General features: G+C 43.0%; 1 protein-coding gene across 1 annotated transcript; it reads right to left on the bottom strand.

Moving 5' to 3' along the window:
* Positions 1–439: 439 nt before the first annotated feature.
* On the bottom strand, positions 440–120,412 carry LOC118400064 (band 4.1-like protein 1). Its single transcript, XM_035796448.2, is given in 27 exon segments — positions 440–3,568; positions 4,174–4,290; positions 4,451–4,531; positions 4,682–4,777; positions 8,262–8,327; positions 9,124–9,204; positions 11,326–11,457; positions 12,686–13,066; positions 13,592–13,642; positions 15,479–17,185; positions 17,631–17,708; positions 20,508–20,657; positions 21,669–21,701; positions 22,380–22,415; positions 23,059–23,306; positions 23,488–23,663; positions 26,145–26,242; positions 27,420–27,490; positions 27,493–27,571; positions 27,744–27,831; positions 28,325–28,543; positions 34,074–34,149; positions 35,461–35,503; positions 39,740–39,844; positions 43,192–43,359; positions 43,829–43,965; positions 120,136–120,412. Coding segments are annotated over 26 exon segments (4,506 nt in total). The 5' UTR covers positions 43,949–43,965; positions 120,136–120,412; the 3' UTR covers positions 440–3,562.
* Positions 120,413–121,896: the final 1,484 nt, after the last annotated feature.

Raw genomic sequence — 121,896 nt, 5'->3', positions numbered from 1 at the left:
CTTCGATAGAAAAGTGTAAAGAAAGGGAAAAGTCCATAAAAAGGGAATTACATAACATTTATGAAGGGCTTAATTAACTCGGTTCAGAATTCCCCCCTTAGGGCCTAGATTGTATATATAAAGAGTTAGATGTCCAATGACAGTCGAAATGTTCAAAATACAAAGCAACAATAGAACAACTGGCACGTGGCAGTAATAGTAGAACTATAACCATTAAGCGATATTTGAATCAATTTGAGGAGAATGATGATTATGCTTGACTGAGTATTGTCCTTCTGTAATCTTATTCCCAATTGCAATTCTCTTAAGGGCCACAAGATGGCAATGCAGGATTCCAAACAAAGTAAATGTAACCACCTAACGTCTCAAGCCCTTTACCGGTTTCCATAACATGGTCTTGCAGCATTCGTCTTCCTCATGAAAAATCGCAGAGACAATGTGAATAGCATTGAGACATTTATTTATTTACGTATGTATGTTTTCCATTTAGACTGAACGCAAATACAGCAAACACACACCACCAAGCACTAGGGGGAATGTAGAACAAACAGGTTGAGGTGAATTGAAGGGTGGAAGAAGAAGAGTGGGATGGACAGTGCCTCATGTGAGCCTATGGAATCAGCCAGTTAGGTCTGTCATGTTGGGGCCTGTGATGGTTTGTCATCGTTCTGCTCTTCAATATATTTGTGTTCCAATTCGTATTATTCCTACCACTGAAACAGTGTATCATAGCTAATCTATAGTATTACCCAGTTCTTCCAAGAAGAGGTCATGACCTCAACACCACATGGAGAGTGGATGGCTGAAAGGTCAGTAGATCACACAGGTAGGCTAAATAATTACTTCCATGGTTTCAGTATAACAAGTGCACTGTATTAGCAGTTACACTTAGTCTGTAGTCGTAACAATGCACATTTGTGAATCCTCTATTACAAAATGCGCACAACCTCATACCACTCTTCCAGTATATTTGTAACTAAATGCACACATAGAAGTATTTATGTTCATACATACAATATCCACCCTTCAAAACAGCACATCAAGATATACAGAGCAACTTCTTTCTCAATGTCTATACTGTACAGCAAGTAATTCTTTTCAGAGGTGTGTGTCCAGTATAGAGAAAACACACATTCCTAACAATATCGTTGCTGCCTGTCACTGCAAGCAAGTGCCTTAACATGAATCCAGTGTCATTTGACCAGATAAAATGAAATAAAATATACAAAATAACTGTTAGGGACTCTGTTCACAGCGACTGAACTCTACAGCAGATAAGACAAGGTCCGAAGGATCTTCTCCGTTACTTCAGGGTGAAGTGAGAGTGGAGTAACTAGGCCAAGCACGGTAACAAAGCCATGGGAACACGGTGGCAGAACTCAACTTTAGATTCAACTCCATCTCGGAACGGTTTTGGTAGTGCTTTTTATATGCATAAGAGCTCACAGTTCTCTTTTAAATGGATTGATAAATGGATTACAATAGCGAGGTGGCTACAAAAAGAGACGGTTATTAAGTCTCACAAGCAGTTAAGATTGACCGCTGTAATAAACAATATCATATACTGTAGGAGATGAGAGCAGAGCGGCACACCATACAATGATTCGGGTTCTCCTCTGTAATATTTTCAAAGTTAGTCCGCACAGGAAATAATGCATAGTATTTATTCAACAGTTTGTTCCAGCATATCGTTTCTGTTGATTTTTCAGACTGACTGACTGATGAATGTATACGCAGCTGTTGAATATAGCTTCAGAGTTATTATCCAGAGAGTATACAGATTTGGCCAGGCAGGGCTACGGAGGCCTTTGCTAGGTGTTCTGGAACAGGTTCACCGCCTGTCTATCTGTCGAAGGTGATGGAGTTTGGCCTTAAAACGTGTCACACTATGCATCCAGGCTTTGTCTGTGAAGGTAACAGAAAAAGGAATCCCACACTTAATAATCATTTTTAGGGAAGGCAAGAAACCCGCCGGCTCACATTCACCGCCACTCTTATAAATACAAATGTTGAACTCACACACCATAACTTAAAAACAAAAGTTTAAAAAAAAATCTAAATCAAACATATCCTCACACTTCATAAAATTAGATACTGTAAAACATTATATTAAAACTGCTCATTTGACCAGACTATAGCTTTGTCTCAAATTACACCCTTTTCCCTGTAGAGTGTACTAGTTTTGACCAAAGTAGTGCACGACATGGGGAAATGGGTATGATTTGACTTTTGCCCTACGCGACCAGCATTTGCGACTAAAAGTATAACAGTATGATGAGTGATGGAGAACAGGATGAGCAGAGGAGCACAGAAGGGGGTGTGGAAGGATTCTGTTCGTTTATAATCCAGAGAACGAGCGTCAGAGCCTGGAGTAGTAACGCACCCTGAATGTCAAGCGGAGTCCCAACTCATAGTCTCTTGATGTTGTAGAAGTGTCTGTCCATGTATTCCTTCCGTTGACTCTCCTATCAGTATAGGCCCGTCAGCTTTGTTTGACATGCAGTGTCTACACGCCGCAGAAGTATATTCCACAGAATCCTCCTTGAGCACTTCCTGTGGACGTCAGTTCCACGACAGCTCTGTATCGTATCGTTCATTCCCTCGACTACTTAGAATCATGCATGTGAGTATGAGACGCTAAATCGACACATTTCTTTTTATTTTCAGAAGATAAGCAAACACTGGACTTTAAATTAGATTGTTCTATAGTTAAAAATGTTTAAAAAGCTAGTAAGACAGCTGTTGACTATATATGTGTCACGCTGGTGACAACAAGCATTAAAGGCTGACCCTCACTACTGGCCCCTGCAGAGCACCCCTCCCCCCAAACCCCTTCCTCACACTCCACTCACCCAGTCCCCATGCTTCATACATGATGTCAGCACAGAGCAGGCATCTCCATGGTGACTATATATGACAGCAATTTGTGGGGGTGGGCTATTGAGTTCCTTAAGAATAAATGATCAGTACTTACAGGTAAGTCAATGTGTTCTGGGGAAATGTCGATCCGTTTTTTTTGTGGATTACATCGTGATCGCTAATAATTTAATTTAACTATGCTGATCAGGGGTGATGAACCATTAACATGCCATTATGTTTGTACTGTACATACAGAGTCTGTCTGGGGATGTAAAATACCAGAACCATTATACTGATCTCTCACAGATCCCAGAGCTAAACAGCCCCATTCGTGACCAAATACAGGTGTAGGAACTTCATTATGCGTGCACAGACACACACAATTAAGATCCTACACCTGTAGCCCTATTCTTTACAAACCATGAGTCAGTCCTCATGGGGGTCTACTGTACAAACACCGGGCATTTTCTAGAGCATTATCCAGAGGAAGAGTGGTTGGTGGGTGAGGATGGGTCAGAGGCGGCGTCACAGTCGGTTCTGGCTAAAGGGACAGGAGAGGAGACGGAAATTATTTCAAGGAGAGCTGTCTATTGTATTGTAGAATACACTGTGGGTAGGTTACTGTAGTCCTCTTGCCACGGTGGAGTGGGAGTCAGGGAGTTGATGGGCTCCTGTCCCCACTCCCAGGAACCACCATGGGTCATCAGGACTGAAACAGAGAGAGAACACACACACAGCTCTGTGAAACTGACACTGGGATAAACAAGGTGGTTTAAACGCAAGTTGAAGTTTGTCGTCATTAATCTTTCCCTGGAGGCAGAACTGAACGATTTCCATTAGATGGGCCAGCTGCAAAGTCAAAATTGCCTATTTCGTAAAAATGTTGGTCTAAATTTAAGGTTAGGGTACGGCATTAGGGTTAGCAGTGTGGTTAAGGTTATGGTTAGGTTTAAATCTGATTTTATGACTTTGTGGCTTTGCCAGTTAGTGACCACTCTGCAGAGTTGCTTGCAGTGCAATAATCATGACAATAGATTGCAACCTGCATTTTAAACAACGTGATTGACTTCCATGTCCAACATACTGTACGCGTCAGCTATGGCATATTTAAAGCCACCTATAGCCTGTATAGCATACATTCACAAATAAATGCACACACACACACACACACACACACACACACACACACACACACACACACACACACACACACACACACACACACACACACACACAGTCTATCACCATCTCCCTACTTATCGAGGCAATACTATGGTGTCTTGACAGTGATGTTTACATTGCAGCTCCACATACCTCTGATTTTCTATGTTGCTCCTCAGTGGGAGACTCTGTTTCCCTGACAACCACTGCTTTTGTCACCAGCATGTCGGGGTGTTGCTGCTTGGCCTCCTGTATCGCCATGGCAAGGGCCTGTGTGATAAAGGTCACTGTTCCCATTAAATGGACACTATTCATTTGCACTTAATCTACAATATTAGTGTCTTTGAGTGTCCATGAAAGATGCCATACAAATGACATGCATTTCTACAGTGCTTCTAACTTAGTAACGGCTGTGACTGTTGTTCCTCACCTGATGCTGGTCCACGTCATCATCTCCCGTGATGATGATCCTTTTCTCAATCCTGGTCTCGGAGTAGCCACCTTTCACTGTCTGAAACACAACACACACACACAGTCAACATCAATCAGATCAGATCAGATAATAAGTGTGTCCTTTCATAGCTCTATAGTGTATATTAAGTGAAGAGGAAGTGTCAATAACTTTTTTTTTAAAGGTCGCAGAGGAGACACGAGGGGTTACCTTGGTAACTTGAGTTGTGGTTGCTGAGGTGACATTGTCAGCGGTGACAGTCAGCGGGGAAACTACGGCCTCTCTCCCCAGGGTGCCCGCCTTCACCTGCAGCACGGTCATTAGGAGAAAGAAGGGTCACTTACATTATCAGCACAGCTGCTACAAACACACACACATCCAGTGGTTAAATTGAACCGGAGCAAGGGTCAAATGGAGCCTAGCTCCAGCACCTTATGGGTCCAACAAGGATTTTTTATCTAATTTATTAGAACCCCCCCATTAACCGACACATAACGAAAAATACATTACAGACAAAAGACTTTACAATTTAAATACATTTAATAAACATTAACATGAAGTGTGTGTGTGCGCGCATCTATCAGTTAGTACATACACACAACAAGTACTGTAGGTCACATGGACGTTTTGCCATGAGGTGTTGCTTTATTTGTACTTAGTCCAACAAAATAAATCCAACAGTTATCATAGAGCAGGCAGCAAGCTGATAGGCTGCTTTACCACTTTTGGATAGCGGAATGACTTTAGCTTCCCTCCAGGCCTGAGGACAACGATTTTCCTCTATTCTCCGATTAAATATATGCCATGACATGGCCCTCTTTGGGTATAGCGAGTACCATACCATTCTCTCTCGCTCTGTCTTTCTCCCTCCTACACCCAGGTTCTGTTATCTCAGGTCATAAATTCCTGGAGGTGACTCTCTCCTCATGGCCAGGCAGTATATAGAGAGAGTTTCGCAGTAGAACAAAGGAACTTCTATATCATGGATATTGTTCAGTTCTCAAGTTCTATGTTTTGGAGAATGTGTAAACAGTCGATGGAGTAGCCAGCTACAACCCGGTCCATTTTGTTTCATGTTGTGACCTCATGAAAGACAATACAGCCACATTACCATACCTCTGTTTATACAGGAGCCTCCGTTATGAGGTTTGCATCTAATTATTGTATAAAATGAATGAGTAAAGATGAAACTATTTGTGAAATTATGTAAGGTGATGTTGAACCGTTAATGTGAGAGTTTAACTAAGGCATTGGCCCACCCCGTGAGCACAGACATGATCTGGTGTCATGGGACAACCCTTTTCTACTGTTATAAATAAAACCCCCACCTGAAGAAACCCCTTCAGACCATGCATACCTCGGTCAGCTGAGGGAGCGAAGGTTGAGTAGAGACCACAAAAACCTCAGTATCAGCTAAGGTTGTAATGATTGTTGAAACTCTGAGGCTATCGATTCCAACAGAATAAGAGCACATTTTCGATACTAATTACTAGTCTAAAGCGAGAAATCGACCTGAAATGCGAAGACCAACAACTGCCGCAACATCTATTCTACAAGAACATTTCTGAATGTTACTCTGAAGTATCCAATCTAACCACAAAAGACTTCATGGAACAGAGAGACGATCAAATGAACTTTCCAACAGAAAGACGAACGATTCCAACAGAGATCACAACGACACACTGAGCGTAAATATATATTGATTGCAGTTATTCCCGAATGAGTGAGCGTTCATGTGCAAAGGATTAGCATTTCAGTTAATATAATTATCAACTGTGTAGTGACTCTCGTCGTTCCCGCCCTTCTCAGTCCACACCCACTTCCCTTTGTCTAGCAAGCCGTCATATCGGCTCAGCCCACTAGGGAACCTCCCCTATCATTTCCTTGTAACCATATCTACTGTTTGTTTGTTTACATTTACACGATTAGTTTTATCACGTAATAATACTTACAGAGAATTGATTTGATAAAATAACAGTCTTCAATTTAATGATGCCAAAGACACGACAGATATGACATATAGGAGTGGCTTTGGAGTCAGCTACCATCCTCAGTAGCTCTCCATCTAAGTTGTTAATGCCAGGACGTTTGTCATTATTGATCAATGACAGTAATGTTTCCACCTCGCACACACTAACTTCACAAACTTGCAATGCTTTTCTTTCATTATTTAGTTTTTTTTATGCATGAGTGCGATGGTTCACTGTTCGTTGTTGGCATTTCCTGCCTAAGTTTGCTCACTTTGTCAATTGAGTAATTATTAAAATAACTGGCAACATCAAATCGTTTTGTGATGAATAAGCCAACTGATTCGATGAAAGACGGAGTTGAAATTGTATTTCTGCCCCTAAATTTAATAGAAAGTACTCCAAAGTTTTTTAAATATAATTTATTTTGGCTTCATAATACAGTTTCTTATTTTTTGTCATTGTGTTTAGTCACATAATTTCTTAATTTGCAGTAAGTCAGCAAGTAAGATGTGCAGGCAGACTTATTAGCCACTCCTTTTTCCCCATCTCTTTCAACCAGACATTCATATGGAGCCGTAACAGATCTAACAGTCAGTTTCTTAACAGGTGCATGTTTATCAATAATTGGAAGAAGCAATTTCATAAATAATCAACTGCACCGTCTGGATGCAGATCATCATCCACATAAGAGTCGCAGCAAAATCTTTTGTATGATCTCTTTATGCACTATTTTAGGCCCAGGTTTTAGAGGTTTGGCTTTCCTGGATATAGCCACTATATTGTGATCACTGCATCCTAAGGGTGCAATTTTAGAACAAAGTTCTACAGGTGTGGATGACCTTGTTCCTGTAGTGTTTGTAAACACCCTGGCAGGTCGATTAATAACCTGAATCAGATTACAGGAACTGGTTACAGTAAGAAGCTTCTTCTTAAGCGCACAACTTGATGAAAACCTGTTAATATTCAGGTCCCCAAGTAAGTAGACCTCTCGGTTGACATCACATACACTATCAAGCATTTTACACATATTATGTAGATACTGACTGTTAGTACTTAGTGGCCTATAGCAACACCCCAAAAAGAAAAGGCTTTAGATATGCCAGATGAACCTGCAACCATAACACTTGACATAAGATCTTCTCTACGCACATACAGCAACACCTCCCTATTTGCATCCCTGTCTCTTCTATACATGTTATATCCATGTATAGCTACTGCTGTATCATCAAATTAATTATCTGATGTTAGCAAGTTATTGATTTCATTAACCTTATTTCTAAGGCTACATATAGGAGTAGGATAAAAAGTAGAATAAAGTACTAACCCTCCCCCTAGAATGGTAATACATTATACAGCAGTTAACATTACCCTAGACACTTTCCTAAACATAACCCTAACCTTATCTTCATGTCCACACCCTGGTTCAACCCTAACAATACACTAACCTTGTCTCTGCCACCTCCAAAGTCCCAATTTAAACCCCACACACACACACACACACACACACACACACACACACACACACACACACGCACACGCACACACACACACAATGCTGCTGGTTCAAGGTATAGTCCAGCCAAAATACAACCGCATCTTTACCCACTTCTCTCTACATGACAACATACAGTGAATCAGACACCGCTTCAATTCAACAACAAACAAGAGCATTGTTTCATGGGAACCTTTATCACTGCGTCAGCTACAATTAATCAAGCGCTACAGTATAGGACTAAATGTCTGGAGTCAGAGTACAGTAACGTAGTCTATTGAGTGAGATGAGGGGGGGTGGAGGATGGTAAGGTGAATTATGTACTTACATGGGAGCCATTTTCTATACTGGGGAGAGGAACTTCCTTCCTACTGCCAACTTCCTGGTTCTGGTTCTGGGATAACAGGAAGGATGAGGAGAGGGAGGGACGAAAGAAAATGTCACTTGGATGAAGGGATGAAGTCATCATGTTCATGATGATTCAACTAATCAGGGAGAAGAGCAATGTGTCCATATGGGAACAAGCAGTCCACAAAACCTGATCACCATATTGCATGCAGCTACCATGACCGTAGTGAATCAGAAGCAATATATTAGGATGAATTTATAAAGCAACTTATAAGCCAATAGGCAGCCAAGCAGGAGCGTACCAACTACTGAAGTTCAACCCAACAGATCCTCCTGTCAGCATGTTTGTTGGCACTGTGATACAAACTGGAGCTTATTTAAATATTAAGTGCCATAGATAACCAAAGCCAATTATGTGGTAGCAGTATGACATATTGTAAACATGTGACTCTGCACAATTTAGAAGGGGGAGAAGTCTTTATAGCAAGCCTATTTTAAAAGGATGCACATGCAAAAATTGTGAGGCAATATCATATCAAGGCAGAAAACTAAACAATCTGGCAAAATATATTCTCTAAATGTGCAGCCCATTATTTGCACATGCAAAACCTGTCATGGCAGATTTGAGCGATTCTCTCTCTATATATATATATATATATATATATTCCCTTATCCCCCATGAGCACCATATTTACACCAGTCCAGTTCCTTTCAAATCCACCAGGGGGATTGAATTAGTGTGCAGTTCAGGGAGAAGGGTAGTGAATCAGACTGCAGACAGAGCTTGCATAGCATAGCCTTCAAGCCTTTCCGCTATTGTCAATAGAGTGTATGATACATACCAGGTCGCCCTCTGGTGGCTTAGCCATGTCAGGGCTGCTGGAGACCTTTGTCTCATTACAGTTGATGTCAGCCTCCATTTGCTGCAGACACACACAAACGCTACTGTATTTTTGCTTACTCCAAACCAAGAGCACATCTGCCAAAGAGGCTCAACACACGAGACATGGCTATTTGTCATCTAGAAGACTATGTACCTACACGTAGTGTACAAAACATGAAGAACACCTTCCTGATATAGTGTTGCGCGCTGAAGCGTTGCAGTTCTGGACACAACCCGGTGCACCTGGAACCTACTACAATACCCCGTTCAAAGGCACTTAAATATTTTGTCTTGCCCATTCACCCTCTGAATGACACAGACATACAATCCATGTCTCAATTGTCTCAAGCCTTAAACATGCTCTTTAACCCGTCTCCTCCCCTTCATCTACACGACTGAAGTGGATTTAACAAGTGACATCAATAAGGGATCATAGCTTTCACCTGGTCAGTCTATGTCATGGAAAGAGCAGGTCTTCCTAATGTTTTGTACACTCAGTCTAATCAAGGTCAATCAATTTCTCTGCTCAACACACACTGACTTGAGTTTTCACTTCAAAGAAACCCGCTCCAACACAGCTCATCCTCATCATTATATGAATGACACACCAGAGGCACCAATTACATTTTAATCAGGCACCTGTGGGACTGACACAGCTCCATGCTCTGCCTTTAGAGATGAATGGAACTCCCGCATGCTTTCATAATTCTCTTTAATGTCCTGTCAATACTTTAATCCCTGTATAACAACGTTATTAAAGTCCCAATGGATTAAAAAAAACATGATTTGATTTTGGCCTTCCATGGTGACATCACCATGCGGTAAATGTGTTAATTGACCAATAACAAAGAGAGTTCCAAACCTCTCTGTAAATAACAGCTCATTTTCAGTTTCCCCCTTCCTACTCAGACCACTCCCAGACAGTCCTAGCAAAATCCTTGCTTGAGAAATTGCCCTTTGAAGCTATTTTTGTTGACTTAAAACATTCACAGTTAAGGTGCTTAGTTGTTACCCAGAAATGATTTGATATTGAGATTTTTTTTAAATGGCTCCATTGGTCCTTTCACTCCCTGTGGTCGTGAGAATATGTCACTCAATCGAATCAAGAGCTGCAGTACAGCAGAGCTACGGAGAGAAAATGTCTCATCTATATTAGGATTATACGCTTCTTCTTTAAATGACTAATTACATTTCCCTCTGTTTACAAAAATATCAAACTATATTTTGGTGGGGTAAAAATTAACCTATAAAATGGTCTTATTCACCCAGTGTTTCCATTTCCTGCTGAAGATCATTTCAGATGCCTTCTGGTCAAACTGTAGGGCCACTCTGCTACATTTGTCATTTGATCATTAGTATGCACTAGCACTGGTAACACTAATCTGCACTGGTACCAAAGTGACTCTTATCAACTGGATGCAAGGATTTCCTTTGTGTTGCCGTAGGAATACTGCATTATCTCACCAACCACCTTGTCACACCTCTGGGTAGCAGAGGTTCTGTTGTGATAACATCCTTTAAGTCTGATATCACTTTGTAATGCTATTGTTCAACAACTCAAAATGTTGAATCCAAACTGAGACCTTGTAAAAAAAAGGGGCCTCGGATTCATTGTCTCTTTCTCTTTTGTTCCTGACCTGCGCTGGTGAGATTCATGCGCTCTCTCGTTCTTTCTTTCTCTCTCCACCTCATGGACTCTTGGGGAATGCCCTTTCGGCCTATGACTTCTCCCGCTCTCTCCCGCTCTGATCAATCCGATAATAATGCTGTGTAATGCGTGTCAAAGCTTTGTAACTTAAGTTTATGCCTTGTATGTGATTTCAGTCATTTTACAATGTTAATTAAATTAAGAATTCCATTCTCAGACCTTTCTTGATTGCCTATTGCTGTATCGCAACTGTAGTCTCTTGCATATTGCAAACATATTTTTATGGAGTCAGAAAACTTTTTAAATAGGTTAATTGTATAGTCCCGGATCGCATGTGAGGCATATATGATCAATATTACAACATAAAACTGATAGCACTCATCTGTCATGTTTATTGGCAAAGGACTTGGCTAGAGCACAAACAGATTTGACTACTGTACCAGGCTAAATCATCAAACATAAAAACACAGAGGGACATGAGTGAGTCCATATGCATAGACTGATCTAGTGTACCTGCTCGGACATGTCCATGATGTTGGTGCTGGTGACCTCTGACCCATTGGTATGTGTCTCCATCTTAGTGTCGGCCTTCCTCAGCATCTGGGCAGCGCTAACAGCACTGGGGTCTTTCCTGGCTACTGGGGGCTGCAGCAGGAGGACACAGACAGGTACACTAAGATTTCATAGACCATAGACAGTCTATTCTTCTCCAACGTCGTCAATATTACCTGACGGTAAACTAATCTTTAACAAATGTCCTAAAATTGAGCCCCGAAGTAACAGTACCAGTCAAAAGTGTCGACGCACCTACTCATTCAAGGGTTTTTCTTTATTTTTTATATTTTCTACATTGTAAAAGAAAATAGTGAAGACATCAAAATGATGAAATAACACATATGGAATCACGTAGTAACCAAAAAAGTGTTAAACAAATCAACATTTCTATGTTTATATGTTGGAAATAATTGTGGCTGAATCACTTGAAAGACACATGAAAATCCATCAAATTTGAATCTTACTTACGTGATGTCTGAATACTGTATATTCTGTCATGTACGTGCTGTGGCCTTGACGTGTTACTGACCGTGCTTATCCTTAGTTCAACTACAATACATTTCTTATTCAAAAACTACAATACTGTTCAAACAGACAATGAAGCAATACAAACATAGTCATACACTGCAGTATCAATTGGTGATTGTACATCACGTCATTTCAGACCAAACATTTAGTAACGCAAGCAGGACTGACAATGGAAGGGAAAATACCAGAGAACATACACATTTCACGATAATCTGAAACAACGAAAACAGCAAATGGACAAACCATAGGAAAATAAATGAACAAAAACCAAAAGACTAAGCAAAAATATAACAAATAATTGTATAACAAGTAAACATAAAATGAAAACATCAACAACAACAACAAATGGCAACTGAAAATGCTCCAACAGAAAAGGTGACTGGTGATTTCATTAAAGGAAGGACGTTAATCTACTTCCCCAGAGTCCGATGAACTCGTGGATACCATTTGTACGTCTCTGCATCTAGTATAAAGGAAGCTAGGGGTAATTTTGCCAGCTAACGCTAACTAGCGTAAGCGCAATGACTGGAAGTCGATGGAATGTACTAGCGTGCTAGCAGTTACCGTGGTCTTCCAGTCATTTCACTAACCCTAGTTAGCAACGTCCTTCAAACTGCATGCAGCGACATAACAATGGCATCCGCGAGTCCATCTGACTCTGGAGAAGTAGATAAAGGGCTTAATTGAAAAAAATAATGAAGTTTCCCTTTAAGGGCAGGATTCACGCTCAGAAGCAGGAGGGAGGAGACAGGGAGTGGCAAGGATCAGGGATGGGGTACATTGTGTCTACCTCATGGCGCACACGTTCCTCACGGTGCACAGGGGGCATCTCCTCTACAGCGGACATGTCATGGGAGCCCATGAGACGGGCCGAATAGAACCTGGAGGTCTCCTCAAAGTCGTCCCGGCCCACCTCGGGCAGCCGCTCGGGCAACCAATCCCTCTCCCCCAGCTCAGACAGGCCCTTTGAGAAATCCTCCACGCCCGTGTGGAGGTCCATGATGACGGTGAAGTCCACCTCGGCCTCCAGGCTGGACGTGGAGCTGACCGTCATGCTGGAGCACTTCCTCTCAATGCCCAACTGGGTCTCTTTCATGAAGACCACAGTGTCGCGCTCGTGGTCTTCCTCCGAGGTGGAGCCCGGCCGAGGCCTCCTCTCCCAGTGTTCCCTCTGGGTGAGAGAGGGGGTTACAGAAAGATGGCCGCCACAACAAAAATCACAACACACGGCCAGTCTGGCCGCAGCTCAGGGCAGGGAGTGACCATGAGAGAGGGGATGATGATGATGATGACAGTGGATGAATGATCCTCTAGAAGGGAATATGTCCTGTCCTGGAGGTGTGCATAAGTATTCATGTAGGATCTTTCCAAGGCCCTGATACCTATTATACATGTATATATTATCATAAAAATCGATCATAAAAATTTTCTCCAGGCATGCAATTTGCCACATCGTATATAGAGAAGAAAGGAGATAAATGGGGAAGTCTTACACAGAGGAAATTACTTTTAACATAGCGGAGGATAAACGCCTGTGGCATAGTCAGGGTTCAGCCTCTATGTATGCTGCTCATATGACAGAGTTACCCATGTGTGACGGTGAGGGAGACAATGGGGAGTGAGGGACTAATTTACCACAGGGGAGAAATGGGAAAATGGTGAGGCATGTGGTTGAATTCAAAATGTAAAAAGTGACCTTGGCATCATCTACTGTATCTTCATAAATGGCAAGAGTGGAGAGAGGCTCCTGCGGAGGGAAAGCAAGGGAAGAAGGAGAGCAGCCAGAGGTTATTCCAAGCTGGAGAGACAGACTACTAGACATTAGTAGAGAGACTGGGTCTCTGCTAAAAGGCCGTTAGAACAACAAAACCGCACTTTTCTAGCATAGAAGGGCAGTTCCCCCTTCCACCTATTTGTGAGTACAAAAAAAACAAGTAAGCTTACTACCAGCTTGGACAAGAGAAATGAATCCAACATGTAAAGCCAGTTGTCATACTTGGAATTAGTTTAAACTAGAGTGTCGTACAGAATGTTCTATGGACAGGTTGTACGATTTGATCGTGTCGAACAGCCGTAGCAGCATGGCAACAGTCAATCATTGGCCAAGGACAGAGTCATAGAATGCCGCAAACCACGCAGACTGAATTTCAAGGGGCTCAAATGGCCAAAGAATAGTGTTTGGTTTTCAATGACATCAAAGGCAGTTTGGGAAGTCAAAATAAGGAGGCTCGTTATGATTTTATAACATGCTTGTGAGCCCATTCAACTTTTTTCACACCCAGTATACAGAATGGCGGTTGCTCTCACACTGCTGTTTGTCAGTTTTTGGGTGAGGCAGCTTACAAAGTGATCTCACACCTCGTTCCATGCCTGATCGTGCCAATGTGTCCTGGGCCTACACTCAGACTAAACGCAGGGAATGATTTAAGCTGTTTGATCCCAGTCCTAATTTCTAATTATTATAATTCCACTGGCAGATACATGCGAGCACCTAATGACACTAACTGTGAAATGAAAGTGGCGACTCTCTTTCTGAAAGCTAGTCTGTCTGTGTAGCTACAGTACAGAAGCCTGGGGATTGCTGCTTGAGGGCTTGTTGCCTGCCTCTTTTTTTCCACAGTCTGGGTGGGTCCTTGGCTTTACAATAATGCATATAGCATCCAATGTATGATCCTTGTAAAGCATTTTGATCTGGTTTCTAAATCATCACTAACTTAAGGTACCGTTATTCATTTTCATGCTAATGAAGTTGATATTTTGAAGGGGGGGGGGACATGTCAAATCACAAACTATTTACATTTACATTACGCAAACTACTTTTTTCTTTTAAAAAAGTATCTTTGAGGTCAGGAGATTAATGGCCGACATTTGACTGATGAGCATACTGTACAGTATATGTAACAGAGTGCCTTTATGGGTGATAATGACACGTTTCTCTCATTTTCTCATACAGTTCCTGTCACAGTCAATTGAGCTGTAAAACATGTATGAAGCCATGTCTGAAGTCCATGCCTTCCTCCACATGTCAGCTTGGAAACAGCATGGAGGAGAAGTGCAAAAGAAAACTCAGCGCCATGGCAATATGCAAGAGGCTTTTTCCCCCTTGCAACCCTCTGCGAAAGAGACTTGCTTGGAGGGTTAGTTGGAAGGAGCGTCACGGTTCAAATGTGAATAGAGGGGGAATAGAAGCCAAGAGCAAAAGCATGAAAAGTTGTGTTCGTCTTTTTGACAATCTCTACCATAGCCCTGTTGTGAGTTTTACAGACTTGCAAGCAGTTGTGTTTCAGGTTTGCTGTGAAGCATAAGGGTGAAGGGAGGCAGGGAGGAGTAGGGGGGCTAAACGGGGAGGATCCAAACTCATGGCAGACAAAATGCATTGATGGCGGCATCAGCCAATGAGACGCAGCCAAAAACAAGTGTCTCATAAGTTACACTCCAACCCCTTCTTCATATACAGGCACATATATATATATATGTATATTCAAGTCACTGAAAACAGGAAAATAAGAAAATGGGAGTGTACGGGTCAGTCTGAAGCTCATGCGATGCTTTTTGCTTCCAAATGACTGAAAAGCCAAGTTACCGAGTGTCTCTTCTTGGCAGCATCCAGGCCAGGCTCCCTGCTAGCATTGCGGTTGATGTTCCGGAGTATGAGTCCAGACTCTCTGGCTTTCCGTGTTTTCACTGGAGGGGCAGGAGGAGCTGTTCTGGGAATCACTGAAGCTGGAACTGAGGCCTTAAAGCTGAGAAGGTGATGACTCTCTATGGCTTCTCGAGCCACCTGAAAGGGATCGTCACAGGCAGTGCTGCTCTGTTCCTGGACCAGCTCTTCAGTTTTAGCCTCGACTCTCGTCAAGCCTTCCAGACCCCAGAAGCTGCCCTGTACCTGTGTAGCTTCTCTGTGTGACGTGGTCGGGGAGTGAGTCTGCCTTGCTGGACTAGTGTTGGTTGTTACGAATGATGTGGGCAGGGTGAATGTTGGATGAAAGGTGTGTGCGTCGTTCCGGTTGATGTCTGAGGGTCCCTCTGAGGAACCCCCTGACCATCTGTACTCTCTTCTAAAAACTCCAATCAGCTCAGACTGAGTCTCCTGGCTCCCTTTGTCGTGCTCATCTTTACAGGCCAAGCTCTTTGACCTTTCGGGTTTGAGAGGAACGATCCTTGTTATTTCTGACTGACTGCTGCCTGATAGTCTTTGAAAAGACCTTCTCTGACCCCTGACCTCTGACATGAAACCTTCCATGTCCTCCCCCCCAGAGTTACTGGCTTTTCTCTCATGGGTCTTGACCACCCTCAGTTTGACCTCTGCTATGTGTTCTTTATTGTCAGTCATGCTCCTCTCTCTACGATCAAACTCTTTAACCATTTCTGCTAAACTATCCCATTCTTTCTTATCAGGACCGTTGACAGAGCCCAGCACTTCATCTGCTGGCTGGACTTCATCGCTGATGAAGCTTTTAGCCTGGTCGTTTTCCTCACACCCTGCCGGATCATCCACAGCACTTCCCGGAGTCTCCTTGTCTTCTCCTATTGATGTAATGTGGCCCTTCTGGTTATCTTCATACACAGCGGCAGACACCACTTTCTCCGTCCACTTTCTCCGTCCACTTGTCCCCCAACACTGGTCGTCTGGCTCCTCTCTCGTTGTACTGTCTTCAGGGTGGTCTATTAGTCCCGCCTTTGTCTTCTCTGTAGGACTATCCTCCCAGTCTGATCCCTCATGGTCTTCTTCGCCATTTGAGCCGTCACCCTCTTTCTCATAGACAAATTCTGTTGACATTCCCAGGTTTAAACTATTAGGCCTCTTCTTTTTTCTGTGTCTGTTGAGTTGATGATCCTTCTTAGAGTCTCGGAATGGGACTGGGGCTGGGGTTGATACTGGGTCTGGGTCTGAGACTATGTCATTCTTTGCACCAGAGTCATCTGCTGGAGGTACTTTCCACTGTGTATCATCATCAGAAGATTCAGTGGTTTCAGCTAATTCCACCATGAACCGGCTGTTGCTAGTCAGCCGCGGTTCAGAACATTCATCATGGGCTTCCCTTGTGGCTTTGGGCAAAGGAAAGTTATCAATATCTGTTATCATTTCTGGCCCATCCTCTCCTGAAGCCTTGACATGAATCATCTTGGCTCCTTCTCTCTCTTTTTCCAGTTCTTTCTTTCTCTCCCAAGAGGAATCAGGGACTAATGGGGGAGGCGAGGTGGAAGCTTTGTTCTGTTCCTCGGCCTTCCAGTCATGGTTATGTTGATAAGTGTCTTGTTTCTCAATCAATACCCACTCCTCAGAGCCCTACATGTTGATATAGATTAAACACAGTTAGAGGTGCCAACTGAACTGTAACATAGGTTAACAGCTACAGTACAGAAATGTGTTTTTATTGTACAAATAGATCCTCTACCATCCTCCATGTAGACGGTAGGTGCATGCTCATAGACTGTAATCTGCTAATAATTTATGCTTCAATTGCTGCAATCATACATTGAAATGTTACATTTTGCATCAAAAATGTATATTTTGGTTATTGCTTTTCTTAAAAGATTTTCTCAGACACAATGACTGCAGCTGGTCAGATTAAAACAAGATGCAAGGGATATCAGCTATAGCTGAGTGAGCAATATGTATATGAAATGGTACCAGGCCACAGATTCATTACAGATAAATGGCCAACTACAGTACAGTCAGTATGTTATGAGGTAAAAGTTAGAAGAGAGAGGAAGAGGAAGTGAAGAGCAACCTCTGGGGAAGTCACCAAAGTCTTCTGGAAGAAGAAGCCCTCTACAGAGAAGCTGTTTACTGGGTCCTTGCCCCCCACCTTATGGGGGGGACGAGCGTTACCCGCCAGGAGAGGTGTGGAGGGGGAAGAGAGAGGGAGGAGAACAGCTATTAGATGAGCCCCAACTGTATGGTTCTTTGTCACAGCATACTATCCAACGTTTGGTAATTTCATGCAAAAGGGGAAAAGGAAAGTGAAGGATAGAAAGGGGGAAGAAATATTGATTCAATGGGCTAGGGAGACCAGGGATTTTTTTTTAAATACTGTACGACTCTCCTGAATCAAAGTCCTAGCTGAAATCTAAGAGCCAATCCAGATTACTCTTGAATCAAATAACGAGACATGGGCCTAGTTGGCGTCCACCTGCACATTGCGGCTCCCACATCCACATAACCAACTGAGGAGGTATTTGCAATGCAAAAATAACATTTGCAACTGCATCAAAGGCTATATGATTTCCTCTGAATCGCTCCGAGTTGGACTCCTCCAGGATAGAGAGATTTCTCAGGCCACACATTGTCGTTGTTCAATCGGGACAATAGCGTCACTCCCTCAGATCTATGTAGGTGCATGACAGATGGCGTTTTCATGCCCTCGAGGAGGTCTGATGAGAATCTCTATGGCTATAATCTGATTGTTCTCAAAGAGCAGGTGTGAACGCGTCGGTAGACTACATAAATACCTGGAAACAGACTGCATTGACAGAGCTACACTAGAGAGGACTATCATATTATTGTCTCTTATTAACAGTATAATCACAATGTGAAAGTGATCAAAGCGGCAGGGGCTTTTGCGTTCTGACACAAAGGGAAGATTTGTAACTGTCAGGCAATCTAGGTGGGTTGACGATCGAGATGGTTGTTCCTCTAGGGCCTCATAATCTGAATATGTCCAGATTTTGCACATCTTCTCTTCAAGTTAATGCAGAGTCACTTTTCTACCATCTCTAAATAAACTGGGATTTTGCTACAAGTGAAGATCCGTCATCAATAAAGTGGTGAATTGGGAGCTTGGACAATGTGCGGGCCTTCTTGTTCTTTACTAGGTGTTCTTTGTAAGCCCAGCACCTATGTTTTTAAGGATGTGCGTATGACCACAAACACCCACCTAATGATAAATGCAGGACATGATTTCAGTTTTTTCAAATTCAATATGTTCTTATGATCTAGACTGAACAGAAATATAAACACAACATGTAAAGTGTTGGTCCCATGTTTCATGAGCTTAAATAAAAGATCCCAGAAATGTTCCATATGCACAAAAAGCTCATTTCTCTAAAATGTTGTGCACACATTTGTGTACATCCCTGTTAGTGAGCATTTCTCCTTTGCCAAGATAACCATTCCACCTGACAGGTGTGGCATATCAAGAAAAGTGTGCTGGGGACAATAAAAGACCACTCTAAACACAACACCATGCCACAGATTCCGCAGGTTTTGAGGGAGTGTGCAATTGGCATGCTGACTGCAGGAATGTCCACCAGAGCTGTTGGCAGTAACCGGCCTGACAACCGCGGACCAAGTGTAACCACGCCAGCCCAGGACCTCCACTTCCGGCTTCTTTAGTGGGGAAAAAAAAATTCTGATTGACTGGGCCTGGCTCCCAAATCGGTGAGCCTGGCCCCCAACTGGGTGGGCCTACTGTATGCTCTCCCAGGCCCACCCATGGCTGAGCCTCTGCCCAGTCATGTGAAATGCATAGATTTGGGCCAAATTAATTTATTTCAATTGACTGATTTCCTTATATGAACTGTAACTCAGTAAAATTGTTGAAATAGTTGCATGTTGCGTTTATATTTTTGTTCCGTATATTTTAGCAGTACCATCACACTATCCAATAGATTGGGACTGAGTCTGCAGCAGTACCAACAGTTGAAGTCAGAAGTTAACACACACTTAGGTTGGAGTCATTAAAACTCGTTTTTCAACCACTCCTGAAATTTCTTGTTAACAAAAAATATTTCTGAGAAGTCGGTTAGGACATCTATTTTGTGCATGACATAAGTCATTTGACACAAGTTCAACAATTTAACGGCAATGCTACTAAATACTAATTGAGTGCATGTAAACTTCTGACCCACTGGGAATGTGATGAAAGAAATAAAAGCTGAAATAAATCATTCTCTACTATTAGTCTGACATTTCACATTCTTAAAATAAAGTGGTGATCCCAACTGATTTTTTCTAGAATTAAATGTCAGGAATTGTGAGTTTAAATGTATATGGCTAAGGTGTACGTAAACTCAAAAAAGACAGTTATTGGTTTCACATCAGACTGTAGATTATTCCAAAAGCACACAAACACCAGTACTGTCTGTTTCCCTATGCATACTGGGTTCTAGGAGAGTGAACTGTAAGAGGTGCTACAAAACTAACCTCAAGACTGGAATATCAACGCTGTCGGTCATACACAGCCTATTTGTCAAACGCTAGGGCAGTTTCAACAGAAGTATTAAAAAGGTGCACTACGCAGAAACCATTTCCTGGTTGCTAAAATTATAATAGTTTCAGTTTAAGTGACAAAACAAGCAAGTATAGTGTAGAGAACCATTGTACAATCTAAACCGCTGTAAAATATATTTTCCATAACCAAAAATATAATATTGTAGCCGAAAGTACTTGCTTGTACTAAGAATGAAAGATCTAGAACTAACGTTTCTATGTGAATTTGGTCGGGGTCGCCCAAAAAGTTACATATTGCAGCTTTAAGGCATTATCAGTGATATATTCATGGCATACAGTAGAGAATCTGTACATAGGTTAAAGATTGTGAAATCTCTCAACCTCCACCCGTGCGCCAGTGGACCGCTGGTCCTCACCACCCTTATCCCACACTCACAGCCTTCCTCTCGGGCGTGCCGCCTGGGGGCGTTCCTGACAGACGCTTCTCACGGTTCGTCAGCTTGCTGTTGGGTCCCCTCAGAGCTTTCTTCAGCTCATTGATACTGGCCTGGTGCTTCAATAAGACATCCTCCGACTTATCCAAAAACTGTATTGAATAAAAGGGGATAGATGATGATAATTAGAGAGGATTGGGAGAGAAGGAGAGAGAAATATACATTAGTTTGACATCTATATCAATTACCACTGTAGTAATCACACTGACACACAATTCAATTGCATTATGACTTGATATGCATGGACAAGCGGAACGTGATCTGAAATAACACATCAAAGTGACATTAATATCGCAGGCAGCACACAAGAAAAGACACCACTGTGTCTTAATACTTAGTGATTCAGCACATGCATCAAGTGCATTGTTTGTGGGCTGTTATCGCATTGCTATTCTGTTCAGTAGTCTGTCTATTGATGAACATGGCATTTGGGATGCTATTAAGACCCACGGAAATTATTATCTGACTTTTTGGATTGTTTATTAAGATGAAACACAACATTAAAACAACTGAGTCCCCTAATAAATCGTCTTATTGACTAGCTCGTCTACTTTTGCCCAATATTCATTTTCATTGACTGTCTCTGCCTATCAATTGAAGGCTGACTTAAGTGAATGCTGTTAATTCATATGAAGGCTGGTTGCATCTCCATGCAACAATAGGGCCATCACATTAATGCTACAGGCACCTGGAGAGGAAATGGAGCTTCAGTGCAATTTCTCCCCTAGTCCTAGTCATACATTGCAGGGTTCCACGATGTTCAATACTCTGCAAATAGTATCGTGAGATATTGGTAGATACCACATGTTCAGTTGAGGGGGTCACAAAGCACTGGGACAGAACCAGGGTTGAAATCAATTCCATCTGAATTCCAGTCAATTACAGAGCTGATTTTAACTGCTGAAGAAATGAATGAAAAAGGAAACCGCACACTGCTCTTGATTGTATCACTGATATTTAATAAACTTATGTATCGGCCTTGCGGCCTTCGTCAGAGCATTTTGTCAGAACTGCTGAAGAACTGCAATGTCTAATTGAATAGACAGGAATAGACCTGGAACAGACTCCAACTCTGGATAGATCATCAGCACAATGAGCTGTACCTCCTTGTGTCGAGGGGTTGTCTCCTGGTCCAACTGAGAGGGCAGAGTTGGGGCAGGAGCAGGGACAGGGACGGGGACATGTGGAGTGGGGGAGGGGGAGTGGGGGAGGATGCAGAGACAGAGAGGAAGAGCAGAGATGGTGAGTCAAGGAGGTCAGGCAGGCAGACAGACAGGGAGACTGAGCAACCCAGACAGGACACAAGACAGCAGCAGCCACAAACACACAGAAGCACAAACCAGGAACACGAACATACACAACCATGCAGGCTGACTTAAGATTTTCACATTGAATTGCCTGTAAGATCGTTGTAGTTAGGCTCTTGCTCTGATAGTTGAATGATCATTGGGGAACTTTGTCATGTCTATTTGATTTGAGCAGCACCTTATGCAAAAAAAATTGACAAAAATTCTACCCCCGAAGCACTATTTAACAACTAAAAATACAGCTGTACCAAAACCGTAGTTCATTCTAGAAGGAAATAAAATATTGCATTACCAGCATACAATGAAGGCTTTGCAGCTTCAATGTAATACTTTGGGTGCAAACAAATATAACATGGTGCAGAAGATTACTCACTGTCGGTCAACCACTGCTAGTTTAACAGGAATATGTGGGATTACTAAACAACAAGACAGGTAGGCAAAGAACAATCTCACTGACCGACAGACAGACTAACAGAGAGACAGACGGGGGCACAAGACACCAAATACCTCCTGTATATTGTCAAGTGGGGACCCAGCATCCTCCTTTTGCCAGCGAGGGTTAAAGAGAGAGAGCATGTTAGTGAATGACAGGGAGAGAGCGCAAGGAAGAACAGCAGCAGGAGAAGTTAAGTCGGCTTGACATTATGAGAGAGAAGTGAAGGATCGACACGACAGTTAGTGGGGATAGTGAGCCATAACGGTTAGCCTATAAGCCACTGAGTGGCAGCAGAGTTAGTTCTGACAAATCTTTCACTTTTTAAACCCCAGCAGGGAACGTCACAGCGACCCCAAAAAAGTTCCAGCGGTACGCTCCTGCACCCTTGCAGTCACGACCATCTGCCCTGAGACATACAGATCCACCCTGACAAAAACATGATCTCCACACAAGCAATGTGACTCTCTAAGCGTCCATACAGATGCAAGATCCTAATTTGATCACCCTGTTACAGGAGAACTGTCCTGCATTGCAAGTGGGGACAAGTTGGCTGAGCCTGGGTCAACAGATCTGTTTGTGCTTTATCCAACTCCTATGTCATGTAGCCTAAGGAATGTTAGAGGAGTTGACTAAAACATATAGATCTGTCAACCATGCGAGGTTGGGCCATTTACCCTCTGAACCAGATATGACAACCGCGGTATCATAAATCTACCCTATCAACCCTTCCTCCCATCCGCCTAACAGTACCTTGATCTCCTTCTTCTTGCTGGGGGTGGTGACACCCGCCTCCTCTTGGTCCTGGTCTTCCTCAGGATCCCGTTCCTCATCCTGATCCTCCTCATGGTCCTCTTGGTCCTGCTCCAGACTGGGTGGTTCCAGTTCAGTCTCCTGTTCGTCCCCAGAGGGGCTGTGGAGGTTGGGGTGTTCACTGACACAGCGCCGGGACAGACCATCCTGGTTCTCACACATGGCCGACACTGGCCGGGAGAACTCTGCTGGTTAGACAAAGACACAGTGGGACTGTTTTATAAACAGGGGAACAATCCAGCACTAGATATACATACATAGCCGCTTCTAAAAAATATCCCATCGCCACTGATATTTCATAATATAATTCACTTTGAATAATTGTCACTTGTGTGAGTAGCCTTTGAGGAACACAACCATGGTACCTACCTCCATCCAGACTGCGGGACAGCAGGTACCTCTTGCTAATGGATCGTTCAAAGTGTGGCGCGGGCCGGTCTATAAGGGCACTGGCCTGCCGGGTCTGGGCCTGTGTTCGCCCACTGTAGCGGAACTTCGAGCCCATCACCAGGAAGCCCTTAGGAGGAGGCTCTGGAGACACTAACCTGGAGGTGTTATAGTCCACAGACAGAGAGGAATTCGTCAGCCCTAATTCTGGAGACTTTAACCTGGAGAATCCGGATTCAGGAACATTTTCATTGTCTGATTGCGGTTGTAATTTTGGTTGTAACGGTAAAAAACACAAAAAACAAGGGTTAACTTAAAAATACTGGTGAAACAGAAATTCACCATCCTTGCTTTACAGCAATACAATTAACTTCTTGGATATAGGGGGCACTATTTTCATTTTTGGATGAAAAACGTTAGTTTTAAACAAGATATTTTGTCACGAAAAGATGCTTGACTATGCATATAATTGACAGCTTTGGAAAGAAAACACTCTGACGTTACCAAAACGGCAAAGATATTGTCTGTGAGTGCCACAGAACTGATGTTACAGAAAAACCCCAGATAAAAATCCAATCAGGAAGTGCCGCATTTTTTGAAACCGCCTCATGCCAATGACTCCTTATATGGCTGTGAAGGAGCTAGGAGTCAGCCTACGTTTTCCCCAAGGTGTCTGCAGCATTGTGACGTATTTGTAGGCATATCATTGGAAGATTGACCATAAGACACTACATCTACCAGGTGGTCGCTTGGTGTCCTCCGTCGCAATTATTGCGTAATCTCCAGCTGCAGTATTTTTCCGTTTGCTTCTGATGAGAAGCCAACTGCCACCACTGATAGATTATTGAATAGATATGTGAAAAACACCTTGAGGATTGATTCTAAACAACGTTTGCCATGTTTTTGTTGATATTATGGAGCTAATTTGGAAAAAAGTTTGGCGTTGTAAGTGACTGCATTTTCCGGTCTTTTTCTTAGCCAAAGGTGATGAACAAAACGGAGCTATTTCGTCTACACAAATAATATTTTTGGAAAAAATGAACATTTGCTATCTAACTAAGAGTCTCGTCATTGAAAACATCCAAAGTTCTTCAAAGGTAAATTATTTTATTTGAATGCTTTTCTTGTTTTTGTGAAAATGTTGCCTGCTGAATGCTAGGCTTAATGCTATGCTAGGCTATCAATACTCTTACACAAATGCTTGTGTAGCTTTGGTTGAAAAGCATATTTTGAAAATCTGAGATGACAGTGTTGTTAACAAAAGGCTAAGCTTGTGTTTGAATATATTTATTTCATTTCATTTGCGATTTTCATGAATAGGAAACGTTGCGTTATGGTAATGAGCTTGAGGCTATGATTACGCTCCCGGATACGGGATTGCTCGACGCTAGAGGTTAAGAGAAATGCCAGATATAAGTATGAGGGTAATTACTGGATGTAGTAGACGGCTTTGTAAAATGCTGAGAACTTTGGACTTAGAGCAACAGGATCTGTTTGAACACATTGCTCAATTCAATGGTTCCTAAACTCGGTCCAGTTTTAAACGTACTCTTGAAAGATGTAATAGTAGAATGCACAAGGTCAAATTTCTAAATTGGGAAGTGCATCATCAGGTCCTCTTGTCACGTTAGTTAGCTATTTTTAACTTGTCAGAAATGTCCAGATCAACTAACCCATGTCAGCTAGGTTTTTTTGCACATAGATTTTCAGACTTTCAGTCCCTCAAATATTACACGAATACATATCGGACATGGCAAAATGTATAGGATTGCAAGACAATTTGCCTTAAAAACGGCAACATTTTCCATGCAACCCATGACAAAATGTGTTGTATTGCAGGAAATAAGAATTTAAACCTGCAAAATTCTCCCCACCAACAAAAAGGCTGTAAACAGTTTGCATCATGAACAGTGCTTGTGCCCGTAGAAAAAGGCATCGCGCATGAGCACGCCCAGGATGTTCCCCAACGCTGGAAGGGGGGCCCCTAATGAGAAAGTTCAGGAACCCTTGCTCTTTACCTTTGTTTGCTATTTAACTAGGCAAGACAGTTAAGAACACATTCGTATTTAAAATGACAGCCTACTGGGGAACAGTCATTCAACTGCCTTGTTCAGGGGCAGAACAACAGATTATTAACTTGTCAGCTCGGGGATTCGATCCAGCAACCTTTCGGTTACGGGCAAAACGCTCTAACCACTAGGCTACCTGGTGTCTTACTACCCTTGCAGTGAATTTCTCAAAACCCGAGGCCGCACAGGCAGAGAAACACCAGAGACACAAGTCGTAACATGAAGACGAAGACACAAAACAGAGAAGGAAACACCTCGAGCCTCAGTGTAGTGCTGGCTGCTGTGGAACAAAAACACTGCTGTGGATGATGCCTACAGGGAGAAAGAGCCCTGATCAAAGCGGTGCTCTAATCACTCCTGAGCTTCCCCGGCAGTGGGATAGCAGGTGCTGGAAGCGGCTGGGAAAAAGCTATAGAGAGATGGGGACACGATTGAAGCGAGTGGTGTTTGGTTATATTTGGCTGCCTAAAGATCAAGAGGATCTAAGGAGAAATGGCTTGCATGGGGTAACGTAACAGAGGTACAAGAGGGCTACAAGTGAGGGGATTAGATACCTGAAGTTGCTCTTACCTGAAGAAGGTGTGGTGCTCGATGCAGACCTTCCATAGTCTCTTAGCCGCCCGGTGGTTGGGAAGCTTGAAGCCAATAGTGCTCTCAAACTGCTCGTACTGGTTTGTGAGAGAGAGATAGAGGGAGAGGGAGAGTGGAAGACCGAAAGGAAGGGAAGGAGGGAAAAGAGAGAGGAGCAGGTGTTTCTTGGGGTTACATTTACTGCATGAATGCATCATGTTCCATTCCGTATGAGGAAGAGACTGCAGTTTTGTATGACATGATACATTCTTAAAAAACAACTTTGTAATGCATAGTCACTTTATTTCATATTCCAAACTGTCACAATTTGAAGTTCTATGCTTTTCAGATAGATTTGCTGGATCGGCCTGCTTGTCACTCAGGAGATGAAACAAGCTCTAAGCAAACAGACAGTGTGAAACTATTCACTTCTGTAAACCCACAAACACCTGTTCCAAAGCCAAACGTCTGACAAGCAGGGTTAAAACTCCCAAGTATGGACACTAGTAATCTGTTCTCCCTGAAATTCCAGCCCTGTAACCACCAGACAGATTCCTGCGCTGAGCCGAGCAAACGGCTAAGAAACGACCATTTTCAAACAGTGGAGACAAACATGAGGGTAGCGTTTCAATTTTCATGACTATATTTATACTTTTCATCCCTCTATTCTGGGTGATGCTGCAGCTGCACTGGCAGTGTTAAAGGCTCTCTTTATCCTGCTCTTCCACAGGCTCACTGTGGGCCTCTTGTCACTTTAGCAGCCCTGGCCAGACAGCCTGTCACACTGGGCAGAGCTTCTGAGCTGGGTCTGAGCTCAGTAGGCTGCAGAGGTTGAGGCTGCAGTGCAGCAAAGAACTGAATAGAGACTGGGCGAGAAAGGCAGGCTATAGAATCTAAGCCTGTGGAGCAGCTAAATTAGGGGGAACTAAATATTTTCCAGTCCTCTGGTCAGTCGAACTGACCACACATCCGTTTCCTCACAATCTTTAGCTGGACGTATTCCCAGTTATAACAGAAATTATGGGGTGCATACTGCATAAATGTTCATGTTTCATGTTCATTTTGAAAGGGGCTAAGACTTGATCTACACCCAGAGGAGAACCCTTAGAATAACCCTTCTTGGTTCCAGGTAGAACCCTTTTAGTTTCAAGTAGAACCGTGTTATGTTCCATGTAGAACCCTTTCTAACTGGAACCTAAAAAGATTCTCTATGGGGACAGCCAAAGCTTTTTTTCTAAGAATGTACAGAGAAGCCACTAACTTGGTTCAGCTTACCTCTCCAGGCCGGATCTTGATGTAGAAGTTGCTCCTCTTGTAGGAGATCTTAAGGATCTTTGGCCAGGCGAGCGGTTGATCCTCAGGCGGTCGCGGTAGATCAGGAGCCCGTTGGCACACACGCCCAGCATGATGTCAATCCCTTCTGAATCCTGGAGCAGCCAAAGACAAGCATGGCAGAGGAGAGGAAGATGAAAGGAGAGGAAAAAGAGAGGTAAAGGAGAGGAAACATTCAAGTAATAAAGTAATATGTTGGTCAAATAAATAATCCTGCACAGTCACATAGAAATTTAGACTAACAACATGTCATATATAACAGCATACCTTGGCATGATGAAGGTCCACCCCATACATGGACAGCTTCTTAGCATTTTCCAGGAAGTTGATTTCGGCGTCAGCTGGAGTCATACCCCTGAAACCAAAAATGGGAGAACGGGAGAACCAATTGAATACTCAAAATGGTAAGAGTGATATTTTCAATCCCATGTCTCTCCCTCCACCTTTCTACCATAGCTCCTTGGGCAAGAGCCAAGTGCATGGGCCATGCCAGGAAAGGGATGGGGGAGACCCTGAGACTTGGGAAGTATTGACAGTGTTGGCAAGGCCTCCATGTAGACAGCCATGACAGACCAGGGCAATGTGGTGGCATCTGTCAACATATGTATGGTATGTTGTTGGACACTGTCTGAGCAAAGGTTCATCAGCAGGCTCCAATGGTTCCATATGAATTGGAGATAAAATGGATTTACTATAAAAAATGCTGAACTGAACTGAAATAAACCTAACTGGGCCTAGAGATTTCTCTGACCATGTGACCTGACCAGGAAAACCTACAAGTCCCTAGTCATGGCCCTATCATTTTCTGGTGGTCAGATTATACTCTTGGACATAACCGTACGTCCTACCTGTAGTTACGATGGAGCTCCATGACCCTCTCCTCCAGCTCTCGTGTCTGATTGGGTGCGAAGCGGAAGTCGCTGACGTAGTCGGGGCCATGGTCGTCGGTGTCATAGTCTCCCAGCTCGGCCTGTACGGCGTAGGAACCCAGCAGGGCGTGGGTCACGAAGGAACAGGGCAGACGACCTGACAACATGTCATCTCTCAGCTGCAGACACAGGTAGTACCTGTGAAGGAGAGGGAGACGTTAAAAAAGGCCATAGCTCCAACAAGAATGCTGAGGAGTTAATCCATAACAGTCAGTGGAATTCCAAATGTAGCTAATCCTTAAGTAGAGTGGAGTGGAGTGGGATTTTGAACTATTTGACAGCTGTGAAATATGCACTGAAATGATTACAACTGTACAAAGTCTTTCAACACAAAATGTTGTTATTTGACAGCGATATTTTAATGTGCAAACCGACACTGTAAGTATGAGAGACTGCATGCTGCGAACTTAAACAGTGCATTCGGAAAGTATTCAGAACCCTTCACTTTTTCCACATTTTGTTACGTTACAGCCTTATTCTAAAATGGATTGAATAAATGTTTTCCTCAATCTAAACACAATACCCCATTATGACAAAGCAAAAACAGTTTAGGAAAAACGGAAATACCTTACTTACATAAGTATTCAAACCCTGTGCTATGAGACTCGTGCTCAGGTGCATCCTGTTTCCATTGATCACAACTTGATTGGAGACCACCTGTGGTAAATTCAATTGATTGGAGATGATTTGGAAAGGCACACCTGTCTATATAAATCTCACAGTTGACAGTGCATGTCAGAGGAAAAACCAAGCCATGAGGCTGAAGGAATTGTCCGTTGAGCTCCGAAACAGGATTTTGTTGAGGCACAGATCTGAGGAAGGGTACCAAAACATTTCTGCAGCATTGAAGTTCCCGAAGAACACAGTGGCCTCCCTCATTCTTAAATGGAAGAAATTTGGAACCACCAAGATTCTTCCTAGAGCTGGCCGCCCGGCCAAACTGAGCAATCGGGGGAGTAGGGCCTTGGTCAGGGAGGTGACCAAGAACCCGATAGTCACTCTGACAGAGCTCCTCTGTGGAGATAGGAGCATCTTCTAGAAGGACAACCATCTCTGCAGCATTCCACCAATCAGGCCTTTATGGTAAAGTGGTCAGGCGGAAGCCACTCCTCAGTAAAAGGCACATGACAGCACACTTGGAATTTGCCAAAAGGCCCCTAAAGGACCCTCAGATCATGAGAAACAAGATTCTTTGGTCTGTTGAAACCAATATTGAACTCTTTGGCCTGAATGCCAAGCATCACGTCTGGAGGAAACAAGGCACCGCTCATCACCTGGCCAATACCATCCCTACGGTGAAGCATGGTGGCGGCAGTATCATGCTGCGGGGATGTTTTTCAGTGGCAGAGACTGGGAGACTAGTCAGGATCGAGGTAAAGATGACCGGAGCAAAGTGCAGAGAGATCCTTGATGAAAACCTGCTCCAGAGCACTCAGGACCGCAGACTGGGGCGAAGGTTCACCATCCAACAGGACAAAGACCCAAAGCACACAGTCAAGACAATGCAGGAGTGGCTTCGGGACAAGTCTCTGAATGTCCTTGAGTGGACCAGCCGGAGTCCGGTCTTGACCTGAAAATAGCTGTGCAGCGACGCTCCCCATCCAACCTGACAGAGCTTGAGAGGATCTGCAGAGAAGAATGGGATAAACTCCCCAAATACAGGTGTGCAAGCTTGTAGCGTCATACCCAAGAAGACTCAAGGCTGTAATCGCTGGCAAAGGTGCTTCAAGAAAGTACTGAGTAAAGGGTCTGAATTGAAGAACAATTAAATCCATTTTAGAATAAGGCTGTAACGTAACAAAATGTGAAAAGGTGAAGGGGTCTGAATACTATGTGTGTGTGTGTGTGTGTGTGTGTATACTTTATATAGGGCCCTATTAAATCTGTATTATTAGTAGCCTGAATCAGTTTTCCCAAATTTCATTTTCTGCATTTTGTTTTTCCAGGTTTCCACCCCCACCATCATCGCTAACGGCTACACAACGTGGTAGGCACCCGCACCACAGATCCACAGACGGGGAATTATCGATGCCTCTTCAGAAAGTCGCACGAAATACGAATCACTGATGCATTCTGTTCATGATGAACTTAGGCTAATTAAATACTTTTCAATACATTTAGTGGATTCCTACTAAGTGCATTAATTGTTGAATTCTGTTTGGTCACACTTTATTTTTGTACATACTCTACAGATGGTCACACCATCAACAAACCATCTGTTGATAAGCAACTGCTTGCTGAGGTTACAGCTAGATTTAGGGCAATGTTTAGGCTCCTGAACAGCTTCTACCCCTAAGTCATAAGACTGATGAACAGTTAATCAAATGGCTACCCATACCATTTGACCTTTTTTTGCACTGACTCTATCTATCCATATTCACTGGACTCTACCCACACTGACACCTTTTTACAATGTCACTCCAACACACACGCTCATACACACACACACACATGCATATTGATGCTGCTGCTACTCTGTTTATTATCTATCCTGATTGTCTAGACACTTTTGCCCCTGCCTACATGTACATATTACCTCAACTACCTCGTACCCCTGCACATTGACTCGGTACCGGTACTCCTTGAATATAGCCTTTAATTATTGTTATTTATTTATTGTGTTAGTCATTTATTTGTATTATTTGAAAATGTTCTTGTTTAACTCTGTATTGTTGGGAAAGGGCTTGTATGTAAGCATTTCACAGTAAAGCCTACACCTGTTGTATTCAGTAATTGTGACAAATTGTTTGATTGATGCTAAGAATAAGGGTTAAGTTTAGGGTTAGGATAAGGTTGGAAGAAGTTAATTGAAATGTTACGGATAGTCTGTAGAGCAACTACAGATGGACTATCCAAATATAGTGTTATCTGGATTCTGTGATTCTGGCTATACTCGACCCTGCTCTTCTGGTGTCCACAGATGCATCAGATTATGACTTGGGTGGTGTGCAAATACATCCAGACGGAACAGAACGGACAGTTCTGCATCCCGTTCCTTCTCCTCAGTCGAGCGGAAATACACTGGTAGAAAAGGAAACGCTTACTTGTGTGTGGTCAGTTGAGCCGTAGCGAATGTTCCTGTGGGGTAAACCTGTTATCCTACGAACTGATCATCAAGCCTTTTTTACCCGTATTGGCAGTGGTGTAAAGTACTTAAGTAAAAAATACTTTAAAGTACTAAACTAGTTTTGTAGATATCTGTACTTTACTATTTATCTTTTTGACAACTTTTACTTCACTACATTCCTAAAGTAAATATTTTTTTTTACAATTCACGCACTTATCAAGAGAACATCCCTGGTCATCCCTATTGCCTCTGATCTGCCGGACTCACTAAACACAAATGCTTAATTTGTCAATTATATCTGAGTGATGGAGTGTGGCTATCCTTAAATAAATAAATAAATAAAACCAGAATAGTGGCATCTGGTTTTCTTAATACAAGGAAATTGAAATGAAATTATTTATATTTTTAAGCATGTTTTAGCCATTACATTTACTTTTAATACTTAAGTATATTTTAAACCAAATACTTTTAGAGTTTTACTCAAGTAGTGTTTTACTGGGTAACTTTCAGTTTTTGAGTCATTATCTATTAAGGTATCTTAACTTTTACTCAAGTATGACAATTAGTTCCTTTTCCCACCACTGCCTATTGGCATCAAAAGGTGCTGGAATGCGCATTGCAAGATGGTCTGCTCGCTTACTGTGCTTCACATATGACATTCTGTACAGGCCTGGATCAGTAAACAGTTACTGTTGTTTTGGTTACTACGCTGTGCATTTTAACAGTGCCATTATTCTGTGCTTTGAATAAGAATAACTGTCCAATTAAAGCATTGTGAAATGTTTTATTTGGGTAGTTCTTAGAAAGCTTTCACAAGAGGGAAATATGTTGTGTTCTGCTGCACTACCCACATTTACCACTAGAGACACAGGTATTCTATCCTACCTATTCTGACACAGAACGGAAGTACAATGAGAACAGGATTTCAGATTTCAGAAGAAGAGTATGCATGTGCTGATGATGTATGCTGTGATGGAGCACTAAGCTTGCTGAGTAAACTTGTCCTTCATTTTACCCATTGTGTCCTCATGTTATCTTGCTCTTTTGCACCCCAGTATCTCTACTTGCACATCATCATCATCTATCACTCCAGTGTTGATGCTAAATTGTAATTATTTCGCCGCCATAGCCTATTTATTGCCTTACCTCCTTACTCTTCTCTATTTGCACACACTGTACATAGATTTTTCTATTGCATTATTGACTGTACGTTTGTTAATGTGTAACTCTGTGTTGTTTCTGTCGCACTGCTTTGCTTTATCTTGGCCTCAACTGGCCTACCTAGTTAAATAAAGATTAAATAAAAATAAATGTTACTCAGGCTACACGACAAGCTGATAGGATTGGAACGCGGTGTGGTCGGCTGTTGCAATAGCCCATCCGTGAAAGGACGGAGCGTTGTGCGTCCCGAGATGCCATTCTGCACATCACTGTTGTACAGCGCCGTTACTTACTTGTTTGTGGCACGCAGGTTAGCTTGCACGATTCTTGACATTCTCATTTGACCTCTCTACTCAACTAACTGTTTTCGCGCACTGGATGTTTTTTGTTTGTCGCCCCATTCTCTGTAAAACCTAGACACTGGTGTGCAGGGAAAGCCCAGGAGGCCATACCACGCTCAAAGTCCTTTAGGTCACTCGTTTTGCCCATTCGAACATTCAATCGAACATTAAGTTACATACACTAAGTTGACTGTGCCTTTAAACAGCTTGGAAAATTCCAGAAAATTAGGTAATGGCCTTAGAAGCTTCTGATAGGCTAATTGACATAGTTTGAGTCAATTGGAGATGTACCTGTGGATGTATTTCAAGGCCTACCTTCAAACTCAATGCCTCTTTGCTTGACATTATGGGAAAATCAAAAGAAATCAGCAAAGACCTCAGAAAAAAAAATTGTAGACCTCCACAAACCTGGTTCATCCTTGGGAGCAATTTACAAACGCCTGAAGGTACCACGTATAAACACCATGGGACCACACAGCCATCATACCGCTCAGGAAGGAGACGGGGGTAGCAGCATCATGTTGTGGGGGTGCATTGCTCAATGCTATAGAAAATGTGTGGGTAGAACTGAAAAAGCATGTGCGAGCAAGGAGGCCTACAAACCTGACTCAGTTACACCAGCTCTGTCAGGAGGAATGGGCCAAAATTCACCCAACTTATTGTGGGAAGCTTGTGGAAGGCTACCTGAAACATTTGACCCAAGTTAAACAATTTAAAGACAATGCTACCAAATACTAATTGAGTGCATGTATCTTCTGACCCAGTGGGAATGTGATGAAAGAAAGAGAAACTAAAATAAATCATTCTTTGATTTGACATTTCACATTCTTAAAATAAAGTGGTGATCCTAACTGACCTAAGACAGGGAATTTCTACTTGGATAAAATGTTAGAAATTGTGAAAACTGAGTTTAAATGTATATGTCTAAGGTGTATGTAAACTTCCGACTTCAACTGTAGCAAGCCATGGCCACGTGAATCACTGTTTATTGGAGCAAACCATTTTGGTGAATGGAGTGGTGTACCTAATAAACTTAGTTTTTATACAGTGTGAAAATGATATGGGTGCCTCTTCATGCTGCCCTGCTGGACCACAGTACCTGGTGATGTCCTCTGTGAGCTGGGAGGGGTCTGGAGGGTAGAACTTGACAGAGAAGGCAAAGTGCCAGGGAGCAGCTGAGGACAGACAGAGGAGAGGGGATGAGTTTACTGCCCATGTTGACTGGACATATATCACTGATGTGATGTATTTGTATTTATAATGGATCCCCATTAGCATCATCTACTATTCCTGGGGTCCAGCAAAATTAAGGCAGTTATACCATTTTAAAAACATTACAATACATTCACAACAGATTGCACAACACATTAAGTGTGTGCCCTCAGGCCCCTACTTTACTACCACATATCTACAACACAAAATCCATGATGTGGAATAGAGTTCCATGTAGTCAAGGCTCTATGTAGTACTGTGTGCCTCCCATGGTATGTACTAGACTTGGGGACTGTGAAGAGACTCCTTTCTTGTGGCATGTCTTGTGGGGTATGCATGGATGTCCGAGCTGTGTGCCAATAGTTCAGACAGGCATTCAACATGTTAATACCTTACAAAAACAAGTAGTGATGAAGTCAATCTCTCCTCCACTTTGAGCCAGGAGAGATTGACATCCATCTTATTAATGTTAGCTCTCTGTGTACGTCCTGTTCTGAGCCAATTGTAATTTTCCTAAGTCCCTCTTCGTGGCACCTGCACGACTGAACAGTAGTCCAGGTGTGACAAAACTAGGGCCTGTAGAACTCACCTTGTTGATAGTGTTGTTAAGAAGGCAGAGTAGCACTTTATTATGGACAGATGTCCATAATATGTTTTGACCATGATATCAATATGTTTTGACCATGACAGTTTACAATCCAGGGTTACTTCAAGCAGTTTAGTCACCTCAACTTGCTCAATTTCCACATTATTTATTACAAGATTTAGTTGAGGTTTAGGGTTTAGTGAATGATTTGTCCCAAATACAATGCCTTTAGTTTTTTAAGTATTTAGTACCAATTTATTCCTTTGTAGTAGCTGACATGTATAGTGTTGAGTCATCCACATACATAGACACACTGGCTTCACTCAAAGCCAATGACATGTTGAAAAAGTAAGGGGACTAGACAGCTGCCTTGGGGAATTCCTGATTCTACCTGTGTATGACACATGTATGACATAGCCAAATCACCAATAAAAGTGTCTGAGAACATTTAAATACAGCAACAGTACGGCTACAACAATAGCATAGAAACAAGCTTGTATTAAACATAAACTCATTATATTGTCTTAAATGGACCTACAGCTTCTCATTGTACTGCATAAGTACTTAGCAGATTCCATTTAGAAACAAACAGTATTTGAATAATAACTGTGTGTTCGGTCACTGTGTGTGGATGTGATGTGTCTGTGCTATGTGCTACGTATACTGCGTGTGGGCCAAGGATACTCACTGCGCATCTGCTTCTTGATCTCCTTGGAGGGGTCCAACCAATTCTGAAAGACAGACAGAAGAGAGAGCATTCATTGGCGTCTGTGAGAGACGTGGCTAATGCACACCCTGTTGCCATGCTCTGATTCACTCCGCAGCTCTAATTACAAATGGTGTTTCTAGTGAAAGCCTTCACTGTACATGTGGTTCAATGGAACGAGGAGGAGAGGGAGGAAGCAGGAGGAACCCTCCCCCACTGAGACTTTCAGCATGAGGAAATGAGAGTGTCATTCCCAGCATCTGTTAGCCCATTTTGACAGTGAATTACCACTGGCCAGTTATCCTAGCTCGTATCACACCAGATATGTACATTGACATCGTTCGCCACAAGAGGCGCAGTTTTGTACAGCTACTCTCCCTCCTGCCTTGTGTTGATAAAGCTTTCTCATTCAATGCACACCCTCTTGTCGGGTGTGAAACCTCTCAGGTTATGGCCTGCTCTTTGACAATCACACCATGCTCATGTGCTGTTGGTTGAACAGGAAGTGTGAATATGCCGATTGCATGGATAATAGTGCAGGCAGGCGTGTGCCTGACCACTGACAGTGAGCTTCCCAGCTTTCTGAGCCTGAGTGGCACATCCCAGCTGCTGAGTAATGGTGAAAGTCTTTTTGGCAGCTACTACAGTATCAATCTATCACTGTAAAATCAGGAGTGGAATAGGTTGAAACAGCACCGCAGTCTCCAATACTATCTTTGGAGTGTTCCTGCCAATTTCACAGCATTGCATTAGTGGGAACCAAGTCTGTTCTCAGGGCAGGCCTGGTTGTAATTAGATATGTTAGTTGCATCAGGGACAATTTTAACATTTTAGCTAACCCTTTTCAGAACCTGAACATTATTCTCCTAAACTGCCACATTAATTCTCCTAACCTGCTAGTAGTCAAAACGATCAGATCTGCCATGAGAACAGTCTTGGTTTCCACTAATGTGATACAGTGGCAATTTCAGTACACACAACCTGAAATATTCACCCACACCTGCACACTAACATGCTGACTACACCGGCAATCCACACATGTTGATTTTGTCTATCCCCACCAGACACGATCATGACACGCAGGTTAACATATCAAACCAACTTTTATCATTTAGGGACAGGTCGAAACATACATGAAACATTCAAGGACATTTAGCTAGCTAGCTGTTGCTAGCTGCTGCTAGCTAATTTGTCCCATAGACATTGAAACCGGTAGATAGTGATAGCGACAATGGCACATGAAGCCGGAAGTATTTGAATTTGAAGCACCCCATATTGCTGAATGGCACCAAATATCAGAAAGGATCATGGTTGATGTAGTCATTTTTATCCTGCCAGAGAGAGTTAACCCAACGCTGCTGGGTGTACATGCAAAGAGCATGCAAAGAGCATGCATGAGGACACAAGTCTCCTTGTGGCCTGCTGGCCCGTGATACAAATACAATTATTAAATTACGAGCCTTGTTGGTTAAGCCACAGAAAAAGTCAGCAACCTTCCTACTGGCCATGATTGGCTAAGATAATGAGTTGGCTGGACAAGCCAAGAGAGGAGTTCAGATTGGTCTGCCATATAGAAGGCTTCTGTCTATTTGAGCTGGTCAGTCTGTGTTTGTAATCTTGTTGAACGCTGCTTTTTTTAAATGTATCGTGTAGTGGAGCTGCAAAAGTGTTGCTCTCCACTTTCTGGAGGTTGAGTTTTGAAAATCAGTGGAATTAGAGTATGATAGCTAAAGAGATGGAGAAAACATCTTCAAACTAAGGATAACATCTTCAAACTAAGGGCAACCATGGCATGGCATCCGTGACAGGGAGATACGTCCATCATGCATGATTATGTATACGGGTAAGATAGTCTGACTAGCTACATTCAGATATTACACGTTTCTAATTTTGACAGAAAGTGGTTTCATTTCAAGCTAAAGTGTACTGTTAGCTAGCTAGCTTACGTTAGCTGGCTGGCTCCCTAGCTGATGTTATGTGTATGACGTTATTATTCGTATCCCAGAACCGTTTGCTTCGCTAGTTAGAGCCTAATGTTAGCTAGCTAACATTGAACCTGGTTAGTTAGCTCCCACCAGATTCATGCAGGATAGTAACGGCATGATTTGGCACTATGTTCATTGTTGTTGAACTAGCTAACGTTTGCTGGCTGGCTCGTTAGCTAACGTTACGTGACGTGTGTGATCTTACACGTTGTTTACCTAGCCAGGTTTATTATTTACCTAGCTAGCTACATGACTCATCTAAAGTGTACAACACCCGTTGAATATGGCCGGTGTCAGTAAACATCTGCAAAAAAGCGTAATATAATTGTTGCCAGCAGAGCTGGTTAGCATGTTTTCATGTTATCCAGAGGTAAACAAATCATCGTCCAGAGCATCAAGTGTGTGCTGTGAACTCACCGAGAGCGAAATGAGATGGGTGGGGCTAAAGCTTAAGAGGGTGTGAACGATGCTGAATGGGTGTAGACAAAGAAGAGCTCTTCACTAGATACCAAACCATTCAAAGGCCATTTTCTCAGCAGAAATACTTTCCCATTGTTCCCCAAATATGCAGTGTGTGATATACTATTTTGTAGCACTGAGCCTCTGCTTTAATCCAATGTAAAAAACACATTTTCTAATTTTGCTACAGAAGACCAAATCCAGGTGGTGAGTCACAAATGTAGTAGTCAGAATGGATCACTATTTAATTAAATATCTCGATTTGTAGCGAACTTTCAAATAATTCATTGTGAGGATCAAACTTGATCATAATAAAACACATTTTACAGGCCAAAACGGCTGTTTAAAAAAACATTGTTTTGACATTCTAGTGATTGTAATTTACATAGGCTTTCTAGGGCAGACCAGCGCTTTTGGCACCTCTAACCTGCTACGCAGTAGCCAACCAGCTGAGCTCTGGGCTTCACGCTCCAGACTGGACACTGTGGGCCTGGTTTGTCCTTAGAGATAAACATTGGGTTGTTATTTTACCTGTTATGCACATGTACCTCTTTTTAGATGGTTCTTTGTAGAATTTTGACCCAGAGCCATATAAAATCATGTTTCTCTACTCCAACGATTAATCCACACATAAAAAGAGAAGCCTAGTTCGTTTTTTAGTTAGTTCTTGAATTAATCTCTCCTTGTTTGTCTTGTAGGCATCAACGTGGGTTTGTAGCTTACCGATATCCAATAAGGAGGGGACTTGCAGCGTTTGGCATGTCTCAAATAGGGCCAAATTCTATTTTAGCACTTGGTGCGGGTGAAATTATTTTGCAGCGCTCACGCACACAACTTGGCCGGTGAGGTTTGCATTTAATGAACTGAAATCCACTCACAGAGACACTAACAAGCTCTCACTCACACACAACCTGAGTGAGGTCCTCTGGTGCTTAATCAGCGTGCTAAGCACCATAATCAACAGCAGTCATTTATTATCCTCCTGATTCTCTCTGATGTCAGCCTGGGCCAAATACCATATATAAACTTCAGACTTCAACGGTATGCTGTGAGATAAATCCTCCAGCATTTATCGTGTTTGCCTCACACACACACACTACTTTCTCTTCCCCAGACAGAATGGGCTCAAAAATCTCAACCACTTGTGACAAATCAGGTCACAACATGTCATGCTGTAACTACTGAGACCGATACAAGCTGTTATTAGTGACAGGAGACAGGTGTGTTTGTCTCACCTTAGTGGCCGTTCTCTCTCAACATGCCAAATCCTACCTTTACACAATCACTGCAATTTGCAATACCTGCCCTGAAGGAGAGGTGTACACAGGAAGGGTAGACCCAAAACACACACATCCTCGAAACAACCCTAATACCAGTTAATACAGGCTGACTGTCATGGCCATTCAATTTGGTCTCAGAGCTAAATCTTCGCCAGTTGCGTAATAACCATAATTACACCCGTTCTACTCCAATTACCCTTCCTAGTTCCATTTGGAGAGTCAAAAGCACAGACGTCAGTGGAGCACTAATCGGGCTATCTAATGTAGGCTGATGATGATTAAGTGTTCAAATGTGTTAAGGAGTTTAGGGCGCCATTTTATCTTAAATTGTATAAATTGCTTGTTGATCTGAATTCGACCGAGCATGCACATTTTCATTTCCAATTCCGAACGGAGTGGCTCACTATTGCCAGAGCCTGCTGTGTCTTCTTTTGTTATGGTGAGAGGAATGGTGATTGTGCCGAAGACAGTATTTCATGAGAAGAAGGGGGAAGGGGGGTACATGAATGGTCAGAGGCTACATGACGAGGCACTAACCTTTTGGCTGTCCGCCTCGCTGAATGTCAGACCAAAGTAGTCCTTCTCCAGGAGGTTGAGATGCTCACACACCTTGTCCAGCAGGGCCTGTCCTTTGCAGTGCTTCTGCAGAAACACAGACACACGTGTCATTCAAATCAAGGGTCAAATCAAGGGTCAGGAGATTTCTGACCATGTGACCTGGCCTCACTGATTAAAGCATAACGACACCGCATGGTTTTGTTGACGTGCATACATTTGTATTCTTGGAAGTGTATTGAGAGTGTCATGTCACTGCAAATGTATCAATCAACACAACAGAATGTGTCTCTCTCCCCAACCAGATAGGGAAGCCATCTTGACACCAGCTGCTATCTGTTGCTGTCTACAGGCTAGAACAGTTCTGCCCTTGAGTGCTGTGTTACAGTCAGAATTGATCAAATACTTGACAGGGAAAATGAACACTGAATTGTAGGAAGATTGCTTTCTGCATGATAAGCGGTCTGAGCAAACAGTGCAATATCCAATGCCACTCAACCCTATCCAAATGGTTCATCTTCTTGTCACATTCCTGTGAAGGACAGACCGAAGAAGTGTGCAAATGTAGTTATCAAAGCTACTCAGATGTCAAAAGGAGAGAGACAACTGATGGGATGGCACTTTAGCAAATCATTCTAGCGATGATATACAGTACCTTGATGTAACTTTAACAAATAGAGGGGGAAAAACTATTGTGTAAATTCAAGAAGACATTCACACATAAAAAAAAATTCACATTACATTATTTCACAAAAAAAACATTACTCTGACTCCATCAGAGTAACATGGTGCCTCGGAATTTCAATCCCAGAGTCCAGACTATGGGTGGAGGGTGCTGCTGTACACACGCACTCACACGCACACACACACACACTTTTCCCTGGAGTACGTAGCTAGTGAGCTGTGTGTGTGAGCTGTGCATGCTGCTCTCCGGGTGTCTGTGCGCCTCAGAGCTTTCCCTGGATCCTGGTTTCCCCGGTGACAGGGAGACAGAGCAAGCCGTTGCCAGGGAAACAGATGCAGATGTGTGCGCCATCCCTCTAGTTTTTGGTTCCTTATTATCTCAAGGCCAGAGCTAGGAGGAGTATTCAGTATTTATTAGGATCCCCAGTAGCTGCTGCCAGTCCTGGGAGTGTGTCTTTTGGCTCATTAGGATTGAAAAGATTGTGGGATAATACTCTGGAAGCACTTATGAACTCTCCCCGTCTCATTCAACACAGTCCCCATGGCAAGGTTGTAGAGAGAAGATGTAGATGTGGATGTAGGGTCTGTCGGAGTGGACAGTATGGCATAAAGATGAGCTATTAAAAAGATACATTCCGGGCATGTTAAGGATCTTAATACGCCGGTGACTAAGACACTGAGGTGTTTGTCCATGGACACTCCCTTTCACGGTGTAATTACTTCAACTCCACCATGCCAACTTCCTCACAAGTGTTTTCCCTCAAAAGAAGCACAGGAGAAAGTAACACATTTAAACTATTGGCAAAGAGTACAAACAAACTCATTGTCAGAGTCACAGAGTATTCTACAAAACATATGGCGCCAGAAATAGCACCATTCTGCACAATAACACAGTGCAGCTCATCCATGCATGGCCTGATAGAGTATGCACTAGTGAGCTGAAGGAAGGGGTGAGGGAAGTATGGGAGGGTGCGGCCCCCTCTCCCCCTGCAGCCCCTGGGGTGCCAGAGCCAAGCAGTCATAACGAGACGGGCTAATTAACCCTTGGATGGGGCACCTCCTCCAGTGAGAGTTGTCACAAAGTGGTGCCTGTCTTTCCTTAACACTATTATTATCAACTCCTGGAGCATGAAGGAGGTTTGATAGGACTGGCTTGACATTCCAACCCACCAATTAAACACCGGAAGGGGGTCGGAGGCAAGCCGGGTGCGAGGTAAGTGTTTTGGATAAACACTGTACTGCAGCAGCTTGTTATGTCAATATGATGAGTAAAATGGGGGTCGATATGTACATCATTCTGTAGTAATGAATGGAAGTACAAAGGGAAGCAAAGGACAATACATTGCATAAAGGCTTTGGTAATCATAATTTGAAGTTTTATGTCTAGTGTTGAGAGCAGCAAAAGGTTTGAGAGTGGCTTGAATGTATTTGTTTACCTATTTTTGCTATTTTTTCTTTTGAGAATGGTTGGTGAAAGCGAGGCCAATGTTCTTGAGGTTCTTACATCAGAGACACAGACACACGCACACACCATTGCATGAAATTAAGTATCATAAGGGCAGCTCACGATAACACAATATTCTATTTTCTGCTTGACTGCACCTGGGTCGCAATGTAATGAGTATAGATTTCCCATTGTTCTGTCACTGGGTTTTGTTGAGGGATTTTATGTGGCAGAAAGGGAGATATCCTCTGACCCTCAAAGTGTACAGTATTTCTGCTCTGCCATGTTGTATATTTATGTCTAGGAGGGGCCCTGGAAGAGGGGAGCGAGGGCAGTGGGGTGTGGCAAAGCCTGCCTTAATGGCTGACACTAGCTGCTTTTTTTCCTACATGCACTAGCATTGCTTCCAATTGTATTTGGTTGCACAAAAAACAGTCCGCGGGAAGCCAGAAGTTAAATACAATTGCATTTCAACTTACTTGGGCAGGACGGTTGGTCTTTATGAAGTGGGGTCATTTGAGACAAAACATCTAAACAATCGTATTATGACATAGACTTTCCAAACATGGGTCTGTTGTAGACCCACTTCATCTCTGCTTACCTCATGTCAGACTATACAGGGGGAGTTTGGGACAACATATCCAAACGGTCGTATTATAACTTGTGGGGGGCTTTTATTTGGAGATGGGATAAGCAGAGGGGAAGTGGGACCCGCGTTTGAAAAGTATTTTTAAATAATATGATTTTGTCTCTAATCCCCCCTCGTCATAATGACCAACCGTCCTGCCCACCGGCACAGAAAGTTGAAATGGAATTGTATTTAACATCTGGCTTCTCGGTGGACTGTCTTTGTGCAACCAAATACAATTGAAAGTAACACTAGTGTACTGTATGTAAATACATCCGCATTGCTAAAGGGAGAGGATACTGACGACAGTGACCATTCTCTACCAGCATGAAGACATGTCTTGTTTGGTGATGAAGCTGTAATAACAGCCACTGTAAGCGAGAGAGCCTGCTTTTCCTTCACTATATTCTCTGTGTCACTAATCCTAATGATTGGAATGTGTGTCTGTGGCAGAGAATGGTATAACCTTGCCCCCACGGAGAGCTCCCAACATGACACCTTATCTGCACTCTGCAGCTCCATAACATAACCACAACAAAGACGTAACGTCCGAAAGTAAAGAAACTAGTCGCATCTGCTGGTAAAACCACAAACATATTTTGACTGGTTCCTTCCAGGACTTGGAAATGTGGCCTGCAATAGTAAAACATAGCACTGCTCTGGAGGGAGTTTCCTTACCTCAATCCCCGCCTCATAGTCAGAGGTGTCCAGTAGGGTGACCTTGAAGGGAACAGTCTTTGGCCGTTTGGAAGTCTTCTGGGGGGACTTGGGGGTCTTGCATGGGGTGGTCTTCTCTGACACGTCGTCTGTTTCCCTGTGGTCGTCGATCAGTTTGGAGTCCTGCTCCTACATAGGGGCGTTACATAGTCACAGGTGAAATTCTAAGTCAGTTAATGATGTCCATTATAATTACGACTTTTTAAAAAACGAGCTGGCACACACCCAGAAAAATTAGTTTGTGTGGAGGTGCTGACTAACAATAAACTATAAACTATCAAAAGAAAGAAAGTCGCACATTCCATTATATAAACTCCCAGCAATTTAATGGGTATTTATCAACGTTTCGGCATCACCCTGAGGAAGGCACAGTGATGCCGAAACGTTGGTAAATACCCATTAAATTGCTGGGAGTTTATATAATGGAATGTGCGACTTTCTTTACTTTGATAGTTTACATTATAACTATGACATCACTGAATGTGTGTAAATGTCTGTCAATGGTTGATGTAGGACGAAGATTACACGTGATCTCACCAGAAAAAACACAAGGCCCTAATTATAGTGTAGATTGAACTTCCTGTGCTCTCCTACGTACCTGTTTAGCCATCTTGCCGTCTGAAGCAGAGTTTTGCATGCCTGCTGCTGCCCCCTTCTGCTGGGAAGACACTTCTGCTGCGTTCTTCACCTCTGACTCAGGGCCAGGCTCTGTTGGCATAGCAACCTCTCCTTAACCTAAAAAAAAACAAAAACACACCAAAAATACATTATATTTTCATTCTTAAAACAAAAGCAAAGTGACCTGCATGACACAAAAAGAGAGTTTTCCAAACAGTATGCAAGTAAGTGCCTGTAGCAACTGGGTATATCTCAGGCAGCAGCGACAGCAAGGTATGACATCGCACAATTACATTTCAAAATGCCATAGGTTAATGTGATTCAGCTCTTTGGTGGTAGCAGTTATTCTCTGGCCTCCAGAGCCATATACAACAAACAGAGGCTGTAACAGATAAACAGTGCTGCAGAACGCCACCATCGTTCTGCTTCCTGCGGTGACTGTCTGCTAAAAACCACCTTGTCATCAAGGACAATCACTTCATTTAAGACATCTCTCATTCAGGTAATCATCTTCTACTTAGGCAAGCGGTGCTTCAGCAGTTGAGACGATGCAATCACCAGAGAAAGTCCTGCAATTCATTTAGCTGCATGCAAGATTGTGGACTGAATATTGTTCGCTCTGGGAGCCGCTGGTACTTTCAATCGAGTTATGATTGTGAGCATGTAGAATTAAACAGTGAGATATCCTCGCTAAAGAGTAATGGTAGTGGTCATTACTAGGGCTGTGGCGTCATGACATTATGATCAGCTCGTCATACAAAATGGCTGCTAAACGTGTTAATGAACATAAACACGTTGAGCATCTCCAGGCCTCCGCACATACCAGCAGCTGGTGCTGATCCTTTGGAACATCTACATTACAAAAAGTCCAATCAATCAATTCAACATACACCATCACAATGAATCTTTATTGAAAGCAGGTCTAAAGAAACACTATGATATGATGAAAATGTATTTCAGATGAACAGAACAGGCGTACTATATGTTATCTGACTATGTGAAATGCCATGGGCTGTATGCTAGTTCATTTAGCAGACAAGATATGCTCGTCTCCTGCGCAGTTATTGAATAAAATAGAAAGGATATTTTGAGTGTAAAAGGGATCATTTGAAACAGGTCCTATAGGGTAGATGTATTTGGCAACTTGAGTTGCGAATGATACAAAACCTTAGAATGTCTAAGACATCCAAACGTATATGGGCTGCATGATACATGAGGCTATTGATGACTTGAAGAAGAAAAATGCAAAAAAAACCTTGCGCTCCGTCCCTTGTCTCAGGCTGCACACGCTGTTCTCTCATCAAGTGATCATATTTTCACCCATCAGACTATTCTCAATTTAATCTTGTCTTTACTAATATCTAAATCAGTTTTGATTTAGAATGGCCCAAAATCAAAATGGGCAGGAACAGGGTTAGGGTAAAAAAAAAAAATGTAATCCGTATGCACTCGAATAGCGAATGGAGGCTGCTTTCCTATTTGATTTCAATCATGCTGAGCTGTGATTAACATTAGCAGCTGAGAAATAAATATCGTAGCAGCTGGGATCCCTCTCTTATTCGTGGCAACCATCAAAACTCTGCTTCACACGGGATTGGATATGGAAATGTCTGGGTTAATAATACACTTATTTTTCACTCCATGCATCAACCACTGTTTGAGGAGCGTGCAGCCTCTCTCTGTGCAACAGGTGATATTCCACCTAAACTCTGTATGCCGTGGGGTTATCCAACCCTGTTCCTGCAGCCAAACCAAGTGAAATCTGTTCGGGAACATCGATATCAACATCTTTTCACAACAAAACACATTTCATTAAACTGTTGAGAGCACCTCTCTCTGCATAATGGAGAAAGGAATGAAGGAGAGAGAACAGGAGATGGAAACGCACAGTGGTGAGATATTCTGTAGCTAAAAAGGTAATGTGTTAGCTTATTAATTATGAAAATACAAAAAATGCCCTATTACTAGGCTTTCAAAATCAAATACAAATTCACTATAATTGTAGGCAAATTCTGTAAGCTGCCCTGCACAATTAATGAACCAACAGCATTGTTTAATGGTTTTCTGCCATGCTTAATATGTGGTAGGCTTTTAGACTTTATACAACAGGTGGGTCTAATGCGGATTGGATAAAAGCACATTCCGCCTCCCGAGTGGCGCAATGGACTGAGGCACTGCATCGCAGTGCTAGCTGTGCCACTAGAGATCCTTGTTCGAGTCCAGGCTCTGTCACAGCCGGCCGCGACCGGGAGACCTATGGGGCGGCACACAATTGGCCCAGAGTTGTTAGGGGAGGGTTTGGCTGGCAGGGATGTCCATGTCCCATCACGCTCTGGCAACTCCTGTGGCGGGCCGGGCGCATGCACGCTGACAAGGTCACCAGGTGTACGGTGTTTCCTCTGACACATTGGGTTAAGGCCACATCCAGGTTAAGGCCAAACATTCCCTCATTGTGAAAAGTAACTAAGGTCTGGGTGAAGCGGGCATTGTGTCAAGAAGGAGAAGGATTGGTTGGGTTGTGTTTAAGAGGACGCAAGGCTCTCGACCTTTGCCTCTCCTGAGTCCGTACGGGAGTTACAGCGATGGGACAAGACTGTAACTACCAATTGGAAACTAACCCTTTTTCTCCCCAATTTCATAAAGAAAAAAATATTTTAAAAAGTGCATTCCAAAACTTAACACCGGCTAAATCTATGACATTAAAATGCCCATTTACTCTGTTCCATCTGATTGCGCAATACACTGTCTCATCAGCCCAGCCAGGCAATTTCTAAACTTGATTTCCACTATAAAAAGCATCTAGACATTATCTCACATTTCCTTTAGACTAACATTTAGTTTTCAACAGCGGAGATTTGTATAAACATTGCTGTCTGTCTTTTCCAACATTTGCAACATTCCTTCAATTTTAAAATTTTCTCCAGCTGCCCAGCTGCCCCATATTAATGAACTTTTCGGGATTGAGACAGACAATCAGGCAACTTTTCTCAGCCAGTCAAAGTCATAAATCCGCATCATTATTATGGATATATACAAAGAACTATTAATAAAAAACAGGTCAAATGAAGTGAAGTGCAGCTAGTTTGTTGTCTTTCCAGCTTCAAGGGATTGTTTTAGTTGTGTTGGCTAGCTCCTCTGAACAACAGTGTCCTGATGAGAGAGGACATTTTCTATGGCAGGCAAAATCAGGGCACCCTTAGTTCATTGTCATGGATGTATGCAAATAAATGTTACTTTGCTGTTATTCTGACTGCTTTTTGACGTGACAGTAGGTTAGCGGTAGTTGACTAGCTAGCAAGAAAGGGATGGCAATGGAACATTTAGAAAGAATGACTGGGTCGTGTCCATTGATACAGAACAAAAAGACTGAACTACTGGGTTAGGTCTCTGGCAACCGAACCAATAGAATGAACAACCAGCCTTAGCAACCCTAGATTTGTATCTATATATTGTGGAAGGATGAAATAGCTCGAATAAATTAATCAAAATAACTGTTTCATGAAAACAAATGTCAATCGTTATTTGAATATGTTGGTAACCTGTATTTATGTGACAATGACCTCAAAGCCAGTGTTTGGAGGATATATTGGCATGGTTTGACTCAATTTAGTCGTCTCGGGCCTAACAACACGTGCCAATATATCCTGCAAACACCAGCTTCTATGGCATTATCACTTAAATGAGGCTTTTGTATAAAGAAACAAATCAACATTTTAATTCAGACCATGTTTTCCACAAATTGTCAACCTGTTGTTGATCTTCTTTCTTCAAAATTACCATCACAGTGAGGTGAGTTTTAAAAGGATGATACTGTTTTAATGATCAGTGTTTAATGTGATATTCTATTGTATTTGCATTGATGTCAGAGTGGTGAGTAAAAGGGTATTAGCAACCTAATGGTTGTTAACGAGCTGGGTACTAAATCAAATCAAATTGTATTGGTCACATACACATATTTAGCAGATGTTATAGCGGGTGAAGCGAAATGCTTGTGTTCCTAGCTCCAACAGTACAGTAGTATCTAACAATTCACAACAGACACAAATCTAAAAGTAAAAGAATGGAATTAAGAAATATATAAATATTAGGATGAGCAATGTCGGAGTGGCACAGACTAAAATACAGTAGAAAATACAATATATCCTTATGTACATATTCTTTATCCCCTTACACTGTGTATAAGACAGTAGTTGTTGGTTATCACTGCATTGTCGGAACTAGAAGCACAAGCATTTCGCTACACTCGCATTAACATCTGCTAACCATGTGTATGTGACAAATAACATTTGATTTGATTTGATTTAGAGTACAGTATATACAGTTGAGGTCGGAAGTTAGGGAATTTCACTAGGATTAAATGTCAGGAATTGTGAAAAACTGAGTTTAAATGGATTTGGCTAAGGTGTATGTAAACTTCCGACTTCAACTGTACATACGGAATGAGTAAAACAGTAAACATTATTAAAGTGACTAGTGTTCCATTTAAAAAGTACCAGTGATTCTATGTTTATTTACATAGGGCATCAGCCTTTAAGGTCGAGGGTTGAGTAACCGGAAGCTGGCTAGTGATGCCTATTTAAACAGTCTGATGGCTGTGTTTCAGTCTCTCATTTAACATTACATTTTACATTTACATTTAAGTCATTTAGCAGACGCTCTTATCCAGAGCGACTTACAAATTGGTGCATTCACCTTATGACATCCAGTAGAATAGTCACTTTACAATAGTGAAAAAAGCTCTCGGTCCAAAGCTCTCGGTCCCAGCTTTGATGCACCTGTACTGACCTCGCCTTCTGGATGATAGCGGGTTGAACAGGCCGTGGCTCGGGTGGTTGATGTCCTTGATGATCTATTTGGCCTTCCTGTGACATCAGGTGCTGTATATGTCATGGAGGGCAGGTATTGTGCCCCCGGTGATGAGAGTCCTGCAGGGCAGGTATTGTGCACCAACCTCTGGAGAGTCCTGCAGTGCAGTTGCCATACCAGGCAGTGATATAGCAGCGATATAGCCCGATAGGATGCTCTAAATTGTACATCTGTAAAAATGTGTGAGGGTCTTAGGGACCAAGACACATTTCTTCAGCCTCTTCAGGTTGAAGAGTTCAATGTTGCGCCTTTTCAGACTGTCAGTGACGTGTACGCTGGGGAACTTGAAGCTTTTCACCTTCTCCACTGCCGTCCCGTCGATGTGAATAGGGTCGTAATCTCTGTTGTCTCCTGAAGTCCACCATCAGCTCCTTTGGGCCCTCACCTCCTCCCTGTAGGCTGTCTTTTCCTGGTTGGTAATCAGACCTACTACTGTTGTGTTGTCTGCAAACTTGATGATTGAGTTGGATGCGTGCATGGCCACGCAGTCATGGGTGAACAATGAGTACAGGAGGGGGCTGAGCACCCACCATTGTGGGGCCCTTGTGTTTAGGATCAGCAAAGTGGAGGTGTTGTTTCTTACCTTCACCACCTGAGGGCGGCCCGTCAGGAAGTTGATGACCCAGTTGCACAGGGCGGTAATTCAGACACAAGGCCCCAAGCTTAATGAGGAGCTTGGAGGGTACTATGGTGTTGAAGGCTGAGCTATAGTGAATGAACAGCATTCTTACATAGGTTTTCATCTTGTCCAGATGGGATAGGGAAGTGTGAAGTTCAATGCATCATCGTTAGATGTATTGGGATGGTATGCAAATTGAAGTGGGTCTGGGGTGTCAGGTAAGGTGGAGGTGATATGATCCTTAACCAGCCTCTTAAATCACTTCATGATGACAGAAGTGAGTGCTAGTTATTTAGTTCAGTTAGCTTTGCTTTCTTGGGAACCTGTAACAATGGTGGACATCTTGAAGCAAGTGGGGACAGCAAACTGGGATAGGGAGAGATTGAATATGTCCGTAAACACTCCAGCCAGCTGTTCTGCGAATGATCTGAGGACGAGGCTAGGGATACCGTCTGAACCGACAGCCTTGTGTTAGTTAACACGCTTAAATGTCTTACTCCCATTGCACACGGAAAATGAGAGCCCACAGACCTTGGGAGTGGATCACATCGGTGGCACTGTGCCATTCTCAAAGCGAGCGAAGAAGGTATTTAGCTTGTCCGGGAGCAGGACGTCAGTGTCCACGACGTGGCTGGTTTTCCCTTACTAATCAGTCTGTAGACCCTGCCACAAATGTCTCGTGTCTGACCCCACTTTGTCTCTGTACTGATGTTTTGCCTGTTTGATAGCATTACTGAGGGAATAATTACACTGTTTGTATTCAACCATACACTGTTTGTATTCAACCATAATGCTGTCATCTATCCACGGTTTTTGGTTTGAGTAGGTTTTAATAGTCACAGTGGGAACAACATCCCCTATACATTTCCTGATGAACTCAGTCACCCTGTCCGTGTATATCTCAATGTTATTCTCAGAGGCAACCCGGAACATTTCCCAGTCTGTGTGATAAAGTCAATCTTGCATGGATTCTGATTGGACAGACCAGCATTGAATAGATCTTAGCATAGGCACTTCCTGTTTGAGATTCTTGCTATTGGAAGGGAGGTGCAGAATTGAGTTGTGATCTGATTTGCCGAAGAGAAGGCCAGAGGGCTTTGTAGCCATCCCAGAAGGGAGAGTAACAATGGTTGAGTGTTCTTGTAGCGCAAGTACTACAGGCAATGTGTTGATAGAACTTCGGTAGCGTTTTCCTGAAATTTGCTTTGTTAAAATCCCCAGCTACAATAAATGCGCCCTCAGGATACATGGTTTCAGTTTACACAAAGTCCAGTGTCGCTTTTTGAGGGCCGTCGAGGTTTTGGCTTGAGGTGGAAAATACATGGCTGTGACTATAACCAAAGATAATTATCTTGGGAGGTAATACGGTCGATTGTGAGACATTCTAGGTCGAGTGAAAAAAAAAGGACTTGAGTTCCTGTACGTTATCACAACCATACCATGAGTAGTTAATCATGAAACATACACCACTGCCTTTCTTCTTCCCGGAGAGTTCTTTATTCCTGTCTGTGCGATGTACTTAGAACCCAGCTGGCTGTATGGACGTGGACAGTATATCCAGAGAGAGCCAAGATTCAGTGAAACAGAGTATGTTACAGTCCCTGACATCTCTCTGGAAGGGTGAACATAAGCATGTAAAATACTTGGAAGCGGTGGAGTGTGTGCACGCCTCCTGAGTCGGACTAGAAGTCCACTCTGAATATCTCTTCTCCGCCGGCGGCATCTTGGAGCAGCCTCTGGGATAAGTTCAATTGCCCTGGGGGGTACGAACAAAGGTTCCAATTTGGGAAAGTCGTATTTCTGGACTTAATGCTGGATAGTCACTGTTGCTCTGATATCCAAAAGGTTATTTCCGGCTGTATGTAACAACACAAAAAAAAAACATTCTGGGCTAATAATGTAAGAAATAACACACAAAGAAACAAAATACTGCAATGTTGCTTAAGAGCTAGAAGCAGAGCTGTCATGTCTGTCGGCGCCATATACATTCTACCAACACATGTGCAGAGTGCATAAGAGGAGATTACCGTGAAACAACGGTCACATGGAATTTGACTTCGTCATGACTCGACTGCCAGTGTGGCGGTAATACTGTCACCACAACAACCCTAGTCATTATCTAATCATATTGAGTAAGCTATGCTAACTATAACGTGAATAACTGATATAACAACTGACTGTATGCGATGTCCAATCAGTGAGCAGAAGAAAGTTTACATGACTCAGCACATCGTTCCGTTTAGAACTCCGACCCAGTTGTCATGTCAACATATAGCTGCCAGTGCTGCTGCAAACCATGACAAAAGAGACCCCAAATGGGAAATGTATAAAACATTCTAGACACCATGGCTAGTCTGGCAATCAATCAAATTCATTTTAAAAGTGAACCCAGACCTTTCTCTGTCCAGTTTCAACCAAAACTTTCCAACATGAACTGCACTTGCTAGCTAGCTTAGCTCATTGCTAGCTAGTTAGCTAGCTTGGTAAAATGTGGTTGGCAAATATGTAACATTTTGGCGAGCTAGCTAAATTGTACAGCCAGCATTTTGTCTATATTGCTGCTGGATTGCACCAATTAGATTGCTAGTAACAATCTTAGCTGATGTGTCAGCTAAGGCGAGCACTCGGATTATTTCTAAATTGGCTTCGCTTTATGTAGAATTGATATCAATAGTCATACAGTAATACATTTGTTATTCAGGACACCAGAGGGATGGGTTATTTAAATGAATGCAGGAAAGTGAGGTGGTGGATGCCAAAGCACGTTATACCTAATAGTATACCTCCTTAATTCCACTCTGTCAAGGTATACACTTTTAGACAGGTATCGGACACAGGGACGCATTCTCCTCTGACACTCTATCAAGAAAAACATGGCTCATCCGAGATGGCAGTATCCCCAATGGAGCCAACCCTGCTGGGGCTACCGTGAGCCAGTCTGATGCCAGCTGTATTCAGTGTCACACTACCTCAGTGGAGATTGTATCTAATCCAATCTCCATCTGACCCCTGCTGCCCTGCTGCCCTCATGGCACAAATCACATCCCCATAATGCACCGTGCTTAAGGTAGATTGGGCCGGTGGGCGGCCGTCATTATCACCAGGGGACAGAGACAGAAACATGACCACTTCTCTCGGGATCAAAGGGACAGACAGAGGCTGAAGGTTTAAGGTAGTGACATACTGTCCATGCAGAAGCATGCTTAAAGCAGCATGAAGAGACCCCTGTGACCGTCCGTCCTCCTCTATGCCATCTCAACCTCCGCTGTCTCATTACTTACAATCACATGGAATTGACAGGCATTAAATCCCCTCCTGTGGGACAAAAGGGCAGTGTGTGTGACTTCTCTGCTTTGCTCTGCTCCAGGGACTAATTCTCCCTGGCTGTCTGATCCAGCTGAGTCTCTGTGCCACACTGCTAAATACGTTTTCCCTCCATGGCTGAATCACAGAAATTACTGCAAAGAAGCTCACTCACTCACATACACAGCTCCCTCCTAAATAAAGTGCCTCATAGGGTTATTAATACAAACAGCCACAGAAAGATAATTATATTTCACCGCAGCACACACACACCATTGTGCAGCAGTAGCAACCTATGGGGATACCATTCCAATGTAAACAGCCATACATACAGTATGTGTGTCTTTAATATCATCTATCTATTTACGCCTCACTGTCAAGTCTCACCATCTCAGAGCTACTTTGAAATCTCACAAATCAAACATGGGTCTCCGTCTTCCCTTCATGTCGCAAACACATGTCAATAATTTCTCTAACTCAGACACATGCTGACATCTCCTTTGAACATCCTTACGTATGTGGTAAATGACATGAGGGATTCATTTGCACCTGGGGTTAGGTAGAGAGAACCATGAAGAGGTCTGGCCACCTCTCGGAGCCTGGTTCCCCTCTAGATTTTTTCCTAGGATCCTGCCTTTCTAGAGAGTTTTTCTTAGCCACTGTGCTTCTACATTTGCTTTGCTTGCTCTTTGGGGTTTTAGGCTGTGTATCTGCATAAGCACTTTGTGACTACTGCTGTTGAAAAAGGGCTTAATAAATTCCATTTGATTGATTGATGTTAGCGTGTGTACATTAGCTTTGGAGTTGTTCACATGCACCTCAAAACTAAACCATCCCAGCTCCCATCTCCAGGAATATCTTCCTGGATGCTCAAACAGCCACTGTTATTTCCATTCTACACACAATAACAAGCACCCAAACACTCCATCAACCAACAGGCCTGTTGGCCAGATCAATACCTAGCTGGTATTGGCCCTGCATGATTTAAAGAGGTGTGCAATTCAATATGGCATCGCTTTACTCTGATTGGGTAAGAGGTACAGTATAGTATATCAAAAACAGATACCAATCTCTCCGCACCGACTACAAAATGGGAAAAAGACCTTGCAATCACTACGAATATCTATTTCTGGAAACAAATCTCCAATAACATCTTCACCATGACTAACAAGCCCAAAACACAACTTATAGAGTGTGCGATCATGCACAGAGCACATACCGTTATCACTCAACACAAAATGGGATTGATTAACACCGACATCTGTTCACACAACACTCCCGACAACAACTTTCACAGAACCTGGAAATAGAAATAACACAAACTATCCACCCTTTTCGGTCATAGCGTTCCACTCTTCCCATCCCTCTGCCTTCTTGGAAATGTCTCATCAGATCTACCACCCAAACATTATCAGTCCATTTTGAAAATGCCTTAACTACCACAAAAAAAACAATATTACTCAACCAACTGTATCTTTGTCAATGGCTTAACCTTCTCACAGACCACATCAAAATGGGGAAAAAAGACTAAATTAAAATAATTCAACAAAAACTGAAAACCCCACTCCTCAACTCCTTGCAGCTACCAAAGAGCTGATCCCACCCTAGTGTTGTTTTCTCTAACACACAACTACGACTATTTATTTTCAGCTAATATATTATTATTATTCATTTGTACTTACAGTTGAAGTTGGAAGTTTACATACACTTAGGTTGGCGTCATTAAAACTTGTTTTTCAACCACTCCACAGATTTCTTGTTAACAAACCATACTTTTGGCAAGTCGGTTAGGACATCTACTTTGTACAAGACACAAGTGATTTCTCCAACAATTGTTTACAGACAGAATATTTCACTCATAATTCACTGTATCACAATTCCAGTGGGCCAGAAGTTTACATACACTAAGTTGACTGCCTTTAAACAGCTTGGAAAATTCCAGAAAATTATGTCATGGCTTTAGAAGCGTCTGATAGGCTAATTGACATAATTTGAGTCAATTGGAGGTGTGCCTGTGGATGTATTTCAAGGCCTACCTTTGCTTGGTATCATGGGAAAATCAAAAGAAATCAGCCAAGACCTCAGAAAAAAAATTGTAGACCTCCACAAGTCTGGTTCATCCTTGGGAGCAATTTCCAAATGCCGGAAGGTACCCAGTTCATCTGTACAAACAATAATACGCAAGTATAAACACCATGGGACCACGCTGCCATCATACCGCTCAGGGAGGAGACGCGTTCTGTCTCCTAGCGATGAATGTACTTTGGTGAGAAAAGTGCAAATCAATCCCAGAACAACAGCAAAGGACTTTGTGAAGATGCTGGAGGAAACAGGTACAAAAGTATCTATATCCACGATAAAACGAGTCCTATATTGACATAACCTAATCATACTTTATGGAGAAATGTCCTCTGGTCTGATAAAACAAAAATAGAACTATTTGGCCATAATGACCATCGTTATGGTTGGAGGCAAAAGGGGTGGCTTGCAAGCTGAAGAACACCATCCCAGGTACAAATGTATCTATATCCACAGTAAAAACGAGTCCTATATCAACATAACCTGAAAGGCCGCTCAGCAAGGAAGAAACCACTGCTCCAAAACTGCCATAAAAAAGCCAGACTACAGTTTGCAACTGCACATGGGGACAAGATCGTACTTTTTAGAGAAATGTCTTCTGGTCTGATAATGACCATCGTTATGGTTGGAAGAAAAAGGGGGAGGCTTGCAAGCCGAAGAACACCATCCCAACCGTGAAGCACGGGGGAGGTAGCATCATGTTGTGGTGGTGCTTTGCTGTGGGAGGGACTGCTGCACTTCACAAAATTGATGGCATCATGAGGCAGGAAAATTATGTGGATATATTGAAGCAACATCTCAAGACATCAGTCAGGAAGTTAAAGCTTGGTCGCAAATGGGTATTCCAAATGGACATACAAAAATATATAAAAATGACATACTTCCAAAGTTGTGGCAAAATGAATTAAGGACAACAAAGTCAAGGTATTGGAGAGGCCATCATAAAGCCCTGACCTCAATCATATAGAACATTTGTGGGCAGAACTGAAAAAGCATGTGCGAGCAAGGAGGCCTACAAACCTGACTCAGTTACACCAGCTCTGTCAGGAGGAATGGGCCAAAATTCACCCAACTTATTGTGGGAAGCTTGTGGAAGGCTACCCAAAACATTTGACCCAAGTAAAACAATTTTAGGGCAATGCTACCAAATACTAATTGAGTGTATGTAAACTTCTGACCCACTGGGAATGTGATGAAAGAAATAAAAGCTGCGTTAAATCATTCACTCTACTATTATTCTGACATTTCACATTCTTAAAATAAAGTGGTGATCCTAACTGACCTAAGACAGGGAATTTTTACTAGGCGTAAATAGCAGGAATTGTGAAAAACTGAATGTAAACTTCTGACTTCAACTGTATTTTTTAAATCTGTATCTAAATCAGGTTGACATGACCAAACAAGATTCAACCCCTACAACAATCTTTTACCAAATATATTGCAACACGGTTACTCTTCCCAAAGACAAATGTCGAATTTGTTATTAAAATGGTGTCCAGTCTACCTGTTCAGTTCTGTCCTGTCTAGTCACTTTAATAATGTTTACATATTTTGCATTACTCATCTCATTTGTATATATTGTATTCTATCCTATTCTACTGTATCTTAGTCTATGCTGCTTTGACATTGCTCGTCCATATATTTATATGTTCTTAATTCCATTCATTTACTTAGATGTGTGTATTGTTGTGAAATTGTTTGATATTACTGCACTGTTGTATCTAGAAACACAAGCATTTCGCTACACCCACAATTACATCTGCAAAACATGTGTATGTGACAATACAATTTGATGCCTGTCCGGTCCTGTCCTGTCTACCTGCCCCTACCAGTACCTGTTGAACATTTGTCTTGTTTGCTTGTTTTTGTTTTTGTTTTGTTATTTGTTCTGTTTTTGACTCACATTAGGTGAATAGGTTAGGACAGACCAAGCCAGTGTGTGTGTGTGTGTGTGTGTGTGTGTGTGTGTGTGTGTGTGTGTGTGTGTGTGTGTGTGTGTGTGTGTGTGTGTGTGTGTGTGTGTGTGTGTGTGTGTGTGTGTGTGTGTGTGTGTGTGTGTATATATATATATATATATATATATATATATATATATTTTTATTTTTTTTTATTATTTTTTTATTAGAACCTGAGGAATTAGTTGGTTCTTGATGACAATGTGTTGGGTATGTGGGTGTGTAAAAAAAAATATATATATATATTTTTTTTACACACGCACATACCCAACACATTGTCATCCAGAACCAGCTTATTCCTCATGTTCTAATTGGGTCTCCTATCTGGAGATTAATTACCAAATTAACGCAGACTGATGTCACAGAGGGAAGTGGAGGATCCCTCGGAACACATTGGTGCACATTCATTTCCTGTTCAACCTCATTAGTCATAAAAGCCCTGGCCTGGACAAATGCAGCACCAGGACCTCTGCAGAGGAGAATGCCTGTTCATCGTCCCCCAAAAGCAGCAGACTGACGTGTGTTCCTATACCATACTGTTTGTACGCCAGCGTTTCCCAAACTTAGTCCTCTGGAACCCAAAGGGGGTTCGTGTTGGTTTTTGCCTTAACACTACACAGCTGATTCAAATCAACAAAGCCTGATGGTTAGTTGAATATATGAATCAGCTGTCTAGTGCTAGGGTAACAACCAAAACGTGCATCTCTTGAATTGCTTGTGGTACAGTATCTTGTAATTATTCATTACATAGTCTCTCTCTCTCTCTCTCTCTCTCTCTCTCTCTCTCTCTCTCTCTCTCTCTCTCTCTCTCAGCTTTAATCTAAGTGAGAGAACGGAGAGAGAGAGAGCATGTGTGTGCAGAAGAGGACTGGCTTAGTTCAGAGACTCAGTTGCCATAGTAACAGTTCAGATGTTTTTTTTTTCCTCCTACCAATCAGCAAATGTGACAATGCTATCTCTTGAAGAGAAAGAAGAGATGGAGGAAGAAATAATGGGGGGGGGCAGCGGAAGAGGCAGGGAGCAGGAAAATAAGAAATCAGGAAAAAGGGAGAAGATGTACTTAAACGATAGGCAGGGGAAAGAGGGATTAGGACAGAAAGGAATGCCAAGCATTAGTATTATTCTGCTTTGTGCTGCAGTCAAGACCACACAGCTCCCTAACCAGGGGGACCAACAATCTGCTGTGTCTAGACACCAGGCTGACAACAGGATCTGGGCCCAGCAACACACAGTATACCCCTTCCTCTGAGGACCGACCGGTGGGAGTCATACACTGGCACTGATAACCTGCTTCACACTTTCATCTCTGTTTTGACCAAGTGAGAACCTGCCAAAACACATTAATCTGCAGTGGGAGGGCTTGCTACAATACCAGTGGCAGTCTAATCCTCCCCACAAATCTCATTGCAAATCTATTCTGCTCAGTGGTAGTTAGTGAATAATCCCTGTTGTCCACTTCCATGGTGTAACTGCATGCTGTAACTACATGCTGTAACTGCATGGTGTAGAGGAGGACTGCATGCAGAGTGATGTCCTCCTCTGTTCTGTGTGGTTTTGGAATGAATGGTAATCTCTCCCACGTGAACTTCTGCCACCTTAATTATCTCATTGGCACACGCAAGAACTTTGGCTGGTGGTTAGCTTGCCTGCTCTGCCATTTGAACGTCGGGTCATTGCAATCAAGTGAGGTACTTCAATCTTTAAAAACCTATATCGGCATGTTGAAAAGAGGCGAGAGAAGAGAGACATGGAGAGCCATAACACAGAGTAATTGTATCACAGAGGCAGAGCAAAAGACAAAGCCTCACTGCTTAGGAGAGACTGGAGGTATATCTCAACAGATGACACGCTATTCTCCAGCTACAGTACTACATGGTGCCTGCATGTGATGGTACAGGACAGAGAGAGACCTCCCATGCCAGGTGTCAGGTCCTCTCAGAGTCAGAGTACGTACTCTCTCTCTCACACACACACACACACACACACACACACACACACACACACACACACACACACACACACACACACACACACACACACACACACACACACACACACACACACACACACACACACACACAAAGAGCATGTGCCCTACCTGATGCCAGCTGATATTCAACCACCATGACTTCATTTAGAGGCATAACCACATTCATAGTGATTTAAAAAATAAATAAAACATTTAAAAAACTGCATGGCCTCAGCTAGTGACATCTTTCATCTCCTCTCTCTCCCTCATGACGTCTTTACCCAGTGTACTATATAGTGTTTCAGGGGGGAAGAGTTAACTCCGTGTCGCTCACAAAGTGTACAGTGTGTCTGAGGACTTGTAAAGTTACTAGCATCACTCTGATCCACACAATACTACTGTATTCTGACAGACCCATTTCAACACTAATGGAATGCACTCAAACACTGCCGTAAGAACTTTTCCAAAATGCCAAGTTCTGGATGTCTGAGATAAAAACAATGTGCTATCGTGTGTTCCGAGTTCCTTGTTCCCCTGCCCCTGAGCACATTCCAACTCTTACAGCTCTGTGACAGTCTAGATAGGATAGTGATTTTGTCAGATTGACGGCAAAATTATATATATTTTTTGCATTTTATCTAACCATAACCTAATTCTACTAACCTTTTAATTTAATTTTCCTAACCTGCTGTGCAAGTTCTCCTAACCTGCCACGAAAAGTAAAATGTTGACAAAAGCTGTATCCCTTCCAGACAAAATCCTCTGTGACCTCTCATCAGTACACACTTCCTGCTACTGCTCCTGCTGATGGCTGCTGACAGGGGCCTGGCCGTGGGCGATATGGCCTCAGCTCCTCCTCACTACGGAGGGAGAACTACAGTGATTACTACTCCTTCTGCAGAGCTGTTCATAACAACACATTCCTACCTGCCAGAAACACCAGGGACAGAAGACAGACAGCAGGGCAGAGCCAATCCAACACCTGCTTGTCGAAACATCGCATTCCAAAATCATGAGCATTAGTATGGAGTTTGCCCCCCCCCCTTTGGTGCTATAACAGCCTCCAATTGTCTGAGAAGGCTTTCCACTAGATGTTGGAACACTGCTGCATCCATTCAGCCACAAGATAATTAGTGAGGTCGGGCAATGACGTTGGGCGATTAGGCCTGGCTCGCAGTCTGCATTCCATTCATCCCAAAAGTGTTTGCATGGGTTGAGGTCAGGGCTCTGTGCTGGCCAGTCAAGTTCTTCCACACCAATCTCTACAAACCATTTCTGTATGGGCGTCGCTATGTGCATGGAGTCATTGTCATGCAGAAACAGGAAAGGGCATTCCCCAAGCACAGCATTGTCGAGAATGTCACTGTATGCTATAGCGTAAAGTTTTCCCTTCACTGGAACTAAGGGGCCTAGCTCGAACCATGAAAAACAGCCCCAGACCATTATTCCTCCTCCACCAAACTTTACAGTTAGCACTACGCATTCGGGCAGGTAGCGTTCTCCTGGCATCCACAAAACCCAGATTCGTCCGTCGGTCTGCCAGATGATGAAGCGTGATTCATCACTCCAGCAAACGTGTTTCCACTGCTCCAGAGTCCAATGGCAGAGAGCTTTACACCACTCCAGCTGATGCTTGGCATTGCGCATGGTGATCTTAGGTTTGTGTGTGGCTGCTCGACCATGGAAACCCATTTCATTAAGCTTCTGACAAACAGTTCTTGCGCTGACGTTGCTTCCAGAGGAAGTTTGGAACTCGGTAGTGAGTGTTGCAACCGAGGACAGACTTTTTTTTAAGCTCTACACTCTTCAGCACTTGGCGGCCCCGTTCTTCGAGCTTATGTGGCCTACCACTTTGCGGCTTAGCCGTTGTTGCTCGTAGACGTTTCCACTTCACAATAACAGCACTTACTGGGGCAGCTCAAGCAGGGCAGAAATTTGACAAACTGACTTGTTGGAAAGCTGGCATCATATGACAGTGCCACGTAGAAAGTCACTGACCTCTTCAGTAAGGCCATTCTAAGGCCGATGTTTATCTATGGTGAATGCATGGCGTTGTGCTCGAGATTATACACCTGTAAGCAACAGGTGCGGCTGAAAAAGCCAAATCCACTCATTTGAAGGGGTGTCCATATACACTATACGTCTATACACAAAAGCATCTGTCACCAACAGATGCATTTCTGTATTCCCAGTCCATAGATTAGGGCCTAATTAATTGATTTATTCGACCAATTTCCTTATATGAACAGTAACTCAGTCAAATCTTTGAAATGGTTGTATGTTGCGTTTATATTTTTGTTCAGTATACATAGACTATGTTGTAGAGTATCTGTCTGCATTAAGCAGCAGGGGTGATGGAAAACAACGGTTTGGAGCTTTATTCCTCTGCCTTTGCCATAGGTTCCCCTACTTGTTTCTCATTGTGTACTGAATGTCAGAGCATTATAAGTATTTATTACAGTTCATTTTACTGGCATACAGTATTGAACTGTTGGCAGGTGGGTTAGTCGTCTAGGTTCATGCTACGTACATGCGTTCCTCTTTACTGGCATATTGTAGCAGGTGTGTTAGGCCCCTGAGGTGAAAAGAAAGGCAGTGGGTGTGGGAGCACATGAACCAATGAACAGGCACCATGAGGCCTGAGGGTTAGGAGGAAAACAGAGCATAAACACATGATGACAAGAGAGGGCTTGCTAGCATCTCTACACACAGCACTGTATGGAACAGTAAGAGACTAAAATACTGTATAGGTGTAATCCTAGTAAAGACATGCAATAACAAGCAGAATATGTTGGCATCTTTAATGTTGTGGCCCATGCGCTTTCTGTCTTCCTTGCCCTGCTTGTCTAATTGAACCTTTAATAATTTAGTACACAGTACGTTATCTTTGTATTATCTTTATTCAAATCCAGGCTATTAAGAGATGATTATCATGAACTCATATCTAGTCCACGGATATTTGTAGAGACTGTTCTTTTAAGTTCCACTTTTTAAAAAAGTGCTACTTTAAATTAGCCCTGAGAAAAATGAATAGAAGTGCTGACATTTGCTCTTTTGTTTTCTTTTTCTTTAAAAAAAATGTCATACATTAATTAAACGAGTCCCCTCTCTGTTCTCTTCCACTTCACTGTCTTAACAATTTCTTGGCAAGGAATCCGTTTTCCTCACCTCATTAAAGATATTTTGTCTAGCTCACAATATCATTTTAACAGCCCAGGGACAAACCTGGTTGAAATGACATCAACTCAACCAGAAACTGGTTAAAAGAACATCAACTCAACCAGAAACTGGTTGTCGTTATGAGCAGGACAAAACTGAGTTGCACTCATAACCAAAATGATTGTCACATTCTGCCTGGCCCATTGCCTCTATAATGCCCCAGCTAATAATAATATAATAACATATGCCATTTAGCAGATACTTTTATGTATGGGTGGTCCTGGGAATGTAGCCCACTATCTTGGCTTTGCAAGCACCTAGGTCTACCAACCATTAATGAGACTGTCAGCACAGGTGCACATCCCAAAAACCCTACAGTCCATTCTCTGCACTACAGCTATAATCTACAGTTTAAGTCATAAATGTACATACAGTACACTTAGGTTGGAGTCAATAAAACAAATTTCTTGTTAACAAACTATAGTTTTCGCAAGTCGATTAGGACATCTACTTTGTGCATGACACAAGTAATTTTTCCAAAAATTGTTTACAGACAGATTATTTCACTTATAATTCATTGTATCACAATTTCAGTGGGTCAGACATTCACATATACTAACTTGACTGTGCCTTTAAACAGCTTGGAAAATTCCAGAAAATTATGTCATGGCTTTTTGATAGGCTAATTGACATCATTTTAGTCAATTGGAGATGTACCTGTGGATGTATTTCAAGGCCTTACCTTCAAACTCAGTGCCTCTTTGCTTGACATCATTGGAAAATCAGAAGAAATCAGCCAAGACCTCAGAAAAAACATTGTAGACCTCCGCAAGTCTGGTTCATCCTTGGGAGCAATTTCCAAACGCCTGAAGGTTCCACTTTCATCTGTACAAACAATTGTACGCAAGTATAAACAACATGGGACCACGCAGCCGTCATTCCGCTCAGGAAGGAGACACATTCTGTCTCCTAGAGATGAACGTACTTTGGTGCGAAAAAGTGAAAATCAATCACAGAACAGCAAAGGACCTTGTGAAGATGCTGGAGGAAACAGGTACAAAAGTATCTATATCCACAGTAAAAACGAGTCCTATATCAACATAACCTGAAAGGACGCTCAGCAAGGAAGAAGCCACTGCTCCAAAACCGCCATAAAAAACCCAGACTACGGTTTGCAACTGCACATGGGGACAAAGATCGTACTTTTTAGAGAAATGTCCTCTGGTCTGATGAAACAAAAATAGAACTGTTTGGCCATAATGACCATCGTTATGTTTGGTGGAAAAAGGGGAGGCTTGCAAGCCGAAGAACACCATCCCAACCGTGAAGCACGGGGGTGACAGCATCATGTTGTGGGGGTGCTTTGCTGCAGGAGGGACTGGTGCACTTCACAAAATAGATGGCATCATGAAGCAGGACAATTATGTGGACATATTGAAGCAACATCTCAAGACATCAGTCAGGAAGTTAAAGCTTGGTTGCAAATAATTCTTCCAAATGAACAATGACACCAAGCATACTTCCAAAGTTGTGGTAAATGGCATAAGGACAACCAAGTCAAGGTATTGGAGTGGCCATCACAAAGCCCTGACCTCAATCCCATATAAGATTTGTGGGCAGAACTGAAAACGAGCAAGGAAACCTACAAACCTGACTCAGTTACACCAGCAATATCAGGAGGAATGGGACAAAATTCACCCAACATATTGTGGGAAGCTTGTGTAAGGCTACCTGAAACGTTTGACCCAGGTTAAACAATTTAAAGGCAATGCTACCAAATACTAATTGAGTGTATGTAAACTTCTGACCCAGTGGGAATGTGATGAAAGAAATAAAAGCTGAAATAAATCATTCTCCTCTACTATTATTCTGACATTTCACATTCTTAAAATAAAGTGGTGATCCTAACTTACCTAAGACAGGGCATTTTTACTAGGATTAAATGTCAGGAATTGAGTTTAAATGTATTTGGCTAAGGTGTATGTAAACTTCCGACTTCAACTGTCCATGAAGCAATTTCCTGTGTCCGATAAGTGTTGATAAAGAACATGCAGGTTGGGGCAGTTTAGACAACATGGTTAGTTGAAGTGTCTCCCAGTCTTCTTGTGTAGTACTTACATGTCTAGATAACATTGTAATTAAACGAGCTGAAGCCACTTTACCAACCACTCTACAAGACAAACAGGAATTACATTTGGCAGTTAGGCTGCCTGTCTATCAAGCTGACATACCATCTTAGTCAACAATATCAGATTACCTATTGCAACACTCAAACAAAAGGAACCATCTGTTCCCTTTCCATGTGGGCTCCCGAGTGGCAAAGCAGTCTAAGGCACTGCATCTCAGTGCCAGAGGTGTCACTACAGACCCTGGTTCGATTCCAGGCTGTATCACAACTGGCCATGATTGGGAGTCCTGTAGGACGGAGCACAATTGGCCCAGAAGGGGGTCACAGAAATGATCTTTTAACTGTGATTTATTTCCCTTAATTGACCCCAACCCTGCTGTCAATGATGATCCTACTGCCTACAATATATTTGTTTCTATGCTAATATATTGCATAATCCATGTCCTTGAGAAAGCTAATGATGTGTGCCTAGGAGGAGCTGTTCATGTTGGGTATAACACTGTATGATAGTCAAAAGAGAGTGAGTGCTAACACATTCCAGTAGTGGGAAGGGCGTAGCACCCTTTAGACTAGATACGCTCTCTCTCAGACCAGAGATGCATAACACATGGTCATCTCCAAGATGGCTTTTCCGATTTCCTTTCACCCCTATAAGATGTAGTGGGAGCCTAAATCAAGCTGAAAATGGTGGGTGTCAGAGGCCTCACTGGCCGAGATAAGTATTTATCTCAGGGGATCAAGACGGATCAGGGGCCGATACACAGGAGTCGTTCTGGGATTGCTGGAGAACCCTAGAGCATATCGGCTCAAACATCAGAGAAGGCTGGGGAATTTAGTTAAAGCTGGAATCCTTAATTAGGGAAATTGTCATTTGGGATATTACAACAAAAAAGTTACTGCTAACATCGAACTCTTGTTTTTTTTCGGTCGGACATCATTGCACATGCAATAGGACAGCAGAATATGCACTGCACATTGTTTTACTATGCCTCTGAATGCTTTTCTCCTCCGTTTTCATCAACAAAACAGTAACAATGGTGCTGGGGCAGACAGCGGCACTGTTTCCCCTCGTGCGAATTTGATCAATGTAGTGTTGGCATCATTCATCATAGCAACAACGAAAGGAAATGAGAGAGAACCGTGTTTTTCACCTGACTTTGTTTTAGTAATATGACTTTTATGTAGACAACAATTCTACTGATCATGGTTGTTTGTCAGGGGACGCATTAACAAAATAAATCGTTTCTGATAAAGATATTAAAGTATCTGATGATTTTCTATGACAGTAATAGAACTTTCTGCAGAGAGCCTTCAACACCGCAAATCAATCACTTTGTGCCACAGTTAATGGATCCATATTTGCATTGGTGCCCCTCAGAATGGCAGTGCAGACACATGGGTCCATTGGGACGGTTGGTATAGGAGTGCCTTCTAGGCACAAACTGAGTGGCATCGTGCTGCTGCCCAGAGGCAGCTGGCTCCTGCCAGTACACCACGGCCTGCTGTCACACCACACTGTCTAGCAGAAACCTGGAGTGGGCGAACTGCATTTCCTATGCTGTGTGGGGAGTAATAGAGAGCTCACAGAAGGACAGGATAAATGGGTTGCTGGTTCAGTGGATGCTGCTGGCCTAGAGCTCTCTCTAGCTGGCCACAGCAACACAAAGAGTCAATCCAGAATACAGACAAAGCAACAGCAGGACAGTGGTGCTGAGTGTGTGTGTGTGTGTGTGTGTGTGTGTGTGTGTGTGTGTGTGTGTGTGTGTGTGTGTGTGTGTGTGTGTGTGTGTGTGTGTGTGTGTGTGTGTGTGTGTGTGTGTGTGTGTGTGTGTGTGTGTGTGTGTGTGTGTGTGTGTGTGTGCGTGTGCGTGTGCGTGTGTGTGTGTGTGCGTGTGCGTGTGCGTGTGCGTGTGTGTGTGTGTGTGTGTGTGTGTTTTTCAATACAGCCCCTGCATTGCATTGAACACCCACGGAGACACTATAGGCCTTGTAAGCTTCACGGTCGTTTTTGTTATTTCTTGTTTTGTTGGCAACATTTTACTAAATAAAAGAAAATGTATGCTCACCACGTGTACATTGGTCTTCCTTGAATGACGGCCATGACAACATTACTGCTGTATTCCTACTCAATCCCTATGGAATTACTATTGCCATCTGTGTGTAGTGTTGTCCTTTATTTTTTCCTACAAAAACCCTTTTGAATTACTATTGAAAACATTTACTAATGCTTGTCTTTTCAGAATCACTATTCACATCTTGTTTCACTACTAGACTAGTGCACATGTTATTTCCTCAAGTTTCAAACTTTAGATATCATCTTATAAGCTTATACAAACTTAATTGCCATTTTTATTTTTTATTAAATTGATGACGTATTAAATGACATATACACTTTTGTCAATCCATTTAAGGCCTCGTCTTCATTCAACTTTGACTTAACCTTCAGATCCTCTTTTTTGTTGCAGCCTCATTTCTCCACCACGTGACCTTTAAGAAAATAAAGCCACGGTCAAGAGACAATCAATCAACTGAAAATAAGAATATGTTCTTAACTGACTTGCCTGGTTAAATAAAGGTAAAAAAAAAAAAAAAAAAAAAAAACTGTTACTCTTACCAACAATGGCCTCCAGTCTTCTTATGTCAAGGGCCTCCTTGGCAACAGGTCAAAATAGGTAAGTAGAATGGGTAAGTATACCAATATGAACATACATTTGCATAAAAACACCCATACTTATTAGCTAGCATGAGGAAAAGAGGGTACATAGCCACATTTCAATGGGGCTAGCAAACAGCTAGGCTAAACTCAATACATCTCTATGAAAATGGCTAACGGCTAACACCGCTTTAGCTAGCAATCTCTTTGATGTGGTAAAAACGTATATAAATGGTTAAACAACGACACGAAAGTATTCATAAACCTTAAAGTAAAGTTAAACTTACAGATTGTGCCAGAATAAGGGCTAAGAAAGACAGGATGACAAAGGATGGAAGATAATTACATTTGGGATTGTCAAATATATATATATTTTTTTTTTTAAACTAGGCAAGTCAGTTAAGAACAAATACTTATTTACAATGACGGCCAACCCGGCAAAAACCTGGATGACACTAGGCCAATCGTGCACCGCCATATGGGACTCCCAATCACAGACGGATGTAATACGGCCTGAATATCTCAAAAACAGTAGCTAGCTAACAACCTCTACCTCCTGTTTTGACTTCTTCTGCTGTTGTGAAAAGCCCAGTGTAGTCTGGCTGTAGCGATACTTATTTACTACCAACATCAAGAAGTAAAAACTCTACCTGATGACTATTGACAAGCCCGTGTAGTAAAGCTGTAGTGTTGATGACTTATTTACTACCAACATCAAGTAGTAAAAACTCTACCTGATGACTATTGACAAGCCCGTGTAGTAAAGCTGTAGTGTTGACGACTTATTTACTACCAACATCAAGAAGTAAAAACTCTACCTGATGACTATTGACAAGCCCGTGTAGTAAAGCTGTAGTGTTGACGACTTATTTACTACCAACATCAAGTAGTAAAAACTCTACCTGATGACTATTGACAAGCCCGTGTAGTAAAGCTGTAGTGTTGACGACTTATTTACTACCAACATCAAGAAGTAAAAACTCTACCTGATGACTATTGACAAGCCCGTGTAGTAAAGCTGTAGTGTTGACGACTTATTTACTACCAACATCAAGAAGTAAAAACTCTACCTGATGACTATTGACAAGCCCGTGTAGTAAAGCTGTAGTGTTGACGACTTATTTACTACCAACATCAAGTAGAACAAATCTCTACCTGATTACTACTTGAAACACTACTGTTTTCCTACTAAACACTATAAAACTCAACTTGTGAATGTTGAGTCGAGCCTAAACTACACATTCACTACACAATCCCTACATAGTCCCTAGCTTTTGTGTAGTAAGGGCAGGCAACACACTCCAAATACAGTGCCCTCCGTAATTATTGGGAAATGAAGCATTTATACTCCAAAAGTTTGGATTTGAAATCAAACAGCGACCATGAGCTTAAAGTGCAGACTGTCAGCTTAAATCGTTTAAATTGTTTCGAAATTAAAGTACTTTTTGTACATTTTTGTCTGTAACCTTCTCACTTAGCATTGTTCACGATGCCTTCAGGATTATCCGTAATCATGGTTGCATCCACATTCATGTAGAAGTGTTCATTTACAATACAAGTGACTCCGAAATGACACAATACATTATTTACCTTTCATTTCAATTGGACACAAAATAATCTGAAACACAACCAAAACAAAACAGAAAATGCATCCAACAAGTTTGTAGAGTCACAAGCTTGATGTAGTCATTTGCGTGCTATAAATATGGTACCAAATACATAACTTTTTACTATTTTAATACACAAGTGAATTGGTCCCCATACTATTGCTAACCTAAAATGCGGTGCTTATCTCCAAAGTGTGCTGTAATTTCTTAACGGTTCGCCGATATGTATGAAAATACCCTCATATTAAAGTTGACCGTTTGCACTTTAATCTGATAGTCATTGTTTGACTTCAAATCCAAACCCTTGGAGTATATAGCCAAAAGAATAACAAATGCTTCACTGTCCCAATAATTATACACTGTATATTTTGGAAAGGTTAGTCATGACATTCCCTGATACCAGTTACCACAATTATAGAATGTATCTGATATGCCCATCTACAGCCATTCTTCCACCAGTATGCAAAATACTGCAGGTTACTGTGGGTGAGGAACTTCACACTGTCTGACATAACCAGAGCAGGATGAGGAGGGGAGGAAAGGAGAAGACACGAGAGGAGGCAGGAGACTATGGCATGGGAGATAGTGCTCAACTATTCTTGCATCAAATCACAAGATTAAGCTATGACCAGGAAATTATCCCTCAAATGCTATGACAACAGAGCCTGAAGCAGTAATCAGCCACACACACACACACACACGCACACACGCACAGCCCTTTTGGAGCACGTGCCCTACTGCTCACTGCTCAGGCAGGCCGAGGGTGGCACAGGGCCATGCCATATGGGCATCTTTGTGGGGGGGGCTGCATACGGACAGCACAAAGTCTGCAGTACAGCGGGAAGGAGCTGGTCTCTGGGCTGAGGAAGGAACCAACCTGTCCACTGGACCAAATAAAAAACTCTGTGATACTGGATGGATGGATGTGTCCTCAGATCTCAGACCCACATTCACTGAGTACACAACTGATTTATTAGAAGAGTCCACTCCAACGCTGTGAGAGTCATTCTAATACTCTGCATGTTTTGCAGATGCTGCTTCTCTGTGGTGGGTGTGATGAGGATAGAGACACTGGGTAGGTATGGTGCTGCTGCTTAAGCTTGATGCCCTTTCTGATTTGATAGCTAACTGCTTATTATTCCAGTCCTATCTGTTGACGGCTCCGTTACAGCAAGCAGCCAATAAAGCAGAGGCACATCTCTGCAGCTGCACCACATCGCCCCACTGCAAATAATAACAGTGAAGCTCTTTGGGGTGACATTGTAATGATCATGTGCTGCTCAAATCTCTTTCAAAGTAAAGTAGGGTTAAAGATGAATCATCGCTGAGCTCTAGGACCTATATCACTGTAAGGAATCATTCACAAACATGACCGAACAAGATTAGTCATATGTCATAGACGTACAGTACCAGTCAAAAGTTGACACACCTGCCTCATTCAAGGCTTTTTCTTTATTTTTTGCTATTTTCTAAATCGTAGAATAAGTGAAGAAATAACACATATGGAATCATGTAGTAACCAAAACAGTGTTTAACAAATCAAAATATATTTGATTTAGTAGACACCCTTTGTAGCCACCCTTTGCACACTTTTGGCATTCTCTCAACCAGCTTCATGAGGTAGTCACCTGGAATGCATTTCAATTAACAGGTGTGCCTTGTTAAAAGTTAACTTGTGCAATTTCTTTCCATCTTAATGCATTTAAGCCAATCATTTGTGTTGTGATAAGGTAGGAGTAGTATACAGAAGATGGCCCTATTTGGTAAAAGACCATATCCCTATTATGGCAAGAACAGCTCAAATAAGCAAAGAGAAATGACAGTCAATCATTACTATAAGACATGAAGGTTAGTCACTACGGAAAACTTCAAGAACTTGGAAAGTTTCTTCAAGTGCAGTCCCAAAAGCCATCAAGCACTATGATGAAACTTGCTCTCATGACGACCGCGACAGGAAAGGAAGACCCAGAGTTACCTCTGCTGCAGAGGATAATGTCATTAGAGTTACCAGCCTCAGATATTGCAGCCCAAGTAAAGGCTTCACGTAGTTCAAGTAACAGACACATCTCAACATCAACTGTTCAGAGGGGACTGCGTGAATCAGGCCTTCATGGTCAAATTGCTGCAAAGAAACCACTACTAAAGGACACCAATAAGAAGAAGAGACTTGCTTTGGCCAAGAAACACAAGCAATGGACATTAGACCGGTGGAAATCTGTCCTTTGGTCTGATGAGTCCAAATTTGAGATTTTTTATTACAACCACTGTGTCTTTGTGAGACGCAGAGTAGGTGAATGGATAATCTCTGCATGTGTGGTTCCCACTGTGAAGCATGGAGAAGGAGGTGTGAAGGTGTGGGGGTGCTTTGCTCGTGCCACTGTCAGTGATTTATTTAGAATTCAAGGCACGCTTACCCAGCATGGCTACCACATTCTGCAGCGATACACCATCCCATCTGGTTTGCGCTTAGTGGCACTATCATTTGTTGTTCAACAGAACAATGACCCAACACACCTCCAGGCTGTGTAAGGGCTGTTTGATCAAGAAGGAGAGTGATGGAGTGCTGCATCAGATGACCTGGCCTCCACAATCACCCGACCTCAATAAAATTGAGATGGTTTGGGATGAGTTGGAGCGCAGTGTGAAGAGAAAGCAGCCAACAAGTGCTCAGTATATGTGGGAACTCCTTCAAGACTGATGGAAAGCATCGTCAAGAGTGTGCAAAGCTGTCATCAAGGCAAAGGGTGGCTACTTTGAGGAAAATCTGATCACTGAAAATGGGAAAATATATCAATTGTTGAATGGAAACCACATTACTTGGAGCCGAGATTGCAATTCCTACAGCTTCCACACGATGTCACCAGTCTTGTCAATTGCATAGGCTTTGTTTCTTGGTCAAACGAAGAAGAGACAGCCCATTTATTCCGGTCTCCGACCGGATATTTTGGTTGAGATTTATCCTGACATTATTTCAAGACGTAGAGCTATAGAATATACATCGCCCCGTGATCAATTTGATCGATTATTAACGTTTACTAATACCTAAAGTTGCATTACAAAAGTATTTTGAAGTGTTTTGTGAAAGTTTATCGTCGACTTTTTTAACTTTAAAAAATGACGTTGCGTTATAAAACGCTGTTTTTTTCCTTGATAACACAGTCTTCATAGATCGATATCTAAGCTATATGTGGACCGATTTAATCGAAAAAAAGACCCAATAGTGATGTTTATGGGACATCTAGGAGTGCCAACAAAGAAGATCGTCAAAGGTAATGAATGTTTTATATTTTATTTCTGCATTTTGTGTAGCGCCGACTATGCTAATTATTTTGTTTACATCCCCTGCGGGTCTTTAGGGGTGTTGCATGCTATCAGATAATAGCTTCTCATGCTTTCGCCGAAAAGCATTTTAAAAATCTGACTTGTTGGCTGGATTCACAACGAGTGTAGCTTTAATTCAGTACCCTGCATGTGTGTTTTAATGAACATTTGAGTTTTAACGAGTGCTATTAGCATTTAGCGTAGCGCATTTGCATTTCCAGATGTCTAGATGGGACGCCTGCGTGTCGGGTCGACCTAAGAGGTGAACCTCTTCAACCTCTGGGGGCAGTATTTCATTTTTGGATGAAAAACGTTCCCGTATTAAACAAGATATTTTGTCACGAAAAGATGCTCGACTATGCATATAATTGACAGCTTTGGAAAGAAAACACTCTGACGTTTCCAAAACTGCAAAGATATTGTCTGTGAGTGCAACAGAACTAATGCTACAAGCGAAACCAAGATGAAATTTCATACAGGAAGTGAGACAGATTTGAGGCGCTGTGTTCCAATATCTCCTTATATGGCTGTGAATGCGCAAGGAGAGAGCCTACACTTTCTGTCGTTTCCCCAAGGTGTTTGCAGCATTGTGACGTATTTGTAGGCATATCATTGGAAAATTGACCATAAGAGACTACATTTACCAGGTGTCCGCTCGGTGTCCTCCGTCGAAACTATTGCGTAATCTCCAGGTGCGTGCATGTTTCCATTTTGAACAGATTAGAAACCAAACTGCCACGAGTGACTTATCATCGAATAGATATGTGAAAAACACCTTGAAGATTGATTCTAAACAACGTTTGCCATGTTTCTGTCGATATTATGGAGTTCATTTGGAAAAAAGTTTGCGTTGTAATGACTGAATTTTCGGGGGGGTTTTCTCAGCCAAACGTGATGAACAAAACGGAGCTATTTCTCCTACACAAATAATATTTTGGAAAAACTGAACATTTGCTATCTAACTAAGAGTCTCCTCATTGAAAACATTTGCCTGAAGTTCTTCAAAGGTAAATGATTTTATTTGAATGCTTTTCTTGTTTTTGTGAAAATGTTGCCTGCTGAATGCTAGGCTTAATGCTATGCTAGCTATCAATACTCTTACACAAATGCTTGTGTAGCTATGGTTGAAAAGCATTTTTTGAAAATCTGAGATGACAGTGTTGTTAACAAAAGGCTAAGCTTGTGAGCCAATATATTTATTTCATTTCATTTGAGATTTTCATGAATAGTTAACGTTGCGTTATGGTAATGAGCTTGAGGCTATAATTACGCTCCCGGATACGGGATTGCTCGTCGCAACAGGTTAACTGTTTGGTTATTACATGATTCTGTGTGTTATTTCATAGTTTTGATGTCTTCACTATTATTCTTCAATGTAGAAAAGAGTAAAACTAAAGAAAAACCCTTAATTGAGTAGGTGTCCAAACCTTTGACTGGTACACCACAGGGTGTAGAAGTGATACCGCAGGGAGAAGCAGCTGAATCCAATGAGACATAATAAGCAAACGCAAAGTTTATTAACCCAGACCTGGGGATCATTGATTGAAACACATCCAGATAAATGCTTACTGACTGTACTAGAAAGAGCAGGGAGTGTTTTATGTTTTTTTTTCCTCAATGAGATTTGCCACACCACACTGTTTGTTCCATCAATCTCTCAGTTCCACAAACTGTCTTCCACCCCTCTCACCCTTCTCTAACTCCTGAAGGAACCTGGTTAACCAATCTCTGAAGCCCCCGGCACTATGCGACATCTGCTGTGCAATCTGTTAGTGGAATCAAGCGTTTATGACACAAGGTCACTCTGCCACAGAAACAAGTCTGAGGGAAGGAGCCACACACATACATATACATCCTGTCCACTCACAGATCATAGGTGGAATTGTTCATTGAAAATTGTATTTCAAATAAATTGACTAATTCAGCTTTAAAGGATGTGTTAAATGGAAGTCATATTTACATTTACATTTAAGTCATTTAGCAGACGCTCTTATCACTGTATGCAGCGTTGGTAAGTAACAGATTACATGTAAACAGATTACATGTAAAAAAAATATTGTAATCAGATTAGATACTTTTGAAGAACTAGATGATTACTTTGTGGATTACTTTTAAATTCAGAAAGGATGTTTTGTGGTAAAAAAAAAAAACTTTGACACTTCTGTTTTCTCAATGACATTTAAATCAGCATTGAAAAAAGGCGCAAGATTAAGTTTGTTCCACCTGAGCGAGTCTGACTAGAAGTCAGAGAACACTATAATGACAGACCAAATGTGTTTGATGGATCGAGGGAAAAGAGCAGGAATAGGCTTTTGTAGGCTACAGTCCAAGCTAAGTCTTCCAATGGTGCGACTGCTGTCGGCATCCACAGATTACCCAACTTGAATAAACGCTTGGAGGTAAGGATGACAGCAGTGGTGTAGTCTACAGTGATATGGATATCACATATTATTTACACACTGTAGCGCATTGATGCGGATGTGAATCACACTGCTGCTCTCTCCTTTAGCTATTTGCGCCTTATGGATTGTGGTTGTTGTGGATGGCTGTTCACAAATCTAAATGTGTATTTGAACCCAATGATGGTTGAATTCAAGAAGTTTAAACTGCCTATCAAACATTGTTTTGGAAACCAGTGGACAGCCAGTGAAAAATGCACTCTTGCAACAGCTGCACAGTGCAGATTCCAGCCTATGGAATAAAAGTCGGGCTTTTATTGCTCAGTCTGATTCACGCTGATAAATAAAAATAAAATAAAACACAGGCCTAATGGACAGATGCTCAAACTCTAACACTTTTGATAGACTTAAAGGGGCAATCTGTAGTTGGTACATCCATTTCTGTATTTATAGATTATAACATGCATATTTTTGGGGTTCTCACAGTTGAACTAAGCTCATGAGGCATTTATAAGTTATATTCTTCAAGAGTCAATGGATCTTGACGAATATACCTTATAAATGCTTCATGAGCTTAGTTCAATTGTTACACTCCATGAGAACTCAAAATATAAGCTTGTTATTCTCTAATGTTTGTAAACATTGTGAATGCAAACAAACGCTGTATAGCCTCATAACATGGTTAAAACAATCATTTTGATATCATGTATTGTCAGTCCTTGCATTCATAGCTCTGTCTATTAATCTGAGTGTGGTTACATTTCTCCAGGCCCATCCCTCAGCTTTTAACCAAAACAGAGGCGGGGCAACCGTTTTGTTATTGTTTCATCCGTGGATTCGCCCTTTAAAACAGCTGCATATTATCAAAATATCAAAGTGTCGCCAACAAAAAGGTAAACAATAGGCATATAGCAAATAATTGTTCACATGTAAATAGCACTTTTCAGTAGTGCTCAAAGCATGCCGTTCAATGAGCGCAGCATTTATCTTTCAACTAGAATCAATGAGCCCAATCAGTCCTCCATGACAGCAAAATCATAAACAACAGAGTAGGGCTGGCTAATAAACCCTTAGTTTTGGGGTTATGCTAAGGTAAAACAATATGGCTAATCTATACTCCCATATTTCCAAGTCCTATTCTTGAAGATCAAGGCGTATAACATTTATTGTAATGACTGGAATTCTGATATATCTTGACAATAAAAACCAAAGTCTAATTTAATCATATTATTATATGTAGTAGAAAACAATGGGTGAGAAGAAGCCTACATAACCAACCCATAAAGTAAAATGTTGCATCCATACATGGATGTGTAAACTTTATGTAAACTTTAACATTGATTTATCCTGCAATAGATGTTGTTCAATTGGTAACATACATATTTGTCTTCTTCTAATGCCTTAAGGGGATAGTAATCTAAAAGTAACTAGATGTAATCAGATTACATTACTGAGTTTGGGCAATACGGAAATAAATCAAGGATTACAATTTGGGACAGGTAACTCGTAATGGATTGCATTTAGAAAGTAACTTACCCAACCTTGACTGTATGCATCCCTCATGTCATACTGTATTTACTAGGGCTACATGTTCTAAATAGCTCAACTGGCTAGTTTTGTAAAGAGAAGGGTGGACTGTACGTTGATCCTGCTGCTCTGATTGGTCCACTCGCTTTGCTTCATAATTTCACCCAACCACTTATCCTTGCATGTTTCGGTCTGATAATTTCTTGATGATGCCTTTTGTTAGTCTGATACTATTGTCAATCAAATGGGTTGGAGGTTTGCGCAAGCTCTCAAAGTGCATAGTATCTAACAAGCAGGGAGAGGGTAGGGAGAAAAGATGAAACGTTGATGCGCATTCCGACTGAGTGACAGCAAACTGCGTGCTGCAAATTGAGGACACACACACACACACACACACACACACACACACACACACACACACACACACACACACCCTCCGTGCTGCTCCTACTCTGAATCTTATTTGGTCTATAGGCAAAATCTATTTAGGCATATTAAAACACTTCTGTGTTTTTTCCGATCACGAGTATCATGCGATCCGACTATCAACTGTCAATTATGGATACATTTCCGATGGCATTGAGGAGTATACCACATCAGTCACTGGCTTCATCAATGACGTTGTCCCCACAGTAATTTTTAAGAAATCCCGCTATGCCCTCCGACGAACCATCAAACAGGCAAAGCAGGATTAAGATCGAATCATACTACACCGGCTCCGATGCTCGTCGGTTGTGGCAGAACCTGCAAACTATTACAGACTACAAAGGGAAGCACAGCTGAGAGCTGACCAGTAACACGAGCCTACCAGACGAGCTAAATTACTTCTATGCTCGCTTCGAGGCAAGTAACACTGAAACATTCATGAGAGCACCAGCTGTTCTGGATGACTGTGTGCTCACACTCGCCGCAGCTGATGTGAGTAAGACCTTTAAACAGGTCAACATTCACTAGGCAGCAGGGCCAGACATGCACTACCCAACTGGCAAGTGTAATCACTGACATTTTCAACCTCTCCCTGTCAGAGTCTGTAATACCAGCGTGTTTCAAGCAGACCACTAAGTGCCCAAGATGATCAGTTTATTTAGGCAGGTTATCTCTGTATACCCGTCGCAAGACCCACTGGTTGCTGCTTATTTATTCAACTTTCTTAGGCCTGACTCCCCCTGTCTGAGACATAAAACACCTGTTCTTCCAGTCCCATTCTGTTAAATGTCCCCAAAGCACACACATCCCTGGGTCACTCCTCTTTTCAGTTCGCTGCAGCTAGCGACTGGAATGAGCTGCAACAAACACTCAAACTGGACAGTTTTATCTCCATCTCTTCATTCAAAGACTCAATCATGGACACTCTTAATGACAGTTGTGGCTGCTTTGCATGACATATTGTTGTCTCTACCTTCTTGACCTTTGTGCCAAAAAAATTTTGTACCCTGTTTTGAGCTGTTACCATGTTGTGTTGCTACCAAATCAAATCAAATTTATTTATATAGCCCTTCGTACATCAGCTGCTATCTCAAAGTGCTGTACAGAAACCCAGCCTAAAACCCCAAACAGCAAGCAATGCAGGTGTACTACCATGGTGTTGCCATGTTGCTACCATGCTATGTTGTCGTCTTAGGTCTCTTTATGTAGTGTTGTCGTGATGTGTGTTTGTCCTATATTTCTAATCCCAGCCCCCATCCCCGCAGGATGCCTTTTGGTAGGCTGTCATTGTAAATAAGAATTTGTTCTTGACTGACTTGCCTAGTTAAATAAAGGTTAAATAAAATATAAATAAATAAATGACTACCGACCCATATCACTCATGTCTGTAGCCATGAAGTGCATTGAAAGTCTGGTCATGGTTCACAACACCATGATCCCAGAAATCCTAGACCCACTCCAATTTCCATATCGCACCAACAGATCCACAGATGATGCAATCTCTATTGCACTCCACACTGCTCTTTCCCACCTGGACAAAAGGAACACCTATGTGAGAATGCTATTCATTGACTACAGCTCAGCATTCAACACCATAGTGCCTTCAAAGCTCATCACTAAGCTAAGGACCCTGGAACTAAACACCTCCCTCTACAACTGGATCCTGGACTTCCTGATGGGCTGCCCCCAGGTGGTAAGGGTAGGTAACAACACATCCACCACACTGATCCTTAACCTTTTGTGACTAGGGGGCAGTATTTTCATTTTTGGAGAAAAAAACCGTAGTAATGTCAGGACAAGATGCTAGAATATTCATATAATTGACAGCTTAGGATAGAAAACACTCTAAAGTTTCCAAAACTGTAAAAATATTGTCTGAGTATAACAGAACTGATGTTGCAGGCGAAAGCCTAAGACAAATCCAATCTGGAAGTGCCGCATGTTTTGAAAGCGCTGCGTTCCAACGTGTCCCTATTGAGCAGTGAATGGGCTATCAACCAGATTACTCTTTTTACGTATTCCCGAAGGTGTCTACAGCATTGTTACGTAGTTTTACGCATTTATGTTGAAGAATACCCGTAGGCGGCTACATTGCGCAAGTGGTCACCTGATGCTCCCAGAGAGATTCTCGCGTAAAATACAGAGGTAGCCATTTTCCAATCGGTCCTACTGAAAAACCAATTGTCCCGGTGGATATCGAATAGATATTTGAAAAACACCTTGAGGATTGATTATAAACAACGTTTTCCATGTTTCTGTCGATATTATGGAGCTAATTCTGAATATTTTTCGGCGTTGTCGTGACCACAATTTCCGGTTGATTTCTCAGCCAAATGTGAAGAACAAATGGAGCTTTTTCACCTACAAAAATAATATTTTCGAAAAAAAGGAACATTGGCAATCTAACTGGGAGTCTCGTGAGTGGAAACATCCGAAGCTCATCAAAGGTAAACAATTTAATTTGATTGCTTTTCTGATTTCCGTGACCAAGTTACCTGTGCTAGCTGGAAGAATGCTATGCTAGGCTATCGATAAACTTACATAAATGCTTGTCTAGCTTTGCATATTTTGGGTGATTAACCAGTTGCGACGAGCAAACCCGTATCCGGGAGCGTAATCAAACGCATTAGCATAACGCAACGGACATAAATACCCGTATAAACTTTTCCTTTTCATGAAAATCGCAAATGAAATTAAATAAATATATTCAAACACAAGCTTAGCCTTTTGTTAACAACACTGTCATCTCAGATTTTCAAAATATGCGTCACAGCCAACGCTAGACAAGCATTTGTGTAAGTTTATCATGGCATAATGCTATGCTAGGCTCTGTTGGCAGCAGGCAACATTTTCACGAAAATAAGAAAAGCAACCAAATTAAATCATTTACCTTTGAAGAACTTCGGATGCTTTCACTCAGGAGACTCCCAGTTAGATAGCAAATGTTCCTTTTTCCAAAAATATTATTTTTGTAGGCCAAAAAGCTCCCGTTTCTTCACCATGCTTGGCTGAGAAATCGACCAAAAAAATGCTACAACTATAACGGCAAACTTTTTTCCAAATTAGCTACATAATATCGACAGAAACACGTCAAACGTTGTTTAGGATCCATCCTCAAGGTGTTTTTAACAAATATATTTCGACAATATATCCGTCGAGGCAGTTGGTTTCTCATAAGAAGCGATTGAAAAAATTGCTACCTCAGTATTTTACGCAAGGTTTTCTGCGGGAGACACCATGTGACCACATGCCATATATGGACCCTTACAGCCATTCTTCAAGGGAAATGCCTAAAAAGATGTCACAATGCTGTAGACACCTTGGGGAAAACGTGGGAAATGTAAGCTCATTCGTAGCTCATTCACAGCCATATAAGGAGTCATTGGCATGTGGCGGTTTCAAAAAATGTGGCACTTCCTGGTTGGATTTTTATCTGGGTTTCGCCTGTAACATCAGTTCTGTGGCACTCACAGACAATATCTTTGCAGTTTTGGAAACGTCAGTGTCTTCTTTCCCTAAATCCAACTGGTGAAAAAAAAGGCTAAGCTGTGTCTCACTTGTGATTTTCATGAATAGGAATATTTTCAAGTAAGATTTATGTCCGTTGCGTTATGCTAATTAGTGTCAGATGATGACAACAGTCCCGTTCACGGGATGGGGTGTCACTAGAGGTTAACACGGGGGCCCCTCAGGGGTGTGTGCTCGGTCCACTTCTGAGTACCCTGTTCACTCACAGCACGGCCAGGCACGACTCCAACACCATCATTAAGTTTGACGATGACTCAACAGTGGTAGGCCTGATCAACAACGACAAGACAGCATAAACCTGGCCATATGGTGCCAGGACAACAACCTCTCCCTCAATGTGATCAAGACTAAGAAGATGATTGTGATCTACAGGAAAAGGAGGACCAAGCACGCCCCCATTCTCATCGATGGGGCTGTAGTAGAGCAGATTGAGAGCTTACAGTTCCTTGGTGTCCACATCACCAACAAACAAACATGGCCCAAGCACACCAAGACAGTTGTGAAGAGGGCATGACAAAACCTATTCCCTCTCGGGAGATTTGGCATGGGTCCTCAGAAGGTTCAACAGCTTTACCATCGAGAACATCCTGACTGGTTGCATCACTGCCTGGTATGGCAACTGCTCGGCCTCGGCAACGCACTACAGAGGGTAGTGCGTACAGCCCAGCACATCACTGGGGCCAAGCTTCCTGCCATCCATGACCTCTATACCAGGTGGTGTCAGAGGAAGGCCCTAAAAATTGTCAAAGACTCCAATCACCCTAGTCATAGACTGTTCTCTCTGCTACCACACGGCAAGCGGTACCGGAGCACCAAGTCTAGGTCCAAAAGGCTTCTAAACAGCTTCTACCCCCAAGCCATAAGACTAATGAACATCTAATCAAAATGGCTACTCAGACTACTTCTATACACTGTTATTATCTATGCATAAATCACATTAATAACTCTACCCACATGAATATATTACCTCAATTACATTGACTAATCGGTGTCACCACACATTGACTCTGTACAGGTACCCCTATATATATAGCCTCACAATTGTTATTTTACTGCTGCTCTTTAATTATTTTTTACTTAATTTTTTTGTGTGTATTTTTCTTAAAACTGCATTGTTGGTTAAGGGCTTGTAAGTAATCATTTCACTGTAAGGTCTACACCTGTTGTATTCGGCCCATGTTGCATATACATTTTGCTTTGATTTGAAGTACGAGTATAGTCGGGTCAGCACACCTCTAGTATAGTGATGTAGCATGGAAAGCCATGGATGTTTCCGAGGACTCATGCTGGATCATGTCTTTGTATTTCACAGCAAACAGGCATGCTTACATCCAGGAGGCTACTCCACTAGGCTCAGAGACAAAGAGCCTAGTGAGGGAAATGGCCCTGAGACAGAAGAATTTCACAAATCTCTTTACAACGCTTAGTATTTCTCTCTGTCTCTGTCTGTTCATCATTGGCAATCATTCTGGTATTAGATTGCGGTTAGCCTACCCCTCTGCTCTATCATGTGAATTATAGTGCCTACAAGCATGTCATAACACCACATGTCAAAGCAGTTGGCTGAAGCACATACAGATCTGCCAGGCATTGCCTGCTATTGTATTCACACTGAAGGCTACACTTCTGTGGTAAAGCATTTCCAAAGTGTTTGTATTTTGTCCACCGCCAGATCTTGCCTCAGGCCCAGCATAACCTCTGCTCTGTGTTTGATGAGTCCTTGTGAGCTTTGTGGTGGAAGAATAAGAAGGTGATACTCGCGACTTGCGACTAGCTGGCGTGGGTGAACAGCGGGATGTCTCAATCACGGTTCATGACATTGTTTGGATGGTTGACGATTTGTGGGCTATCACAGAGGTCAAACACACCTTATCTGGGGCTTTCTCCGGGAGGGAGGTTTCCACAGTACCCTGGGAGCATAGACACTGTTGGAGTTGTGAAGACAGATTAAAACAGGCCCGGGCAAAGGCCGGCCCAGGGACCGTTTGCGGTCCGCGGCATGATTCAATATGGCTCGCGGAATCTTGCTCAGATCACGCAGAATTTGCGATAGTAAAGCTTTGAAAAATGTATTTGTTATTCAAATTAAAATCCCAATGAATACTTGCCTTTGTGTAATGATTTAACGCCGACCGCTTGTGGGACATTTATTATTTATCTATGTTGAAGGCACTTATAAATAACAACAGCACAAGGAGAGGCAGTGACTGACACATCACAGTTACAAATAATAGCTAGCTAGAAATTGTGCAAAAAATTGTTTTTCAAAGATTTCAAAGAAAAGGAAAGCGGACAATGAATGTAGGGTGTTCCAGCAAGAGTGGACATCGAAATATTTCTTTATTGAGGTGTCAGGGAAAGCTGTGTGCTTAGTGTGCAAAGAGAGCATCGCTGTCTTGAAAGACTACAACTTGTCCCGACACTTCCAGATGAAACATGCAGAGAAATATAGGAATATGTCTTCTGAGCAGAGGACAAGTGCATCAAAAGAGTTGCTTTCCCTGTTGCAAAAGCAGCAAGGACTTTTCACAAAACTGCATTCAGCAAAAGACGGAATTGGGAGAGCTAGCTATAGCAAGCTATTCGCTGAGGGCGAATTCATTAAAGAATGTATAATTGACTCTGCAGCAATACTTTGCCCCGACAAGAAAGAGCTGTTTGAAAATATTTCCCTATCAAGATGAACAGTGACACGGCATGTTGAGGACATCGCAGAGAATATGGAACAATAGTTGAAAGCCAAGGTAAAGGATTTCACCTATTTCTCCTGGGCCCTGGATGAGAGTATGAAATGAAACAGCACACATTAAACGGCACAGTTGTTGATATTCTAACCAGTCATAACCCCAGACTTTGAAATGACAGAGGAGCTTCAGTGCAGTCAATGAAGAGCACAACCACAGGGAACAGATTTATTGGAGGAGGTTAATAAGTGTGTGGCAAAGCTGGGACTGAGTTTTGAAAAGTTATCCAGTGTGACCACTGATGGGTGCCCAAACTTGACAGGAAAAAGCGTTGGCCTTTTGAAAAGGATACAAGATCAAGTAGTTGAGCGGAACCCAGATCAAAAAATATATATTTTCCTGCATTGCATTATTCATCAGGAGGTGCTCTGTAAATGTGTTCTGAAAATTAGCCATATTGTCGATACAGTCACTAAAGTGGTAAACTTCATATGAGCAAAATCATTGAAACACAGGCACTTTGTCTCACTGTTGGAAGAGACCGAGTTGGGTGATGCAGATATCCCCTACCACACAAACGTGAGATGGCTGAGTTTGGGGAAGGTGCTTAAAAACGGTGTGGGACCTGAAGTCGAAGATTGCTGAGTTTTTGCAAATGAAAGAAAAATATGTGGATTTCCCTTAACTACAATATAAAAAGTGGTTGGCTGATTTTGCCTTCACCGTGGACATCATGGCCCTCATGAATTAACTGAATTCAGATAGATCAGATATACAGCCTTGTCAAAGCTTTAAAGGGAAAATTACTCCTCCTGATCCGCCAAGTAGAAGCCAACAATCTCACCCACCTTCCAACACTACTAGTCTGTTCCCTATCAGATGACAACAATCTCACTCACCTTCCAACACTACTTGTCTGTTCCCTATCAGATAACATCAATCTCACCCACCTTCAAACACTACTAGTCTGTTCCCTATCAGATGACAACAATCTCACCCACCTTCAAACACTACTAGTCTGTTCCCTATCAGATGACAACAATCTCACCCACCTTCCAACACTACTAGTCTGTTCCCTATCAGATGACAACAATCTCACTCACCTTCCAACACTACTAGTCTGTTCCCTATCAGATAACATCAATCTCACCCACCTTCCTACACTACTAGTCTGTCCCCTATCAGATGACAACAATCTCACCCACCTTCCAACACTACTAGTCTGTTCCCTATCAGATGACAACAATCTCACCCACCTTCCAACACTACTAGTCTGTCCCCTATCAGATGACAACAATCTCACCCACCTTCCAACACTACTAGTCTGTTCCCTATCAGATAACATCAATCTCACCCACCTTCCAACACTACTAGTCTGTCCCCTATCAGATGACAACAATCTCACTCACCTTCCAACACTACTAGTCTGTCCCCTATCAGATAACATCAATCTCACCCACCTTCAAACACTACTAGTCTGTCCCCTATCAGATGACAACAATCTCACTCACCTTCCAACACTACTAGTCTGTTCCCTATCAGATAACATCAATCTCACCCACCTTCCAACACTACTAGTCTGTCCCCTATCAGATGACAACAATCTCACCCACCTTCCAACACTACTAGTCTGTCCCCTATCAGATGACAACAATCTCACCCACCTTCAAACACTACTAGTCTGTCCCCTATCAGATGACAACAATCTCACTCACCTTCCAACACTACTAGTCTGTCCCCTATCAGATGACAACAATCTCACCCACCTTCCAACACTACTAGTCTGTCCCCTATCAGATGACAACAATCTCACCCACCTTCAAACACTACTAGTCTGTCCCCTATCAGATAACATCAATCTCACCCACCTTCCAACACTACTAGTCTGTCCCCTATCAGATGACAACAATCTCACCCACCTTCCAACACTACTAGTCTGTCCCCTATCAGATGACAACAATCTCACCCACCTTCAAACACTACTAGTCTGTTCCCTATCAGATAACATCAATCTCACTCACCTTCCAACACTACTAGTCTGTCCCCTATCAGATGACAACAATCTCACCCACCTTCCAACACTACTAGTCTGTCCCCTATCAGATGACAACAATCTCACCCACCTTCCAACACTACTAGTCTGTTCCCTATCAGATTACAACAATCTCACCCACCTTCCTACACTACTAGTCTGTCCCCTATCAGATGACAACAATCTCACTCACCTTCAAACACTACTAGTCTGTTCCCTATCAGATGACAACAATCTCACTCACCTTCAAACACTACTAGTCTGTTCCCTATCAGATGACAACAATCTCACTCACCTTCAAACACTACTAGTCTGTTCCCTATCAGATGACAACAATCTCACTCACCTTCAAACACTACTAGTCTGTCCCCTATCAGATGACAACAATCTCACCCAACTTCCAACACTACTAGTCTGTTCCCTATCAGATGACAACAATCTCACCCACCTTCCAACACTACTAGTCTGTTCCCTATCAGATGACAACAATCTCACCCACCTTCCAACACTACTAGTCTGTTCCCTATCAGATGACAACAATCTCACCCACCTTCAAACACTACTAGTCTGTTCCCTATCAGATGACAACAATCTCACCCACCTTCAAACACTACTAGTCTGTTCCCTATCAGATGACAACAATCTCACCCACCTTCCAACACTACTAGTCTGTCCCCTATCAGATGACAACAATCTCACCCACCTTCCAACACTACTAGTCTGTCCCCTATCAGATAACATCAATCTCACCCACCTTCCAACACTACTAGTCTGTCCCCTATCAGATGACAACAATCTCACCCACCTTCCAACACTACTAGTCTGTTCCCTATCAGATAACATCAATCTCACTCACCTTCAAACACTACTAGTCTGTTCCCTATCAGATGACAACAATCTCACCCACCTTCCAACACTACTAGTCTGTTCCCTATCAGATGACAACAATCTCACCCACCTTCCAACACTACTAGTCTGTTCCCTATCAGATGACAACAATCTCACCCACCTTCCAACACTACTAGTCTGTTCCCTATCAGATGACAACAATCTCACCCACCTTCAAACACTACTAGTCTGTTCCCTATCAGATGACAACAATCTCACCCACCTTCAAACACTACTAGTCTGTTCCCTATCAGATGACAACAATCTCACCCACCTTCAAACACTACTAGTCTGTTCCCTATCAGATGACAACAATCTCACCCACCTTCAAACACTACTAGTCTGTTCCCTATCAGATGACAACAATCTCACCCACCTTCAAACACTACTAGTCTGTTCCCTATCAGATGACAACAATCTCACCCACCTTCAAACACTACTAGTCTGTTCCCTATCAGATGACAACAATCTCACTCACCTTCAAACACTACTAGTCTGTTCCCTATCAGATGACAACAATCTCACCCACCTTCAAACACTACTAGTCTGTCCCCTATCAGATGACAACAATCTCACCCACCTTCCAACACTACTAGTCTGTTCCCTATCAGATGACAACAATCTCACCCACCTTCAAACACTACTAGTCTGTTCCCTATCAGATGACAACAATCTCACCCACCTTCCAACACTACTAGTCTGTTCCCTATCAGATGACAACAATCTCACCCACCTTCCAACACTACTAGTCTGTTCCCTATCAGATGACAACAATCTCACCCACCTTCCAACACTACTAGTCTGTTCCCTATCAGATGACAACAATCTCACCCACCTTCCAACTACTAGTCTGTCCCCTCAGATGACAACAATCTCACCCACCTTCCAACACTCTAGTCTGTCCCCTATCAGATGACAACAATCTCACCCACCTTCCAACACTACTAGTCTGTTCCCTATCAGATGACAACAATCTCACCCACCTTCAAACACTACTAGTCTGTTCCCTATCAGATGACAACAATCTCACCCACCTTCCAACACTACTAGTCTGTCCCCTATCAGATGACAACAATCTCACTCACCTTCCAACACTACTAGTCTGTTCCCTATCAGATGACAACAATCTCACCCACCTTCAAACACTACTAGTCTGTTCCCTATCAGATGACAACAATCTCACCCACCTTCAAACACTACTAGTCTGTTCCCTATCAGATGACAACAATCTCACCCACCTTCAAACACTACTTGTCTGGTCCCTATCAGATGACCAGCTGGAGAAGTATACATCGCTGCTGCGTGCTTTGAACGGTGAGTTTTCCCGTCGTTTTGAGGATTTCAAAGTGTGGAAAATGACATGCTGTTGGTTTCCTCTCCTTTCACCTTCAATGTGGATAACTCTCCCACTGACCTGTAACTTGAGCTTATCGATCTTCGGTGATGCAGTGATTGGAGCACTATTCAAAACAATGTCACTGACGAGGTTCTACGCATCTCTCGATGAACAAAACTTTCCAAAGATTAGGAGTCATGCTCAGAAGATGTTTGTACTGTTTGGGTCAACCTATGTATGTGAACAGACATTTTCAGTGATGAAATATAACAAGTCAAGGCACAGATTATCTCTTACTGACTCTCGCCTCTCAGCAATCCTGCGCATAGCAATGTCAGAAACTATACCTGACTGCACTGCTCTAGTCAACGCCCATCAGAGACTTCACTCCTCACACTGATTGAGTAGTTTAAATGTAATGTTGAGCTCTCTCTCGTTCTTGTGTTTTTGTGCATACCCGTTAACAAGAGTTCTGTCCGTGGTGCTGAATGCACAGTGTACCTTTCCCTCCGTGTAATTCAATGCACGTTTAATAATGAAAATACCTACCAAAAGGAGAACATGGATGTGGTTTATTTCTGTGCATGTTAAAAAAGTAAAATGAGTAGCATATCTGGATGTGATTTACAGTAGATATATCTGCCAATACAGTCATACACATGACATATAATCCTGTAATATGATTCTGGCCCGTGATGGCAAAAATATACTGTAATTGTCACGTTCTGACCTTTATTTCCTTTGTTTTGTCATTATTTAGTATGGTCAGGGTGTGAGTTGGGGTGGGCAGTCTGTTTGTTTTTCTATGATTTGGGTATTTCTATGTTTAGGCCTAGTATGGTTCTCAATCAGAGGCTTGTGTCATTAGTTGTCTCTGATTGAGAATCATACTTAGGTAGCCTGGGTTTCACTGTGTGTTTGTGGGTGATTGTTCCTGTCTCTGTGTTTGCACCAGATAGGGCTGTTTTGGTTCTTTCACATTTCTTGTTTTGTTAGTTTATTCATGTATAGTGTCTATTAAAGAACCATGAATAACCACCACGCTGCGTTTTGGTCCGCCTCTCCGTCAATGGAAGAAATCCCTTACACTAATGTGGCACTCCATGGAAAATAATGGCCCAGGCCTGTATTAAAACGTGAAATAGACTAAATGAATGTTACAATGTGAATTGAATGATCATGTTTGCATTGTTTCAATAGTTCATAAAGAGTTCTGAATTTTGATATGTTTCATTGTACTGTAAGTGCTATGGATAATTGTTACATGGAAAATTATTTTGTTCATTGAATGGAGGACAGTTCAAAGAGTAGCTACACAGGGGTGCGTTCCTATCATTTTTATTGAGGTGATTATAATCTGGGTGTGTTTTCATGTTTGTTTGTTTTACTAGCAAAGTGCAAAGAAATGTTAATTCAGGTTGGGGGCAAGTTCCTGCTTGAATTTTAATTTTATTTAACTAGGCAAGTCAATAAGAAAAAAATATTATTTACAATGACAGCCTACCCTGGACAGCACTGAGCCAATTGGGTGCCACCCTATCACCAAATTGTGCGGACTCCCAATCACAGCTGGTTGAAGCATACATCCTGGAATTGAACCAGGGCCTGTAGTGACACCTCTGGCCCTGAGATGCAGTTCCCTAGACCGCTGCGACACTCAGGAGCCCTGGTTAACAGGAGAGGGAATTTGTTCATACTTTGAGAACTTGTTACCAAGCTCTTGCGTATATCATATCGTTTTTTCTCTTAGAGATTTTTCTGAATTGAAGACACGTGTTAGCACGTTACATCTTATTTAGTCGATCATCATTTACTCTGAGTAGTCTGCAATGTATCATGTACCCTAAGTGTTTGAGTGTTAATTATTTTGTGACTAATAAATTATATTAGCTGAATTGAGTAAATGCATTCCTCATTTTACAGAGTATTTAGTAGGTATATTGATAGTTCTTATTTACACTATATACTACACATGCTACCACCATGACATCTATGATCTGCCTCAATAAATTACTGCTAGAACATTGGTCGCCAGGATTAGCTATTTGTATCTAGTCTCTTAATAATTGCATAATGGTGCAAGTTAGACATGTTCATTATAGTCATACTAAGTGGCGATGTGAGGCTCGCTAGCTTGACTAGACTCCTACAGAGACATAAAGTGCCTGTTGCATTGATTCACATAATATTGGAGTCAGATTGATGTAGATGAATGTAGTTTATTATTATATTGAACATAATCGTTGGATCATTTCCATCCAAACTATAAATGGCGACTCATCTTCAGTTTATGGGGATTTCTACCAAAGTACAGCTTCACCCTGAACAGCCTTCAGCTGAGCTGACACAGAGGGGTGGTATTCAATATGGCTGAGTGAAATCTATATGGGAGAAGGTAAATGGGTCTCCGCAACACAGTTAATTGCATTAAGACTGGTGGATACTCTCATGACATTGTTATTATGGCACTGTGGATGCCTGTCTCTGTATCTGATGTCTTGCCACAGGGTCCTGTATGGCGCAGTTGGTTGAGCATGGCACCTGCAATGCCAGGGTTGTGGGTTTGATTCCCACAGGGGACTGTTACAAATGAAAATGCATGGACGCACTACTGTAAGTCGCTCTGGATAAGAGTGAAATGCTCTGGTATTTATACTTTAGTCATTTACCAGACACTTTTATCCAGAGCGACTTACAGTTAGTGCATTCATATTAAGATACCTAGGTGGGACAACCACATATCACAGGCATAGGGGGGGGGGGTGATCAAGTGCAAGTGCTGGTTGTGTTCTTTTTATCTATTTTTATTTATTTGGGGGGGGGTCGAAGTGAGGAGGATTATTTAAGATACTATCTGAAGAGGTAGGGTTTCAGATGTTTTCGGAAGGTGGGCAGGGATACTCTGGTGTCCTAGCTTCAGGGTGAAGCTGGTTCCACCATTGGGGTGCCAGGACAGAGAAGAGCTTGGACTGGGCTGAGTGGGAGCTGACCTCCCATTGGGGTTGGAGGGCAAGAGACCTGAGGTTCTTGCTGTTCCATAGGTAAGTACCATGGTCTTGTAGTGGATGCAAGCTTCAACATGAAGCAGGTGTAGTGTGTGGAGGAGCAGGGTGACATGAGAGAACTTGGGAAGGTTGAAAACCAGGCGGGATGCTGCGTTTTGGATAAGTTGCAGGGGTTTGATGGCACGAGCAGGGAACCCTGCCGACAGCGAGTTGCAGTAGTCCATACGGGAGAGGATAAGTGCTTGGATTAGGACCTGTGCCACTTCCTGTGTGAGGAGAGGTTGTACTCCAAGGATGTTGTAGAGCATGAAACTGCAGGAGCGAGTCACTGCTTTGATGTTTGCAGAGAAAGACAGGGTGTTGTCCAGGGTCACTCCAAGGTTCTTTGCACTCTGGGAGGGGGACACTATGGAGTTGTCAACCGTGATGGAGAGGTCTTTGAGTGGGCAGGCCTTCCCCAGGAGGAAGAACAGTTCCATATTGTTGAGGTTAGGTGAGGTAGTGGTCCGACATCCAAGTTGAGATATCTGCCAGGCACTCAGAGATGTGCTTTGCCACCTGGGTGTCAGAAGGGGGGGAAGGAGAAAAGTTGTTGTGTGTCATCCGCATAGCAATGATAGGAGAGACCATGTGAGGATATGGTAGAGCCAAGTGACCTGGTGTATAGAGAGGGCCTTGAACCGAGCCCTGAACCGAGCCCTGGGAGACAACAGTAGTGAGAGTATGTGGTAAAGACACAGATCCTCTCCACGTCACCTTGTAGGAGCAGCCTGCCAGGTAGGATGCTATCCAAGAATGTGTAGAGCCTGAAACGCCCAGCCCTGAGAGGGTGGAGAGGAGTAACTGATGGGCCACGGTGTCAAAGACAGCAGATAGATCTAGGAGGATGAGAACAGAGGAGAGAGAGTCAGTTTTTATAGTGCGGAGAGCCTCTGTGACACAGAGAAGAGCAGTCTCAGCCTCAGCTGAGTGACCCGTCTTGACTGGTTAGGGTCAAGAAGATCGTTCTGAGTGAGATAATGAGATAATGAAAAAGTTCAGAGACAACACGCTCAAGTGTTTTGGAAAGAAAAGAAAGAAGGGATACAGGTGCATAGTTCTTGACGTCAGAAGAGTGTTTGTTTCTTGAGGGGGGAAGCAAGTCAGAGGGGACGCAGCCAGTGGTCAGAGATGAGTTGATGAGGGAAGTGAGGAATGGGATAAGGTGTCTAGAGATAGTCTGGAGAAGGGAGGAGGGGATGGGGTCGAGCGGGCAGGTTTTGGGTGGCCAGACCTCACTAGTCACAGGATGTCATCTGGAGAGAAAGGGTAAAAAGAGGTCAAGGCGTAGGGTAGTTATGTGTGAGTGAGACCAGTGGACTCAATAGGCTGAATGAGTAGCGGATGTCGTCAACCTTTTTTCAAAGTGGTTGACAAAGTCGTCTACGGAGAGGGAGGAGGGAGGGGTTGGGGTGGAGGATTAAGTGGAAAAGAGTTTCCTAGGGTTAGAGGAAGAAGCTTGAAACTTAGTGGTAGAAAGTGGCTTTAGCAGCAGATACAGAGGAAGAGAAGGTAGAGAGGAGGAACTGAAAGGATGATAGGTCCTCTGGAAGTTTTGTTTTTCTCAATTTTCGCTCAGCTGCCCACAGCCCCATTCTGTAAGCTTGTAATGAGTCACTCAGCTACGGAGCAGGAGGGGAGGGATGAGCCACCCAGAAGGAAAGGGGAGAGTGTGAGTCATAGGATGCAGAAAATGAGTAGAGTAGGGTCGAAGAAGCAAAATCAGGAGACAGAAGAGAGAAGCATTTAGCAGAATGGAGAGATAAGAGAGTATGGGAGAGAGAGAGAGAGAGAGAGAGCGAAGATTGTGATGGCGCATGACCATCTGGGTAGGGCCTGAGTGGTTGGGGTTGGAGGAAAGGGAGACAGAAAAAGGAAACAAATTAATCAGAGACCTGGAGGGGGTTGCAGTGAGATTAGTAAGCGAGCAGACTAGTAAAGATGAGGTCATGCGTATTGCCTGCCTTGTGAGTTGGAGGGACTGGGAAAGTGTGAGGTCAAAAGAAACAAGGAGGGGAAAGAAAGAGTTGGAAAGAAATTCAATCGAAAGCAGACGTCGGGAGGTTGAAGTCACCAAGTATGAAGAGCAGTGAGCCATCGTCAGGAAATTGAGCTCATCAAGGTGCCAAGGTCATTGAGGAACTCTCCAAGGGCACCTGGTGGGCGATAGATGACAACAATGTTAAGCTTGAGCGGACAAGTGACAGTGACAGCATTCAAATGAGGAGATGGACGACTCTCGGGAAAAACATTTGCACGTTCATGTGGCACGCCTGTGACCTTAGCTCAGGTTGAAGCTCACATGAATAATCGCAGCCATTGGGCTTCTCATTACTGTGGCATGCTGGGAGCTCACAGAAAACAGCAGGTGAATACATGGTCAGAAGCCCTTGACTACTCTCTGTCTCAGAGCTATGGTAATGTTGCAGAAAGGTGTGTAAAGTGCAAGCTAACTGTGCCCTATATAGTACACTACAAAAGTCAGTACTGTATTGCATTACAAAGGTCACTACAAAAGTCAGCCTATTCGCTATATAGTGCACTACTTATTGCATGCATTCTCCTTCAATTAATATGAGTAGCAGAAACAGAGTTAACAGTATTGTTTTGTCTGGTTAGTCGTTCACTGCCTATTAACACGTCAAGGGTTTTTTGCAAATATACATATCTACAGAACGTTATTGACTGTTTTCCATCTGCCCTAAGGCGTTAAGCTGTAACTGAACCACAAGATTGTGTCTTTGTTGAAGCTACAATATGTAACTTTTGGACGACCAACCAAATTCACATAGAAATTGAGTTATAGATCTGTAATTCTCATTGTAAGCAAGTCTAAGAAGCAGTAGATCTGTTCTATGTGCACCATTTCTATTCTTCCCGTTCTTAAGTGTCATTTTTGTTACTTTTATTTTCAGTTTTGTACATCAGCTTCAAACAGTTGAAAATACAATCTTTTTAGTTATGGGAAATATACTTCACATTGGTTTAGATGGTACAATAATCCTCTACACAATGACTGCTTGTTTTGTCACAAACTGAAATTAGGTGAACTATTAGAATTTTAGCAACCTGGAAATGGCGGAGAATTTTTTTTTTAACCTTTATTTAACTAGACAAGTCAGTAATGTCGTGACGTTGGCCTGGGGGATAGGTTTATGACAGTCATAAATACCTCTTCCCCCTTTTTCCTCTCTCTACCCTACTGAGGTTACTTTTTTTTTACTTGGTTAACATAGAGATTCTGGGAACATCAGAATGTGGGGGAAATGAACTATATTCTGGTAATCCGAACATTTGAACATATGCAGTGGTACTTAATGAATATGATGTCAGTTCAGTTGTCATCTGAGACATTCTCATCAATGATAAGATGACATAAACTCTACAAACTCTACAGTGGAAAGTCTATACATCAGAGTTATCGGATTCACATGGAATTGTTGTTCAATTAAAATGTTTGAAAATGAAATTATTTGTGATGGGATGAAATGTGATTTTAGCTTCTAAAATGTGAGATGTGGGTTTTCATAAGATATTGCTGCTCACTCAGTGGCCTGCCCACATGAAGAGACAGAGGTTGTAAACTATGACAAACACCCCTTTTCTCCCTTCCTATATAAAGCCTTGACGACAACATAACTTCCTGTTACGAGGATATGAGGGCGACGGTCCTATGTCAGAATGGTTCAGATAATAACTACAGAACGAAGATGAACCAACATCAGCATGAGCTTTGGTTGCGAATGGTATGAACTTTGAACTCTTATTCACTACAGAAGGGATACCTCCTAGCTGTTGAGTTAGCGAACGCAGCTGCAAAATCAGGTTAGGAATGAACAGACAGAGTATCCCGTCTATTACACAACAACGTTACTACAACGTATCCAATTGACAACCAGAGACATTCTTCAAAGGACAGAGGACTCGGTTTGGCAACACGGCCTTCCATCTACCACCAACCTACTGAAGTGCAGCTCAGAGTAAATATTTATTGCATTTTCCTTTTCCAAATCGGCAGTAATTTAGAATGCATAAGCTACTGTATTTACGATAGCACAGCTTCTCCCTTTGTCCCTCAGTCTTCCCGCTCTTTCACTCCAACCCAGCCCCTTTTCCTTTGTGTAACAAGCCGTCATATCTGTTCCGCCAGCTAGGAACGTTTTCCTTTATGACGTAATTTGTAATCAAGTTATGACTAATTGTGTGTATGTGAATTCTGTGTCATTAGTTAGGTATTTAGTTAATAAATAATTAAACCCAATTTTGTATTGCTGATTCAAATTGTTAGCCAGGGTTCTTGCAGATAAACAAGAATGTACAACTTTCAGATGAGACTGAAGTAAGATGATGAAGATTAATGTTGACTGCTATGGATGTAAAATATTACTAGGTCTTTAAGAGTTTATTCAGAAGATAACAGCTCTAGAAATATTATTTTGTGGTGCCCGACTCTCTAGTTAATTAAATTTACATGATTAGCTCAATCAGGTGATATTAATTACAGATAAATTATTTAATAGAATAGCATGTCATATCACTTAATCCGGCATAGCCCAAGACACGACAGTAAAGAAAATAATAATTATTTACAATGACGGCCTACCCCAAACCCGGACGACGCTGGGCCAATTGTGTGCTGCCCTATGGGAATCCCAATCACAGCCAGTTATGATACAGCCTGAAATCAAACCAGGGTCTGTAGTGAAGCCTCTAGCACTGAGATGCAATGCCTTAGACCGCTGCGCCACTCAGGAGCCCAAACCTTTAAGAGGTTTTAAATTAAAATTCGGACTGCAAGATCGTTTTCTGCAAAGCCAAACTGTACAGGCCTTCTAACCATTGATTTAAATCTGTATAATCTTCTGAAATGTCTCAAACTGCAAACCATGTTCGAGCAGAATAACAAAACATTTTAAAATGTTTTGTTTTTATTGATGTGCCAAATAACTGCAGTACTGCGCCATCTTTTTTTTAAATCCACTACTGCTGCCGGTCCAGAGTATCTCACAGAAGACAAACAAAAATCCATCAGTAGAAAGCGGCAGCATGGTGAAATGAGGCAGGTGTCCTTGAGCTAGCAGTGGAACACATATTAACACAAGTGATTGTGCTTTTATTGACATTCATCCTCTGCAGTGTAAAAGATGTGTACATCTGCTAGCGTATGTCTACTGGCTCTGTGCGCTGGTGTGAAACAAACAGGCTCTATTCCCCAGATTCAGACCCCACCACAGGGGATTGTTGGTCCACCTTAAGTCACCATACCTATTCTCACAACAGACTGATTGAACTCACACTATATAGGCAACTGCCAAAATAAAGGAAACTCGGAGGCTCCCGAGTGGCGCAGCGCTCTAAGACACATTTACATTACATTACATTTAAGTCATTTAGCAGACGCTCTTATCCAGAGAGACTTACAAATTGGTGCATTCACCTTATGACATCCAGTGGAACAGCCACTTTACAATAGTGCATCTAAATCTTTTAAGGGGGGGGGGGTGAGAAGGATTACTTTATCCTATCCTAGGTATTCCTTAAAGAGGTGGGGTTTCAGGTGTCTCCGGAAGGTGGTGATTGACTCCGCTGTCCTGGCGTCGTGGGGGAGTTTGTTCCACCATTGGGGGCCAGTGCAGCGAACAGTTTTGACTGGGCTGAGCGGGAACTGTACTTCCTCAGTGGTAGGGAGGCGAGCAGGCCAGAGGTGGATGAATGCAGTACCCTTGTTTGGGTGTAGGGCCTGATCAGAGCCTGGAGGTACTGAGGTGCCGTTCGCCTCACAGCTCCGTAGGCAAGCACCATGGTCTTGTAGCGGATGCGAGCTTCAACTGGAAGCGAGTTGGAGAGAGCGGAGGAGCGGGGTGACGTGAGAGAACTTGGGAAGGTTGAACACCAGACGGGCTGCGGCGTTCTGGATGAGTTGTAGGGGTTTAATGGCACAGGCAGGGAGCCCAGCCAACAGCGAGTTGCAGTAATCCAGACGGGAGATGACAAGTGCCTGGATTAGGACCTGCGCCGCTTCCTGTGTGAGGCAGGGTCGTACTCTGCGGATGTTGTAGAGCATGAACCTACAGGAACGGGCCACCGCCTTGATGTTAGTTGAGAACGACAGGGTGTTGTCCAGGATCACGCCAAGGTTCTTAGCGCTCTGGGAGGAGGACACAATGGAGTTGTCAACCGTGATGGCGAGATCATGGAACGGGCAGTCCTTCCCCGGGAGGAAGAGCAGCTCAGTCTTGCCGAGGTTCAGCTTGAGGTGGTGATCCGTCATCCACACTGATATGTCTGCCAGACATGCAGAGATGCGATTCGCCACCTGGTCATCAGAAGGGGGAAAGGAGAAGATTAATTGTGTGTCGTCTGCATAGCAATGATAGGAGAGACCATGTGAGGTTATGACAGAGCCAAGTGACTTGGTGTATAGCGAGAATAGGAGAGGGCCTAGAACAGAGCCCAGGGGGACACCAGTGGTGAGAGCGCGTGGTGAGGAGACAGATTCTCGCCACGCCACCTGGTAGGAGCGACCTGTCAGGTAGGACGCACTCCAAGCGTGGGCCGCGCCGGAGATGCCCAACTCGGAGAGGGTGGAGAGGAGGATCTGATGGTTCACAGTATCGAAGGCAGCCGATAGGTCTAGAAGGATGAGAGCAGAGGAGAGAGAGTTAGCTTTAGCAGTGCGGAGCACCTCCGTGATACAGAGAAGAGCAGTCTCAGTTGAATGACTAGTCTTGAAACCTGACTGATTTGGATCAAGAAGGTCATTCTGAGAGAGATAGCGGGAGAGCTGGCCAAGGACGGCACGTTCAAGAGTTTTGGAGAGAAAAGAAAGAAGGGATACTGGTCTGTAGTTGATGACATAGGAGGGATCGAGTGTAGGTTTTTTCAGAAGGGGTGCAACTCTCGCTCTCTTGAAGACGGAAGGGACGTAGCCAGCGGTCAGGGATGAGTTGATGAGCGAGGTGAGGTAAGGGAGAAGGTCTCCGGAAGTGGTCTGGAGAAGAGAGGAGGGGATAGGGTCAAGCGGCAGGTTGTTGGGCGGCCGGCCGTCACAAGACGCGAGATTTCATCTGGAGAGAGAGGGGAGAAAGAGGTCAGAGCACAGGGTAGGGCAGTGTGAGCAGAACCAGCGGTGTCGTTTGACTTAGCAAACGAGGATCGGATGTCGTCGACCTTTTTTCAAAATGGTTGACGAGGTCATCTGCAGAGAGGGAGGGGGAGGGGGAGGAGGATTCAGGAGGGAGGAGAAGGTGGCAAAGAGCTTCCTAGGGTTAGAGGCAGATGCTTGGAATTTAGAGTGGTAGAAAGTGGCTTTAGCAGCAGAGACAGAGGAGGAAAATGTAGAGAGGAGGGAGTGAAAGGATGCCAGGTCCGCAGGGAGGCGAGTTTTCCTCCATTTCCGCTCGGCTGCCCGGAGCCCTGTTCTGTGAGCTCGCAATGAGTCGTCGAGCCACGGAGCGGGAGGGGAGGACCGAGCCGGCCTGGAAGATAGGGGACATAGAGAGTCAAAGGATGCAGGGGAGGAGAGGAGGGTTGAGGAGGCAGAATCAGGAGATAGGTTGGAGAAGGTTTGAGCAGAGGGAAGAGATGATAGGATGGAAGAGGAGAGAGTAGCGGGGGAGAGAGAGCGAAGGTTGGGACGGCGCGATACCGTCCGAGTAGGGGCAGTGTGGGAAGTGTTGGATGAGAGCGAGAGGGAAAAGGATACAAGGTAGTGGTCGGAGACTTGGAGGAGTTGCAATGAGGTTAGTGGAAGAACAGCATTTAGTAAAGATGAGGTCGAGCGTATTGCCTGCCTTGTGAGTAGGGGGAAGGTGAGAGGGTGAGGTCAAAAGAGGAGAGGAGTGGAAAGAAGGAGGCAGAGAGGAATGAGTCAAAGGTAGACGTGGGGAGGTTAAAGTCGCCCAGAACTGTGAGAGGTGAGCCGTCCTCAGGAAAGGAGCTTATCAAGGCATCAAGCTCATTGATGAACTCTCCGAGGGGACCTGGAGGGCGATAAATGATAAGGATGTTAAGCTTGAAAGGGCTGGTAACTGTGACAGCATGAAATTCAAAGGAGGCGATAGACAGATGGGGAGAAAGAGAGAATGACCACTTGGGAGAGATGAGGATCCCGGTGCCACCACCCCGCTGACCAGCAGCTCTCGGGGTGTGCGAGAACACGTGGGCGGACGAAGAGAGAGCAGTAGGAGTAGCAGTGTTATCTGTGGTGATCCATGTTTCCGTCAGTGCCAAGAAGTCGAGGGACTGGAGGGAGGCATAGGCTGAGATGAACTCTGCCTTGTTGGCCGCAGATCGGCAGTTCCAGAGGCTACCGGAGACCTGGAACTCCACGTGGGTCGTGCGCTGGGACCACCAGATTAGGGTGGCCGCGGCCACGCGGTGTGGAGCGTTTGTATGGTCTGTGCAGAGAGGAGAGAACAGGGATAGACAGACACATAGTTGACAGGCTACAGAAGAGGCTACGCTAATGCAAGGAGATTGGAATAACAAGTGGACTACACGTCTCGAATGTTCAGAAAGTTAAGCTCACGTAGCAAGAATCTTATTGACTAAAATGATTAAAATGATACAGTACTGCTGAAGTAGGCTAGCTGGCAGTGGCTGCGTTGTTGACTTTGTAGGCTAGCTGGCAGTGGCTGCGTTGTTGACACTACACTAATCAAGTCGTTCCGTTGAGTGTAATAGTTTCTACAGTGCTGCTATTCGGGGGGCTAGCTGGCTAGCTAGCAGTGTTGATTACATTACGTTGCGTTAAAGAACGACAATAGCTGGCTAGCTAACCTAGAAAATCGCTCTAGACTACACAATTATCTTTGATACACAGACGGCTATGTAGCTAGCTATGTAGCTAGCTACGATCAAACAAATCAAACCGTTGTGCTGTAATGAAATGAAATGAAAATGTGATACTACCTGTGGAGCGAAGCGGAATGCGACCGGGTTGTTGAGTGCGGAAGTTCTATTCAGTAGACGTTGGCTAGCTGTTGGCTAGCTAGCAGTGTCTCCTACGTTAAGGACGACAAATAGCTGGCTAGCTAACCTCGGTAAATTAAGATAATCACTCTAAGACTACACGCTCTAAACTACACAATTATCTTGGATACGAAGACAGCAAAGACAACTATGTAGCTAGCTAACACTACACTAATCAAGTCGTTCAGTTGAGTGTAATAGTTTCTACAGTGCTGCTATTCGGTAGACGGTGGACGTTTGCTAGCTGGCTAGCTGCTGGGCAGATAGCAGTGTAGACTACGTTAGGACTTTGTTTTCCTTTTTCTTCTGTCCTTCTTTTGTCCTTATTTTGTCTTCCTTTCTTCTGTTAACTAGATATTTTGTACACTGCATCTCAGTGCTAGAGGCATCACTACCGACCCTGATTTGATTCCAGGCTGTATCACAATCGTTTGTGATTGTCCCACAGGGCGGCGTCCGGGATTGGCCGTCATTGTAAATAAAGGTAAAATAAATCAAATAAAGTATATTGAAAGCAGGCACTTTGAACACAGGTGTGGTTCCCAAGTTAATTAGGCAATTAACATCCCATCAAGCTTAGGGTCATTTGTAAAAATGCCAAGTTGCCCATTATTTTGGCTACCAGAGCTAGAAGAAGAGATCTCAGTTACTGTGAAAGAGGGGATCTCAAAGGAGCACAGGGTGTGTGTGTGTGTGTGTGTGTGTGTGTGTGTGTGTGTGTGTGTGTGTGTGTGTGTGTGTGTGTGTGTGTGTGTGTGTGTGTGTGTGTGTGTGTGTGTGTGTGTGTGTGTGTGTGTGTGCGCAGTCACCAGATCTCAACCCAGTTGAACACTTATGGGAGATTCTGGAGTGGTGCCTGAGACAGTGTGTTCCACCACCATCAACAAAATGATGGAGTTTCTTGTGGAAGAATGGTGTCGAGTAAAGTTACAGACACCAGTAAAGTTACAGACACTTGTAGAATCTATGCCAAAGCACATTGACGCTGTTCTGGCGGCTCGTGGTGTCCCAACACACTATTAAGACACTTTATTGGGGTTTCCTTTATTTTGACAGTTACCTGTACTTTGCACAAGTGCCAGCTAATCATGTGTTTATTAAGCAGCAGACCATAAATCCCTCTGTTGCACCCAAACACACACCAAAGCTGTCCAGATATGCTCTAAAAAAAGGTGCCATCTAGAACCTTAAAGGGTTAGTTGGCTGTCCCCATAGGAGAACCCTTTGAAGAACCCTTTTCGGTTCCATGTAGAACCCTTTCCACAGAGGGCTCTATATAGAACCCAAAAGGGTTCTACCTGGAACTGAAAATGGCTATCCTTTTGGAACCCTTTTTTGTAACAGTGTAGGCTACAAGAATCCATCTGCAAAGACAGATAAATACAACCCATACTGAAGGATTACACTGTTGCACAACATGGTTTCACGCGGAGATTGACTCGTTAGAGTAGTTCGCAATGGGCCAGCCAACAGATTCACAGCCTCTCAAACGACTCACAGCTACAGTACTGCAGCTTCTCACATGGGAGCTCTCAAATACACACAAACAGTACAACTGTCTAAAAGAGGCACCATGTAATTTACACATACACATGCAAAGAAAGAGAGAGACACATGCAGTACACACACACACTGTCGCAACGTCGTAGCGTGTTTATAAGTGAGAGAGGAGGCTCTTCTCGTGGTCTGTGGTTATGCGTCACTGCAGCGCAGGGCCTGTAACTACATGTGTGTGTGTGTGTGTGTGTGTATGTGCGTGTGTGTCTATGTGTATGTATGTGTGTGAGCTTTCTGGCAGAAAAGGGAGTTGACTTCTTGACAGCCAACAAGCTGTTCCACAGAGTGCTACTCACCGGACAGTACCTACCCCCAGGAGGCCTTGCTGACCCTGTCTCCAGACCGTCATCCAGACCAACCCCTCCCTACCCAACTGTGCAGTGAGTGACACACACACACACACACACACACACACACACACACACACACACCAGCTCCAAAATAAACCCAGTTCAGTTTAGAGCTACACACACCCACACCATCACTACTGCACCACACACAGCTTTACAACTCAGACTGATCCTGATCCTGCACATCAGTCACCATCGGGACACTCCCTCCCTTCATGGGCTGCTTGTCAGATCGAAGCAGAGTGAATCGATAGCAGTCGGCCCTCTCATATATACCTCCCTGTTTAGTATGCTGGCCCTTAATCCCAGTTCATTGGAATCCTTAGTAGAAATGCTGCCAGTTATAAAAACCATCAATCTGATCTGAATGTGCCACAGACCGGAGGACAGAGGGGTGGATGAAGGGAAGGGCGGGCAGGCATGAAGTCATGGCCAACATGCTTACCCATAATGTCCCTCACCGAGGCTCTACTAAATTATCCAAAGACCTGACTCAGGGGTACAAACAGCTAGTCAATACACAATAAGGTTGTCCGTGTTCTGATATCTCAAAGTGTATGTTTGTAGAGCAGTGATGGTCCACATTCAGAGCGATGGCGGTTACTGTTTCATCCCACGGAGATATGTCAGGGGATATTGAAATGAGTTGTGGATTTGTGTGGTGGTGGGTTTGTGTGGTGGTGGGTTTGTGTGGTGGTGGGTTTGTGTGGTGGTGGGTGTGACTTGCTTCTTCTCTCTCGTCATTAATTATCTATATCTTTGATAATAGGGCTGCATTTTTGTGTTCTGTAATCATCTCAGACATTTTTTTTTTTTACCACGGCCTGCTTAACACGACAAGCTTTTTTCCATTAAGGGACGTGTAGAATTATAACTGAAGGCTGTGTGCGATGCATGGCTCAAGTAAGGCCAGGATAAAGGTCTGCTTTGGGCAAGATGAGAAGGAAGTAACTATCAATGGTGGCTCACAACATGACCTATATTGCAGCTCAAAACACACACACACACACTGCAGCAAACAGACCCTGGCTCTGAACATGACCTCTATTGCAGCAGCTCAGCACTCCTCGCTCAGTGGCAGGCAGCTCAGGGAACACCTGGAAACAAAAGACTATTGTACCTCCCTGTGACACGCTGAAACACAGAACCAGAGACGGCAACAATGAACCAAAACAAACACACCTTTCATTTAGTTTTCTAATGGCTCACTGCCTGCCCCTTGAGATAAAAGGAGCTTAATGTGCTGACGCTGCACTATTTGTCCGGTTGGCCTTGTCCATGGAGGGGAAGAGTGCCATTAGACAAACACACACACACACACACACAGACACACACTGCTGAAAACGACCTAGAAAATCCCCCAGGTCCTTCTGCAGAGGCCCAGAGGCTTGGCCAAATCACATTTTATTGGTCACATGCTAAGCAGATGTTATTGAGGGTGTAGGGAAATGTTTGGGATTCTAGCTCCGACAGGGCAGTAATGTCTAACAAGTAATATCTAACAATTTCACAATATACACCCAATACACACAAATCTAAGTAAAGGAATTAAGAACATCTAAATATATGGACCAGCAATGTCAGAGCAGCATAGACTAAGATACAGTAGATTAGAATACAGTATACACATATGAGATGAGTAATGCAAGACATGTAAACATTATTAAAGTGATTGGTGTTCAGGGAGAAGCTTGATCAGCATCCATTCGGGAGAAAGAGAGAGACACAGCAGTGATCATAGCTCATAGCGTCCAATGGTGAAGAGATTGACATGAGCAGTACTGTGTTGCTCACACAGTCATCCCACACTGTGGTGTGTGTGTGTGTGTGTGTGTGTGTGTGTGTGTGTGTGTGTGTGTGTGTGTGTGTGTGTGTGTGTGTGTGTGTGTGTGTGTGTGTGTGTGTGTGTGTGTGTGTGTGTGTGTGTGTGTGTGTGTGTGTGTGTGTGTTCCACCATCAGCTGAATGAAAAATCCATAAAGGCTGTTTGTAATAAAGAATCCTATGGGTTAGGTCAGCGTTTCAGCAGAAAATATTTGCATCAGTGGCAGTTTGGAGACAGACAGAGGTCGTGCCATTTGATGAGGAGCATGAAGCCAGTCAGCCTCATTCCTCAGTAGGTTATATTAACTCCTTCATACATTCCTCAGCCGAGTCGACCTCTATCCTGGGGTTACTAGCTCGCACATTGTGTAATGTGTGAGCGTGGTCCTGCTGTGAGGTCAGCATCTCCAGCATGCCACCAAAAGGTCGCTAATGTTACAGCAGTGTTACCATGGCAACCCCGGCCACAGAACACGTAACTAGCGGCCTCCCTTGTGTAGGCTTGCGGATCAATTTACACAAAAAGCTGGAAAAATGCTACACAAGGTACAATTTTGAAATTTGGTTGTGCATCTGCATACCACATGTAACCATGGTAGCCCAGGAGCTCCACATCCGGCTTCTTCAACTGAGGGATCATCTGAGACCAGCCACCCGGACAGCTGATACAACTGAGGAGTATTTATATCTGTAATAAAGCCCTTCTATGGGGGAAAACTCATTCTGATTGGCTGGGCCTGTCTCCCCAGTGTGTGGGCCAATTCTTTCCCAGGCCCACCCATGACTGTGTCCCTGCCAAGTCATGTGAAATCCGTAGATTAGGGCCTAATGAATTTATTTCATTTTACTGATTTCCTTATATGAACTGTAACTCAGTAAAATTGTTGAAATTGTTGCATTTATTTTGTGTTCTGTATAGTTATACAATTGCAAAATCTTCTCTCCGCCCATGGCAAAATGTGTAGAATTGCAGGAAATGAACCCTAAAACAAAACAACAACAGAAATCTTGAAGTGTGCCACTAAAATGTTTTGCTCACAAGGTGGGCCCCCAGAATTGAACTTAGTGCCCCCAAAGGCAAGGGCCGGCTCAGACTGCATGTGTGGGTATGGATGTGGGTACACAGACCCGCAAGCCACTGCGGCCCCTCATGATGAGTTTAGATTTTTTTGTGGCCCCCACCCCCATCAAAGCTGGCCATCCCTGCACTGGAAGAAGGGTCGTTAGTAAAGGGGAATTGTGAGAGGGTGGGTGCTTCTCTCACCTCATACGGTCTTGTCTATCATCCTTCCTGACGATTGGCTGCCAAGTGTGAGCTATGGTTTAGTGGTGGACATTTACGATTGTGCCGATGATAGTTCTCGCCGTGTTCCTTAAATTGATCTCGTGTCTACATCTTGTTCATGAGTCAAGCAGCGTTGTGCAGGTCTAACAACAACAAAAAATGAATAGCCTGTCACTAGAATAGTCCTTCTCTAGGTCTGGGCACGGGGTCCACCTCATGTCAATACCATATTCATAGAGGGTCACTCAAGATGACTGCCTTGGTGACAACTAAGGAAAGAATCATGGGGAGAATGAGTCTAACACATCAACGGGTCCTGTGGTCATTTCAGGCTGTCCATTGGACACACTAGATCACGTTACTGTGTAATAGTTTTTCCTGCATTGATCTAGCGAGTGATATTACAAAATGTGACTCGTTTCAAGAAACTAGTTGTTTGGTCACTACTTCACAAAAGAGCCGTTTGTGTTTTTTTTGGGCAGAAATGCCTTCTCGAACATGTGAACTTTTATGTGCATGAATAACAAATGTGTATGCCATCTTCACATACAAATAAAATTGTTAAATTACAAGCCTAGTTGATTTAGCCACATAAAAAGACAGCAATCTTCCCGCTAGCCATGTCTGGCTTCGATAATGAGTGGGCTAGACATGCCATATAATACGCGTCTCTCTATTTGAGCTGGTCAGTATGTTTAGGTAATCCAGTCTAATGCTGCTTTTATGTATCACAAAATAAAACTGCAGAAGTGTTGCTCTCCACTTTCTGGAGGGCCGAGTACTAAAAATCAGTGGAATTCGAGTATGATAGCGAAGGAGAAAAAAACACTTGTCTCCGGATTACATCTTCAAACTAAGGGCAACCATGGCATCCGGCAGGAGACACGTCCATCCATGATGTATAAACTTGATAGTCTAGCTAGCTATATTTTCAGATATTACACATTTCTAATTTTGACAAAGTATTTTAATTTCATGTTAAAGTGTACTGTTAACTAGTTAGCTAACGTTAGCTGGCTGGCTCGCTCGCTAGCTAACGTTACGTGTATGATCTTCTAATTCGTATCTCAGAGCCATTTGCTTGTCTAGTTATAGCCTGATGTTAGCTAGCTACCATAGAATCTGGTTGGTTAGCTACCTGCAGATTCATACAGGGTCGTAACGTCATGAGTTGAGATTATGGTTAATTGTTTACCTAGCTAGCTAAATACACTCCACTATGCAAGTAAGCATTTCGGGTGCGTTCGTAAATTCAGTCTGGCCATCTACTCCGATTTTAGAGCACTCTCATCTGAGTGTGCCAGAGCGCAGAATAACTGATGAATTTACGAACGCTCAACACTCATTGAATATGGCTGGTGTCAGTAAACTTTTGCAATAAAGCGTAATAACAAATTGTTACCAGCAGCACAGTTAGTCACCAATGCTCTGGATAACATGAAAACATTCTAACCAGCTCTGCTAGGGCGAGTAAAATGGTCAGCGTGGGGGGGGTCTCTCATTTGTGTCTGGAAGTAGCTAGCAAGTTAGGTTGGGTGCTTGACTGCTGTTGTTAGTACAGAACACTGTGATCAACACTTAAAGAGATGGGTGAGGCTAAAGCTTAAGAGTTTGTTAACGATGCTAAATGGGTCTAGACAAAGGGCTCTCCAGGAGTAGTACCAAAACATTCAAAAGGCCATTTTCTCAAAAGTGAGTTTACAAGTTTAGCAACTTTCAAAGCAGAATTACTTTCCAATTGTTCCTCGACTGTAGTGTACGATATACCATTTTGTAGCTCTGAGTCTCTACTTTTATCCAATGTAAAACAACACAATTTCAAATTTTGCTACAGTACATAAGACTTGTTTGAGCCGGACGTTCATAAATATACTCAAGCCATCCAAATCGTTTTTTTTTCTTTTTCTCGTTTGTTTGATTTTACTGAATCGTAATGATAGTCTTACTTTGGCTGAGCCATGATTATGAGAATGCAGATACTGTATAAATAAATGCAGCCAAAGGCTATACAGACGAAACTCTGAACGGCCATTGGTAGGTCTGTCATCAGCAAATGGTAGTGCTGCAAATAGCAATCCACTGATCATAAGCTGCCTGCAAATCATTGTGGTTGCTGTGGAAACAGATACGATTCGTGACCCTATAAAAAAAAATGTAATCACTCTCAAAGCAGAGATGCGAGTTTATTCAATTTAATTGATGGTGAGAACACAGAATTTCCTTCCAGTCAGTGACTCTCAAAATCAAATTGTAAACCCCCAAAAAAAGACTGCAATAAATGCCAGCCAAAACTATAATCATTACAAAATATGCCAATCGTGCGTTATATACATTTTAACTGTGAAACTTGCTGGCAAAGCCTAGCATCTGTGTGACTAGACAGAGGGCAGTGACCACAGGTGTTGACTCAAGCATCTGCTTACATACACACTGGCTGTTGGACTCTTCGGCTACCGAGTGAGAATGAAGTCCAACACTAAAAACAGAACAGAACACAGGAGGACTGCCTGCCTGATGTCTCGGCTGGTAATGGAATTAATGGATAGTCTGTCGACTGGAATTAAAGGCTGTCCATTTACATCAGCTCCATCACCTCAACAGTAGAATATCTACAGCGAGGATCATCAACTAGGTTCAGCGGCACGCCAATTTTCTCTTGAGTGGATGATCAGGGGGAGCTTCCACAAATCATTTGTAGACTGCAAATTGACCTGCAGGAAGCCCAAACAGATATCATATTTGACTCAAACATAATCATGGCACACCTTGTACTGGATCATATACATCTATCTCTCTGTTATGCGTGGGAATACTTTGGAATACATTTCCAAAATTAAAATCACTTGGAGCTGATATGCTGGTGTTTTTACAGTCATGACCAACAACAACAAAATACACATAAGGGGGCCAAATAAAGATCAACCACGGGCTGCCAGTTGGGTAACCCTGACGTGCACATTCAGTCCCTGAGCTGACAGCATGCCACTGTATTGAAGGAGTTGCAAAGAACCAATGAGAAGGACATGCGGGGGTGCGTCCTATGGCATGTTAGAGTAATGTGTAAAGACGAGAAGCCAGAACATATCAAGACATACCATAGTATGTGAGGGAATGAAAGATTTTCGTTTTTGTTTTCGACAATAGTCGATAGACGTGGGTATGAAGGCTTACAGTTGTGTCCTTTAAAAAGCCTGAAGACCAGAGATTCAGTGGCAACAAATACTGTATTTAAACCTAATCTGAAAAGCTCAAAAGTATATGAACTGCTTCTGTGTGCAGTACTGTACATTCTCTGGGGTGTTACCATTTATACTCATATTCAACACCTCTGCTATGAATGTGTGTGGCAGGCACACCATTTCAGTTGACACCACTCCTTTCTGACACATTTATAAAGAAATTAAGACGTCAACTAAGACCTACAAAAGGCCGCTAGTGTATAAAACATTCGACAAAGAGAACAGCACCCTTCTGTATGAGGGAGACAGAGTTACCATGGAAGCAGAGCTATATTAAATGGAAGACTAGTTAAAAAGGCCTCCCTTGGGAAATCCTATCCCTGATTGGCACATGCTCAGTTGCCAAGTGGAAATACTGCCCCAGTGAACTCCCATTTTCTTAAAAACACAAAAACAATGACTTCTTACATGGGGATTGTCATTCGCCGACAGCCACTACAGATGTGTTTTAGCACAAAAGAATCTCGGCTTTTTCTGTCAGCTGGTGCCCATTTAGCATGCTTTGGTCTGCCTGCCTCGGAGGGAGAGAGTCCTGAAGGGTGGAAGTGTTTGTGGCAATACTAGTTCCTACTGCCCTCTCTCCTTTCTTGTCTGACCACATTCATGTCCCTCGTTACATCCTGATTCCAGCTACATGGGACCTGGTCATTCTACCCAAAGAGCTGAGAGCTGAGAGAAGCAGGGGGAGGCTGGTAGAGAGGCTGGGTGAGTCTGCGAGGAGAGGCTCTGGGGAAGAGAGACAGACATTTTAGAAGGAGAGGCTGGCAGTGGGCATGGGTCCAGTCCCAGCTCAGCTCACTCTCCTGTTTGTATAGAGCCATTCATCTCCTTATTAGGATCAGAGCATGGCTGAAAGGAAGCTAAAGGGACTCTGTGTGTTATTGGTGTCAGTGACAGGGAGCTAGTAAAGGGGTCGAACGTGGAGCTCAATGTTACTGCCATCTAGACACAGAGAGGCCTAACTCAGAGTCACCCAGTCAATGCCTTTACTGCTGAGCCGACGAGCTAACTGTTTAAGACTTACTGTCAGTCCAGTAAACCAGTCTCTTGTTTAAGACCATTGTGTGCATCAGAATAGAGGGTCTACTGAGTGCTAGCTGAAAGCATCAGTGCACTGTGGAGGAGTTGGCAGCACTGTGTGCTAGTGTCAATGTCCAAAAGGAATGCAGCAGCAGAGCGGTACCATAGCGGCTACACTTCAACATCATGATACGAATTATCAAGGACCTTTTTGGCTGTTTTCATGATGAGAATCAATGTACCACAGAAAGATCTGTGTGGAGAGCAGAACAAATGCTAGGATCTCAAACTGTGGAACTATGCAACAAATACTAATAATGGATTCGATTAATAGACTGCTTTTTTTTGTTTGTCTCGATCAAAGGGCTTTACATTGCATGGGGGAAATTCACTTTATCTAATGACTACTAGTGCTAACGTATCTACACTAACTAACGGACTCAACTACCAATGAATAGTTATTACAGTTATACAGCCTGTAGTTGAGAAACACGGCGATCTGCTCATAGAGCGCCACAACAATGCGTGGGCTCTCTTCACGACTGAGGGGTTTATGGTAGCTCTGCATGCAGGTGCTGAGGAGAACCGAGAGCTCTGTTTCCTCCTTCTGCTGATAACAGTGCATCAGTGAGCACAACAACACAAACAAGCCCCCTAATTGTTGACTGCTGAACACATCAGGATTTGTCATACAGTTGAACACAATTGAACGGCAGTGGTGTTATCAAGTCGTGTCACCCGTTTCAGTTCTGAGTTGATATAAAAAGCAGAGAAGTGATTTAAACATCATTGTTAGTCTACTGATCAATAGATCGGGATTGCCACACACACACGCGTACACACACACACACACACGCACACGCACACGCACGCACGCACGCACGCACGCACACACACCGTTATCAAATCATATCACTCGGTTTCAGTTTTTAGTCCTTTAGGATGGAGCTGTGGTGTAGTCTAGATGTTCGACAGCAGGCCTGTACATAGGTCATATAATGTTTACGGTCTAACGTCCTCCTGACTAAGACATTTAATGTCAGCCCTTTAATATCCCCAGTAAAATCGCCCTGTTTATGAGGAACAGAATGTGTGAAATGTGACTATGAAACTCACCCTGGACGTGATTCTCTGGTCTGAATCTTAAATCATAGGAAGCATGTACGGTTTTAATAAGTTCTAAAACGGCCGAGACACTCACACCCATTGACATATTGGAGTCAATTATATGGCTAACCGATTTGAGTATTCCAGGACCAAAGTTGGCAGTGTGGTTCTGTCTGCAGGGAGAAAGAGCAGAGTTGGTAGCTAATTGCAGAGAGATACTGTGTGTTGCTGTGCTCATGGTCATGATAGAGGAGCTGGGAGTGTCCTTGTGTCAGGCATCAGGGGTAAAGTAGCACTGTGACATAATAACAGGCGGCAGACGCCTCACCCCTGTCACAGTCACACACACTACATACAAACCAACAATTACCTGAGACTAGACGTCATTCACACATACATTGATATCGGTTAGCTTGAAAATAATCCTGTACATTGTCTATAGATCTCTAAGCACACAGCAGGCATACACCAAGTGCAGTATGGTGAGGCACATCCGGGATCTCCTATCCAACCTGTCTGACCAGTTTGGGAGACACAAGACAGGCCCAGCGGGACTAGGAGTAGTCTCCTCTCCTCTGCTCCTCAGACCCGAACTATTCCACACACCTTCTGCTGCTACGTGACGAGCCTAAAAACATCAACAAGCATCCTGACCAGGGAAGCTAGCACTGGGAATTGAGTGAAAACAAAGACAAAGAATGTTTTTTTTCTTGATGTGGTGTCGCCCCTGTCCAGCCGGTCTGCCCTGCAATATCCAGTTTGATGGTAGTACTTTATGCAGCACTAACTGTGCATAGATCATGGGAACTCGCCATCATCAAAACATAAAAACAAACGTGGCATGAATCGAATGTCCCAGTTCACATGTGCACTGATTAAACTTTCTCATTTAATCTCCTGACAGGCTAATTACAATCTCTGATGTTTATTACAGTGGAGAGTTTAAGCGTCGCTGAGGTCATGGACAGACAATAGGAAAAACATATTCTGCAGTGACATTTTTTTTAAAAATTTGATTTAACTAGGCAAGTCAGTTAAGAACAAATGTTTATTTACAATGATGACCTAGGAACAGTGAGTTAACGGCCTTGTTCAGGGGCAGAACAACAGATTTGTACCTTGTCAGCTCAGGGGTTCAATCTAGCAACCTTTCGGTTATTGGCCCAACACTAACCACTAGGCTACCTGCCAACATCACTGGCTGCATAGATCTACAGACAGCTACACAACTCCTCCACCAATCAACATCACTGAATCCCTGAGATACTGGATGGCTGTAAGATACAGTAGCACAAAGAGAAGAGCACACCCCCACTGTCTGAGCTGGGGTGAAAGACATTGAGGCATGAAGCATGCGCATGTAATCACCATCCCACTTGATCAGAGAGACATGACTCATCCCTGAAAAAGGAGGGGAGACGGGGGCGGGGGGGGGGCAGGTATGTAAGAAAAAAAGAGAGAGAAATTCATCCCAGCCTCAGAACCTGCTGACTCACTGCAATCAGCAGGAGCACAGAGAGCTTCTGCAGCTCTGGAGAACAGACTGGATGCTCCACTCCCTCTCTGGGCTGGCTCTGCCTCCCCTTCAGAAGGACAAAGTGACACTTCTCATCACACGCCACGAGCTATGATGGCAAGCTGGAAATAAAAGACAGGACTAAAACTGTCTTAAGGAAATGAAATAGCAGCTCCCTACGATTTACAGTAGCAGAACACCCATCTCATCAGAACTGATGCGAGAGTGCCAGTGAATCAGTACGTTGAAAAAAATGATGATACAAATAAATCTCCTGAGCAGACAGTAGTAGGTGAAGGGACAACACTGAGGGAATAAGAGAAAGAGGCATGATGCCAGAGAGAACACATAGAGAGGAGAGACAGCTCATTGCCCAGCAGTCATTAGAAACCGCAACAACCCACTGGCTGTCTAGCCCATTGAAAAGAGACACCCATTGACTTCCTATGGCAAGACAATACCCATTGTCCCCAGCGGTCAGAGACAGCAAATAGTCCTATGGTTCTCCTTAAAACCTGTGATGGCAGCGCCTCAGTAATCAACAAGGTTGAAGATTAAATCATCTCAATTACCGCAGTCTAGGAGTGGCACAGAAATAAAACATTGGACTAATATTGCATTCAAAAATTCAGCCATCGACTGTGTTTGCCAACAGTCTGACCACGTGGGAACGCAACCCTCCATGCGTTAAATCAAGGGAGTTACTCTGTTGTGGTGTAATTCGACGTTTGAAAAGACTGCAATGATTCCACTTACACCTCTTGTAAGGCCTAATTCAATCCCAGAGCATGAATAGATATTCAACTCCCCCTGGCCAGTTCCACACCATGGTATTATGGAAACATTTTCCTTTTTTTAAAGGCATCATTGTTTCCTCACTAATGAGATTACAATCCTTTCATCTGCTTTTCAGGTCTCTTATTGCTCCGACTTATACTTTGCTTACCGTTCGTTGCAGGTGTGTCTTATCCTGTACACTGTATCGCTCATTTCAAACGGGTGTTTTACAGGTACCTCTCAAAACATCAGCTATCAATCAGTGTAATATCCTTCCACATCCCTCACAATTTAAAAACAGTATGTCACCCACTCCCACAAGACAAAAGCACGTGATCACTCCTCAGAAACGCCACACTTTACAACAACGACATGAATGGCACTATCCAGAACAGACCGTACCATCCTAACCTCAGAGAGCAGCGTAAAACAAAGTCTCCTCTTCTGTGTATTGTGTGTTCTCAGTAGTACAGTGTCTCTGACCAAGCCTGTGGCTCGTCTCTGTGACTCCCTCCGACTCGTCCCTGCACCGCTGCATGAGACGTGACCAGATTCACCCAGTTACAACACGGAGCCAGGGAACATTCCACAGGGCCAGCAGCAATGACAGCTCAGTGGAGACACAGACCAAAGCATACACTCTTGTCCTCAACACACGCCGCACTGTAAAGCCCACGTACTAATGTCTGTGTACATATGTCCTCTGGTTTGGTACTGTAATAAATGAATAATGATACAAGCAAGATAATGCACTTCTATTTTCTAACGATGACGGCAGCATGTTGTAACGTGGTAATGAGTAGTAGGATCAGTCTATGAGGTTAACATGGGGTACAGGAGCTGGTTGTCTCCAGGTAAAGACTGAGCAGAGCGAGGAGCACTGCCTCTGTGCCTCAGACCCAGTGAAGGCTTCATACTTCCTCATTTGAATTGCAAATCAGGGAAAATCAAAACAATACGTTGTTGGTCACATGCGCCGTATGCATCAGGTGTAGACTTTACATTTACATTTACATTTAAGTCATTTAGCAGACGCTCTTATCCAGAGCGACTTACAAATTGGTGCATTCACCTTATGACATCCAGTGGAACAGCCACTTTACAATAGTGCATCTAAATCTTTTAAGGGGGGGAGAAGGATTACTTTATCCTATCCTAGGTATTCCTTAAAGAGGTGGGGTTTCAGGTGTCTCCGGAAGGTGGTGATTGACTCTACCGTGGAATACTTGCTCACGAGCCTTTTCCAATGATGCCAAGTTTTTAAATAAATAAAAAACTATGAATAAAGCAATATACAGAGTACCATATCACTGTGCATGGGTATGAGGATTTTGAGGTAGACATGTACATAAAAAGCAGGGTAAAGTGACAAGGCATCAGGATAGATAATACAAATAGTCAAATAAAGGACAGATTAGCAGCATATGATGTGTGTGTGCGTATGTAGTGTATGTGAATGTGTTTGGGATTTCTGTGAGTGTCAGTGTAGTGAGTGTCAGTGTAGTGAGTGTGAGTGTATATATAGTCTTGAGAATGTGCATAGAGTCAGTGCAACTAACTATTTAGCAGTCTTGTGGTTATTTAGCAGTCTTATGGCTTGGGGGTAGAATCTGTCTGAGCAGATGCTCAGGCACTATTTGCTGGACAGTAGTAGAGTGAACAGTCTATAGCTTGGGTGGCTTAAATCAGCATGCTGTGATCTGAAATTCCAGCCTCAAGCATATAACAAACACAGACACATACATGAGTTGGTCGTAGTGTATCTACATGACCCCAGAGTGAGACAGATGTGCCACACGTTTACCATAGAGACATACAAAAGCTTAGAGACAGACACAGACAGAGAAAGAGCTGTCAGGGGAGTGATATGATGTGATATCATGCCAGCAGTTCTCTTTCATCCAAGTCTCTCAGTATACTGACAAAAAGTGTTCCTAAATGCCTATTCCCCAGCTCGTAAGGTTCCTTGGAGAACTCTTGCCTTTACATTGTAAATAGTTAAATGAACACTCAGTGGTGTGTAAGAACTCCAGTGTTGGTGTTAATAACCAGAGTTGAACCAAAACCACACCCACCAATATCATATTTCCCAGCATGCTCTATGGCAGGTTGATTTTTAGAATTGTTTGTTTCAATATCTATTTTCTTGCATGTACATTGATTGAGTCATCTTATGCTACTCAAATATAAATAATACATTTTCCTAAAATAATCCAATCTGTTATCACGGAGGCGCTCCGCACCGCTAAAGCTAACTCTCTCTCCTCTGCGCTCATCCTTCTAGACCTATCGGCTGCCTTCGATACTGTGAACCATCAGATCCTCCTCTCCACCCTCTCCGAGTTGGGCATCTCCGGCGCGGCCCACGCTTGGATTGCGTCCTACCTGACAGGTCGCTCCTACCAGGTGGCGTGGCGAGAATCTGTCTCCTCACCACGCGCTCTCACCACTGGTGTCCCCCAGGGCTCTGTTCTAGGCCCTCTCCTATTCTCGCTATACACCAAGTCACTTGGCTCTGTCATAACCTCACATGGTCTCTCCTATCATTGCTATGCAGACGACACACAATTAATCTTCTCCTTCTGATGACCAGGTGGCGAATCGCATCTCTGCATGTCTGGCAGACATATCAGTGTGGATGACGGATCACCACCTCAAGCTGAACCTCGGCAAGACTGAGCTGCTCTTCCTCCCGGGGAAGGACTGCCCGTTCCATGATCTCGCCATCACGGTTGACAACTCCATTGTGTCCTCCTCCCAGAGCGCTAAGAACCTTGGCGTGATCCTGGACAACACCCTGTCGTTCTCAACTAACATCAAGGCGGTGGCCCGTTCTTGTAGGTTCATGCTCTACAACATCCGCAGAGTACGACCCTGCCTCACACAGGAAACGGCGCAGGTCCTAATCCAGGCACTTGTCATCTCCCGTCTGGATTACTGCAACTCGCTGTTGGCTGGGCTCCCTGCCTGTGCCATTAAACCCCTACAACTCATCCAGAACGCTGCAGCCCGTCTGGTGTTCAACCTTCCCAAGTTCTCTCACGTCACCCCGCTCCTCCGCTCTCTCCACTGGCTTCCAGTTGAAGCTCGCATCCGCTACAAGACCATGGTGCTTGCCTACGGAGCTGTGAGGGGAACGGCACCTCAGTACCTCCAGGCTCTGATCAGGCCCTACACCCAAACAAGGGCACTGCGTTCATCCACCTCTGGCCTGCTCGCCTCCCTACCACTGAGGAAGTACAGTTCCCGCTCAGCCCAGTCAAAACTGTTCGCTGCTCTGGCCCCCAATGGTGGAACAAACTCCCTCACGACGCCAGGACAGCGGAGTCAATCACCACCTTCCGGAGACACCTGAAACCCCACCTCTTTAAGGAATACCTAGGATAGGATAAGTAATCCTTCTCACCCCCCTTTAAGATTTAGATGCATGCACCAATTTGTAAGTCGCTCTGGATAAGAGCGTCTGCTAAATGACTTAAATGTAAATGTAAATGTTACTTGGACTTATTGCACCTGTTACTGAAATGGTTGTTCCAATTTAGATGTTTAAGGCAGTCTCATATCTTGGTCTTCCCAACCCAGGTTGCAGGTGAGTAAAAATGTTTTAAAAAATTGGATAATCCCCACTCCGGCTGGATTCCAACGGGAATTAGACATCACTTTGCAAACCAGCATAATATGACTAGCAGGCTGTAAAATATGAGTTTCGGACTAACTCTATTAGGATAAACTAGGCTTCTGTTAAGAAATAGGCCTTATGAAATATGTATTGTCTTAAAGAATGTAATTTAATGACAACATATTCTCTTAGGATCTCATTTGGTGAAGGCCACAAGACTGAAAATGAATGAATGCAACAACCATGTCCTCTGTCACTAGCAAACACAGTCGTGGGTGGTACTGGTAAATCTAAAATTCACTTAAAATCCACCCTGGGAAATATGCAAATAAGGCATAAAACTCTACAGCAGGGCTATTTAATTCCGGTCCTGGCGGGCCGAAACATTTATGGTTTGGGATTTTTGTATGGTTCTTCAAAGAATCATCCCCATTTATCATTTTTCAGAGACCCTAAAATGGTTCCGCTATGGCTTTGCTCTAAAGAAGCTTATTTGGTTCCAACTTGCACTTTTATTTTTAAGAGTGTAGGCAGGCAAGTGATGCTCTGGGCAGGGGAGATCTAAACTGTTCACAGGAGTGTTCCAGGCCTAATGTTAACAAAGCTACTGTCTGACAAGCTCTACCCAGTAAGGCTGCTGACTCGGACTGTGTAGGCTGCAAGAAAGACCGCGCTGGCTAAGAGAGAGGGAATTTAACGAATACAAACCAACTATAAAAACAAGCTGGGGTGGAAGAAATTGCTGAAAGAACAAGATGATACAGATGAAGAAATAGAGGTCTACTTAGTAATGATTTGAGCATAAATGTCTGAAGAGGTTGGATCTAAGCGTCTACACATACTACAAGGTAAACTGGTGTACTTGTCACGTCTCCACAGCTGCCTCCAGACGTTGCGTTGCGCCCGACACTCGCCCTACAGTTGCACCCCTCTAAGCCGCAGAGCAGTGTAAACAGAATTGTCTTGTTGAGCCAACACTATTACAGTAAAAATTGTAATAGCATAGCAATGTTTTTTTTAAACAGATGTTTTTTTTTTTAAATAAGGAAAATGTCTGTACATTGAGACTTTTGAGGTGTTAGCTGTCTATTGTCAGTCAATTCAATGTGTACGGACGAGAAAATAAACCCTTTAATTGTCTGCACATGCTTTTGGTTGTTGCATTATTCAATATTGTGTAGTATGTTTTAGAAGAAAAAGTAGCTTGAATTGTTAAATAGTTTGTGCTTGTTGGCTAGCGGCGACTGATATATGGTCAATTTGAGTTTGCTGACCAAGAATGACGTGTCGCCAGTCACAGCGAAAGGAAACACATGGATGTAATGTGAAATGAAAAGTAGAAATCGCTTTTGCCACTCCGCTCCTCTGACTCTCCTTCGTCTCTCGTCGTGGGAATAGGGCCTAATGGAGCATTTCTATCATAGCCTCGTTCCAGTTTTCAGACCCAAACAAAAAGAGGATTATGTCCTGTGGCTAAACATCAGTGACTTCACCAGCACGTGCTTGATAGCTGATTGAATCAACAGATTAAATATTTACCACATGTATTTTACACAAGGAAGATGGTCATTTGACCGAGGCTTTTGGTAAGCATTCCTCACATAGCTAGATCACAGGAAGGCAATTGACACAAGTTATTTCATTATATACATCGCTTAATTTAGCCGGGTTCGGTGAATTAAATGGCTACTTTGTTGTTAATGTTGCAGCATCATTAATCCAATCTAATAACAACAAAATATCCATCCTGTGCCAAGTTCAAATTCAAGTGGAGAGTAGACAACAGCTCTTCAAATCAACATTCCATTCAGTCCAAAACTAAACAACTTGAAAGCTTTCCAAAGTAAACGCCTCCATAAAAATAAGAATTCCAGTAGCAAGCTGTTCACCTGAATGTGCCACAGTCAGATACTGTATGAGGCATGACAAATGTTAACAGTAATGGAGAATACAGCCCTATGAAGAGTACCGTAGAGGTCCATGAAGAGGTCAATTGTCTACTGAAGGCAAAACAACCCCCCCCAAGCCTCACAAATGACCATGTCCATTGTTTCAGTGCGACACACATAACATACACTGAACGTACAAAACATTAAGAACACCTTCCTAATATTGAGTTGCACTACTCCCCATTTTGCCCTCAGAACAGCCTAAATTCGTCAGGGCATGGATTCTACAAGGTGTCGAAATCGTTCCACAGGAATGCTGGCCTATGTTGACTCCAATGGTTCCCACAGTTGTGTGAAGTTGGCTCGATGTCCTTTGGGTGGTGGACCATTCTTGATACACACGGGAAACTGAGCACGAAAAACCCAGCAATGTTTCAGTTCTTGACACAAACCAGTGCGCCTGGCACCTACTACCATACCCCATTCAAAGGGATCTTTGAATAGCAGACATACACAATCCATGTCTCAAGTGTCTCAAAGCTTAAAAATCCTTCTTTAACCTGTCTCCTCCCCTTCATCTACACTGACTGAAGTGGATTTAACAAGTGACATCAATAAGGGCCCGTAGCTTTCACCTGGATTTACCTGGTCAGTCTGTCACGGAAAGAGCAGGTGTTCTTAATGTTTTGTACACGCATTGTAGTTCGTGTTGGTTAAATACACTGAAGAGATGTTTGCCTTTTGTGAGAACCTAAAGTTGTTACATTTTTATTGAAGCATCTGATCTGAAACAAGCCTGGGATTCCCGAAAGCATCGTAGCACTAAGATCTTCTTAATTCCATTGAAACTAAATGAACGAAAGATGATCTTAGAGCTACAATGCTTTTGGGAAACCCTGTCCAGATCTTATGTATTTGCTGTCAAGGAAACCAGAAAGGCCTCAGAAGCATGATGGTCAGAGATGAGACCACCACCATACATGGACCAGTCTGAGCACGCAGCAGAGCCTGCTCTAGTCTTCTGAATTATATATTTCATTTAACTTCTGCCAGATGCTTCCACTGTACACCCTCACAGTGAAAGTACAGTGGGGCAAAAAAGTATTTAGTCAGCCACCAATTGTGCAAGTTCTCCCACTTAAAAAGATGCACAATTGGTGGCTGACTAAATACTTTTTTGCCCCACTGTATCTGTAGGTATCACGGATCCCCCCCCCCCCCGGTACTGCTGCTCATTCTGTTCACCAGTTCCTGAGGTCTACGTCAGCGGCTTTCTCGGCTTCACTGAAAGGGACTCATTATCATCAACCCCGGACTGTCTTGTCTGATTACACACACCTGGTTCACATTTCCCCTGATTAGTATGTTATATATGTTCCCACTGTCTTTGCCGGTTACTGTTCCCATGTCCGTAGGTGGTGTGAGTACCTATGCGTTGGTGCAGCTGTCATGCTGCCTGCTATATATAGTGTGTATTACGGGTGTCGTTCATCGATGGTTTACCCTCGCTCTTTTGTTTGGGTACAGCTCAGTGTTTTTGTATACGTGTTTCTTTTGGGTGTATTAAAAAACCCTATTGTGTATTCCTGCGCCTGTCTCCAAAATCCTTTATACCAGTGTGACAGTAGGAATACCTTCTTTGGTGTGATTATCTGGACAAAGGCCACAACAATCAGTGATTAGGTATTGGTGATGGGCTGTCAGTCACTCAATATTCTGTCCACAGTTCATACAAATGCCTTTGAGAAACGTCAAACACTGAGTCATTTTAGAAATGCCAGACTGAACATGCACCCCTGGTGGTGTTTGGGTGTTTCAGAGAGGGTGTGAAATGGGACTGTGTTTGCCGTTTGAGTCGGTGTCTCAACATGTTATGCATACGTGTGTATATGTGTGTGTGTGCGTGCGTGCATGCGTGCGTGTGTGTGCATAAGCATCAGTCAGGTGGAGTGTGTGTGCACTGTGTGAGATGGGCGTGTCTGGGGAAAAGCAGGCAAGTGGATTGTGCTAACTTTGAGTTGGGATAGAAGATCCAATTTGCCTCGACAGCAGGACTGAGACAAAGTAAAGCCCATGGACGAAAACAAATCGATATATTGCAGTCACGAGAGATGGTGTGAATTAACATTGGTTTACAAGCAGCAATACTCAAGCCAAGTAAGACTGACAATTGTCAGCCAGAGACATACTATGAGATAGCTGCGCAGGGCTGAAATGAACAGAAACAATAACAAAAGCTATACAGCATCTCCCGTGGAGGTGAACATGAAGGTGAGTGGGAGTGAGAGTCTGCTAGTTTTAAGAGTGAGTGGGATTCAAGCCATCACACTGTTACGCAGGCTTAACAAAGGGATGCAGAGGTAAGGCATTTGACTGGATATGGATTGTAATGCCTGGTGAAACTGGTATGATAAAAGGTGAAAGCACTTTGTGAGCAATTGCATGCCAGCATACCTGGCAGTGTATTCAACATAAGTGCTCAACATAAGGATTGACTGTGTAATCAGCTATCTAAATTCACTCCCCTACATGGGCCTTAAACAAGATGCCACCCACCTGAGTGGTCATATAACAGAACATACCATAATAGAATAGAAGGTGCTCTCTTCTGTCCTCTGCACGGCAACCATCCCCAGGAGGCTAACACAGCCTTGTGCTTAACAGGCAGTCACCCCAAGGCTACCCTCACTTCACGACACCACCAGGTTCCTGTGATACTAATAACATATAGGGATGTGTATGATGACAACTTTTTATTCTCATTACTGGGAACTCCCTTCTCCCTTTAAGAACCGTTACATCAAATGGAGTAATTCTTCATTATTTGTGTAGGTCTACTGGCTCTTTATGACATCGTGGCTAGATGACTATCATGAAGAGTAGGCTAGGTTTGTTATTAATTCTGTCAGGAGTTAGGGCGGGGGCTGTCCGGCGAATAGCCGCGTCATTGACGCTACAAGTAGTGCCTCTGGAGCCATAGGACGCGCCATGGAAATAAAACGTTTATTTCCTATCACCTCATGCCACACATCGCCTTCACACAATTTCCTGTGTGGGCATATGGGATGTTATGATGATGAGGCTATGGCCATGTTCCACCAAACATATTCCGAATCATATTCGCTTTATACTCGAGGAGCATAAATTAAATCGTATTGAATGGAATTATTGCAGAATAACCAAGCATTGACATAGTCTCCCTTACAACATGTAAAATAGTGAAAAACATTTCGGTCTAGTGTGTCTTTCACATGGAATACCATTGCACAACATGATTGTAGCCAATCCCACTAAATAGTGCGGTATGGCTACATCAAGGAGAAGAAGAAAAATCACAAAGTAACGGAATCCAGCATAGCCCACCAATGGCCTTATAGCCTATCAACATTTTATATTTAAAAAACGAGGCACAAGTACATTTTTGGACGTGTGTGTTGTGGACAGCGTTAGCCGGAGCAACAATAGTGGATTATTTTTTTGCATGCATCTGCAACAATTTATTTAGAAGTAAGATATTGTAGCGTAATAAACTATTCACTATGATGACATGGAAGTACCGCATGTAGGCTTTGAAATGTAAATAATACAATGCAAAATGTTGCTACCTACCTTTCCGTCAAACTCACATTCAGGTGTGGACCATTGACGTTGCGCACCGCGGGCAAATCAATCCAATACTGCCTCCGCCCCGTCGTTATTCCCTGCTTTAAGGGGAACAGCAGTATGAGGGAGTTAGCGAGCTTCGAGTGAGTATGAGGAAGAGAAGGAGAGTGAAAGAGGGAGGGACAGAGGCTGTGTGGTAGAGAAAGACGCGCAAGTCTCGGGATCCCAGTAACCAGCGGGAGCTTGCTTTTCCCCCACGCAGAGAACGGCCTTCACTTCTTTGGCACTGCAATGACTTTGATTTATATCATCATTGTCATAACACAAACCCCTATTCAGGTAGTGTAGAATATGCGACGATTTTCTTCTTATTTTGCATATAGAAGACTATAACAGGCATAGTGAAATTGGTCCATCAAGTCAGGGCCTTTTCATTATGAATGGTTTATACATGCGACATAGATTACCACCTGTGTAAACTATGGTAGGACTACTTAAGTGAGAACATGCATTTATAGTTTTCCTTCTTGGTTAAACAATAACTCTATCATGTTCTAATTGTTTAAAAAAAGGCAAATAAAAGGGTTTGTTCTGTAGGCCTATTAGTTGAAAGTATGTCAATCTATTCAACCTGAACTCAGGGGTACACGTTAGTGGTGCGCGACTCGGCTGTTTGCTCAACCGCGCCCGCCCGCAATTGCTAATAACTCACCCGGTCCGCCCCGACTATGTGATAAAGTGAACATCTGAAGACTGCACCCAACCCTAACCCGTTAGTATAGAAAATTAGCTGTAGGCTACAATCAAAGACAGCAGAACGATTTTTGACATTGGGTGCAGGTTTTTTGTTGTTGCCTGATTTCTGCTTATAATTTCCGAGGCTATTTGATAGTCAACTTGTCTATAATTGATTACATGTAGCTTCTCTTCTGTCATTATATGGTGCCCTACAAGACAAAATAAACCAGAATAATGTCATAAATCTAGTTGACATCTGTAACGTTCTCTCTCTGTCATCTGCATTGCCAGGAATTTAGGGACTGGGGAGAAAATGCAATAACAAAAAAAAAACAGAAAAGATTTTCTGCTCAAAATTTCCAAGTCACGTCAGTTTGATGGTTGTAAGAAAATAGAAAGCTGTGAAAACAACAAAACAGGTTTCTGATAAGATTTCAACAGAAGGTGTCTAACAGCATTTGCATTTTCTCAAGATGCTGAAAGAAATCATTTCACTACTCCTGTTCCCAAGTGAACATTTGGTGTATCCTTTTACTGCAAGAAATGCTTAATTTTGCAGGAGTTAATATTAAGGCTGTGTGAGAGGTTATAGACCTGCAGTCAGTGTTTAGATTTCAGTTTCAATTTTAACCCATCTGAACAGTAGGCATTTTAAACATTTCAATGATGATCAATGGAAACAGGATGCACCTGAGCTCAATTTCGAGTCTCATAGCAAAGGGTTTGAATACAGTTCCCTTAATGTGCCATAGGCCTATTTAATGTCCCCCTTTTGTGACTGTCGAATTTGTATAGAGCCTCAATCACCACACACATCCAGTGCATTTGGAAAGTATTCAGACCCCTTAACTTGTTGCACATTTTGTTACATTACAGACTTATTCTAAACTGGATTAAATTGTTAATTTTCCTCGTCAATCTACACACAATACCCCACAATGACAAAGCAAAAACAGGTTTTTAGACATTTTTGCAAATGTATAAAAAATACATTGAAATATTACACTTACATAAGTATTCAGACCCTTT

Source organism: Oncorhynchus keta, chromosome 21 (assembly GCF_023373465.1).
Source record: "Oncorhynchus keta strain PuntledgeMale-10-30-2019 chromosome 21, Oket_V2, whole genome shotgun sequence".
In the NCBI taxonomy this organism is placed as follows: domain Eukaryota; kingdom Metazoa; phylum Chordata; class Actinopteri; order Salmoniformes; family Salmonidae; genus Oncorhynchus; species Oncorhynchus keta.
The sequence above is the reverse complement of the archived record's forward strand: the minus strand, read 5'-3'. Positions and strand labels throughout refer to the sequence as shown.